The 133,336-nt window shown below is 41.4% G+C and overlaps 1 protein-coding gene and 1 long non-coding RNA gene across 5 annotated transcripts; one reads left to right on the top strand and one right to left on the bottom strand.

Moving 5' to 3' along the window:
- Positions 1-14,662: 14,662 nt before the first annotated feature.
- Positions 14,663-43,081, bottom strand: LOC125457914 (uncharacterized). Its single transcript, XR_007248695.1, has 2 exons — positions 42,897-43,081; positions 14,663-15,661 (listed from the first exon to the last, which is right to left on the bottom strand). It is a non-coding gene; the product is annotated as an uncharacterized LOC125457914 (long non-coding RNA).
- Positions 43,082-43,133: 52 nt separating this feature from the next.
- Positions 43,134-131,335, top strand: u2surp (U2 snRNP-associated SURP domain containing). 4 transcript variants are annotated; one of them, XM_048542443.2, is made up of 28 exons: positions 43,134-43,231; positions 44,418-44,483; positions 55,117-55,213; positions 58,932-59,046; positions 67,956-68,077; positions 69,225-69,292; positions 69,400-69,515; positions 71,403-71,435; positions 71,521-71,603; positions 72,602-72,767; positions 75,341-75,549; positions 77,860-77,903; positions 86,869-86,973; positions 87,091-87,157; positions 87,247-87,404; positions 89,589-89,751; positions 91,696-91,775; positions 93,970-94,057; positions 97,320-97,454; positions 97,602-97,658; positions 100,413-100,572; positions 105,822-105,917; positions 106,257-106,323; positions 106,909-107,086; positions 107,180-107,290; positions 109,960-110,087; positions 119,762-119,926; positions 130,802-131,335. In XM_048542443.2, exons 3-28 carry the CDS (start codon positions 55,157-55,159, stop codon positions 130,938-130,940), a joined length of 2,910 nt encoding a protein of 969 aa, XP_048398400.1. In that variant the 5' UTR covers positions 43,134-43,231; positions 44,418-44,483; positions 55,117-55,156; the 3' UTR covers positions 130,941-131,335. The 4 variants fall into 4 exon arrangements, with proteins under 4 accessions (XP_048398400.1, XP_048398403.1, XP_048398401.1 ...); XM_048542444.2 differs by having other exon boundaries at positions 43,149-43,211; XM_048542446.2 differs by lacking the exon at positions 44,418-44,483 and having other exon boundaries at positions 43,142-43,211.
- Positions 131,336-133,336: the final 2,001 nt, after the last annotated feature.

Genomic DNA, 133,336 nt, shown 5'->3' with positions numbered 1-133,336 from the left:
AGATACTTAGAGAAGTACATGACTGGGAAAGGGTTGGAGGATATGAGCCAGGAGCAGGCAGGAGGGTCTAGTTTAGTTTGGGATTATGTTCAGCATTGACTGGTTAGACCATGTAGTATGCTCCCATGTAGTATGACTCAATGACATGAGTGATTTTTTTTTCCCTACCAAATCATCTGTGTAACTTTTCCTCCTAATCCTCCACCATGAAATCACTAAAGTTTTCAATTAATCAATGTACCTAAAAAGCCCATTTTGGAGAGTTGGTTAGCTCAGTTGGTTTAACAGCTGGTTTGTGGTTGAGGGTATTGCCAGCAACATGGCTTCAATTTCACACCGACTGGGATTGCCATGGGATCTCTCCTTCTCAATCTCTCCCCTCACCTGGGGTGTAGTGACCCTCAGATTGGGCCACCATCAATTGTCTCTCTCTCTCTCTCTCTCCCCAGTGAGAGCAGCCCTAAGGTCCATTAGAACTATAGTGATTTAGAAGAAAAAAAATGTTTAGAGCAATGCAATAACACCAACAGTGATGGAAAGATCAGGAGAGTGATGATATTTTCTAATAAACCTGTTCACAGATGTTATAAAACACCTCTAGATCAGGTGGGAATTGAACCCAGGTATTCTGACTCAGAGGTCAGGACACTACCATTGCTCCACAAGGACCCCATAGGACATTGGTGAACCAGATGGGCTTTTATGATGATAAAATGTGAGGCTGGATGAACACAGCAGGCCAAGCAGCATCTCAGGAGCACAAAAGCTGACGTTTCGGGCCTAGACCCTTCATCAGAGAGCTCTCTGATGAAGGGTCTAGGCCCGAAACGTCAGCTTTTGTGCTCCTGAGATGCTGCTTGGCCTGCTGTGTTCATCCAGCCTCACATTTTATTATCTTGGAATCTCCAGCATCTGCAGTTCCCATTATCTCTGGGCTTTTATGATGAATGGGTCATTTCTCGGTTTATTCCAGATTTATTTATTAACTAAATTTATATTCCCCAGCTACCATGGTGAGATTTAATTCATGTCATCTTTTCATTATCCAAGTCTTGGATTGATAATCAAGGTTCATAACCATTAAGTTAGTGTATTGTGTAGGCAAATTGATTATTTTAACATTTATGCTCATGATTACTTGATATAATTTTCTCATACTGTAGAGCATTTTTTAAAGCTATTGGTCTCCCATGGGCTTGTTCATAAGTTGGATAATATGTTTTAACAGCACGGTTATATCTGATCTACCCTGGTTGAAAGACTACTGGAAGCAGATTCATTAATGGATGAGTAACCTCAGCTGGTGCCTTGCAGCTGACTCAGAACTGATACAGACCAGGGATTCAACTTTAATTAATACTTCCTATTAATCTACCATCACTGTGCAAGGTGAATTTTTCAAATAATTTAATAGTCATTATGACCGGAAGTTTAAGTTCCTTAAATTTTAAATTCAAAACAGAGAGATAGTTGAATCACTGAATGATTAATGACATTGTGACATTATTGTGATATGTGGTTCATTAAAAATCAGTGCACACCAATCATGATTGAATTGCGTTCATCTGTAAATGTGCAGTTTGTGTAAGGGATGGATAAAAAAGCCGACAGAAAATTTGCCAACCATTTAGATATCTTTTTTATTGATACAGCTGCTCAAACTACAAGGTTCAACACAATCTATTCATTTCATTAGATGCCACTTGAATGGAAAGGAAAGTTTCTGATATTACTGCAAATGTCCGTTGGTGTTTCTGAGCCGTTTTGGAGGTGATCATTATTTAAGGAAAGATATTATTTCATTGGAGGCAGTTCAGGGATGATATCACCAGGATGATCCCTGATATGGGGAGATTGTCTTATGAGCAAAGGCTAAATAGATTGGGATCAGAGATAATGGGAACTGCAGATGCTGGAGAATCCAAGATAACAAAGTGTGGGGCTGAATGAACACAGCAGGCCAAGCAGCATCTCAGGAGCACAAAAGCTGATGTTTCCGGCCTAAACCCTTCATCAGAAAAGGGGGATGGTGAGAGGATTCTGAAATAAATAGAGAGACAGGGGGAGGTGGACTGAAGATGGATAGAGGAGAAGATAGGTGGAGAGGAGCGTATGGGTGGGGAGGGGATAGGTCAGTCCGGGGAGTATGGACAGGTCAAGGGGGTGGGATGAGGTTAGTAGGTAGGAAATGGAGGTGCAGCTTGAGGTGGGAGGAGGGGATAGTTGAGAGGAAGAACAGGTTAGGCAGGCGGGGATGAGCTGGGCTGCTTTTGGGATGCAGTGGGGGGGGAGGGGAGATTTTGAAGCTGGTGAAATCCACATTGATACCATTCGGCTGCAGGGTTCCCAAGCAGAATATGAGTTGCTGTTCCTGCAACCTACGGGTGGGACCATTATGGCATTGCAGGAGGCCCAGGATCGGCATGTCGTCTAAGGAATGGGAGGGGGAGTAGAAATGGTTCGTGACTGGGAGGTGCAGTTGTTTACTGCGAACCAAGCGTAGGTGTTCTGCAAAGCAGTCCCCAAGCCTCCGCTTGGTTTCCCCAATATAGAGGAAGCCATGCCGGGTACAGCGGATGCAGTATACCACCTTGGCGGATGTGCAGGTGAACATCTGCTTGATGTGGAAAATCATCTTGGGGCCTGAGATGGGGGTGAGGGAGGTGGTGTGGGGGCAAGTGTAGCACTTCCTGTGGTTGCAGGGGAAGGTGCCGGGTGTGGTGGGGTTGGAGGGGAGTGTGGAGTGGACAAGGGAGTCGCGGAGAGAGTGGTCTCTCCGGAAGGCAGACAAGGTTGGGGTGGGAAAAATGTTTTTAGTGGTGGGGTCGGATTGTAGATGGCGGAAATGTCGGAGGATGATGCGTTGTATCCAGAGGTTAGTGGGGTGGTGTGTGAGAACTAGGGGGATTCTCTTTTGCAACTGCTTTTGCAATCTCTGCAACCGCAGGAAGTGCTACACTTGCCCCCACACCACCTCCCTCACCTCCATCCCAGGCCCCAAGATGGCTTTCCACATCAAGCAGATGTTCACCTGTACATCTGCCAATGTGGTATACTGTATCCGCTGTACACAGTGTGGCCTCCTGTACATTGGTGAAACCAAGCGGAGGCTTGGGGACCGCTTTGCAGAACACCTCCGCTCAGTTCGCAACAAACAACTGCACCTCCCAGTCGCGAACCATTTCAACTCCCCCTCCCATTCCTTAGACGACATGCCGATCCTGGGCCTCCTGCAGTGCCATAATGGTCCCACCCGTAGGTTGCAGGAACAACAACTCATATTCCGCTTGGGAACCCTGCAGCCCAATGGTATCAATGTTGATTTCACCAGGTTCAAAATCTCCCCTCTCCCCCACTGCATCCCAAAAGCAGCCCAGCTCATCCCCGCCTGCCTAACCTGTTCTTCTTCTCACCTATCCCCTCCTCCCACCTCAAGCCGCACCTCCATTTCCTACCTACTAACTTCATCCCGCCCCCTTGACCTGTCCGTCCTCCCCGGACTGACCTATCCCCTCCCTACATCCCCACCAATACTCTCCTCCCCACCTATCTTCTCTTCTATCCATGTTCAGTCCGGCTCCCCCTCTCTCCCTATTTATTTCAGAATCCCCTCCCTATCCCCCTATTCTGATGAAGGGTCTAGGTCCGGAATGGCAGCTTTTGTGCTCCTAAGATGCTGCTTGGCCTGCTGTGTTCATCCAGCTCCACACTTTGTTATCCTAGATAGATTGGGACTCTCCTCACTGGAGTTGAGAAGAATGAGGGGTGATCTGACTGAAACATGTAGGATTCCTAAGGAGCTTGACAAGGTAAATGCTGAGAGTATGTTTCCCTCAAGTGAGAATCTAGGAGCAGGGAGTGTAGTCTCAGAATAGCACGGCACCAATTTAGTACTGAGGTGAGGAATTTTTTTCTCTCAGAAGAAATTGTGAGTTGTGAATCTTTGGAATTCCTTGCCACACAGAGCTGTGAGGGCAGAGTCCTTGTTTATGTTTGAGTCTCAAATGGAAAAAATAATTTCTTAATCAGTAGGGGAATCATGGATTATGGGAAAAGTGTGAAGAACGTCAGATCAGCCATAATCCTATGGAATAGACTTGTAGAGTCAAATGGCCCACTCCTGTTGCTATTTCCTATGGTCTTATGATCTTATTAGAATTTTTGTATGAATTGTGTGAACTAACACAGAGTTGGGAATTGATCATGTGAACATTTGCAGCCATGAAACTACATCTGGGCACTGCAGCTTAGTATAATGATGTATTGCATAATAGCTGCTTTAGTGTCATTGTTCCTCCCAGCTTTCATAATTATTTTAGGAAGGAGCTACATTTGTTTGGATCCTTGCACAATCAGTTTTTGAAAACATCTCAAATTTAATATAGTGTTGAACACTTTTTTGTGATTGCATGTGAAGATTAGAGAATTTTAATAGCTAAATACTCAGTTGTAAACATCAGAATCTTTGGAACTGTATTCCAGCTCCCTCCAAGCAGGAGGGTGAAGGGGAGTAGTTTAAAAATATTTGGTAAAGAGTGTAATATAAGATTTGGTAACCACAAGAACTCTCATAAATGTAAAAATCACCAAGACTAAATGTGTACGAGCATAAATGTAGCTGAGCCTTATCAGAATTGTGAAATGAGCTCAGCAGTTAGTAAAGACTGCAGATACTAGAAGCTGGGGTTGATAAAATGTTGAGCTGGAGCAACAAAGCAGGTCAGGGAACATAAAGGAGCAGGAAAGTCATTGTTTTGGGTCTGGATTCTTCATGAGAACGGGGTAGTGGGAAGGGACCTCAGAACTAAATAGAGTGAGGTGAGGCTGGGGAAAGTTATGTGAGATGGTGGTAGGTGGATGCAGGTAGGGATTTGTGGAGATTGGTCAGTGGGAAGGGTGGATCGGATAGATGAAAAGGAAGATAGACAGATTGTATCAGGTCAAGGAAATGGGGATGAAAGGGAGGGTTGGACATGATGAGGCTGGGGGTGGGAAGATTTCGAAGCTCAGGAGTAGGTGCAAGGCCCTGATGATGACAGTTTAAAATTCAGTAATTTGATACAGTATTGACTTGAGGCATGCAAGGCTTGTGCTGAAGCGATTGTTTAAACAGTATTGATTATTTGGATCAGTAAACCGTATTAACTATTTTGGACAGTATATGTTATTACTTATTACTTTCTTATATAAAAATCAGTTATTTCTGTTGTTCTGGGAGCTTAACCATCAGGTTCACTTAAGTATTTGCTTGATTAAAAAGGTAAAGTCACTGTAGTCCTACCAGACGATGGTAGGACTGCTCCCTCATTAGAGAGAGATGATTGGTGGTGGTTTAACCCTGATAGTCACCACACCTCAGGTGAGGGGAGACGTTGAGAAAGACGATCCTTCATGGTAACCTCAGCAAGTGCAGGAATTGAAACCATGCTGTTGGCATCACACTACATCACAAACTGGCCATCCAGCCAACTGAACTAAACGATTCCAAAATGTAGCTTTTAGCCATGTCTTATCTGCGATGATAGAGGGGATTGAACTCCAGACAAATGGCCCCTTTCAGATGAAATTTAGGTGAGGGGTAAACTTTAAAAAGCCAAGAATATATTGTTGCCAATGAAAATGCTAACCATGATAAGACAACTTAGTACACAATCCAAAAAGAAATACTCTTATCAAATGAAGATCATTCAACTTGACGGAAGAAATGCGTAGCCATCATGATATTCCATCAGTGCTGTGGATCATGGAAGATGAATTCATGGTACAAGTTATTTCATTTTGGAAATACAAACAAGGACAAACTTATACATTTAATAGTAGGGCCCTGTGTAGTATTGTAGAACAGAGACCTGGGGGTTCAGGTACACAATTCTTTGAAATTTCTGTCACAGGTAGACAGGGTGGTTCAGAAGACCTTTAGGACCCTTACCTCATTGCTCAGACCATTGAGTATCGGAGTTGGAACACCATGTTGAGGTTGTACAGGATGATGGTACTCTCCTGGAGTATAGTATGCAATTCTGGTCACTCTGTGTTATAGGAAGGATATAATAAAACTGGAGACAGTTCAGAACAGATTTACCAGGTTGTTGCTGGGAATGGAAGGTTTGAGACATAAAAGTAGACTGGAAAAACTGGGTCCTTTTTCACGGGAGCATTGAAGGTTGAGGGGTGACCTTTTTGAGGCTTATAAAATCATGAGGGGCTTGGATAAGGTGAGCAAGGGTCTTTTGCCTAGGATGGGGAGTTCAAAACTAGGGGGCATATTTTTAAGGTGAAAGAAGAAATATTTAAACAGGACATGATGTTCAACTTTTTTACACAGAGTGGATTGTGTGTGGAATGAACTGCCAAAGAAGGAGATGGATGCAAGTACAATTACAACATCTAAAAGACATTTGGATAACTACATGAATAGGAAAGGTTTGGAGGGATATGGGCCAATCGCAGGCATATGGGACTACTTTCGTTTGGGAACATGGTCAGCATGGACTGGTTAAACCGAATGGAGTTTTTCCATGCTGTTTCAATCTATGGCTCTATGATATGACTCGTTGGGCTAATAATCACCTGCTAACAATCCTTTCACCAGTTCCCCAAAAGGGGGAAAATGTTTGTATGAGGATATGCTAAGAAGAACTGCTATTAATCGGTAGTCAGTAGATGTACACTGTAATTCCTCATGTGATGAGCTCCACGCTTCAGTAGCTCAATCACATTAACTCATATTTGCTGCCAATCTATCAATTATTCCTGCAGTTTGCTTTTTATTCTTTTAGTGTGCTCTAGTCAGATCAATTTTTTTCTAACCAAATTGTTTATTCAGTCTTGTTTAATTTTCTATGCATATCCACATCTGTTTCATGAGTTTACTGAATGAGAATTATTTGTGACTTTCCAGTGAACTATCTCTCCAGGAGTTCCTTAGGGTAGAATATTAACCATCCCAGCTGCATCATCAATGACCTCACCTCCATCATAAGGTTAGAAGTAGGGATGTTTTCTGATGATCATACAATGTTCAGCATTATTTGCAACCTGTCAGATACTGAAGCAGTCCATACCACTATGCATCAAGACCTGGATAAATTTCTGGTTTGGGTTGATTAGCAGCAATTAACATTTGAACTTGGGAAATGACAAGCAGAGACTACCTTTAACAAGGTAAAAACCCGATCATTTTACGTTGGCATTCAACAATATTACTTTTGGTCAAACAGCCGTCATCAACATTTTAGGATTCAGTTTTGGCCAAGACATGAACTGGGCTTGTCATATAAATACTGTGGCTACAAGAGCAGGTCAAAGGCTGGAAATTCTGTGATTAACCCACTTCTTGACTCCTCAAAGTCTGTCGACCATCTGCAAGATACAGATGTGAAATGTGTTGGAATAGTCCCCACTTGCCTGGATGGCTGCAGTTCCAACAACACTCATGGAGCTCAACACCATTTGAGAGAAGCAATCCATTTGGTTGGTTCCCCACCCATTTCCCTAAACATTCACTTCTTCTACCAACTGCACTGCTGCAGGTGTGTGTACCATTTACAAGTAACTCACTAAAGCTTCTCAAACCCATGACCTCTGTCATGCAGAAGGACAAGGTCATCACATGCATGGGAACCTGAAAATTCTACTCTAAACCACATCCCATTCCAGATAACAAAGTGTGGAGCTGGATGAACACAGCAGGCCAAGCAGCATCTTAGGAGCACAAAAGCTGACGTTTCGGGCCTAGACCCTACATCAGAAAAAAATCTGATGAAGGATCTAGGCCGAAACGTCAGCTTTTGTGCTCCTAAGATGCTGCTTGGCCTGCTGTGTTCATCCAGCTCCACACTTTGTTATCTCAGATTCACCAGCATCTGCAGTTCCCATTATCTCTGATCACATTCCATTCCAGCTTGGAATTAAATCACCATTCCCTCACAGTCTCTGGGACCTATAATTCTCTACCTAATTACACTGTGGGTATCCCTACACCACATAGACTGGAACAAGCAAAGAGACTTCTGGAGACTCTTAGCTGGTATGGCAGCATCTGGAGAGAGAGAAACAGAGTTAATGTTTAAAAACCGATATGAATTATCTGAATAAGTTGAATTCTGCAGCGGAGTCATATTGGATTCATAATGTTAATACTGTTTCTGTTTCTACAGATGCTGCCAGGTATGTTGAGATTCTCCAGAATTCTTTCTATTGGTTTTGGATTTCCAGCATTTGAAGTATTTTGCCTTTATTCCAGATGGATTGGAGCAGTTCAAGAAGGCAGCTCAATTTCACTTTCTCAAGTGCAGTTTGGAATGGACAACAGATGATGGTTTTGCCAGCAATTTCACATCCCACTAAAGTATTTTAAAAATCTAGCTGCTTTAATTTAGCTTTTTTGGTAACCACATTTGACTAATTTTAATTCAGATGACTTTTTCCAGATGCCTAGACACTAGTGTGCTCTTACAGAGATCTATGAATTCATCAGCTCATTTCTTTGACAGGAATTTTTACATTCCTTACTGTTTGTTATTCTCCTCATAGCTGCCAAAACATTTAGAGCCTTTTAGTGTATAAAGGCTTAAACAAAGGGAAACCTGCTGGCAGAGATGTTGCATTTTTTTTCTGTGGTATATAATTATGCTGCTTTTTAGGAAATAATTCTGAACTGGCATCCATTATGCTAGCATGTGATGGATTTTGAGACTAACAGTGGGAAATCTTAGATGAGTTATTTTCTCAGCTTGTCTGAGTTTGTCCAGTTTTCCGCATAAGGGTTTAGTGAAAATGTCTGCTGCAGGAGATTTACTGGTATGTTAATCTAACAAAAGAATATCCTATCAATGTGTGCCATTGTCAAGTAGTCCCCTGCATCTTAAAAATGATGTTATGCTGATTCTTTTAGCAGACAGCTTTTAGAATCAGGACACAGAGCTCTTAGCTCAGAGATAGTAAGGACTGCCGATGCTGGAGTCAGAGATAACAGCGTGGAGCTGGAAGAGCACAGCAGGCCAGGCAGCATCAGGGGAGCAGGGAAATTGATGTTTCTGGTCGGTACCCTTCTTCAGAAATGGGGGGAGTCCCTTAGCTGATGTGTCAGCAAAATATTTTTATCCTGATCCTAACTTAAGTCACTTGTGCTCACAGAAGATAAGGTCATCTTACCAGACCATAGGGCTGCACTCTATCATTAGAGAGAGAGAGATGATTGGTGGTGGTTTAACCTAAGAGGAGAGATTAAGAAAGAGAAACAGAATCCTTTATGGTAATCTCAGCCAGTGCAGAAATTGAACTCTACAGTGTGGAAGGGAATGGGGAGAAAGGAGAAGATTAACACTAGGCAATGATGTTTACTTGAAGAATCAGTGCAGACATTATGGGCTGAATGGCTCCCCCCAAATCATAACATTTCTGTGATTCTGAGATTTAATGTTACAAAAGTCCTCAAAGTATGGATGATACTTGAAGCAGGTTTTTTGGCATTATGTTGTGTTACAGAACAGCCATCTGGCCAAATGAGTTAACCACATCCCACCCCACAGAGTAGCATGAATGAAAGATAAAATTGCAGGTTACCATTTCAGAGCTCTTTAATTGACTGACATAAATGACATTTTTTTCAATAAATCTAGTTCAATAATTCACTGTCCATAAAGGGCTATCCCAAAATCTTTTACAAGAATATAAATAGAAAATTACAAAAAGAGGAGCAAGGTTGATTAGTGAGCAGAAAGGGGTTTAAGCATTGAGGCGTTGGCTTGTTTGAAATGTCAAATAAAACACTCTGCACCTGTCTTTACCAAAGAAAATGCTACTCAGGCCATAGTGACAGAGGAGGAATCCATGTCATTAGAAGGGTACAAAATTGCTAAGGGCTCTGGATAGACTTAAAGGTGACAAGGCATTGGGACTGGATGAGATGCATCCATGGGTATTGAGGGAAGTGAGAGTGGAGACTGCTGAGGCATTGGCCATAACCTTTCAGTCTTTCCTGGAGTTGAATGAGGTGAAGACTGGAGGATTGGAAACATTACCACTTTGTTTCAGAAAGGTTGTAAGGATAAGCCCAGTAATTAGTTCAGTGTTTCTACAGTGAAGAAACAGGCCCTTTAGCCCAACAAGTCCACACGGACCCTCACAGCATCCCAACCAGACCCATTAACCCAACTAATTTACACACCCCTGGACACTTTGGGGCAATTTAGCATGGTCAATCTACCTAACCTGCACATCTTTGGACTGTGGGAAGAAACCAGAACACCTGGCTGAAACCCATGCAGACGCAGGGAGAATGTGCAAACTCCACACACAGTCACCCAAGGGTGGAATCGAACTCAGGTTCCTGGTGTTGTTAGGCAACAGTGCTAACCACTGAGCCACTATACCACCACAGATTTAGTTGTGGGAAGCTTTTAAAAACAATTAGTTGGGATAGAATTAGGAATTGCACAGAAAAAGGTGCATTGATTAGGAAGAATCAGCATTTAAAGGGGAAATCATGTTTAACTAACTTGCTGGAGTTTTTTGATGAGGGTAATGCCATTGATGTGGTTTACATTGACTTCTAGAAGGCGTTTGATGCAGTGCCGCACAATAGATTTGTGAGAAAAGTTATATGCCATGGAATAAAATGGACAATAGCATTTGCTGAGGGATAGAAAACATATAGGGATAGGAAATGGATATTTTTCAGGTCATGTGGAGCTCCCCAAGGTCAGTATTGGAACCCTTCCTTTAACATATATATTTAACGATCCAGATCTTATTGAGAAGAGATCAATGTCAAAGTTTGCTGATGATACAAAACTTGGAAGGATTATAAACTGTGAAGAGAACAATGTGGAGCTCCAAAAGAACATATTCCATTTAGTGAAATGGGTAGACAGGTGGCAGATTGTGTTCAATGCAGGGACATGAGGTGATGTTCTTTGGTCAGAAGAACGCTGGAAGATAATTTAAATTGGAGGTACCATTCTTAAGGGGGTACAGGAGCAGAGGGACCTGGGTATGTATACGCAGAGATTGTTAAAAATGACAGGACAGGTCCAGAGAGCAGTGAATAAAGTTCACAATGTCCTTGACTATATTAAGAGGGGCATAGATTCCAAGAACAAGGAAGTGATGTTGAACTTATACAAGGGGCATGTTAGTTCTTATGTTCGGTTACGGGCACCATAGAAAGGATGTGAACACATTGGAGAGAGTGCAGAAGAAGAAGAGGGGACTACTTTCCTTGGGAAGAAGAAAGCTGAGAGGAGATCTAATAGAGGCAGTCAAAATCATGAGCAGGTTTGATGGGGTAGATAAGGAGAAACTTGCTGCTTGTAAAAGAAACAAGAATGAGAGGGCATAAATTTAAAGTGATTTGCAAAAGAGGCAAATGGTGATGCAAGAAAAACCTTTCACTCAGTGTGTCATTAGGTCATAGAATGCACTACTTGGAAATATGGTGGAGGGAGGTTCAAATGAGGCATTCAAGAGCCTCACTTTTTCATTTGGATAAAAATAGCATGCAATGGTATGGGAGAAAACCAGGAGATTGACACTCGATAATGATGTTCAATTAAAGAGCCTCAGCAGACATGATGGGCTGAAAGGTCTCTTGTTAGCCATAACATTTCTGTGATTCTGAGATTCAATATCACAAAGATCCTCTAAGTATGGACGGTACTTGAAGTAGGTGCTGCTACATTTTTCCTCTTCATTATTGGATGATTGGTCAGCATTATAGATTGATTTTCTCACTAATAGTCTGAAAAAGTCAGAAATCACATAACAACAGGTTACAGTACAACATGTTTATTTGAATAAACAAGCTTTCAGAGCCCCAGTCCTCCTTCAGGTGTTACCTGAGAGAGGTACCATCAGAAACAGAATTTATAAGTATAAGATCAAAGATATTAAACAAACCGAGGATGCTGTTGAGTCTTTAATTAGTTCGAATGTTTTACTTAATATATATATGTAAATCCCTGAATTTCTTTAAAGTCACTTTCCTGAGAGAACTAACGGTTTTATCAATGTAATGGAGAGATGACATTTTAGGCCAGACAATGCATGTGCTCCTGAGATGCTGCTAGGCCTGCTGTGTTCATCCAGCCTCACATTTCATCATCTTGGATTCTCCAGCATCTGCAGTTCCCATTATCACATGTTAGGTGTGAGGCCTTGTTTAGAATCTGTTTGTGTTTTGGTTTGGAGTTGGGCTGGTTTTATTTCTAAAGCAGGAATTTATAAAAACGCCACATTGACTGACTGACTGACTCTATAAATTGTGTGCTTTTTGAACAGAATGGAACTGCTAATACAAATTTACCCCGTAGATTTACATGTGTGTGTCTGTGAGGGAAAGAGAGAGATACAGTGTTCGCGAATGTGTGTAAGGTGGTGGGGGGTGGGGAGAATGCATGTGAGGGAGACAGTGTGTATGTGTATATGTGAGGGAGATGGTGAGCGTGAGGGAGAGAAAGAGAGACTGTGTATGTGTGTGCTTGAGATAGTGCGTATATGAGAGTGTCTGTGTGAGGATGTGTGAGAGGGAGAGTGAGAGAGGGAGAGTGAGAGAGGGAGAGTGAGAGAGGGAGAGTGAGAGAGGGAGAGAGAGAGAGAGAGTACAGTGTGGTGGCATCAGCTGTAGTGTGACATGAACCCAAGATCCTGGTTGAGGCTGTCCTCATGGGTACCGAACTTGGCTCTCAGCCTCTGCTCAGTGACTCTGCGTTATTGTGTATCCCAAAGTCCACCTTGGGGAACATTTGCCCAAAGATCTGAGCCCAAACGTCCTTGATTGCTGAAGTGTTTTCCAACTGGGTGGGGACATCCCTGTTTGACGAATGATGCACAGTGTGTATTCATGTGGTGTCATAGCATCTGCATGGTTTCGCCAATATACCAGGCCTTGCAGTGTATGAGATAGACAATGTGAGGGTAGTGTCCATGTCAAAGATTTGACATATCTTGCAGAGGTTGCCATGAGAGGGTTGCATAGTGTTGTAATCAATATTGTCCTGAAGGCTGAGTAGTTTGCTGCGATGTCTGTTTAAGGTTTGGTGGTTGTTTGAAGGAGAGAAGTGGAGACATGGGAAAGATCTTGGCAAGGTGCTCATCGTGATCGATAATGTGTTGAAGGCTGCGAAGAACATGGCATAGTTTCTCCACTCCCAGGAAGTACTGGATGATGAAGGGTAACCAGGTACCATGTAATTTCTGACCTTGTTCACCCCAGTCCAACACCGGGCACCTCCACATCACAGCATGAAAGGGACATGGGAAATAATGGTAAGGTGTTCTTCTGCCATCTGGTGGGCATGTTGAGATGGGCACCAATACAGGCCAAAGTCAAAAATGCAGCATGGGTGTCACAGGTCCTGATTAAGGAAGCATTTTTCAGTTAATAATACACTGTCATCAAAATTGTTAGCAGCTTGAAATATCTCATTGATTTAGCATGGATAGTGTGGTTAGTTTCATCCTCCACAAGCTAAGGTACTTCTCAAGTATATATAAATATATCCTTCTCATATATATATATGTATATCAATAAAAGTAGAACTAGTAGAATGAACAGAACTTCATCACAGTCACCGGACTCAAAATGTTAACTCTGCTTTTTCCCATACATGCTGCCTGCCTGCTGAGTTTTGCCAGCAACTTCTGTTCTTGTGTTTTCCTGTTTTAGGCCAGTTTTAACGTTTTCAATCCTTGTTTTCAAATCCCTTCACAAACTCAAGCCTCTCTAGCTTCCATCCTATCATGCTCTGAGGTCTCTGCTCTCCTGTAGTCTTGACCTTTTGAGCATCCTCAATTTTAATCACTTCAGCATTGCTGCCTACGATTGCTGAGAGTTTAATCTTTGTAATTCCCTCCCTAAAGCTGACTGCCTTGTTATCTCTCTGTTCTCCTTTAATTGGCACCTTAAAACCTACCAAGTATGCACAAAAGTCTTCCTCAGCGACTCAGAGTCAGATTTTTATCCCATAACTGACTTGCGGGATGCTTCACAATATTAAAGGTGCTTTATAATTGGAATCTATAATTATCAACTGTCATAAATTACATCTGAAACAATTAACTTTGAAATCAATATTAAAATAATGGACTCAAAATTGTGCTCTGTAACACTGCTCATTTTGTGCAAGAGAAAGACTTAACTGCAGAAAATGATGAATGGTTTACTCCCTGTACTTCCAGAGTGCCATGCTTGGAATGGTGCTAGTGCAGTGGGTTTATTTGTCACAGGAGCAGCTGGAAAGAAAGCATTCTCATGTCAATCAGTGTCAACTAATATTAGCGAGCAAGTTGCCAAGAAAATAACCATGTTTGAAAGTTAAAGGAGAGCAGTCTTCAGTGGAGTCAAGGAGGGCTATAGATATCCAGGGGCCCCTTCACAAGGGTGTCATCCAATTCTAGTCCAGGGGATTAGCCACAATAAGTCAAGTTCTTGGTCCTGCCAGAGTCTAGAGATCTGTATCCTTGCAGTTCAGAACAGGCCATGATCAGTCCTGCAGATCCAGCCCAACCTAATGCAGAAACCGGATTGCGCGGAGTTGCCAAATCAGGCCGGGAGTCGGTCACAGTCAGTCCTGGATGATGGGAGTTTGTCTACAGCTGGATAGATTACCCAATGCACTAATGCTTATGTTATCCCTCATAACAAACCTCTTACAGAAAATTCAAAAATGGAACAGATGTTTATTGCAGCTTAGTATTAGATGCAATAACTATGCCTCTCAGGTGCATCAGTCTGTGGGCTGACATTAAGCTATTAATTTAAACAGAGCAGCATGCTTCTTGTAGTGTGTAATGCTTCCAATGATCTTACATAAGGTGGAGTCTGAGTATTGTTCTGGTGACTGGGAAAACTACTTGGGTCTCTAGGTCTTTACCTTTCTTTTGATTTTTTTGTAGTTTCTCTAGATGAAAGTAATGTTGAAGTGTTCTATTTTTTAAATTGGAAAAATCACAGACCCTGCTTCAATTTGAATGCATTCACAGCCCTGATCCCACGTGCTAAATTTTTCTCTGTAGTTCACAGCTTAGCTCGTCCGGTTTTGAAGTTACATTTGTAAGGAACCTGAAGTCAAGTAGCCATGCATTGTCTGACAGCTCTTGATTTTTGAAAAGTGACAAAAAATCATGACCTTCGCTCGACTTAACTACCTCAAATCAGCCAAGAGGACTTGTTCACCATAGGCGGCATCACATTTGATGAGCAAAGATTTAGTCAAGGGATGCAAGAGGGCCCTTGCTGGATAATAAAGCGTGGAACTGGATGAACACAGCAGGCCAAGCAGCATCTTAGGAGCACAAAAGCTAATGTTTTGGGCCTAGACCCTTCATCAGAAAAGGGCTCTTGCTGGAATTGAGTTTATAACTTTAACAACAACTACATGAGAAAAGTCTATAATTTTACTCAATAATGCTTGTTGGTGGATTATAATATGGTAATTGACAAAAGAGTTGAAATCAAGATCACTTCTGAAAAAATGCAACTAAGCATGACTGGTGCACTATCAACTGTGCATGTAACTGTTGGAATCTCCTGATTGGATTGTGGAGTTGAGAGCCTTCCTGGTACATCCTCTGAGGGTTGGGTGACTTCTTCCTCAAGGTGGAGTTGGAATTGAGTTTCTCCATTGCTGTTGTAGGTTCAGTGGTCCACTGCTAGCACCTGAATAGGAGAAGAAATGAGTTGTGTGAGAAGGTAATAACTTGTGCTGTAATAAGAAATCACACTCAGCGGCTCAGCCCTGGCCAACAGCATGAAGCAGCATACTGGATTGGTTGGCCTTGCAGATTGAGACATTTCTCCTCAAACAGGAGGAGGAGCTGACCATCCACCTACAGATTCCTCACACAATATGCCGATCTTGGCTGTTTTGTCCTGGATGGTGGGCCAATTTATGATGTAGTGAAGCAAAGGAAGGGTTAGAGTATAGTCAAAATGGATGGATGTACAGAAGGCAGGAGGGGGATATTGATTTGGGAGGATGATGTGGAGGTGCAGGTGTTGAACAGGGGTGTACAAGGTCAAAAATCACATGATGCCAGGTTATAGTCCAAGAGTTTATTTGAAGGCACAAACTTTTAAGAGTCTCACTCCTTCTTCAGGTATCAGTGAGTGAGGTGGCATCAGACACAGAATTTATAAGCAAAAGATCAAAGGGTTATAGAACTGATGCGAATGTGTTGAACAAACCTAAGATAGCTGTTAAATCTTTAATCAGTTAGAAAGGATTAATATGCAAATTTCAGAATTTCTTTCAAGTCACTGCCCCGAAATAACTAAAGGCTTTATCAGTTCAATTTGCAGATTTGTAATTGCAGATACATACTATATTGTTCAAAAATCACACAATTTGTAGATAGTCAATGTGGCATTTTATAAATTCCTACTTTGGAAATAAAACAAGTCTGACAACTTGTTATCAGAGATAATGGGAACTGCAGATGCTGGAGAATCCGAGATAACAAAGTGTGGAGCTGGATGAACACAGCAGGCCAAGCAGCATCTCAGGAGCAGGAAAGCTGACGTTTCGGGCCTAGACCTAACCCGCTCCCCATCCCCCTTTTCTGATGAAGGGTCTAGACCCGAAATGTCAGCTTTTGTGCTCCTAAGATGCTGCTTGGCCTGCTGTGTTCATCCAGCTCCACACTGTGTTATCTCTGATAAGTTGATAGACGGCCAGATTGTAAACAAGGCCTCACACCTAAAATGCATTGTCAGACCTGGGATGTCACCTCTGGTGTACTCAGGGAACTGATAAAGCCTTCAGTTATCTCAGGCAGTGACTTGAAAGAAATTCAGGAATTTGCATATTAATCCTTCTAACTGATTAAAGATTTAACAGCCATCTTAGGTTTGCTCAATACATTCGCATCAGTTCTATTACCTTTTGATCCTTTGCTTATAAATTCTGTGTCTGATGTCACCTTTATCACTGACACCTTAAGAAGGACAGAGACCCTGAAAGCTTGTGTCTTCAAATAAACCTGTTGGACTATAACCTGTTGTGTGATTATGGGAGGAGCCATAGAAACATTGTAAATGGGAGCAGGAAGAGGCTATTCGGCCCTTTGAAGCCGCTATGCCATTCAGCATGATCACGACTGATTGTCCATCTCAATTGCCTAATCCTGCTTTCTCCCATAACCTCTGAACGCGTTCGCCCCAAGTGCTATATCTAATCTCCACTTGAATACATTCAATGTTTTGGCATCAGCTACTTCCTGTGGTAATAAGGCCAAAAGACATGGGAGTGGAAGTAAGGCCATTCGGCCCATCAAGTCCACTCCGCCATTTAAATCATGGCTGATGGGCATTTCAACTCCACTTCCCTGCACACTCCCCGTAGCCCTTGATTCCTTCTGAGATCAAGAATTTGTCGATCTCTGCCTTGAAGGCATCTAATGTCCTGGCCTCTACTGCACTCGTGGCAATGAATTCCACAAGCCCACCACTCTCTGGCTGAAGAAATGTCGTCTCATTTCCGTTTTAAATTGACCCCCTCTAATTCTAAGGCTGTGCCCATGGGTCCTAGTCTCCCTGCCTAACGGAAACAACTTCACAGCATCCACCCCTTCTAAGCCAAACATTATCTTGTAAGTTGCTATTAGATCACCCCTCAACCTTCTAAACTCTAATGAATACAATCCCAGGATCCTTAGCCGTTCATCATGCGTTAAACCTACCATTCCAGGGATCATCCGTGAGAATCTCCGCTGGACACGGTCCAGGGCTAGTACATCCTTCCTGAGGTGTGAGCTCCAAAATTGGACACAGTATTCTAAATGGGGCCTAACTAGAGCTTTATAAAGTCTCAGAAGCACATCGCTGCTTTTATATTCCAACCTTCTTGAGATAAACAACAACATTACATTCGCTTTCTTAATCACAGATTCTACCTACAAAGTTAACCTTTAGAGAATCCTGGACCAACACTCCCAGATCCCTTTGTACTTCTGCTTTACAAATTTTCTAATCATTTAAAAAATAGTCCATGCCTGTATTCTTTTTTCCAAAGTGCAAAACCTCACTTACTCACATTGAATTTCATCAGAAATTTCCTGGACCACTCTCCTAAACTATCTAAATCTTTCTGCAGCTTCCCCACCTCCTCAGTACTACCTGCGTGTCCACCTATCTTCATATCATCGGCGAACTTCGCCAGAATGCCCCCAGTCCCTTCATCCAGATCATTAATATATAAGGTGAACAGCTGCAGCCCCAACATGGAACCCTGCGGGACACCACTCGTCACCGGTTGCCATTCCAAGAAAGAGCCTTTTATCCCAACTCTCTGCCTTCTGTCAGACAGCCAATCCTCAATCCAAGCCAGTAGCTCACCTCGAACACCATGGGCGCTCACCTTGCTCAGCAGCCTTCCGTGAGGCACCATATCAAAGGTCTTTTGCAAGTCTAGATAGATAACATCTACTGAGTTTCCCTGGTCTAACCTACTTGTTACCTCTTCAAAAGAATTCTAACAGGTTTGTCAGGCACGACCTCCCCTTACTAAATCCATGCCAATTTGTTCTTATCTGACCCTGCACTTCCAAGAAATTAGAAATCTCATCCTTGACAATGGATTCTAGAATTTTACCAACAACCGAGATTAGGCTAATCGGCCTATAACTTTCCACCTTTTGCCTTGATCCTTTCTTAAACAAGGGAGTTAGAACAGCAATTTTCCAATCATCTGGGAACTTCCCTGACTCCAGTGACTTTTGAAAGATCACAACCAAAGCCTCTGCTATTTCCTCAGCTGCCTCCTTCAGAACTCTAGGATGTAGCTCATCGGGGCTGAATTTCACAGGCTCACCAGATGAAGAAATATCTGATCTCCATCCTAAATGGTTTACCCCAAATCCTCAGACTTTGATGTCTGGTTCTGGACACACCCACCATCAGGAATATCCTCCCTGCATCTACCCTGTCTAGTCCTATTAGAATTTTATAAGTCTCTATGAGATCACCCCTCATTCATCTGAACTCCAGCAATATCAATCCTAACCTACTCTATCTCTCTTCAGATGTCAGTTTTGCCATCCCTGGAATCAGCCTGGTAAACCTTTGCTGCACTCCATCAAGAGAGAGAGCATCCTTCCTCAGAAAAAGAAACCAAAACTACAAACAATATTCTACATGTGGCCTTGCTAAGGCCCTGTACAGCTGCAACAACACATCCCTGCTCCTGTATTCAAAACCTCTTGCAAGGAGGACCAATAATATCATTGGCCTTCTTTACTGCCTGCTGCACCTGCATGCTTACCTTCAGCAACTGGTGCACAAGGACATTCAGGTCCCACTGCACATTCCCCTCTCCCAATTTACAGCCATGAATGAGGAATGAGGTGGGCAAAAAACATTGAATAGACATGATGCAAACAGCAGTGAGAGTTGATGAAATGTGTGTACAGAAGCAGAGTTACAGTGAGTGCTGACCCTGTGAATGGACAGAGACAATGGTGGCACTTGCTATTGTGGAATGCATAAAATGATTAAACTTCTTTCTGCACTGCCGGGTTTCCTCTCATCCCAGTCATGCCCTGACCTAGGTCACCATCCGAGTGCAGGCTGGCTGTGTCTGGTGGCATGGCCAACGTTGGCAGTCAACAGGAAAAACAATTGCACACTCCTCCAGTACCCTGTGCATCAGCACTCCAAGTCCCTGCTCGTGAAGGGGGATTTCACACAATGTGTTTCCGGCGTTCAGCAACTAAAATTGTGCTTGGTTAAGCTTTAAATATGACACCTAAATCATGAACCACAAAAGGTTCTGGCAGTGAGTGGCAAGCAGTTCCCCCTCTCCTGCGAAAAAGCCCAGTTAAAAATGAATGCAGTGAAGACCAGGAGACTGTGCGAGTGAACCAAGCACTATGAATCTCACTTGACAAAACATGTTAACTAAAAATGTGAAAATGTCAACCCTGGAAGTTGCTGCTCAGTTTTGTTTCTCCTTCAACATCAAGGGATTAATGTGTCACTTATCACCTTCAGCTGGGGGATGCTTAGCTCAGTTGACTGGACAGTTGGTTTGTGATATAGATTGATGTCAAAAGCGCAGGTCCAATTCCTGCCTTGGTTGAGGTTGGCACGAAGGTCCCACCTCTTCCCTTACTTGACACCTGGTGACCCTTAGATTAAACTCACCACCTAATGATAGAGTGGGACAACAGTGATTTATCTTTCCACTTTACCTATTTCAAAGAAGTCATAGAATCATACAGCATGGAAACACTCCCTTCAGTCCAACTCATCTGTGCTCACTTGACATCCCAATCTGACTTAGTCCTATTTGCCAGTATTTGGCCCAATCTAAACCCTTTTTATTCATATACCCATCCAGATGCCTCTTAAATATTATAATTGTACCTGCCTCTACTACTTCCTCTGGCAGCACATTCCATACATGAACCATTCTGTGTGAAAACGTTACTCCTTAGATCTTTTTAATCTCCCCCCCCCAACCCATCTTAAACCTCATCCCGCCTCCTTGACCTGTCCGTCCTCTCCGGACTGACCTATCCCCTCCCCACCTATCTTCTCCTCTATCCATCTTCGGTCCGCCTCCCCCTCTCTCCCTATTTATTTCAGAACCCTCTCCCCATCCCCCTCTCTGACGAAGGGTCTAGGCCCGAAACGTCAGCTTTTGTGTTCCTGAGATGCTGCTTGACCCGCTGTGTTCATCCAGCTTCACACTTTGTTATATTAAACCTATGCCCTCTAGTTTTAAGTCTTAAAATATAATTTATTGTCTTGTGATCTTGATTGACAGATGTCCATAAACATAAGATTCAAGCTTTAGAGTCAAGTTACTTTGTTCCTTCCTTTATTTCTGGAGTGCCACAAAGCCTTCTTGAAAACTTTGCATGCCTTCCTATTTTTTGTTTCAGATTTCCAGCATCCGCAGTTATTCTGTTTTTTCTTTAGTGTCCCCTCTGTAGCAGTTGTTGATGTCTCTTACTTTAACTATATTGCAAAAGAAAACTGTGGACATCCTAATGTGTGTTCCATTATATTCTGATTTACTGTCTTATTAACAGTTATTAACAATGGCTTTCTTAAAACCATAAAAAGATTGTGAAAGCATTGTATGACTGTACAAAGTAATTCATTCAAATTAAACAAATTAAAATGCTTAAATAACAGCACTAAATGGATGAAAGGGTGTTTCCATGAATTACATGTTAGGAAATGTATCCTTCTGTGTGAAAACCTGAAGAACAGCCAATACTATGAATCAGAAACGAAAAAAAGAGAAATTGCTGGAAATGCGCAGCTGGTCTAGCAGCATCTGTGAAGAGAAATCAGAATAAACACTTCAGGTTGAGTGACCCTTCCTCAGAACCCCTGAAGAGGCATTACTAAAGTCAAGTATTGTTTGTGTAATAATAAAGGGTGACTTGGTGATGGGATACCGGCCTCTGTGGAGTTATTTCAGTAACAACGAAACTGAGATTGGGTATTTTTCCAGCTGTGAAAAAGTTTACTGTTTGTTTAAAATTCTCAAAGACAAACCACCCCTTCAGACTCCAAAATCAGTACAACCGATACTACCCATTCCATAAACTGGAATAGTGTGATGATTCCTTCACTGTCCAGCCTTTTGATTTGTTTCTACTTTTACCTGCAAGGCAAATGGCACTTTACAGACTAACAGACTTTACAGAATTATGGAATTGCTTCCTGGTCAACATGCAAGGTGGCCTTGACTCCTCTGATAGGAAGTCTTTCAGGAAGGCTGAGGGACTAATTGAAGTCCAAATTAAATATGTGGAAGCCATTTTCTAATTGAAAAAAATGTTGAGCTAGTCTACTTGAATCTCTTGCAACCAATTTTGCCACATCAGCTTGGCCAGAGCCTTTTACTCCAATCAGTAATAACTAAACCAGCTACTTTGCATAAGCGACCAGAACCAAAGTTGGACCCGTAATCTGTGAAAGTTCCCCTGTATAGGTTCTCAGTCTAGCCGAGGTCTTGTACGAAATTAAGGGCTGTCAGTTCAGAGTGAATTTTGTTAAAGACTGCAATCACTGATGTAGCTGCACAGGTATCAACCTCTATTAGAACTGAATGATCATTTAACCATAAGTTTCTGAGGGAGGGTCTAGGCCCAAATCATCAGCCTTCCTGCTCCTCTGATGCTGTTTGGCCTGCTGTGTTCATCCAGCTCTACACCTTGTTATCTCTTTATTTTGATTGGTCAGATTTTGATGTTGCTACACAATTTAACTATTCTAAACCAGATGTAGGTGGACTTGCCGGGGTTTGAATTCTCCTAGATATCCTCCTGGACACCGCCTATGAATTGTCTTATTCACTTTAGGTGCAGTACTACTGTTTGGCTGTCTTGTACACCAGCAGCATCTATAATGGCTTGCTGGGCCAGATCTTAAATTTTAACCATTTAACTGAGGCTTTGTTTTGGTGTCCTAAATGATGCTATGCAATTGCTTTCACTCAGGTGATGTTCCCCAAGCTGAGTCAGATTAGCAAGACTGTCCACTTGCGTCGAATACCCTACAACTCATATGGTCCACTTGCCACATTTTCCAATGATAAAGCCAGTCATAGTGCCTGTTTGAAATCCAGTTGGGCTTCAGCTAGTAGGCATTTTTCCATAGTTACATCATTAATCCCACATAAGGAGGGAAGTAGAGTTGAAATGCTCATCAGCCATGATTTAAATGGCAGTGAACTTGATGGGCCGAATGGCCTTACTTCCACTCCTATGTCTTATGGTCTTAAGAAATGGTCTTCAGGCACTTCATTAAACTTAAAGTCACAGACTTCTGCCAGTCCTCTTAAAAATCTTTATACGTATTCCCCTGGTTCTCGAATTGACAAGTAAAAACGATACCGTCTCAGAATTAGAGGAATCTTGGGGTCATAATTTTCCTTGACCATGTCCATCAGTTCTTGAAAGGTTTTAATGTCTGGTGCCTTGGGGAAAGTTAGGCTCCTAATAACAGGGAAAGCTGTAGCTCTGCAGGCTGTCAGGAGAATTACTTGTTTGTTTTCATCTGCCACAATATTGTTTGCCTGGAAAAAATAACACATTCTTTCCACATACTGGGCCCAGTTCTCAATGGTAGGGCCAAGCAAGTCAAGCTTCCCAAACAAAGGAATGGTGGAAGAAATGTTTACCCCAACTCAAAGATGACAGATACGAGTTTCTTCCAAAACATGCTTCACTCAGGCAGCCATTTTTTAGTTGAAAAATGTTGAGCTAATCCAAGTGAGTGAATCGCCCTCAACCAATTTTGCCCTATCAAGTTTGGGCCCGTGGCTTTTACTACAATCAATGGTAACTGAACCAGCTGCTTTTCATGAGAGACTGGAACGGAAGTTGTACCCTTAAATCCGTAAAAGGTTCCCTGGCAGAAGTCTCAGTCTAGCCAAGGTCTTGCACAAACTTAAGCCTAAGCCTAAAAAGGGAAGAATGTGTTCCAGTCCCTCTACATGACCTACTTGGGCTATAGAGTGAATGGGCATGAGGGGCAGAGGACCACAAAGAGGGGTGGGGAGTTGTACTTGAATGGCATTAGGTTTTAGGTAATCGTGCAGGTTATCATTTGAACCCTTATAACGTTGGGCTGCACTAGCAGATCGTCTCTGGTTCATTCTTTTTGTCTTAATTGTTTCCCCGTGTGTCAAGAATTTATTTAAAATATGTATACTCTGGAATGTAAAATACTATCATTTTATTCACGTTTTCCTTACATATATCTCATCTATTGAGAGCTACAACTATACTTGCTTGTTACGTGGAACAGAGTAATGGAGTTATAAAGCACGGAAATAGACCCTTTAGTCCAACTTGTCTGTGCTAAACAGATATCACAGATTGTAGAATCCCTACAGTGTGGAAACAGGCCCTTTGGGCCAACAAGTCTACACTGAGCCTCAGAGCATCCCACCCAGACCCAGCCCCCAATAACCCACCTAACGTACACAACCCTGAACACTATGGGCAATTTAGCATGGCCAATCCACCTAGACTGCACATCTTTGGACTGTGGGAGGAAACCAGAGTACCCAGAGAAAACGCATGTAGACACGGGGAGACAAACTTCACACAGCCAATCACCCAAGGGCAGAATCGATCCTGGGTTCCTGGTGCTGAGACGCAGCAGTGCTAACCACTGAGCCACCGTGCTGCCCCCTAAACTGATCTAGTCCTATTTGCCAGCATTTGGTCCATTTCCCTCAAAACCATTCCTATTCACGTATTTATCCAGATGCCTTTTAAATATTGTAATTGTTGCTGCCTCAACCACCTCCTCAGACATAAAGTCAGAAATATATTTTACGAATAGTAAAGTTTCTAGTTGTAAAAGTTGTGAAAATTGCCTTTTCATTTAAATAGGGAATATTGCGATTTGCTCTGTTTCTTTAAAATAAGTTAGTCATAAAGAATAATAATGACAGTGTGTTTTTATTCTATTTTAGTTGATGTTTGGGAGTGCAAATTATATCATTGGACCATGGTCTTAAAATGCGCTGATCACTACAGAATAAGATAGTATTAAAAAAATTGTAAAGTGTAGACTGCTGTTTTATTGGCCTTGGGTTACTAAATTGCTGCATTGGTAATATGGTTGGGACTATATTATTTAAACTATGAGCATTGAACTGGAGGACACCTGGATCCAATTGCACTCAGATCAAAGTTTAGAATAAATGGGTGTTATAAACAGTGAATAAATATTAATAGACGTGCAGTAAAAGTAATTTGACAAAAGCCTGGCAAATATTAGTTTATAAATAGAAATTAAGACTTTCAAAACTGGTATGAAATCTGATACATTATGGCACCAATTCTGCTGAGGCTATTGGAAATGCCATCTATCAAACCTTTGATAGATCGGCTTTCTGGCAGACTTTGCGCTTCAGTCCTGGGAGGAATTGAAAAATTATTTGCAGTTGTTTGCCTTCACTGCAAGAGTCTGACAGCTAGTGGAAGTTATGTATGTTCCACTGAAAAGCATGAACTCTACACTGGATGGTTTCCTACACTTATTTATTTTGGTCCTTCACCAGCACTGATTTTCCACCTTGCTCCTCTGAAAATATTGAAAATCCCAGAAGGAAGCTGCACAGGAATTTGCTTATTTTCATGAATATGAGACCTTTATGCCCTCAGGCCACAAGCTATGATAGTGATGATACCATGAGTACATTTTTGAAAAGAATAATGATATACTGATTGCAAGCCATAAAATATGTCCCTTTTAAAAAGGATGAAATCTTATCCCAAACGGATAGAGTTTAATTAACATTTCAAACTTCGCTTTGGAAGTTTGGTAACTTGCCTTGGTCTGCTGATTGTGTACCCATCTTGAGAGGTACACATTATTCTCAGTTGCAAACACAGAAGATGCTGGAAAAGCTCAGCAGGTCTGCCAGTGTCTGTGAAACATGAAGACACAGCACAGACTCAATGGTTCAACTTTGAGGTGAGTACAGGAGCAGACTGAACTTTGGGTTAACTGATGATTCTCTGAAAGTGGCCAGACAGGTTAAAACAGTTGTTAAGGAGGTTTATAGGATCCTGGGGTTTATCCTGAGGAAGGGTCACTGGACTCAAAACTTTAACTGATTTTTTCCTCACAGATGCTGCCAACCTGCTGAGCTTTTCCAGCAACTTTTGTTTTTGTTCCTGATTAACAGCACCTGCAGTTCTTTTGGTTTTTCTTCCCAGTTGTACTTGTTTGACCATTTGGTTGTTATCACACAACATCACTGCATAATCTTCAAAGTTGGAATGTTCCTCTTCAGTCTATCTGTTAATGATTGGTGAATTGTACATTGGTCTGACCTGGCTTCATCCCTTTGCAATGTAGCACTATGGACAGTAAAGCCTTTGTATGATCTAGGTTAGTTACACATTCTAGAGACATTTGCTCATACATAAGTATTTGTTGTTCTAATTCATATAGTTTTACTGGTTCTTTATTTGCTCATTGATCATGTATCTCTTTCATTCTCCACCTCCATGGAGCGCCACAAGTTGAGGAACATGTCTTTTCAGGTGCATAGTGATAATATATTAAGTACTGTGTTGAGTTCAGTGGTTGGCATCCAGATTATATGATAACAACGGTTGTAAAAGCTGTTTCTCTTTTGTTCATGGAACAACAACTCATCTCACTGCCAGCTGTCTTGCTGGCAATCTTGAAATTGTGAATCCTAGCTAGTGACATATTAACGAGTCGAAACAGAATATCTTTCTTTACCCTGTCAAATTGTTATTAATTTTGAATATCTCAATGTGGTCACCTCTTAATCTTTTCTGCTCCAGAGAATAAGCCCTGATTTCTCAAACATTTCCTTGTATCTAAAATTCCACATTCTTCTCGGAAATCTCCTTTGCACTCTCTCCAGGATTTTAACATCCTTCCCTAAGTAAGCTGCCCAGCACTGAACGCAATACTCCAAATGTGGCCTAACCAATGTTCTATAGAGGTATACCATCACCATCTTGTTTTTACATTTTCTGCCTCCATTTATAATCCCCAGGATCCTACAAGCCTTTTTAACAACCAGTTCAACTTGTCTGGCCAGCTTCAGAAAATCATCCGTGAAGCCTGAGGTCCCTGTGCTCTCGTACTCCCCTCAAAGTTGTACTATTGTGTCTGTATTGTCTCTCCACGTTTCTTCTACCAGAACGCATTACCTCACTTCTCTGCATTGAAATTCATCTGTCAGGTGTCTGCCGATTTGGCCAACTTGTCAGTGTCCGTCTGAACGTGTTGGATATTATCTGTAAAATCACTACTCTCCCTAGTTTCATAGAAAATAGAACAGTACAGCACAGAACAGGCCCTTCAGCCCAGGATGTTGTGCCGACCATTGATCCTCAGGTGTGCACCCTCAAATTTCTGTGACCATATGCATGTCCAGCAGTCTCTTAAATGACCCCAATGGCCTTGCTTCCACAACTGCTGCTGGCAATGCATTCCATGCTCTCACAACTCTCTGTGTAAAGAACCCGCCTCTGACATCCCCTCGATACTTTCCTCCAACCAGCTTAAAACTATGACCCCTCGTGCTAGCCATTTCTGCCCTAGGAGATAGTCTCTGGCTATCAACTCTATCTATGCCTCTCATTATCTTGTATACCTCAATTAGGTCCCCTCTCCTCCTCCTTTTCTCCAATGAAAAGAGTGCGAGCTCAGTCAACCTCTCTTCATAAGATAAGCCCTCCAGTCCAGGCAGCATCCTGGTAAACCTCCTCTGAACCCTCTCCAAAGCATCCACATCTTTCCTATAATAGGGCGACCAGAACTGGATGCAGTATTCCAAGTGCGGTCTAACCAAAATTTTATAGAGCTGCAACAAGATCTCACGACTCTTAAACTCAATCCCCCTGTTAATCATCTCCAAATTTAGAGACTGTGCAATCAATGCCCACCTCCAAATCATTCATAGAAATCAGAAAAGGCAACAGTCCCAACACCAATCCGTGGGCAACACCACTTTAAACACATCTCCAGTCTGAGATAGACACATCTATACCCACTGCTTGTTTCTGATCTTTTAGCAAACTTCTAATCCAGGCTGCCAAGGACCCATCCATTCCAAACATTTTAATTTGCTAACCAATCTGCCATGCAGCACCTGAAAGTTGAAATACACAACATTCACAGCACTACCCTTATTCATTGCCTGTATCACCTCAAAGAACTCTATTTTTTTCCAGACATAACCTCTCCTTGTCAAAGCCATGTTGACTGCCTAGCGTTAACTTATTTTGCTCTCTAAATGTGTATTTACCTTATCCCATATTATGGCCTCATATCAGTTTTTCTGCTATTGATGTCAAGCTGACAGGTCTGTAGCTTCCTGGATTATCCTTTGCCCTTTCTTAAACAACAGTGTCACATTTGCAATCCTCCAGTTTCCTGGGACTAATCCTGTATTCAGAGGAGCCTGGAAAATTTCAGTCAACAGGTCCACAATTTACTTCCTCACCTCTCTCAGCAACTAGAATGCATCCCATCTGAGTTTAGTGATTTCTCTACCTGGAATGCTGCCAGCCTTATTAGCACCTCTATGTATCACTTTACCTATCACAACTGTTCAGTTGCTCAACATCCACATTTTCAACTGAGCCATTTGCACCATTTTCTAATTTGATATTAAAGACAGAAACAAAGTACTCATTTAGTATCTCTGTCATACCTTTCTTTCAGTGAGCAGCCTGCCTTGCTTGTTCCAATGGGCCCTACTTTTTATCCGCATGAATTTTTGAATATTAATATGTCTGAAGAAAATTTTACCATTTGTTTTAATACAGCTTGGTATCCTCTGCTCATGCTTCCTCTTAGCCTACCTAATTCTAGCCCTAATCTCTCTCCTGCAGTTGAGATACTCTTCCTGATTTCTATTGCTATTATTATTCCAGCATGCACCATATGCCTCTTTTATCTTCCCTATTTTCTCATCAATATCCTTAGTTATCCAGGATACTCTAGTTTTGGCTATCCTGTATTCGCTTCTTAATGGGTATTACCTAGCTTGCAAGCTATTCATCTCAACAGTTTTGAGGAAGTCTCAACCAGAATGGATAGAGGGGAATGAGTTGATGTATCATAGTTGGCCCATCCAGGAGGCGTTTCACAAGGTACCTCAGAAAAGGTTCAGTCATTAGAGCCTACAATGTTGGAGGTTATTTATTTGGATGAATACAAAATTGGCTTATGGTCAAGAAACAGAAAGTGGGGATAAGGGATTCTTTTTCAGGGTGGTGACCTGTGACCAGTGGAGTTCTAGAGGGATCAGTGCTGAGACTGCCACTGTTTAAAACATTTGTAAATTACTTGGAGGAAGGAAGTGATTGTACTGGAGCCAAATATGCAGATTACACAGAAATATGTTAGAGATAGGTTGTGAGATGGATACAGTTTACAGAGAAATATTAATAAACAAGATTATGTAAGATTAAATAAGTGGGCAGGAAGTTGGCAAAAGGAGTACAACGTGGGGAAAATGTGAAGTTGTTCACTTTGGAAGGGCACACAAAACAACAGGATATTATTCAAATTGAGAAAAACTACACAGAACTGCAATACAAAAGGATCTGGGGATACTTGTGCATGGTACACAGAAAGCTTGCACATAGGTGCAGCAGGTAATTAGGAAGGCTAATGGAATGTTGACCCTTATTTCAAAGGGGTTACAGTTGCAAAGTGCTGGTTAGACTACTTCTGGAGTAGCTTGAACAGTTTTTGTCCCATTATTTAAGGGAAGATATTTAAGGGAAGATAATAACTTCAGAGACACTTCAGGGAAGGTTCACCAGGATGATCCCTGGTATGGGCTGGGGGGGGTGGGGGAACGTTGGTGGTGGATTGTCTTATGAGCAAAGGCTAAGGAGGACTGAAGTTTAGAAGAATGAGGTGATCTCATTGAAATATGTAGGATTCTTAAGGGGCTTGGCAGATCAATTACTAACGTTTCCCCCATGGGAGGGGACATAGGATCAGAGGACAGTCTCAGAACAAAAGGGTGCCAATTTCTTGGGACAACAAAATATGAGGCTGGATGAACACAGCAGGCCAAGCAGCATCTCAGGAGCACAAAAGCTGACGTTTCGGGCCTAGACCCTTCTTGGGAGTTTCTCAGGGGGTTGAGAGTATTTGGAACTTCTTGTTGCAGAGAGCTGTGGGAGATAGATATAGATAGATACATTCTTGATTAACAGCGGAATCAAGGGTTACAGGAAAAGGACAGGAAAATGGACATGAAGAATGCAGGGTCAGCCATGATCCTATTGAATGGTGGAGTCAGCTCGAGAAGCCAAATGGCCTACTCACGTTCCTATTTCTTATGGTCTTAACTAGACAGGCCAGGTTTAAGTCCCACCTACTCCAGTAATGTGTAAAAACATTTCTGAAAATATCTGTAAATACTGCAGCTACATGACTAAGTTAAGAATCTTGCAGCAGATAACACAACTCTTGATTCCCAAACCCTGCCCACCATCAGCAAGGCACTATTCAGGAGTGTGATGGAATATACCAGTACTTGCCAGGATGAGTGTGTCTCCAACAATACTTAAGAAACTTGGCATCATCCAGAACAACAGACCCATTTGACTACTTCCACATACACTTAGAATCCAGACTTGGAAATATATTGCCGCTTCTTCATTGTTGCAGGTTTGCAATGTTGCAAATCCCAGAAATCCCTTACTACCTAAATCAACTGTTTTGCAATGGCTTGTCAGGCCATTTGCCCTTTTTGCTGTTGAGCTGCTGCAGGAACGGTGGGTGAAAAGAAGGAAAATCCTATGCTTGAACTCCACATTAGGAAGCTATGTTTGAAAATCTGCAGAGGGGCAAGTGGTGACAGACTCACCAGAGCTGTTAAAGAATTAGAGCAACTCATTGGCCAGACGTCAAATTTTTTCCAAAGCTCGCTACACTGTGCAAACATTTGGTATCAGAAGAAATGAGAAGATTGCTGTTCATTGCAAAATCTGAGGACTCAAAGCTGACAAAATTCTAGAGAAAGGCCTAAAGGTTCAGGAATAGAAGACCATAAAACCATAAGACATAGGAGTGGACGTAAGGCCATTCGACCCATCAAGTCCACTCCGCCACTTAAATCATGGCTGATGGGCATTTCAACTCCACTTCCCTGCACTCTCCCCGTAGCCCTTGATTCCTTCTGAGAGCAAGAATTTGTCGATCTCTGCTTTGAAGGCATCTAACGTCCAAGCCTCCACTGTACTCCGTGGCAATGAATTCCACAAGCCCACCACACTCTGGCTGAAGAAATGTCGTATTCTAACCCTTAGGTTTGCATGCTCTGGTTTCCTCCTACAGTCCAAAGATGTGCAGGTTAGGTGGATTGCCATGTTAAATTGCCTGCAGTGTTCAGGGATGTGTAGATTTAGGGGGATAGGTCTTAAGACCATAAGACATAGGAGTGGAAGTAAGGCCATTTGGCCCATCAAGTCCACTCCGCCATTTAAATCATGGCTGATGGGCATTTCAACTCCACTTCCATGAAGTGAGGAAGAGCAAATTCTGAAACACAGGTATAGAACAGAGAACAGTACAGCACAGAACAGGCCCTTCAGCCCACAATGTTGTGCCGACCATTGATCCTCATGTATGCACCCTCAAATTTCTGTGACCATATACATGTCCAGCAGTCTCTTAAATGACCCCAATGGCCTTGCTTCCACAACTGCTGCTGGCAACGCATTCCATGCTCTCACAACTCTCTGCGTAAAGAACCTGCCTCTGACATCCCCTCGATACTTTCCACCAACCAGCTTAAAACTATGACCCCTCGTGCTAGCCATTTCTGCCCTGGGAAATAGTCTCTGGCTATCGACTCTATCTATGCCTCTCATTATCTTGTATACCTCAATTAGGTCCCCTCTCCTCCTCCTTTTCTCCAATGAAAAGAGACCAAGCTCAGTCAACCTCTCTTCATAAGATAAGCCCTCCAGTCCAGGCAGCATCCTCGTAAACCTCCTCTGAACCCTCTCCAAAGCATCCACATCTTTCCTATAATAGGGCGCCCAGAACTGGACGCAGTATTCCAAGTGCGGTCTAACCAAAGTTTTATAGAGCTGCAACAAGATCTCACGACTCTTAAACTCAATCCCCCTGTTAATGAAAGCCAAAACACCATATGCTTTCTTAACAACCCTGTCCACTTGGGTGGCCATTTTAAGGGATCTATGTATCTGCACACCAACATCCCTCTGTTCCTCCACGCTGCCAAGAATCCTATCCTTAATCCTGTACTCAGCTTTCAAATTCGACCTTCCAAAATGCATCACCTCGCATTTATCCAGGTTGAACTCCATTTGCCACCTCTCGGCCCATCTCTGCATCCTGTCAATGTCCCGCTGCAGCCTACAACAGCCCTCTACACTGTCAACGACACCTCCGACCTTTGTGTCGTCTGCAAACTTGCTGACCCATCCTTCAATTCCCTCGTCCAAGTCATTAATAAAAATTACAAACAGTAGAGGCCCAAGGACAGAGCCCTGTGGAACCCCACTCACCACTGACTTCCAGGCAGAATATTTTCCTTCTACTACCACTCGCTGTCTTCTGTTGGCCAGCCAATTCTGTATCCAAGCAGCTAAGTTCCCCTGTATCCCATTCCTCCTGACCTTCTGAATGAGCCTACCATGGGGAACCTTATCAAATGCCTTACTGAAGTCCATATACACCACATCCACAGCTCGACCCTCATCAACCTTTCTAGTCACATCCTCAAAAAACTCGATAAGGTTTGTAAGGCATGACCTACCCCTCACAAAGCCGTGTTGACTGTATTTGATCAAGCCATGCTCTTCCAGATGGTCATAAATCTTATCCCTCAGAATCCTTTCTAACACCTTGCAGACGACAGACGTGAGACTTACCGGTCTATAATTGCCGGGAATTTCCCTATTTCCTTTCTTGAAGAGAGGAATTACATTTGCCTCTCTCCAGTCCTCAGGTACGACTCCAGTGGAGAGCGAGGATGCAAAGATCTTCGCAAGTGGCGAAGCAATTGCATTTCTCGCTTCCCAAAGCAGCCGAGGACAAATCTGATCCGGGCCTGGCGACTTGTCAATCTTAATGTTTGACAAAATTTTCAGCACATCAGCTTCCTCTATCTCTATCCATTCCAGCATGCACACCTGCTCTTCAAAGGTTTCATTCACTACAAAGTTCGTTTCTTTCGTAAAGACAGAAGCAAAAAACTCATTTAGGGCTTCCCCTACCTCCTCAGGCTCCACACATAAGTTCCCTATGCTATCCCTGATCGGTCCTACTCTTTCTTTGACCATTCTCTTATTCCTCACGTAAGTGTAAAATGCCTTTGTGTTTTCCCGGATTCCTTCTGCCAAGCCTTTCTCGTGCCCCCTCCTGGCTCTCCTCAGACCATTTTTGAGCTCCTTCCTTGCCTGCATGTAATCCTCTCTAGCTGAACTTGACCCTAGCTTCCTCCACCTTATGTAAGCTACCTTCTTCCTTTTCACTAGAAGCTCCACCGCTCTCGTCATCCAAGGTTCCTTAATCTTACCCCTTCTTGCCTGTCTCAGAGGGACATATTTACTCATCACTCCCAACAACTGTTCCTTAAACCGTCTCCACATGTCTATAGTTCCCTTACCATGGAACAACTGCTCCCAGTCCATGCTTCCTAACTCATGTCTAATCGCATCATAGTTTCCTCTTCCCCAATTAAATATCCTCCCATTCTGCCTAATCCTCTCCTTCTCCATAGCTATGTAGAATGTGAGGCAGTTATGGTCACTATCACCAAAATGCTCTCCCACCACAAGATCTGATACCTGCCCCGGCTCGTTTCCGAGCACCAAGTCTAGAACGGCCTCTCCCCTCGTCGGCCTGTCAACGTACTGCGTTAGGAAACCCTCCTGAACACACCTTACAAAAACAGCTCCATTCAAATCTTCTGCTCGAAGGAGGTTCCAATCAATATTAGGAAAGTTAAAGTCACCCATTACAACGACCCCACTGCGTGCACACTTTTCCAAAATCTGTCGACCTATGCTTTCTTCAATCTCCCTGCTGCTATTGGGGGGCATGTAGTAAACCCCTAACGAGGTGACTACTCCCTTGCTGTTCCTAATTTCCACCCACACTGACTCAGTAGGCAGATCTTCCTCGACAAAGGAAGCTTCTGTAGCTGTGATACCCTCTCTGATTAGTAGTGCTACACCCCCTCCTCTTTTTCCCCCCTCCCTATTCTTTTTAAATGTTCTAAACCCTGGAACATCCAGCAACCATTCCTGCCCATGAGAAACCCATGTCTCCGTTATGGCCACAACATCATAGCACCAGGTACTGATCCATGCTCTAAGTTCATCACTTTTATTCCTGATACTCCTTGCATTAAAGCAAACACACTTTAACCGATCCCTTGGTTCCTTCCCAGGAAAATCCTTCCCACTAGCTGGTCTACCTCTTGCTACTGCCTCACCTGCATCAACGCTCACCTCTGGTATACAGCTCAGGTTCCCAACCCCCTGCCATACTAGTTTAAACCCTCTCGAACTACTCGAGCAAACCTTCCACCCAGGACATTGGTCCCCTTCCAGTTCAGATGCAACCCGTCCTGCTTGTACAGGTCCCACCTTCCCCAGAAGGCATCCCAATTATCTACATATCTGAAGCCCTCCCTCCTACACCAGCTGCGTAGCCACGTGTTCAGCTGCGCCCGCTCCCTGTTCCTCACCTCGCTATCTCGTGGCACCGGTAGTAAACCAGAGAACACTACTCTGTTCGTCCTGCTCTGCAGCTTCCATCGTAACTCCCTGAAATCACTTTTTATATCCTCAAACCTATTTCTGGCTATATGATTTATGCCAATATGTAACACGATTTCTGGCTGTTCGCCCTCCCCTTTTAGAACTTTATACACCCGATCGGAGACGTCCCGGACCCTGGCACCAGGGAGGCAACATACCTTCCGGGAATCCCGATCTTGCCCACAAAATCTCCTGTCGATTCCCCGAACTATCGAGTCCCCTACCACGAGTACTTTTCTATTCTGTCCCCTTCCCTTCTTTGGCACAGTGTCAGGCTCAGTGCCAGAGAACTGACTACTATGGCTTTCCTCTGGTAGGTCATCCCTCCCAGCAGTATCCAAAACGGTATACTTATTGCTGAGGGGAATGCCCACAGGGGATCTCTGCACTGTCTGTCTGTCCCCTTTCCTCCCCCTAACTGTAACCCATCTATCCTCGTCCTGAGCCTTAGGAGTGACCAACTCCCGGTAACTCCTCTCAATTACCCCCTCTGCCTCCCGAATGATCCGTAGTTCATCCAGCTCCAGCTCCATTTCCCTACACGGTTTTCAAGGAGCTGTAGCTGGGTGCACTTCCCGCAGATGTAGCCAGCGGAGACGTGTGCCACATCTCCCAACTGCCACATTCTGCAGGAGGAGCAAGCAACTGCCCTAGCATCCATACCCCACTTATCTGAACACCCACTCAATACTAAAGCAGAAAGCTTACTTCAAGTAATAATAACAAATTAATAACAAACTTATGTTCAGCCGCCTTGCTGCTATATATGGTCACTGCTTTCCTTCCCGGCTGCCCCTCTGGTCCTCGTCACTTCCTCTGGTGCTCCCGCTCCTTCTCTGAAAGAGGAAAAAAAAACACCGCTGCCTGCTATCGGTAAGTAATTTTAAAAATAAACTGCTTTACCTTAGCTGCAGTCTTCCGGGTCCGTCTTGCCTCCGCTGCTGCTCGCACTCAAAAAAAAATCTTTGGCTTTGATATCTAGGAGCACATTGCTCTGGGCATCAAGTACAAGCCTAGTATTAGAATTGAATTTACGGTCTGGATTTCTATGTGCTCATGGGATGGCTCGGTTTCATCATTTCTGATAAAAAAGGTGTAAAGGGCACATTGGTTCAAAACACAAAAGATTTCATAGGAAGAATTGATAAAGTGATTTCAACAAAATATGATGGCATCCACCTGCCTTGAAAGTAATTGGAAGAGGACATAAAAAAAACACAATAAACTCAATTTGCAACAAGTGGGGAAAAAGGGCAGCTCACCATCACCTTCTCATGGGCAAGTGGGAATGGGCAACAAATGCTGGCCTAATCAGCAGTGCCCACATCCCATGAATGAATGTACAAACTCAACTGTAAGTTACAGATGAGAATTCCAAACTTCCAAAACTTGATTGTAAAGTGTTTTTCTATATTTGACAAGATCCCTCATGGCAGGCTGGTATCAGGGGTGAGCTGGCAAGATGGATACAGACTGGCTTAATCATAGAAGACAGAGGGTTGTGGAGGAAGGATGCTTTTCCAAATAGAGAATTGTGACAGTGGTGTTCCACAGGGATCAGTGCTGGGACCTCTGGTGTTATGTGGTCAACATAAATGATTTGGAGGAAAATGCAGCTGGTCAAATAAGTAAGTTTGCAGATCATACAAAGATTGGTGGAGTTGCTGATTGTGAGGATTGTCAGAGGATACAACAGGATATAGATCAGTTGGAAACATGGGCAGAAAAATGGCAGATGGAGTTTAATACGGACAAATGTGAGGTGATTCATTTTGGAAGGTTAAGTATATATGTAAATTATACAGTGAATGGCAGAACCTTTAGCAGTATTGATATGCAGAAGGATCTGGGGGTACAGGTCCATGGATCACTGAAGGTGGCAGCGCAGGTAGACAAAGTAGTAAAAAGGCCTATGGCATGTTTGCCTTCATTGGAAGGGGCACTGTATGAGTACAAACAAGTTGTTCTATAAAGCTGCAGCATTTTAGATAGACCACGCTTGGAATATTGCGCTACTAGAAGGATAAAGATACTTTGGAGAGGGTATGGAAAAGGTTTACTAGTTGCCTAGTATGGGGGAATTTTAGCTCTGAAGTAAGGTTGGATAGACTGGGTTTATTTTCACTGGAACGTAAGAGGTTGAGGGGCAACCTGACAGATGATTATAACATTGTGAATGGCATGGATAGAGGGGAAGGAATGAGGAATTTTTCCCAGGGTGGAGGGGTCAATCACTAAGGGACACAGGTTCAAAGTTCCAGGGGAGAAGTTTAAAAGAGATGTGAGAGGCAAGTTCTTCACACAAAGGGTGGGTAGTGCCTGCAACATACTACCAGAGGAGGTGGCGCAAGCAGACACCTTCGCAGCATTCAAGGAACACCTGGACAACTACATGAATAGGAAGGGGATAGAAGGATCCTGAAATGAAGGCGGTTTTAGTATGGAAGGGCAAAATGTGTTGGAACAGGCTTGGAGGGTCGAAGGGCCTGTTCCTGCGCTGTATGGTTCTCTGCTTTGTATTTCAATCCAAGGATCTCTGTCTCTAATCTTTAGACTATGTCACCTAACTCCCTAACATGTGGAGGTAGTTTCTTTTGACATGTTTCCATTAATACCTTAGAAACCTTAATCTCATCAACCTTCAATTTGCTAAATTCCAGGATTCTCTGCTCATAGGGTTAACACCTGGAGTCCAAGAATCAAAATCATCCAGTATCTTCCCTTAATGTTAAAGAACTGTTCACAGAACCCTAGGTGTAGTCTAATTAGGGCTTTGTAAAACTGAAGCAGAACTCTACCCCTTGCATTCTGTTCCTTTAGATATAAAGCATTTAATTAGCCTTTTTGATTATTTTCTGTATCTGGTTATTATTGTAATCGATGTACTTGGACCAAGTCTCCTTGGATGGGTTAGTTCTGTGGCTCGATGACTATTTTGTGATGCAGAATGACATCAATTCTGTGGGTTCAATTCCCGCACCAGCAGAGGTCATGAAGTAGGAATATTTTCAAGATCTTATCCTTAATTATAGACCCTACTTGCCTGGCTGTTTTAACTGATATGGATAGCTTATTGGAGCCACTGTAGGGATTTGTGGTGCAATGATAGTGCACTCATCTCTGGATCAAATACTTTGTTTGAACTGGTGTGGGATAGATGCATAATCATACGAAACAGGAATGGGAGTAAATCATTCAACCTCCATCAATTAAATCACAGCTGATCTGATTGTGAACTTAATTGCACTGTTATGGAGTCATACAGTATGGAAACAGAACCTCTGTCTAACTCATCCACACGGACTTGACATTCCAATCTGACCTAGTCCCATTTGCCAGCATTTGGGTTATATCCCTCTAAACCTTCTTATTCATATATCCACCCAGATGACCTTTAAATGTTGTAATTGTGCCCACCTCCACCATTTCCTCTGGCAGCTTGTTCCATATATGCTCCACCCAGAGTGAAAAAATGAACCTTCAGATCTCTTTTAACATCTTTCCCCTCTCACGTTAAACTAGGCCCTCTAGTTTTGGACTCCCCTCCCGAGAAAAAGAGACCTTGGCTACACCCTATCCATGCCTGTCATGATTTTATAAACCTCTATAACGTCACGTCTCAGCCTCCGATGCATCAGGGAAAAAGGCCTGTTCCTGAACACCAAAACTCTAAACTCCACTGGAAATCAACAATCTGTCACTCAGTCTGTAATATAATCAATGACACAGCCAGACAGGTCTCTGGTGAAGAGAATTACAAAGATTAACGATCCTTTCAGAAAAGAAATGAAATTCTTCCTCATCGCATTCTTAAATTTACCCTCTGGTTCTGGATTATCCCACAAGAGCAAACAAACTCTTAGCATAATTCTGGAATTTTTGCATGTTGTTAAGTCACATTGGCAGCTGTTGTTCAGAGCATCTTTCCAATTCATTCTCTTAATCCTAGAAGGATGTCTCTCTAGAAAAGTATGCTGTTACAAAATGACTGGCTGAGAGGACCTGACTTTCTTTCATTTATTGGCCCCAGGCAGTGAGATCAAAAAGCAAAATACTGTGGGTGCCATAAATCAGAAATAAAAACTGAAAACGCTGGAAATACCCAGCAGTTCTGGCACCATTCTTGCCGAAAGGAACAAGAGTTAACACTTGAGACCAGTGTCCTTCCAGTCAGCGTTTTTAAACAGCGTGGAAAGACGCCCTTCCATTCATCAACTCTGCTTGGCTCATGGCCTTGCATGGTGTTTCAAGTGTTCATGTAAATAGTTGTTAAATGTCTTAAGGGTTCCTGCCTCCACCACCCTCTTTGGCAATGAGATCTAGACACCTCTGGTTGGAAAAAACGTCTCCTCAAATACCCTGTTCCTTACCCGAGAATTGTTTCTCTGATTACTGACCCCTCTACTAAGAGAAAAGGTTTCTCCTTATCTAGACCCATCAGAACTTTGAACGCTTCAATCAGTCCACCCATCAGGCTTTTTCTCTCCGAGGAAAATAATCCCCAGTTACCTACTGTCTTTCTTCATAGGTGTATCATTGCAGACCAGGCAATATCCTGTTGAGTCTCCTCTGCACCCTTAAAATGAGAAATATGATAAAAACTGTGTTCAAAGGACATGGAAGAGTCATTGTGCTGACAGCAAGGAAAGAAACTCTTTGGCCCTTCGTGTCCATGCTGGTCATTTTCCAATGCTTGGAAATAACATTATAGGTTATGGTATTTCAAGCACTCATCTAAACATTCCTTAGATGTCTTGAGGCACTGAGTTCCATATACTTGTGGGTGAAATTTATTTTCCTCAAACCATAGAAATATAGAGAACAAGTGCAGGAATAGGCTGTCCAGCACTTTGAGCCTGTTCTGCCATTCAATAATAGATAGAGGGGATATGATGGCCTAGTGGACTGGACTGTTAGCCCAGAGACCTAGATAATGTTGAGAACCTGTGCTCAAACCCTGTCATGGCAGATGTTGGAAGGTGAATTCAACAAATGCCTCGAATTAAGAGTCTAATGAATCCATTGCTGATTGTCAGAAGAACCAACTGGTTTATTAATGCCCTTCGGGAAGGAAATTGCTATCCTTACTTCGTCGGACCTACATGTGACTCCAGACCCACAGCAATGTGGTTTACTCTTAACTGACCTCTGGACAATTAGCAATGGGCAATAAATGCTGCCTAGCTAGCATTGCCTTGTCCCGTGAATGAACGAAGAAAACAAAGTATAGAACATAGGGCCTGTATTGTTCTTCAGCCCACAACATTGTGCCGAACTTTTACTTGATACCAAAGGTCTATTTAACCTCCACCGCTACCTTATGCTATCATCCATATACCTATCTAATAGCCACTTAAGTGCCCCTAATGAGGCCGACTCCACTACCCTCTCCGGCAACGCATTCCACACCCCTACCACTCTCCGAGTAAAGAACCTAACTCTGACGTCTCCCTGATATCTACCTCCTTTCACTTTAAAACTATGTCCCCTTGTAAAAGCTACCTCCACCCTAGGAAAAAGTATCTGGCTGTCTACTCTATCTATACGTCTGATCATTTTTGTACGCTTCTATCAAGTCACCTCCCATCCGTCGTTATTCTAACCAGAAAAGCCCTAGCTTCGTCAAACCTACCTCTTAAGACCGTCCGTCCATTCCAGGTAACATCCTGGTAAATCTCCTTTGCACCTTTTCCAACACTTCCACATCTTTCCTGTAATGAGGTGACCAGAATGGGACACAATACTACAGACGTGGCCGAAAAAAGCTTTTGTATAGCTGGAGCATAGCTTCACAGCTCTTGGACTCAATCCCTCTATTAATGAAAACTAACACACAATACACCTTCTGAACAACTCTATCCATCTGGGTGGCAGCTTTCAGGGAACTGTCAACATGAACCCCAAGATCCCTCTGCTCCACCACACTGCTAAGAATCTTTCCGTTAACCCTGTATTCTGCTTTCAAGTTTGTCTTTCCAAAATGAATCACCTCACAAGTTTCAGGTTTAAACTCCATCTGCCACTTCTCAGCCCAGCTCTGCATTCTAGAACAGCCTTTGTAACCTAGAACAGCCCTCCGCACTGTCCACAATGTGACCCACCTTCGTATCATCTGCGAACTTGCTGATCCACCCTTCTCCTTCATCCAAATCATTTACAAAAATCACAAATAGAAGAGGACCCAGAAGAGATCCTGGTGGTACACCACTCATAACTGAGCACCATGTTGAATATTTTCCGTCCAATACTACCCTTTATCTTCTAAGGGTCAGCCAATTCTGAATCCAATCTGCCACACTTCCCTCTATCCCATGCCTCCTTACCTTCTGCATGAGCCTACCATGGAGAACCTTATCAAATACGTTACTTAAATCCATGTATACCACTTCCACTGCTCCACCTTCATCCAAGTGTTTGGTCACCTCTTCAAAGAATTCAATAAGGTTTGTGAGGCATGATCTACCCCTCACAAATCCATGCTGACTATCATGAATCAAACTGTGCCTTTCCAACTGATCATAAATCCTGTCTCTCAGAGCCCTTTCCAATAATTTGCCCACCACTGACGTAAGACTAACTGGTCTGTAATTTCTGGGGTTAACCCTATTCCATTTTTTGAACAAGGGAATGACGTTTGCCTCTCTCCAGTCTTCCGGCATTAAAAGCGTAGATAGTGAGGATGAAAAGATCATTGCCAAAGGCCCTGCGATCTCGTCCCTCGCTTCCCATAGAATCCTTGGATAAATCCCATCAGGCCCGGGAGACTTATCTATCTTCAACTTCATCAGAATTCCTAGCACATCATCTTGACTAACATCAACCTCCTCTAGCCTAACTGCCTGTTTCACAACATCCTCCTCTACAACTAGGTCCCTCTCAGTTGTGAATACTGAAGAAAAGTATTCATTAAGGACCTCTTCTATATCTTTAGGCTCTGTGCACAAATTCTCTTTGAACAGCCCTACTCTTTCTCTGGTCATTTTCTTGTTCTGTACATAGGTGAAAAAGCCTTGGAGTTTTCTTTGATCCTATCGGCCAAGGCTTTCTCATGGCCCCTTAGAGCTCTCCTAAGCCCTTTCTTCAGCTCCTTCCTGGCTGACCTGTATCCCTCTGGAGCCTTTTCCATTCCTTTTTTCCTAAACCTTACAGAAGCCTTCTTCTTCCTCTTAACCAGTCGTTTGACCTCTCTCAAGAACCAAGGCTCCCTCACTTGACTGCATCTTCTTTGCTTGCTAGGGGCAAACATATCGAGCACATGCAGTATGCATTCCTTAAACAATCTCCACATTTCTGTGGTGCTCTTTCTTCACAGCATCTGTTCCCAATTTCTGTTACCCAGTTCTTGCCTAACTGAATTGTAATTACCCCTTCCCCAAATTTACCCTGCCGTTCATACCTATCCTTATCCATGATTATCGTGAAAGAAACAGAGTTATGATAGTTACTGCCAAAATGCTCTCCTATCAACAGGTCCAACATGTGGCCCGGCTTGTTGCCAAGCACCAAATCCAAAGTGGCCTCTCATCATGTTGGTCTATCTACATACTGTGTCAGGAATCCTTCCTGAACACACTGGACAAAATCTGCTCCATCTAAACTATTAGAACTAAAATGTTTCCAATCAATATTTGGAAAGTTAAAGTCACTCATGACCTCAACCCTGTGACTTCTGCACCTTTCCAGTATCTGGCTCCCAACCCGCTGCTCTACTTTCCTGCAACTATTGGGGGGGGGGGGGGGGGGCGTAGCGTAAAAAAAAACCCACCAAAGTGACTGCTCCTTTCCTGTTTCTGACCTCAACCCAAAATGACTCTGTAGACATATCATTCTTGAACTGCCTTTGAGTTGCTACTATACTCACCCTGACTAGCAATCTTACTCCCTCACCTCTTTTTCCTAAAAAGGTCCAAAATCGACCTAACCCCCACATCCTTGGACACTATGGACAATTTAGCATGGCCGATCCACCTAACCTGCACAACCCTGTGTCTGTTGGAGGTAAGCAGAGCACCCGAAGGAAACCCCATGCAGACACGGGGAGAATGTGCAGCCACCTCACCTGACGGTGGGATTGAACCCAGATCCCTGGCACTGAGAGTCTATAAGATGTGAAGCTGGAAAGGCACAGCAGGTCAGACAGAGGAGCAGCAAAGTTGACGTTTTGGGCCAAAACTTTCTCCAATGCCCTGGCACTGAGGGCAGCAGTGCTAACCACCGTGCTGCCCTCAGATCAGACCATCTTCAGTCTTCTCTGCATCAAGGAAAACGACCAGCCTCAATCATATCACAACATAGGAGCAACTTACAACAGATGCTGGAATCAGTAGTGTACTGAAAACAAGCAAAAGTTGTTGGAGGTCACAGCAGGTCAAGCAGCATCCATGGCGGGGGGGGGGGGGGAGAGAAGAGAGAGAGAGAGTAAGCTAACGTTTCGAGACTAGATAACGATTCATCAGAGCTGCAGCTTTTTTTTGTTTCACTCCATCAGATCACCTTCAGTCTTATCTGTTTGTAGAAGCACAATTTCAGTCAGATCCCCCTCAGCCTTTTGATTTTGTTTCAAGTAAAGACGGCGCCGGCCTCAATCTTATCCCCCTCAGCCTTACCTGCTCCGGCCTGTCTAGGATAAAAAGAGAAAACCTGCGGATGCAGGAGGTCTGTGTAATCCTAAAGCAGCCTAGTCTCTTTCCAGGGCTGTACTGATGAGAAGGACGATTAAAACGGTGATGAAGGGACGGAGAAGGTAACGATTATCTCTCGCCTCTCGAACTGCGCGCACGCGCAGCTGGCTGTGGGGTCTTGGGGAGGGGTGGGGTCACGTGGCTCCCCCACCAATCGATGCCTTTCTGTGCTCGGAGCTCGATTGATCCGGCGGTGGAGGAAAATGGCGGACAAAACAGTGCGGAGCTCGGGTAGACGCGGTGTGTGCAGCGACTGTGAGGTGGGCGGCAGGGGACCTGAGAGAAAGCGCAAGCAACCGGCTGTCGCGACCGGGGCGGGGGGAGGAATGCTTTCTCACCTTGTAGTTGGTAGAAGGCTGGGAAGTCCGGATTGTGGTTTGGTTTGGTGTAGTGTGGTGTCGAGGTCAGGCCCTGCGGCTGGTATACACGAGGAGGCCTCGGGCCTGAGCTGGGAGTGTTTGGGGGGGGGGAGGGGGGGTAGAGAAGAGGACTGGCCAGCAGCTCTTCTGCCCCGTCTACTGGGACACACGCTGTCTTCTGCCGCCGTCATTCAGTCCCGGGCAGCGCCAAGGTGCCCGCCTCCTGTAGAAGCCGCATCTTTAAAGTCTCGATTTAAAGAAAATAGTTTCCCCACCCCCCCCCCCAATCCCACACACCTTTATTGTTAGGTATTTCTTTACACCAACGTGACACTATAATTAAAAGGCGACTGCCCGCGTCCATCTCTCCCGCGATCAGGCCTTACTTGTGCAAGAACATGCTTGGTAGCAGTGCCGAAAATAAATACTGAGCATCGAGACTCCATTTTCCACTTTCAAAGCTAAGCAGTTTGAATAATGCGTTGATATATTTTTAAATTACAATAACTATAAAGAAATATTGCTTCGGAGTTCACTCCAGGACAGACGGATATGCACGTTCTGTCATTGAACTTTTTCTGGACTCCTATACGTGGCTAGATAACTTTTCGAAAGGGATGACTAAGTGCTTCAGATGGTTCTGTTTGTGAAATTATTCAACCATGCAGTTTAATTTGGACTAATTCATGTCACCTTAAATTTTGATACGTTCTGAACTCTCACATTTTTTATTCCAGAATGTCTATTTCTTTTTGCATAATGATTTAGCGTTCTGATAGTCTTCATTCAATAACATGTTTCAGATTTGTTTACTGCAGAAACATAACAGTTTTTCAGAAGTGAGCTGTAGCTCATTTTATTTTACCCTATTCTTTAGTTTGCTTCCTGTGCTTGAACTTCAGACTGACCTGGTAAAGCTAGAGAGCTAAGTAGTTTGGAAAGATTTAGGGTTGGAGATCCCATATTCCATCATTCCACCATTCCACATCTTAGCACCCAGTTGTGAATTAAGGCAGCTTAGTTGCTTGGAAATTAGATTGCATACCATTTGGCATTTTTCTGTAAAATATTTGATTTATCCCCACAGGTGCAAGTGATGCATTGCTGATTTTTCCAACTGCAAACTTATATGAGCTTGTGTGTTTAAAAAAAGGTAGGAACTACTCATGTAACATGTTTTAAATTCCAAATGGCTTTCAGTGGATATATCATGCTTGGATAGGTGAACATTCCTATGAAAATTACACAGTAAATTATCATGGTTTCTGTTGATTTCATGTGTGCCATGATTTCCTAAGAGGTTTACATTTTTCTGAGAATCTTTGATCAGAGATGTGTTGAGTAGTTCTTATATTTTCATTTGTTTAATGTTTCGATGTTTGAGAATTATAAACTCAAGGAGTTTATAATTATTTTTAATTTTCTTTATATTAAAACAGTTTCTCATGGTAGACCGGTTAGCAAGGTTAGATTGCATGGAATGGAGGGAGCACAAGCCATTTGGATACAGAACTGGCTTGAAGGTAGAAGATAGAGGGTGGTGGTGAGACAGAGACTGGAGACCTGTGATCAATGGTATGCCCCAAGCTTCGGTGCTGGGTTCATTGTTTTTTGTCGTTTATACAAATGATTTGGATGTGAGCATAGGAGGTATTAGTAAGTTTGCAGTTGACACCAAAATTGGAGATGTAGTGGACAGTGATGAAGGTTACCTCAGAGTGTAATCGGGACTTGATCAGATGGGCCAGTTGGCCATGGAGTGGCAGAAAGAGATTAATTTAGATAAATGTGAGATGCTTCATTTTGAGAAGGCAAATCAGGGCAGGGCTTATACACTTAATGGTAAGGTCTCAGGGAGTGTTACTGAACAAAGAGATCTTGGAGTGCAGGTTCATAGTTCCTTGACAGCAGAGTCACAGGTAGATAGAATAATGAAGAAGGTGTTTGGTATGCTTGCTTTTATTGGTCAGTGCATTGAATATAGGAATTGCAAGGTCAAGTTGCAACCATTACAGGACATTGGTTAGGCATTATTGGAATACTATATGCAATTTTGGTCTCTGCTGTCGGAAGGGTGTTGTGAAACTTGAAAGGGTTCAGAAGAGACTTACAAGGATGCTTCCAGAGTTGAAGACTTTGAGCGATAGGGAGAGGCTAATAGATTGGGGTGATTTTCCTGGACCTTTGGAGCTGAGGATTATAAAATCATGAGGAGCATGGATAGGGTGAAAACACAAGGTCTTTTCACCGTGGTGGGCTGTTCAAAACAAGAGGGCATAAGTTTAAGGTGAGAGGAGAAAGGGTTACAAAGGACCTGGGGGCACCCTTTTCACACAGAGGGTAGTATGTGTATGGGATGAGCTGCCAGAGCAAGTGGTGGAGGCAGGTACAATACAGCCCTTAAAAGGCATGTGAATGGTATATGAGTAAGAAAGGTTTAGAGGGATATGAGCCAAATGCTGGCAAATGGCGCTAGGTTTATTTAGGATATCTTATCGGCATAGTTGACTTGGACTGAGGGGTCTGTTTCTGTAATGTATATCTCTGTGACTCTGTGAATCTAAACTTTTATGTTGAGTTAGAAGCAATCATTCTCAAATTGCATCAAAACAAAAATCTATATTGAGAATCATAAGGGAAGATTTACTACCTCGTATGTTGTGGACATATGGCCAGGAGTTAGAAAGGGTCTGTGTCATAATATTTTTGTGCTACAGTAAAATGAAAGGAAAAGAGGTGGGCTGCTTGTGCTTTAATTGATTTATTCTTAAAAGTTTAGATTTAGATCAGTCTTGATTGGCCCTATTGTTTCCACAGAAATTTTGTCAATGTGTGTTTCTATAGAATTTCTAATTATATTGAGTTTGTCAGGCATCATACTTTCTATTTGCTGGTCAAGTGGTGTAGCAAATGTAGGGGAGAAAAATCTACTTTTTAAGATGAGGATCATTAATCATGGAATGAATCAAGGTTCATTAAAGCTTGAGGCCCGTACAGTTGTTAAAAAGACTAATATGCTTTTGGGTTCATATTTAGATAAAACATGATTTGTTGATGTTATTCATGGTATAGATTCAGAGATCAAGGAACAAAATTAATTTTTGAAATCTAAAACTGTTACAATACATAGTTTGGATAGAATTGAGAAACAGTATGGGCAGCAAACATTGGGGGTTTTTAATCAATGACAAAACTGTGCTAACAGAGCCAAAATATTGTGGATGTTGGAGATCTGAAATTAAAACAGAAAATCGTGAAGAAAATTAGACGTGACAACATTCAGAGAGGGAGAAACATGTAACATTTCAAGCTCAGAAAGACTCTTCTTGAACTGTTTCTTTTTAATTAGATACTGCCAAACTGTATTGAGCTTGATAATCTGGATATTAGAACTGCACGTAACAAAGGTAGCACAGTAATAATGGATGACTTCAATTTGCATAGAAGTAATTCCTCGCTTCTTAGAGCTGGCAGTATAAACTGAGTAAAGCTGATTGCCACTGGTGTTGAGGAAGTTGAATTTCTGGAGTGTGTAGGAGCGGTGTTTTTGGAGCAGGACATGGAGTGACCAATTCGGGATCAGGATATTTTAGACTTGGTATGTAAAATGACAAAGAGCTAATAAATAACCTTGCTAGGAAAGAGCCATTTGAAATAATGAATATAATGTGATAGTATTTTACATTAAGTTTGAAAATGATGCCATTCATATAGAAACTGGGGTCCTAAATCTGAACAAAATAAACCATGAAGATATGAGGGGAAAGTTGGCTAAACTGAATTGGGATGATTGGATAAAAGATTTAATGGTAGGCATTAAAGAAACATTTACATGATCAACAATAAGTATTCTTCTCATATGCAAAGACTCAACAGACAAGGTGAACTATATTGAATAAAAGGATTTAAAGATTGAATTAGGCTAGTGCTTGCCAGAAAAAGTGGCAATCACATGGATTGGCGTCTTTTTAGAATCCAGCAAAACAAAAAAAAAACTTGAGTCCAACCTAGCAACTAACAAAGGCATACTAAGAAAGTTTCTTTAGATATTTAAAAAGGAAAATATTGATAGGGACAAATGTGGGTCCATTACAGGTAGAAACGTGATAATTTAAACTGGAGAAAAGGGGAATGGCAGAAAAACTAAACAATTGCTTTATCGCTGTCTTTGTCGAAGACGTACACATTGCCCACAAATATTAGAGACCCAAAAGGAGGTTGTTTTTGAAATAGCACCTGCAAGGGGAGGCAATGGCTGAGGGTATTATCGCTGGACTGTTAATGCAGAGACCCAGAAAACATTCTGGGAACCTGGGTTCGAATCCGCCATGGCAGATGCTGGAATTTGAATTAAATAAAATAGCTGAAATTAAAAATCTAGTGATGACCGTGAATCCATAGATTGTCGGAAAAACCCACCTAGTTCACTAATGTCCTTTAAGGAAGGAAACTGCCATCCTTACTTTGTCTGCCCTTGAATGTGACTCAGAAGCACATCCATGTAGTTGACTGTGAACTGTTCGATGGGCAATAAATACTGCCTAGCCAGTAACACTCATCCTGTTAATGAATAAAGGGAATTAAAAGGTTGTTTACCTTTTAAAATTCTACAGATGCTGGAAAGGTTCCTGCAGATGAAAGTTGCAAATGTAACCCTTCTATCGAAGAAGGGATAGAGAGATAAAATAGATAACTGCAGATGTTAATTTTATGACACCAGTATGAAAAATGTTACAATGTTACAATATTCTAATTAGATACTGAGAATGCTAAAGTGAAATGAATTTATGTAAATTACTGCTTTAATTGGAAGAAGAATTTGAAGCCTTTGATAGTCAGAAGGGAGATAGATAATTAGCACCATTTAGGACTGGGATGTGCAAAGTATTTTTCCTGGTGCATCTTTGGAATTGTCTACCTCAGTGGAAGTTCAGTCCTTGAGTATATTTAAAGTAGAGGTTAATAGATTTCTCATTACCTATGGAGTGATAGGCTATGAGCATGCTGTGGGTAAAAGGCATTGAAGTGGCATGGTGGCTCAGTAGTTAGCACTGCTGCCTGAGCACCAGAGACACAGGTATGATTCCACCTCGGGCAACTGTCTGTATGGGGTTTGCACATTCTTCCTGTTTCCGCATGGGTTTCCACCTGGTGCTTGGTTTCCTTCCACAGTCCGAATGTGTGCATGCTAGGTGGATTGGCCATGCTAAATTGCCCATAGTGTTCAGGTGTGTTAGGTGGTTTAGCCATGGGAAAAGCAGGATTACAGGGATGGGTTAGGAGTATAGATCTCGATGAGATGCTGTTTGGAGAGTTGGTGTAGACTTATTGGGCTGAATGGCCTGTTTCCACACTGTGTATGGATTCTGTAAGATTCTATAAAGAAGTGTTTATTTGATCAGCCATAATCATATTAGACTGGAGAACGCTTGATGAACTGAAATATCTGATCCTGCTCCTATGGCCCCTTGTTCTTCTGTTAAAAGGGGAGGTGTTGTCGCTTCTGTTCTTATAGATACTTGCTTTGAGAAGTAGGGCACATGATTATGGATGGATCAGGATGACACGGAGGCGATGGTCCCTTTGCAACGATGGCAGTTTGGGAAGATATGTCACTTCACGCTGGAAGTGGTGGAACTGAAGGGCGATGTATGAACTTCCAGTCATTTTAATTCTCTGTGCCTATCCCATTCTACTTTGGTGGCTTCCCACATTATTGCAATGGAACTCAGCATAAGCTCAACAGCAATTTGAGATGCATTCCTGCGAATTCAGATGGTAATAAGATAATTTAATCAAAGTTTAAGATGTTAAGTGGGACATACAGGGAGAGACTATTGCTGATGGTTGAGTGTTGTATTGTTGTAGAATTATAGAGCTGTACGGCATGGAAAGAGACGCTTTGGTCCAACTCGTCCAAGCCGACCAGATATCGTAAATTAATCTAGTCCCATTTGCCAGTGTTTGGCCCATATCCCTCTAAACCCTTTGTATTCATATATCCATCCAGATGCCTTTTAAATGTTGTAATTATTACCAGCCTTCACCTCTCTCTCCGGCAGCTCATTCCATTCATGTACCACTCTCTGTGTGGAAACAGTTGCCCCTTGGGTCCGTTTAAAATCTTTTCCCCTCTGTTGTTCCCCAATGTCTTGAATGAGAGCTACATTAAAAATTAAAGCCACTTTGTTCAGAATTGATTTTTAGGAAGGATTTATTCAAGCAAATGGTAGTCTAAATTTAGGGCTGTCTTGTGCAAATGGCCATTTTAATTTTTTCTCTCCTGGGATGTGGAAATTGCTGGCTAGCTAGCATCAGTTGCACATTCCTAGTTAGTGGTGAGTTGTCATTTTGAACTGCTGCAATCTGTGTGCGATAGGTTGATCCAAAATGCAGTTAGGAAAGGATTGCAGAATTTTCATCCACTGCCAATAAAGGAATGGTGAAATATTTCCAAATAGGAATAAGAGTAGGCCGTTGGACCCTTGGACCCTGCTGTGCCATTCAATCAGACTACAACTGATCTGGTGTTCCTCACATCCACTTTCCTGCATTTTTCCTGAAACTTGGCATTCCCCTACCGATCAAGAATCTATCTGTCTCAGCCTTAAATATACGCAAAGAATCTGTTCACATACCTCTCTGCAGCAAGCAGCTTTAAAGATGATCACCTTCTGAAGAGAAGAAATTCCTGCTCATCACCCTCTAATTGGTGCCCTTTGTTCTCTGGCCCGAGACTTGCCCAAGAGGAGAAACATCCTCCTCAGCATTTACCCTTTAAGAATCCTATATCTTTCAATATGTTCACCTCCCGTTCTTCTAAACTCCATTTGAGTAGAATCTGTTTAGCCTTTGCTCATAGGACAATCCCAATATACCAGGTATCATTCTGGGAAACCTTCTCTGAGCTGTACCTAATGAAACAATATCATTCCTTAAATAAGAGGGCCAAAACAGTACTCAGTACTCCAGACATGGTCTTATCAGTATCTTGTACAGTTGCGCTCCAAGGCCTTGAAATAAGGGCCAACATTCCATTAGCATTCCCAATTTTCTGCTGCACCTTTGTGTCTTGTGCATGAGTGCCCCCCCAAGAACTGTTGTGTTGTAGCTTTGCTCCATTTAAATAATACTTTTATTTTGGTTCTCCCTTCCAAAACAAACAACTCACATTTTCCCACATTATATTCCATTTGTCAACTTTTTGCCCACCCTGAACTTATTGGTATCTCTCTGTAAACTGTGTTCCCATGACAACTTGCCTTTCCACCTATTTTGGTGTAGTCTGCAAGCTTTGCTATGGTATAGTTGCTTCCTTCCTCCAAGTCATCAATGTATATTGTAAACCATTGTGGTCCAGCAATGATCCCTGTGGAGCTCCATGGGTTACAGGCTGCCAACATAAAAAATAACCTCCTTTCCCCACTGGCCGTCTCCTGCCTTTGGCCAATTCTCTATCCATGTCAAAGACTACTTCTAACACCTTGGATGCTTATTGTACGACTTAATCTTTGTGAGGTACTTTGGATGCTTTTTAGAAGTCTTAGTACAGTGTGTCTACAGTCTCACTTCTTTGCAGTCTGATTGAAACTTGCTTGAAAATTTTTAATAAATTAGACACTATTTCACTTTTATGAAGCCATGCTGACTCTCCTTGGTTAGATTGATTTTCCAGATATTCTACTATGACTACCTTAATTGATTCTAACATTTTTCCAACAATAGATGTTGCCTACAATTTTCTACTTTTTGCCTCCTTTTTTGAGTAGGGATGTCACATTGCCAGTTTCTGGATCCTCTGGTACCTCTCTTCTAGCTTCGGTTTTAATTTCATAGAACATAGAACATTACAGCACAGTACAGGCCCTTCGGCCCTCGATGTTATGCCGACCTGTCATACCGATCTGAAGCCCATCTAACCTACACTATTCAATGTACGTCCATATGCTTGTTCAATGATGACTTAAATGTACCTAAAGTTGGCGAATCTACTACCATTGCAGGCAAAGCGTTCCATTCCCTTACTACTCTGAGTAAAGAAACTACCTCTGACATCTGTCCTATATCTTTCACCCCTCAATTTAAAGCTATGCCCCCTCGTGCTTGCCGTCACCATCCTAGGAAAAAGGCTCTCCCTATCCACCCTATCTAACCCTCTTGATTATTTTATATGTCTCAATTAAGCCACCTCTCAACCTTCTTCTCTCTAACAAAAACAGCCTCGAGTCCCTCTACCTTTCCCCGTAAGACCTTCCCTCCATACCAGGCAACATCCTAGTAAATCTCCTCTGCACCCTTTCCAATGCTTCCACATCCTTCTTATAATGCGGTGACCAGAACTGTACGCAATACTCCAAGTGCGGCCGCACCAGAGTTTTGTACAGCTGCAGCATAACCTCTTGGTTCCGGAACTCGATCCTTCTATTAATAAAAGCTTAAACACTGTATGCCTTCTGAACAACCCTGTCAACCTGGGTGGCAACTTTCAAGGATCTGTGTACATGGACAGCGAGATCTCTCTCCTCATCTACACTACTAAGATTCTTACCATTAGCCTAGTACTTTGCCTTCTGGTTACTCCTACCAAAGTGCATCACCTCACACTTGTCCGCATTAAACTCCATTTGCCACCTCTCAGCCCAGCTCTGCAGCTGATCCGTGTCTCTCTGCAACCTACAGCATCCTTCGTCACTATCCACAACTCCACCAACTTTAGTGTCATCTGCAAATTTACTAACCCATCCTTCTATGCCCTCATCCAGGCCATTTATAAAAATGACAAACAGCAGTGGACCCAACACCGACCCTTGTGGTACACCACTAGTAACTGGTCTCCAGGATGAACATTTTCCACCAACTACCACCCTCTCTTCTTTCAGCAAGCCAATTTCCGATCCAAACTGCTATATCCCACAATCCCATTCCTCTGCATTTTGTACAGTAGCCTACTGTGGTCAACCTTATCGAACGCCTTGCAGAAATCCATATACGCCACATCAACCGGTTTACTCTCATCTACCTGTTTGTTCACCTTCTCAAAGAACTCAATAAAGTTTGTGAGGCACGACCTACCCCTCACAAAACCGTGCTGACTATCCCTAATCAATTTATTCTTTTCTAGGTGATTATAAATCCTATCTCTCATAACCTTTTCCAACACTTTACCAACAACTGAGTTAAGGCTCACTGGTCTATAATTATCAGGGTTGTCTCTACTCCCCTTCTTGAACAGGGGAACCACAAATTTCCTAGTACCCAAGTTGTTTTTGGTATCTTCTCTCCCTTTCATGAGCACATCTTATTCGTCAGATCCACCCCTTGTTTCTTTGATTCTATTAACACTGGTTTGCTGACCATCTAGCTTTCGTACCTTGCTACAATTTTAGCTATTATTGTGAATCATGTTCTCTTGTTGGGTACTGAAACCTCTTTCAAACAAAAACGCCATTTACCCTCTATCCTTGCCACCTGTTGCCCTATATCCAGCTTTTCTTTCCTCTCCTTTGGCCTTAAACTGTTGTCTGCCAAAGCACATTGCTCTTTTCTGGAGCTTCACTTTCACTTCCCTTCAATCAGGTTCCTATTTCTGCTATCAACCCAGAATGGCTCAAAGTGAAAAAAATAATATACAATGGGACACTGCAATAAATGCTAGTGCACAGAGACCCAGATAACGTTCTGGGGACCCAGATTCAATTCCTGCTATGCCAGATGGTGGAATTTGAATTCAATAAAAATATCTGGAATTAAGAATCTGATGATGACCGTGAATCCATTGTTGTTTGTCTGAAAAACCCGCCTGGTTCACTAATGTCCTTACCTGGTTTGGCCTACGTTTGACTCCAGACCCACGGTAATGTGGCTGACTCTCAATTGCCCAGTGGCTGGCCAGTGACACCTTCATCCCATGAATGAATAAAGGAATCATTTCCCATCCTGTTTACAAGATGTGATGTCAACTATTACATCATCCATCTTCAAAACCTGTCCTTCATTATCGAGCTGGTGTCACTGAATTTTCCCAGTTGGACTCTTATCCATCTCGTTGTAACCAGTATTAACCTGTGATATTGTAGTCACAGTGACAAGAGTTGTACAGCATGGAAGCAGACCTTTCAGTCTGACTTGTCCACACCAACCAGCTATCCTAAATCAGTCTAGTCCTATTTGCCAGCATTTGGCCCATAACCCTGTCAACCCACTTACACGTGTATCTATCCAGATGCCCTTTAAACATTATAGTTGTACCAGCCTCCTCCACCTCTGCAGCTCATAGCATGCACACACAATCCTCTATGTGAAGATGTTGCCCCTTAGGTCCCTTTTAAATCTTTCCCCTCTCACCTTAAACCTATGTCCTGTAGTTTTGGACTCCTCTACCCTGGGAAAAAGACCTTGGCTATTCACCCTATCCAGGCCTCACATGTTTTCATAAACCTCCGTGAGGTCACCCTTCAGCCTCCAACACTCCAGGGAAAATAGCCCCAGCCTAATCAGCCTCTCCCTATAGCTCAAATTGTCCAACCCTGCCATCATCTTTGTAAATCTTTTATGGACCATTTAAAGTTTTCTAACATCATCCTATAGCAGGGAGTCCAAAATTGAATGCAGTATTCCAAAAGTGGCCTGCTGGCCGCAACATCACTTTCCAACTCCTGTACTCAATACACTGACCAATAAAGGCAAACGTACTAAATAACACCTTCACCACCTTTTCTATTCTCGATTTTTTTTTTTTAAAAATCACTTCTGTTCCCTGGCAATTTATATTTTTTTGCTCCAGTTTCTGTTTTGATATATTACATTTTTTTGTAAATCTCTTCTCTACCAACCATTTCTCATTGGTTTGATAATTTTGTCTTTGGAACATTTTATGTCGATCTGTAAGTACTATTCTAGAATTTTCTATACTGGAGATTTATAGAGGTTAGCATCAGTGGCACATTGAATGGAGAGGGCATGCTTGGTATTCCTAACCATATGTTTTGTGAGGCCTGGACGGGGGAAGAGAAGGTGACCTGTGAAGTGGATGCTGGCATCTGAGGTTTTAGATTTCTCTGCTCACTTTTTGGAGGAGGATAGAAGTATGAATAGACAGTATAGACTTTGCTGATTATCTCCAGATATCGTGAGACGTTTCTTAACTATGGGAATAATATATCCATTGTTCTTGAAAATTCACCTGTACCCTGAGAGCATGAGTTGGGTAAGACCTCTTCTGGAAGATGAAAGAAAGCAATGTAGATTTCTGTTATAATAAATAACTCCAAGCATGTACCATAGTGATTTTCTTTTGTCCAGATTGTCAGGTTTCTACTTTGCTTGTGTGTATTGCTTTGATAGGCACAATTGTACTTTGAGTTTGCCAGTTGATCATATTTCTGTTTTTCTGTAACTTTGAGCCACTTTGCTGGTAGGCGATAGAGAATATAAATGCCAGAATTGCACAGCATATCTCGTCTTCTGCAAAGAAAAATGTAGGGTGCATTTTTCATTTAAATTGAATTCTGATGAAGGGTTTGTATCCAAATGTTGACCTATTCTGTCATTAACAGAAAAATTTGGAGTTGCAACACCTTTATATTCTTATTTCTAACTCATACTCAAGGACATGTGATACCTGTAGTTTCTGTGGATAGAGTTAATGTTATCTATTTTGTGAATTTAACCACTAGAATTACTTGTATGTTTAATTCTCTTTTGAAGTTCAGAATTTACAAGAATTTCATTCAAGATATTTATACTAGCCAGCAGTGATGAAGATTGTCTTGTTTTCTCTTCTCCAGTGTGCTTCTGATTAATTAACTAAGTTAGAGTGCTGACAAAATGACTGCCTCAAAGAGGACTCTCAGTAAAAAGGAGCAGGAGGAAATTAAAAAGAAGGTATGAAATCTTTAGAATATATGGAAGGCAGATTTTTATTTTCTTTATTTTCGGTAGTGATTGTTGGCTAATTTTGGAGGGAAACAAGGAAGCTGTGGCAGTTTAGTTAATCCTTTCCGGATCTAGTACCTGAAATTGTGCATTTTGTAGCAAGGCTCACTGGTAATTAATGATTGTACTTTAGTTTTCCTTCAAATCACTGCAATCCTGCCAAAAAATCTGTAAACAAGGAATTTGCAGAAATAAACCAGTCTGTGAGCCTTGTGGCAGTGCCATACATCTAGATAGGAAGTCTAGGATTCAAGTACACCAGAAGATTGTCATAAAGTGTCTAGAGATAGCAGGAGCTGCAGATGCTGGAGAATCTGAGATAACAAGGTGTAGAGCTGGATGAACACAGCAGGCCAAGCAGCATCACAGGAGCAGGAAGGCTGACACTTCAGGCCTGGACCCTCCTTCAGAATAGAGTGCCCAAACGGGTTAATTGAAAATACTTTTTCACCAGAATTCCATCCAAACCAAGTTCATCTAATTAGGCACAGGACAGGATACTTGGGCCTCCGTGGCTTCAGTTGTTTTTATTAGCTAGATGTTGGGGAACAAGCAAAGAACGTTAAATATAGATGTGAAATTAGACCATTTGGCTCATCACACATATAGCTTTTGATTGTGGTTGATATGTTTCTCAACTACATTCTCTTGCCATCTTCATGTAACCCTTGACCCCCTTACTAATCAAGAAGTTGTTCACCTCTGCCTTATATGTCCTCAATTACTTGTTCTCCATCGCCTTCTGTCGCAATGAGTTTCACAGATTCACCTCTCTGTAGATGAAGAAATTCATCCTCTACTCAGGTCTAATTGGTCACTCCTGCAATCTAAGATTGTGTCTTCTGTTGCCAGCCCCTCCTACCAGTGGAAACATCTTCTCCACGTCTACTCTGTCATACCAAAATATGTACCAACAGATTCAAGAACAGCTACTTCCACACAGTTGTTTTCTGAATGGACCTCTCATATATTAGAGTTGATCTTTCTCTGCACCCTCTCTGTAGCTCTAACACTATAATCTGCATTCTGTTCTATTACTCTGATGTATTTATGTAAGGTATGATTTGTGTAGCCAGCACACAACAATATTTTTTACTGTAGCTCAGTGCATGTGACAGTAGTAAATCAAATCAAATAAAACTTTATCCTGGCCTGGCAGTATTCTGTAAGTTTCAATCAGATACCCCCTCATCCTTCTAAACTCCACTGAGTATCGACACATTGTCCATCGTATATGCCTTTTTAACTGGCAACTGAATTGACATGTTAACCTTACAAGAATTCTGAAATAGGACTTCAGTGTTCTTTTGTGCTTCCAGATTTCCAAAGCCTTTCCATTTAGAAAATAGTCTGCACCTCTGTTATTCCTATAAATGTGCATAACCACATTGCATTTCATCTGCCTGCTGTCTGCACCTGTCTAAGTCCTTCTGCAGCCTCCCCACTTCCTCAACACTACCTGTCCCTCCATCTGTCTGTCATCTGCAAATGTAGCTATATCTCCCTCAGTTCCTTTGTCCAGATTGTTAATATACAACATGAATAGTTATGATCCCAAAATGCAACTCTGCAGAACTCCACTAATCACCAGCTGCCGTCCTGAAAAAAGATCCCTTTAGCCTTTCTCTTTCTCTTCTGTTAGTCAGCCAATCTTCTGTCCATGCTGGTACCTTGCCCCTAACACCATTGTCTCTAACCCTATTTATTTGTCTCCCGGTTATCCTTTGTCTAATTTGCTCATTATCTCCTCAGAGTTTTAACAGATTTGTCAGGCACGACCTCCCCTTGACAAAGCTGTGCTGACTCAGGCATATTTTACCATGCAGTTCCATGTAGTCTGCAATCTCATCATTAATAATGGGCTGTAAAATCTTAGCAACAACTGAGGTCAGGCTTACTGGCCTCTAATTTCCAGACTTCTCTCTCCTTCCTTCCCCTCTCAAACAGGGTGCTACATTAGCCATTTTGCAGTCCTCTGAGACCCTCTCTGACTCCAGTGATTCCTGAAAGCTCGCCACCAAATCCTTTACAATCTCCTCAATTATCTTCATCAGAACTCTGGGGTGTGTTATGGATCAGACCAAACATTTTCAAACATGTTAAAATGATAGTCTAGACCCTAACCTTTTCTCACTTTTTAAAGGTAAGTGTAAGGCGTTGTGTTCCAGATGCAATTTGATTGGTCAAACTACCAGGCTTGAAACAAAACACACTTTACTCAGACAGTATAATTAAAATACAGACAAAAATGAAAGCATTAGCTTAACTGTAAATATCAAAATGCTTAACAAAATAATTTGTTAACTACAACTAATTAAATGTTCGAATGTAGTAACATCCCACAAACACACATGGCAAAGGCAAATTCACTGAAACAGATTGTCTCACATGTGATTCTAGCAGCAGGAAGAGAACTCCAGCTTAGTTGTTACAGAGTGAGGATTGAGAACTTTCACATCCAGTTTCAAGACCCCAGCAACTGTTACTGGAGGCTAAAACCAAAAAAAATCCCGATTCTGTGGGAATCCATCCAGGCTGCTTCTATTGTTCCAACTTTAACAAAAAACCCCAAGGCACCTCAAGCTGTTGCTTTATCACCTTTGGAGCAGAGTGCTTGGCATTTCTATCTCAATCTTTCCTCATTTCTTAAAAAGTACACCCGTAAAACCATAGTATTGTCACAGATATAATCCATTTGATTTATCCACCTTCAGACCTTTCAGCTTCTCCAGCATCTTCTCCTTCGTGGCGCGTTACGCTCCCTCCTTCGTGGCGCGTTACGCTCCCTCCTTCGTGGCGCGTTACGCTCCCTCCTTCGTGGCGCGTTACGCTCCCTCCTTCGTGGCGCGTTACGCTCCCTCCTTCGTGGCGCGTTACGCTCCCTCCTTCGTGGCGCGTTACGCTCCCTCCTTCGTGGCGCGTTACGCTCCCTCCTTCGTGGCGCGTTACGCTCCCTCCTTCGTGGCGCGTTACGCTCCCCTCTGTCCCTGACTCTTTTGATGTTCTGGTATGTTGTTAGTGTCTTCCACTGTGAAAGTTGATGCAAAGTACCTATTCAGTTCCTCCACCATTTCTTTGTTCCACATTACAGCTTCCGCAGCCTTGTTTTCTAGTGGTCCAATCCCCACTCTTGACTCTCTCTTACTTATTTTTTAGATATCTAAACGGCATTCATAGTATTAATAGCAAGGATAATGTAATAAATGATGCACGTACTTTTTTTCTTCACAATTTTCAAACAAATCTGTTTGAACGCTGAGATTAATAGATTTCTTCTTTTCCATGTTACATTCATTTTTGCATGTTTAAGCATATGTGTACATATAGAGTTATAGGGCATGGAAATAGACCCTTCGGTCTGACCAGTCCACGCTGAACATAATCCCAAATAAAACTAGTCTCACCTGCCGGCTCCTGGCCCATATCCCTCCAAACCTTTCTATTCATGCTCCTATCCAAATGTCTTTTAGATGTTGTAATTGTACCACTGTCCAGCACCACCTCTGGGCGATAATTCTATTCACTGTCAAATCCCAATATTCAAACCCTTGAGACAATGAGTGTATGTTTTCTAATGGCTAAATAATCTTAAATGTACTACTTGTGAAACTGTGAGTGGAAAATAAAGTTGCAAGTGCAAGAGACTAATCTTAATACTTTCCTTCAGGAAGATGAAAAGGCAGCTGCTGAAATATATGAAGAATTTTTGGCTTCCTTTGAGGGTGCTGACTCCAGTAAAGTAAAAGCGTTTGTTAGAGGTGGCATTGTAAATGCAACAAGAGGTGAGTTTATCAATGTTATGCAAATTGTTTCCAAGTACGTAGGTGAAACACTGCTTTATTAAAATTGGCTATATCAGAAATCCTTTCACAGTCCGGGTAGAATTGGAGTAGGTTATTTTGCAATGCTAAAGTCAATGCTTCAACTATTTTCTACTGGTAAAACTCCATTTTTTTCATATAGGTAAGACTTTAATTAAAAAAAGGGTACAAAGTGGCAAATTCTGTTGGTTTGTGTGATTGTCAGTGGTTTCAAAGAGTTTTAGGATCTTGACAAATCTGCTTTTTGTTCATTTGATACTTAAGTTCGGCTTTGCTTTGGCAGTATTGATGAAACTGTTTGAGGGGTCTTTTTTTACTTGTAACCAATTTTGTAATCATTTGCATTTAAACTGAGTGTGGTAGGTGTCTGAAATGCGCTGCCAGGTGTGGCAGTGGGGGCAGGTACTATGGGGTTTTTAAGAGATAAGCACATAAATATGCAACGAACAGAGTGATATGGACTAAGAGCAGGCAGAAGGAATTAGTTTAATTTTTCGTCATGTTTGGCACCATGTTGGGCTGAAGGGCCTGTTTCTGCGCTGTACTGTTCTATGTTTACAAGCCCTGCATATTTCCTTTCATCATGCTGAAGGTCAAGTTCTGCATTTTTGGCAGACAGCAAAGCTTCTCAGAGATGGATCACAGCTGGTTGAAGGTGTCATGGGACCGAGATCATTGTTTCCTAAGTTGAGTTTGGTTGTGAACTTTTATTGCAGAGGGACAAACAACTGAAGCCTTTCCCTGGTAAATAATTGGACCAACTTAAAGAATACCATGATGCAACCAGGAAGGTAGAGGCATTCTGTTAAAGAATTCGGGAGTTAAACTTTAGCTTAGGATTGACTGTGTATTAGTGGCTTTTTCCCATAATGTTATCTCCAGGGTAGTGTCATTGTTGGAATTTGAGTATTGAAGGTTAAATACAATTAAATTCAGCTGGTTGCCCAGGTACACTTGGAGCTTGAGAATGCTCTGGCCATTTATACAAGGCAAACTTGTGCATTCCTATGTTATCAACAATTAGTGCAATTGGGTTTAAGATTCCTTTGGATGGATATTGTTGCACAGGAAAATATGCAAAAGCTGCTTCTGTTGAACAGATTTTCTGTGTTCCATTTGTCTCCTGGACCATCTAGTCCTAGTTTAAAATTTAAAACACTATTTATTTGGACAGTTTCTAGAAATTAACGAATCCTGCAACATCCAAACGCATTACTGTCATCTAGTGTCTAAACTTATCTTCCATCCTATTAATACAATTAACTTGTTAGTAGTTATATGAAATTTCATACTTCATGATCCTGTGCATAGATATTGGGTAGGATTTGAGAATTAACGTTGGGGAACTATTACAGGTGAGTGTTGAGCTGCCTGTATAGTGAATATGGGTGATTAATAACTTTGCAAAGTATGTAATTGGCAAATGAATTTCAATGTAGCTTAGTCTGAGGTGATGTATTTTGATAGAAAAGAATGAAGTTGCCTATCTCTTAGTTGGTGTTTAAAGGATGAGCAGAGAGATTCAAGATATAAATAAAGGATTGAAAGTAGTGACATAAGTCTGTAAAACAGTTAAATCAGGCATTGGAATTAATTTCTGAACCTGCGAAATTATGTTAAACTAGTAGTGGTCCTTAATTAAATTGCACTTGAACTTCTATGTGTACTTCTGGTTTCCCTTTTTTAAATTGCATAGATGCATTTTAGGATAAACTGGATAGGAGTATGAGAGAGAAAAGAATAAGAAGATAATGATAATCGGGTAAAAGTGAGAGGGATGAACACAAAAGCTGACGTTTCAGCCCTTCATCAGAAAAGGGGGAGGGAGAGAGGGTTCTGAAATAAATTGGGAGGGGGGAGTAGGCACTTCGAAGATCCTGCCCCCATACCACCTCCCTCACCCCCATCCCAGGCCCCAAGAAGACTTTCCACATCAAGCAGATGTTCACCTGCACATCTGCCAATGTGGTATACTGCATCCACTGTACCCGGTGTGGCCTCCTCTACATTGGGGAAACAAAGCGGAGGCTTGGGGACCACTTTGCAGAACACGTACACTCGGTTCGCAGTAAACAACTGCACCTCCCAGTCACGAACCACTTCAACTCCCCCTCCCATTCTTCAGACGACATGTCCATCATGGGCCTCCTGCTGTGCCACAAAGATGCCACGCAAAGGTTGCAGGAACAGCAACTCATATTCCGCTTGGGAACCCTGCAGCCCAATGGTATCAATGTGGGTTTCACAAGCTTCAAAATCTCCCTTCCCCCTACTGCTCGCCCCTACCTCCCTAACCAGTTCTTCCTCTCACCTGTCCCCTCCTCCCACCTCAAGCCCCACCCCCATTTCCTTCCTATTAACTTAATCCCGCCCCCATGACCTGTCCATCCTCCCTGGACTGACCTATGCCCTCCCGATCTACACTCACCTCTACTGACTCCATCCCTGCCTCTTTAACTTGTCTGTCTCCAATCCACCTATCTTCTCCATCTATCTTCAATCCACCTCCCCTTCTCTTCCTATTTATTTCAGTACCCTCCCCCTTTTCTGAAGAAGCGTCCAGGCCCAAAATGTCAGCTTTTGTGCTCCTAAGATGCTGCTTGGCCTGCTGTGTTCATCCAGCTCTACACTTTGTATTCTTGGAAATTGCAGATGCTGGTGAATCCATTATTTCAAAGTGAGAGGGGACCTGTCTGGAGCATGAGGCACCCGTATAGATCAGTTGAACTGTGTACCTGTTTCCATACTGTAGACTTTATATAGTCATTCAATTAAACCAGCTGATGTCAGGAATGTTCTGACGTATGTCTGTGCCTGTGAATTTTGAAACTGATCAGCGCGCCTACTAACAAGGGTGGCAATAGCCTAATGGCATTATTGCTAGTTTATTAATCCATATTACCAGTTCATATTCAGGGAAGCGAGGTTTGAATCCTGCCTTGGCAGATAGTGGAATTTGAATTCACTGAGAAAAGAATCTGGAGTTAAGAGTCTAATGATGACATATAACCATTATTGGTTGTCAGAAAAACCCACCTGGTTCAATAATACCCTTTAGAGAAAGAAATCTACTACTCTTATCTGGATTGGCTTACATGTGATCTAAGACCCACTGTGAAATGGTTGGCTCTTAACTGCTTTCTGATTAATTGTTTAAGAAAGGATCAAGGCAAAAGATGGAAAATTATAGGCCGATTAGCCTAACCTCGGTTGTTGGTAAAATTCTAGAATCCATCGTTGAAGATGAGATTTCTAAATTCTTGGAAGTGCATTGTCGGATTAGAACAAGCCAGCATGGATTTAATAAGGGGAGGTCGTGCCTGACAAACCTGTTAGAATTCTTTGAAGAGGTAACAAGTAGGTTAGACCAGTGGATATTATCTATCTAGACTTCCCAAAGACCTTTGGTAAGGTGCCTCACGGGAGGCTGCTGAGTAAGGTGAGGGCCCATCATGTACGAGGTGAGCTACTGGCTTGGATTGAGGATTGGCTGTCTGACAGAAGGCAGAGAGTTGGGATAAAAGGCTCTTTTTTGGAATGGCAACTAGTGACAAGTGGTGTCCTGCAGGGTTCAGTGATGGGGCTGCAGCTGTTCACTCTATGTATTAATGATCTGGATGAAGGGACTGGAGGCATTCTGGCGAAATTTGCTGATGGTACGAAGTTAGGTGGACAGGTAGGTAGTACTGAGGAGGTGGGGAGGCTGCAGAAGGATTTAGACAGTTCAGGAGAGTGGTCCAGGAAATGGCTGAAATTTAATGTGAGCAAATGCGAGGTCTTGCACTTTGGAAAAAAGAATACAGGCATGGACTATTTTCTAAACGGTGAGAAAATTCATGCAGCTGTAGTACAAAGGGATCTGGGAGTGTTCGTCCAGGATTCTCTAAAGGTTAACTTGTAGGTAGAGTCCGTGATTAAGAAAGCGAATGTAATGTTGTTGTTTATCTCAAGAGGGTTGGAATATAAAAGCAGCGATGTGCTTCTGAGACTTTCATAAAGCTCTAGTTAGGTTCCATTTAGAATACTGTGTTCAATTTTGGGCCCCACACCTCAGGAAGGACATACTGGAGCATGTCTGGCGAAGATTTGCACTGATGATCCCTGGAATGGTAGGCCAAACATACAATGAACGCTAAGCATCCTGGGATTGTATTCATTGGAGTTTAGAAGGTTGAGGGGAGATCGAATACAAACCTAGAAGGTAATGCATGGCTTAGCAAGGGTGGACACTGGGAAGTTGTTTCCGTTAGGCGGGGAGACTAGGACCCATGGGCACAGCCTTAGAATTAGAGGGGGTCAATTTAGAATGGAAAATGAGACATTTCTTCAGCTAGAGAGTGGTGGGCCTGTGGAATTCATTGCCACAGAGCACGGTAGCGTCCGGGACATTAAATGTCTTCAAGGCAGAGAATGATAAATTCTTGATCTCGCAAGGAATTAAGGGCTATGGGGAGAGTGTGGCTAAGTGGAGTTGAAATGCCCATCAGCCATGATTAAATGGCAGTGTGGACTCGATGGGCCGAATGGCCTTACTTCCACTCTTATGTCTTACGGTCTTATGGTCTAATTAGCGATGGACAATAAATGCGTAGCTAATGATTCATCCAGGAATTAATTTTAATGAAAAGGAAGTAACATTTCATTTTTCTGCTCAGCATCTCAGGAGACCATCACATGGGATGACCATCCCACTATAAAATTTTCACATCATGAAACAGCAATGAACTGAGTAGTCAGTCTCTGATCTAATTTGGAAACTGACACAATTACATCTTCAATGAGTATCCCGTAATGTTAATTGTACAGCCTGACAATTTTGAAGATTAAACGGCTGTCAGAAGTGCAAGATGTAATTTTGTGATCTGATTATGTGGGTAATCTGAAATTGGCCTGTTTCAAAGTTCATCTATTCCATTTGAAACCTGTTGATCATCCATACTCTAGCTGAAAAAGGATGGAGGTACAGTAAAAAAGAAGGTGCAGTGTATGGCAAGCAGTCTGTTAAGAGATGTTTTGTAAATTTAATTTGTTGGAGATCTGTGTTGACTTGCCTTATACAATTCAGGATGGAAACCTGGATACTAGTCATCCTATGAAGAGACCAAAAAACTCAATCATTTGGAATGATTAACTTTTCTACTTCCTCCAACAATTCTTAAAAAGCATCATGTATGTTGTCTTAATTAGAGTTTGAAATTACCACAGTCTGAGGAACTGTGGTCACTTTTATTTTGGTGCCCCAGCCAGGTGATGTGTAACTTGTAGTAAATAAAGAAATTCTGATACAAAATGCTAAAGCCAGTAACACAAAATTGTCTCATTCCTCCCCGCAACTTTTATTCACTTACTTATCGACAGACTGCTTTGTCTGTTTAGGCTTATTACTGGTAAGAGTACCAGACTGTATGATCACCTGTTCAATCCATCTGCTTGCCTTCTAACTCTGCACCCAATGTGGAGCAACTTTGCTTTAAACTTATGAACAGAAAATTTTTGGATCAAATAAGGAAACTCTGAAAATCACTGACCTGTTTCTTGTAAGAAATCCCAGTTGTCAAATGGCAGACTTTGAACTACTGTGGTTCAGGAAATGTCAGGACCTCTGCATAGCCAATCTCCACTGCTGCAACTTGAGTCAAAAACTTATTATGGATATGTGGAGAGACCCACAAACAATGTTTGAATTACTGAACATAGAACATTACAGCATAGTACAGGCCCTTCGGCCTTCGATGTTGTACCAACCTGTCATACCAATCTGAAGCCCATCTAATCTACACTATTCCATGTATGTCCATATGCTTATCCAGTGACGACTTAAATGTACTTAAGGTTGGTGAATCTACTACCGTTGCAGGCAAAGCGTTCCATTCCCTTACTACTCTGAGTAAAGAAACCACCTCTGACATCTGTCCTATATCTTTCACCCCTCAATTTAAAGCTATGCGCTCTTGGGCTCGCTGTCACCATCTTAGGAAAAAGGCTCTCCCTATCCACGCTATCTAACCCTCTGATTATTTTATATGTCTCAATTAAGTCACCTCTCAACCTTCTTCTCTCGAACGAAAACAGCCTCAAGTCCCTCAGCCTTTCCTCGTAAGACCTTCCCTCCATACCAGGCAACATCCTAATAAGCCTCCTCTGCACCCTTTCCAAAGCTTCCACATCCTTCTTATAATGCGGTGACCAGAACAGTACACAATACTCCAAGTGTGGCCGCACCAGAGTTTTGTACAGCCGCAGCATAACCTCTTGGTTCTGGAATTCGATCCCTCTATTAATGAAAGCTAAAACACTGTATGCCTTCTGAACAACCCTGTCAACCTGGGTGGCAACTTTCAAGGATCTGTGTACATGAACACCAAGATCTCTCTGCTCATCTACACTACCAAGAATCTTACCATTAGCCTAGTACTTTGCATTCTGGTTACTCCTACCAAAGTGCATCACCTCACACTTGTCTGCATTAAACTCCATTTGCCACCTCTCAGCCTAGCTCTGCAGCTTATCTATGTCTCTCTGTAACCTACAACATGGTTCTACACTATCCACAACTCCATCGACCTTAGTGTCATCTGCAAATTTACTAACCCATCCTTCTACGCCCTCATCCAGGTCACAAACAGCAGTGGACCCAACACTGACCCTTGCAGTACACCACTAGTAACTGGTCTCCAGGATGAACATTTTCCATCAACTACCACCCTCTGTCTTCTTTCAGCAAGCCAATTTCCGATCCAAACTGCTATATCTCCCACAATCCCAATCCTCCACATTTTGTACAATAGCCTACTGTGGGGAACCTTATCGAATGCCTTGCTGAAATCCATATACACCACATCAACCAGTTTACTCTCATCTACCTAGATAATAAAATGTGAGGCTGGATGAACACAGCAGGCCAAGCAGCATCTCAGGAGCACAAAAGCGGGCGTTTCAGGCCTAGACCCTTCATCTGATGAAGGGTCTAGGCCCGAAACGTCAGCTTTTGTGCTCCTGAGATGCTGCTTGGCCTGCTGTGTTCATCTAGCCCCACATTTTATTATCTTGGAATTCTCCAGCATCTGCAGTTCCCATTATCTCCTCTACTCTCATCTACCTGTTTGTTCACCTTCTCAAAGAACTCAATAAAGTTTGTGAGGCACGACCTTCCCTTCACAAAACCGTGCTGACTATCCCTAATCAAATTATTCTTTTCTAGATGATTATAAATCGTATCTCTTATAACCTTTTCCAACACTTTACCAACAACTGAAGTAAGGCTCACTGGTCTACAATTACTAGGGTTGTCTCTACTCCCCTTCTTGAACAGAGGAACCACATTTGCTATCCTCCAGTCGTCTGGCGCTATTCTTGTAGACAATGATGAGCTAAAGATCAATGCCAAAGGCTCGGCAATCTCCTCCATGGCTTCCCAGAGGATCCTAGGATAAATCCCATCTGACCCAGGGGACTTATCCATCTTCACCCTCTGGAGGATTTCTAATACCTCTTCCTTGTGAACCTCAATCCCACCTAGTCTAGTAACCTGTATTTCAGTATTGTACTTGACAACATTGTCGTTTTCTAGAGTGCATACTGTCGAAAAGTATTCATTTAGTGCTTCTCCTATTTCCTCTGACTCCACACACAACTTCCCACCACTATCCTTGATTGGGCCTAATCTTACTCCCGAAATTCTTTTATTCCTTAAATACCTATAGAAAGCCTTAGGGTTTACCCTGATCCTATACGCCAACAACTTGGCATGTCTCCTCCTGGCTCTTCTGAGCTCTCTCTTTAGGTCTTTCCTGGCTACCTTGTAACCCTCAAGTGCCCTAACTGAGCCTTCACATCTCATCCTAACATAAGCCGCCTTCTTCCTCTTGACCAGAGATTTCACTTCCTTCATAAACCACGGCTCCCCCGCTCTACAGCTTCCTCCCTGCCTGACAGGTACATATTTATCTAGGACACACAGGAGGTTTTCTCCATCCTATGCTCCCTAAATCTTGCCTAATGGCATCGTAATTGCCTTTCCCCCAGCTATAACTCTTGCCCAGTGGTATACACCTATCCGTTTCCATCACTAAAGTAAACGTAGCAGAATTGTGATCGCTATCAAAGTGCTCACCTACTTCCAAATCTTACACCTGGCCGGGTTCATTACTCAGTACCAAATCTAATGTGGCTTCGCCCCTTGTTGGCCTGTCTACATACTGTGTCAGGAAGCCCTCCTGCACACACTGGACAAAAACTGACCCATCTATAGAACTCGAACTGTAGTGTTCCCAGTTAGAAAGTTGAAGTCCCCCATGACAACTACCCTGTCTCTCTCACTCCTATTGAGAATCATCTTTGCTATCCTTTCCTCTACATACCTGGGCCTATCTGGAGGCCTGTAGAAAACTCCCAACAGGGTGACCTCTCTTTTCCTGTTTCTAACCTCAGCCCATACTACCTCAGTTGACGAGTCCCCAAACATCCTGACTGCAACTGTCGTCCTGTCCTTGACCAACAATTCCACACCTCCCCCTCTTTTACCATCTTCTCTACTCTTACTGAAACGTGTAAATCCCGGAATCTGCAACAACCATTCCTGTCCCTGCTCTATCCGTGTCTCCGAAATGGCGACAACATCGAAGTCCCAGGTACCAACCCATGCTGCAAGTTCTCCCACCTTATTCTGGAGTTTTCCTCCTACTGATTGAACAGTATTAAAGTCAACAATGAGGTTTGCCTCCATAATTTTGTATTTGCTAAATGAATAAACAAAATAATCAGGACTTGTACTAGTTTGGTAGCTGACAGTCATCAGCTTGATCCAGTTGTATTTCGAGCCATGTTGGAAGTCAGAAATTGTGTCATAAGGTTTTGTTTTCACATTTTAGAAGAACGATTGGAGGAACAGAAAGGAAAATTGTATAAACCTTCTACACGGGTTCCAGAGATAAAGAGTTTAATACCAGAGAAGTCATCTTCACCATCTTTCACGTCAGACCCCAAGAAGCCAGTAAGTATCTCACTGGGACGATGTTTTGTGTAATTCTAGCAAAGCCTCCCTATTTTTATGCTTCATTCCATGTGAAATGAAGGCCACTGGTCTATTTGCCTTCTCTATTACCTGCTGGACTTGTATGGTAGCTTTTTGTGATTTATGCACAAGGACTTCTAAATGTGTGCGTCGTATCTTTCATCATTTCAGTTATATGCAGCTCCTGTGTTCTTCCCGCCAAACTGCATAACCTCACATTTTCCCACATATCCCAGCTGCTAAGTTTTTACCCACTCTTTTTTTTTAATCTGGCTACAAGGGGAGGCAATGGCTTAGTGGTATTATCGCTGGACTATTATTCCAGGGACCCAGGTAGTGTTCTGGGGACCTGGATTTGAGTCTCGCCATGGCGCAAACATCTGGATCAAGAGTCTAGTGATAACCATGAATCCATTACTGATTGTTTGAAAAACCCATTTGGCTCATTAATGTCCCTTAGAGAAGAAAACTGCCATCCTTACCTGGTCTGGCCTACAGGTGACTCCAGACCCGGAGTAAATAGTTGACGCGTAACTGCTCTCTGGGCAATTAGGGATGGGCAATAAATGCTGCCCCAGCCAGTGATGCCCTCATCCTGTGAATGAATGAAGGGAACCCTCTGTGTGGAAAACCATGTTTGAATGTGAAACATTTTAAACTTGTTTTGTTTATTTTTAAAGAAAACACAGACTGATTCTTTTGTCAGGGTAAAGGGTTTTGCCATCTCCCAATCAGGATCACTTCAGAACTTGAATCTGCAAAATAGCCTGAAATTTTAGTAGTGCACTGCTAGGTTACTCTGGGTGTTGTTTCTTGAATGAGTAATAGATGCAAAAGATCCCATTTACTTTTCAGAAAGCATGGAATTCTTTCTGATGTGAATAACAAGCTTGCAAACAGGAGGAAAAATAGGCCTCTCATCCATACACCTTGGTTCTGGATACTTTTTATTCTTTTCTGTACACCTGAGCTCTCTGGTTTAAAACTAATTTGGCTAACATCTACTGCATTTTGTGCATGTATGTGTTTCATACTTTCACTCGTTACTTTAAAAGGTTTTTCGTAATTTCTGAAATACAATTGAATTTTTCAATCAATTTCAATATTATTATTTGAATTTTTTTAGCCCCTGAAGAGGGGTGAAAAGGAGAAGAAAAAAAGTAACTTGGAACTATTCAAAGAGGAATTAAAGCAGTAAGTCAGCATCTGTTAACCTTTTGAAAAAAAAGATTTTTTTTATGTTCTTCCTTAAATGAAGACATTAGTATTATTTGTATAATATGCTTTTGATATGGTTTCAGAATTCAAGAAGAACGTGATGAACGGCAGAAAACAAAAGTGGGTAAGGATGCTCCTTTCAGGCCTAGTCGATTTGAGCCTCTACCATCAGAAGAGTCATCGCAAAATCGCCGCTCCTGTGAGTAAAATTTTGTACCAGAACTGTAAGCCAATCCAACGTTCGATTTTAGTGATGGTTTGGGTCCTTTAAAGTCAGACCTGTAACCTTTTTTCCAAATGAATGTAAGGCTCCTAATCAGGAGTCATGAGATTAATGCAATTTCATTGTTGTAGGATTCAGCCTAGCTCGTCTGGCTGGTTGGTTAGTTTGCAATGCAGAGTGACATCAGCAGCATGTGTTCAATTCCCATACAGGCTGATGTTGCTGTGAAGGGGTGTCATTCCCAGATTATTCTCTTACCTGAGGTTTGGTGACTCTCTGGCTCAACTACCACGAGTCATCTCTCTCTCTCATGAGAGAACAGCCTTATGTTTGGTATAACGATGATGAATTTACCTTTTATTGTAGTTAATTCTCTCAAAATTGTCACATGATATCGGAGTTAGCTTCATAATTGCTTTCCCCTTGTTAAATAATCATTGCGATTTGAAACTAAGCTTGGAAAAGGTTCTGGTGAGTTTTCGGAAAACAAATTGTTCTCCGCTGGATAGTGCATTTTTGAAGAAAGAGTTTAAGCAAAGTTTACAGTATTCTTTTGCTGAGTACTACATAACAATGTCATTCTGTAGACAAACACTAGGAGGTGCATGGGAGCAGTTCGAAGTGCTTTTGCCTCAATTATCATTGGGCTTCTGGTTCCCATGTTTAAAAAATTGTGTATATCCTCTAGATTGTTTTATTTGTTCACCTATCCTATTGAAATTCTTCCAAAAGAGTTAGTGAACAAAAATCTATACGCAAAGAGTAGCTTTATATCTGTATTGTTAATAGAATCATTGAATTCCCACAGTGTAGAAGCAGGCCATTTGGCCCATCGGGTCTACATCAAACCTCTAAAGCATTTTTCCCAAACGCACCCCACCTACTCTCTCCCTTAGCTAATCCACCTAGCCTACACATCCTTGGGCACTGTGGGAAATTTAGCATGGCCAATCCACCTAGCCTGCACATCTTAGGACTGTGGGAGAAAACCGGCACACACACAGGAAACCCACTCAGGCACAGAAAGAATGTGCAAACTCCACACAGACAGTTGCCAATCAAATCCAGGCTCCTGATGCTGTGTGGCAGCAGCAGTGCTAACCACAGTTGTTGATGAATCGTTCATTTGATTTTTAATTCTAATTTTAAAATGCCCCAAAAATTAATTGGGGTATGGCTGTGAGAAGTCAAAAAAAACATATATATTTCTAAATAGTATAAGTCTGCAAGCAGTAGCTTGAATCTGTAATAGTTGACAGTTCCTTCAGAATCCAGCAATGTATAACTTTGGATTATTTTCTGTTGGCACATACTCTGACTGGAGAATTTTTGTGAATAGTTACAGGTCATTGAACCCAATAAATGTTTTGGACCCTTTTCCACATGTCCACCTACCTGTTGATTTTATCATGCGTAAAGTTGATTCTTTTGCTCTCTTGCTAGTTGCTTTAATGGCCTTTGCTTGTCGCTTGTACCTTGTTCATTTTCACTTGCTGGTTAGAAGATATTCTACTTCCTGTTTTTAAAAACTTGCTTATGTGCGATCAATGACACAAATGTCAGTGGGCTGATGTGTTTGGCAGTGGCTTGACATTAAGTGTAACCAGCACAGGAAAAATTGTAACACAGTTTATGCTTGCCTGTGGAATTTTATCCAGAGAGAGTTGTTTGGTTCATAGGAGTGGAAAGGAACTGGTTTGATTCATTTGAATTCTGTTTTGAATCTCCTTTTCATTAATTGAAATAGTTTTCCATATCTTGGTAGAGGTGCTATTGGTTTGTGCTTGCAATACATTTTTGTACCTTAAGTCTTGCCATTTTTGAAAATAAACACACTGAGCAAAATGTTACGTCTCTTTCCAGCTGAATCTTCGAGGAGAAACAGGCAAACAAATGGTAACTATTGCTACAGCATTTTTGGAAATGTTAAAGGTTCTTTTTTGTACGATTTTATATTTTACTAATTTGTTTTGTCTTTTAGCACTTGAGGAATTTACTCCTGGTTCTCATGATGCAGGCGATCCAACTACTACTAATTTATATATTGGTAATATTAATCCGAAGGTAATTTTAAAAAATGTTCTTAGCACTTACCCTGTGAAATAGACATGCACAGTTTAAGTGGGAATTCGGAAGTAATTGTGTTTGTGTGGTAAAATGTGCATGGCCTGTCAGATCTATATCGATATAATCTGTCCATTGATTTAGCCTGGTTCTCTAGAATTTGAATGGTTTGTGCTAAATATACAACTGTGTTTATTTGCACTAATCAAGTGTAACACAGGCATTTGGTTTGTTAGCTCCTGTTGCTGCTGATTTATCCCCATTTGCTGCCTGCCCACTTGTTTTGAGCTCCATTTCTTGGGATGGGGCCTCTCTCTGTGTTTAAAATCTTGACCAAATATAAGTATACCTGAAATGAAAAATTAACAACTCTAATGGCTGCCAGTTTATATGTTGGATTTCTGTTTTTTAAAGTGTATCTACTAACAAAAAATTGTGAAGTAACAGTAAACCTTATTTACCAAGCCTGGCCCATGTTTGACTCCAGACCTACAAATGTGATTGCATAAGTGCTCTCTGCAAAGGCTCTTGGTTATTTAGACAGCTCAACCATTTCCTCCTCCTCGTGGGGTGTTTAGGGATGTCAATAAATTCTGACCATGCCAGCATTTATGAATTTTGTAGGCTTTTTAAAATCCTTCCTACGTAAAATTCTGGAAAGGTGAATAAATTTGAAGAATACACACAATTTTACCAGAATACAGTGGTTGTGCCCATGTCCACGAAACAGTACATCTTAAAAAAGAGTTAATGACGACAAATTAATTATAAGAACACCAGTTTTTTTAGGAGTATCTTTAGTGTTTATTTGAAGTCACTTCATAAACCTGGCGTGACATTCCTATATTCTCTCAGACCGTGAATATAAATTATATTTGAATTTATTGTTTCAAAGGATTTATACTGGTGAGAAGTTATTTTGCTGCTTTGTAATAAATAATTTCATCTAATCACTAAATTTAGTTGGTTTACATAAAATGTTTCATTCTTATGCACAGATGAATGAAGAAATGCTGTGTCAAGAGTTTGGACGTTTTGGCCCCTTGGCTAGTGTAAAGATTATGTGGCCCAGAACAGAAGAAGAAAGAGCCAGAGAGAGAAATTGTGGATTTGTAGCTTACATGAACAGGAGAGATGCTGAAAGAGCTTTGAAAAATCTAAATGGTGAGATACTAGAAGTGAAGTGCTGTCTTGTCAATGCACAGTCATGTGGAAAGTATTATTTTTGAAAAATGTGTTTTGTGTAATTATCACTTTGAAGTGACAGGTGATAAATTTTTTTCTGTATTCTGCCCTAGCTGCAATTTTACACGTCTGTCTGTCTCACTTCTGTATCCTTGTGATGCGTTGTTGTCTGCTCCTCTTAACTCTTGCTCCTGTTGTCATATACCTGTGCTCCATGTTTTGTGTAAACAGTCTGAATTGGTGGCATTTTGATCTGTTGACTGTGGTATTAATATGTTTTTAAATATCGTTGTCTGGACAATATCAAAATCTATAAACAGATGGTTTTAAGGTTGACTGCATTCATTATTTTCCTGTCTAATTGCTATCTTTAAAGGAAGTAACATCTGAATGTATGAATTAGAAGCACAAATTATCCATTCAGCCTTTTCAGCCTGCTTTGCCATTCAGTAAGATTAAAGTTGATCAGATTGTGACCTCAAATCTGCATTCCTGCATACTCTTGATAATATATCAACACCCTGCTGAATTCATACACCTCAGTTTGAAAAATTGTTAAAGATTCTATTTCTACCACCTTTTCAGAAAGAGCTTTGAAGGCTCATGATCATCCAAGAGAGAAAAAAATCACCTAATCACTGTTTTAAATGGGTGATCCTGATTTGTAAAGAGTGACCCCCTCGTCTAGATTCTTCACATCTACCTGTTAAGACCCCTTAGGTTCTTGACCTCTAAATCAAAAATCCATTTATGGCTACTTTCTGCTTCCTGTTAGTGATCCAATCTTCTGGTTATGACAAGATGCTGTCCCCTACACTATAGTTTTTATCTTCTAGAAAACCTTTGTGGTCCCGTAATCAAATGCCTTCTTAAAGTCTACATCCATTAGTTTCACTTTTTCAACAGGTGTTACCACCTCAAAGAATTTTATCAAGTTGGTCAAACATGACAAAGGGATATGTTGCCTATGCCTGATCATCTTGAACTATCCCAGGGCCTGATGATGATTACTTTAGTAATATCTTTTAACATTTTCACTCTGACAAATGGTAAGTTTGTACTTTCCTGCTTTCTGCCTCCAATTTTGAATAAGGAAGTTGTAGTTGCTACCTTCTAATCTAATGGGATGGACTCTGAATTGAGAGAATTTTGGAAAATTAAAGCCAGCACATCAGCTATTGTACTAGCCACATCTTTTAAAGCTTCTCAGGACCTGCATGCTTGTTTGCACACCTCTCCAGCAATTCACTCTGATTTGAAATTTTACTAGGTTCCTCTCTCCTTCCCATTTCCAGATTTATCGCTACATCTAGGATGTTAATTGTCTCCTCTACAGTGAAGACTGATTCAAATTACTTGTTTAATTCATCTGTCACTTCCATATTTTCCATTGTGAATTCTCCAGTCTAGCATTCTATAGGACTAATCCTCACATTAATTTTTACTATCTTCAATTATTTATAGAAACTCTTACTTCTGGCTGGCTTTCTGTCATATCCTAACTTTTCCTGCTTTATTAATTTTTTTGTTTGGTCATTCTTTGGGCAGAATAGAAAAAAGCAATATTCCATCCTGTCTGCCTATATAAAATTGTATGATTTTTCTCTTCGTTCGAAACTGTTGTTATAATTTCTGGTTAATCATGAATGCTAGATTTGCACTTGGAATGTTCCTTACTAGTTGAAGTACAAGAGAACCTTCTCCTCAGGCTTCTCTGGCTTGGAAGGCCTTGACTACTGTGGAACAAGCTAACGCAGACCTTGAAGGTTCAAACAGGCATACACTGGTGGTATGCTAGCAACCAGTGGGGTGCAGAAAGCTCAATCTGTCATCTCTGAGCTGCCACAGCAAAGCAGTTATCCAATTTCATTCCGATGTTTTGGTCACTGCTGTGGCTTTTAACATGCTTTCCTGAGTCCTCCTTTATTGTTGCAGGGTCAAGCAAGAACTTGAAGTAAGCACTGGATGGGCAGAGGGAAAAAAAAGGTGTCGGATGAGGGCCACAGAAATTGGGAAGAGACCAAACCAAAAAGAACTAAGAAAGATGACAGTGGTAGAGGTTCAAATAATAGTTTTCAAAATGTGAGATCAAAACGGGTCTTGTGTTTAATCAGGATTCTGTTTGAATGAAATATTTGAAATATTTCCAGGGGATCACTAATTATGATGTTACCGCATCTTAGTACTGTGTGGCCCTCGGTGCCATAGGTGATTTAACATGTGGAAGCACTCTTGGTGTAAAGCAGAAGTGGTTGTAAAATATGGGGTAATTGGAGCCTGGCTGCTTAACCAGATGAAGAATGCAAAAATTTGTCTGTTAATTGTACTTCCTAAGTACTGGCTTTGGAGTACTGATTGAATGAAAAACTTGTTTCCCTGATCGTCTTCAACTGTAGCTCCAGGAAGAGATAACAGAAGTAGGATAATGACATGTTGCTTAAAAATAGATTAAACATATCTTCAAAATAAACCAAAATGCCATACATCAACAGTTTTAGCTAGCACCTAATTCTGCATTCATACTTCAATTCACAAAGTTTGTTCTCTTTTAGGGAAGATCATTATGGAATTTGAAATGAAGTTGGGTTGGGGTAAGGCTGTGCCAATTCCTCCTCACCCAATTTATATTCCACCTGCTATGAGGGAGTTGACTCTACCACCACCCCCCTCTGGATTACCTTTCAATGCCCAACCACGGGAGAGGCTAAAGAACCCAACAACTCCAGTGATGCCTCCGAAAAATCAAGATGACTTTGAAAAGGTAATTTAAAAAGTCTAGGTGAGGACACTGTTGGAATAGTTGTCACTATGATTACACTGTGCATTTGCCAATCAAGGCTTTAGGACAGAATTCTTAAAAAGTAAAATAAATGAGAATGGGAAGTATGTTTACTGTATTAGTACCATAATTTCTAACATTTCTTCAGGGATAGAAATCAACTTCTACATTTTTGTCCAAACAGAATATTTTTAATAACATGACTTTCTGCAAAGCTTTTAAAATTGTTGCAGCTAGGTAATAACAGCTAGGTAATAACAGCTAGGTAATAACAGCTAGGTAATAACAGCTAGGTAATAACAGCTAGGTAATAACAGCTAGGTAATAACAGCTAGGTAATAACAGCTAGGTAATAACAGCTAGGTAATAACAGTTACAATCTGTAGACAGACTAAAATACATTTCTGATACAAATGTTAGCACCCAGATGCCCTTAATTTTTAATTAAACCTCCTTTTTCCAATGGAAGGAATGAAAGAATAAATTCATATTTACATAACACCTGAATTTTTTTCAAAAATATAAAATAAGAGAACATGATAACTTTTAGTAGGGAATGAGAAAAAGACCATTCAACTCATCAAGCCCATTCCTTCCACAAGCCATACAGAATTTACATATATGGGATTCTGCCCATACATCCAAGGGAGCATTGCAAAGTTTCTACTCAACAAAAGACAATTGTGGAAATACCTAATTTCAAAATTGACACACTTCTTTATTAAACCTACTGTGAGACCTTCCTAGTCTCTGCAACATGTATCTGAGCAAAATAGTGAAATTTGAATTCAATCCTCCAGTAAGGGAGGGCGAGTTATTTAAACCCTTGCCTCTTACTTTGCATTTCTGGTTTAAATCCTGTCTTGAGGCACAAACCTTGCATTTAGCTTTGTAATATTTATAAATTTGTGTCTTATTTCCTTCATTTTCATTACTTACTCCAGACCCCAAATCCCACTTCAGCGTCTAAATATCTGACAGATGTTTACTTCCATCAGCTAGCCTTTTTCATTGAAAAAGCTGCTGGTGATTCCTTCAGTTTAAGCTTGACATACATAAACTGATTTAAAATTTTTTTCGTAAGTACTCAGTTTTCTAGTGAAATGCGCTTACTACATTGTGTTGTTCCTAGTTCTTGACTTGGAGTGCAGACATGCAATGCTACAGCCATTCATTGTCGGGACTGACTCCTTCACTGCTGTGATGGGTCATCTTATAAAAGTAAATTATGGTTGTCTGTCATTTGTGGGGCTGGCTTTGCATAGATGGTTAGTAAGAAGCAGAGTTCCAGTATTTGCTCCTAATAGCAAAGGAGAGGTTGCACATGGGAGAAGGGGTGTTAGTTTAATGCTTCAACTTATGTAGTTGTACAATTTTTTGAATTGTAATTTAGTAGTACAGGTGATCCTACTCCAGGTGTTTAATTGCAGGATCTATTTTAATATGGAACAATTTTATCTTTTAAAATAATTAATTCATTTATCTAAGAAATTAGATATCTATGTAATATCAAACAGCATCAGAGAAAATTGTATATTAGCCACTTGAAGTTTTCTTTTGATGACTTTATACATTTAAAAAAAAATTTGAACAGCTGTTTAGATATTTTCTTTTGACTAACTTTGTGTATTAGGTCTGGGACAGCATATGAGATTAATTGGCATTTAAAGTTTCCAGTATGTTTGACCCTTAGATAACCTTAATTTCATGCTTTGAAAGTGGTGGTATGGAATGAAAATATAGAAATAAGCTATGCAGGATGTGACTGTTTTCAAGAAGACGTAACCTGTGAGCTTTCACTGATTGGATTGCATGCTTCTTGATGTCACAAATTGAATTTTGTGTGTCCAAGTATTTCCAAGTTAAGCATTAATGTTCATACGTCAACATGGTAAAGGAATAACTCAAATATTGTTATGTCTTTGACCCATCAAAATAACTGATTGTACCTCACCATTTAATAGTATTTGGATGTGACATAAAATATAAACTTCCCTTTAAAAGTACCTGGACTGATTCTTCTTTAGAAGTTCCTGGTTTGTGGTTTGTCCTAGCTCTGATGCCATTGCCATAGTCAAGACAAATGTCTACAGTTATTTCTATCCCTGTATTTCAGTTGTCTTAAGTACATTTTGTACCTTTTAACTCAGTAACAGTCATAATAACAATATAAATGTTGGCTTCTAGAAGGATTTTAAAATGCATATATATTTGTATTTTTGTATACTTGCTGCTTAAGTTGCCAATACTCATATATCCTATCTTTATTATCTGATGTGACTTCATATACAGACTCTGTCGCACGCCATAGTCAAAGTGGTTATCCCAACAGAAAGGTACACGTTTCTTCATTCATTTTTCATTGCTGCTGATAGTCGAAAGTGTCCCAGTTTAAATTGACTTCTTACATGAATCACGTGCTTTGGATTAAGTTTCTGGGTAGCTGAGCAATGGTTCCCTTGAATGTTTGGGGCTGGGTACTTACATTTAGTAATTGCTTACAGGCTTCAAAAGCATGAGAACTTGTGTTACAGGTCTCATTTTGTCTGTTTACAGTGCATCATTGTTATATTGGAATCTTCATTATTTTCCCTAAGCTGCAGGATGTGTACAACATTTATTTGTATTTTGGTTGGTTGCAGATATTTATGCTGAAGTCAAATTGACCACAGTTTACATTTTTTAGTTGTAACACTGGTTTGTCCCCTTTAAAATCTTGCTGATGTTAAACTCAGTTTTATGATGCATCTCCCTGTTTTCGAAATATATCGAATGAATGTTTACCACAGAGCTATAGGGATTTGAGTTCACAATGCAGTTTGTAATTGACCATGACAACAGTTGTATCTGTTAGGTTGAATTTATCAAACAGTTGCATGCAAAAGCCCTGTTTTAGTTTGAAGTTATCAGTAGTCAACCCTAAAACCTATGTTCTATCTGTAGTTACATCAAGGTGCTTGCAAGCTGCTGGTAAACATTACTTATAAATTTGTTAGGAATTACAAAGTAACTTCAGTGAGATTGCTGCATATTTATTTTGTTTAACATGCTTTTGAGGTATTCCAATTAATTTTGTCATTGTAGGCCCTGCTAATTGGGCTTAAATGTATTGGACCAGAGTGTTTAAATCAAGTCAAAATTGAAACAAATATGGCTGCTGTGCTGCACGCTGCATGGCGTTTGTCGTTGCATTCAGTTCATTTGGATCACCATCTTGAAAGGAAGTGAAACTGAATTTTCTGATGGCTTCTATTTAACAACCAACTTACAGAATTAATTGTATAATTGAAACGAATTTAGCTGGCAGTGTCTTTGTCACATGTTTTGCAATTGAGCTTTTAACATTCGCTATATTTTTGAAACCATTTCAGTAAAATTGCTATAATTTCATTGTAAGCATTGACAGTTTAAAAGTATTTCAGGCTTCAAATCAATCGTAATTGATCAATAGGATAGTTATCTGAAAAGACTGGATATGGTAGTGTTTGGACAACTGAGAAGTTGCTCTATTTGATGTAGTGTGAACAGTCTTTGTTCATTGAATAGTATTAAATATGTATCTGTCTTGAAATATGCAAGTTGAAAGTTGGGAGGTTATTGTGATTGCAGGATATCCTTTGCATTTTTTTTGGTGTAACCTCATTGTCTTCAGATTACAGAATTAGCTGTGTGTGCTTTATTTCTAAATATATGGCCTTACTCATTTACGGGATATAAGAAGAACCTGTAACAGTGTTGAAAAACAGAAGTTGCTGGAAAAGCACAGTGTATCTGGCAGCATCTGTGAAGGAAAATCAATTAACATTTCAGGTCTGGTGACGCTTCCTCATCCGACCTGAAATGTTAACTCTGATTTTTCTTCGCAGATGCTTCCAGACCTCCTAAGCTTTTTCAGCAACTTCTGTTCTTGTTCCTGATTTACAGCATCTGCAGTTCTTTCAGTTATTATTTTCCGTAGCGGTGTTCCCTTGCTCAGCTGAATCAGAACTTTGCCTTGCAATGTGTATTCATCAAAATTCTTAGTGAAGACCATCGCCAGAATTTGACATTGTGATCAGCATTGATCTTTTAAATAAACTCTTCATGATGTTTGACCTTAGCCATGGTGAACAGCACAAGCTGAACTGCCTGTTTGCAGTGAGGGACTTGAACAAAGCACCGTGGAATCGATTGGGAAATTATTCAGATGTTGAAGAGTCATTGGTATGATTAGCTTCATTGACTCTAGTTGAAACACTTTTTAAAGTAAAAATCCTTTATTTGTTGGCTACCACAATTAAGATTTTAGTTTTTAGATTTGCACAATGTACCTTTTGTTATCTTTCTGCCTTGATGACCAGGTCTTTGTTGCTTCAGGAAATTTGCGAATTATATTGGGCCTGATATTTATCACATTTTATGGTGCTGTTACCATCTTGTTCAATTAAATTTTAGTTTTCAATTAATTTTTGGCCTTTTATGAGTGGAGCTGAATGCTTAGCTGTCCCCACATCCATCAGGTTCCCTCCACTTTGGTGATTTTTATTGGTGAAAATTGCAAACTTGAAAAGTCTGAGGGTGCTGGATGTTTCTCAGCTGATTAGTAAACTAACCACACGCTTCTCTTTCACTTTAAAAACAATGCTGTATCTTCCAAGAACTAAAGTCATATATGATGTAATATTGAATTTTTTCATGGCCAACAAGAATTAGATACTGATTTACAAGTATTAAGAAAGCATCACTGGATGAAAGTGGTTTGATATTTGTTCCTTTTATGTTGACTGCTTTTCAGAATAATTTTGGCAGTTCATAGTTTCATGTTTCACTAAGTGAACTTTAGGTGCTGTGTAATTGAAGTGAATTTGGGCAAAATTCTTAGGCTTCTCAAATACATCATTGCCTTCCCTCCCTGTCAATAACAGTGTCAATAAATGTTTTCGCATTTATGATTTCAAAAGTGGCTATGTAAAATATGCCTGGGTGAATGAGTTGTGTCATTGAATACTTCACAGTCATTAGGTGAACAAATATACTATAATAAAGTGCGAAGCTGGATAAACACAGCAGGCCAAGCAGCATCTCAGGAGCACAAAAGCTGACGTTTCGGGCTTAGACCCTTCATCTGATGAAGGGTCTAGGCCTGAAACGTCAGCTTTTGTGCTCCTGAGATGCCGCTTGGCCTGCTGTGTTCATCCAGCTTCACACTTTATTATCTTGGATTCTCCAGCATCTGCAGTTCCCATTATCTCTGATACAAGGTGAACAAATATATCTAGTTTTGACAAAAGGGTTTTGTATAAGAATGTTTGTACATATTTAAAATAATGGAAGCCAGTAGGGGGACAATGACAGGATTTAAGTTTAAATTCCCAGATCAGATTAAATTTGCAAATTAAAGGGTAATGGAACTGAAACTAAAAATTTGAGCAGAAGATAAATTTATATGCTGTCTCAAATCAGTCATTTCTAAAGATAGTAAACTGATTTAGTTTGCAAAACAAGTAGGCTTTTTGTTTACTGGCTTAGTTCCCATCAAAACACCAGCGCTTTATGTAGCGGATGGTTCCTAGCAAGTAAAGGAGAAGCTGGCTGGAAAATTTAATGCGTTTAAGTTTTTTTTTTCTTTAAATGTTTGTACTCGTGAAAAAAAGATGCATTTTGTCAAAGCTTTACATCTTGCACTCAAGGGTGGTTTGCAAGAAATCCTAATGTAATGTATGAAAAGAAAGCCCTGATTTGGCAATTAGACTTTGGTGAAGGCATGCCACGCAGAACACACCAGTCAGATGGTGACTGATTACCTTCAAGTTTTGTTTAAATTTAAACCAGACAGTTTGACATTTTTGGGAAGGTATTGCTCTGAGAAATGACCTAAGGAATGGCAAGCATCTATTTTGTTCAAGTTGAAGCAATACACGGTGTGACCAATCAGTGTCGACCTACCTGGTGGGTGCAAGGTGAAAAACGTCAGCAGTACTTGAGTACTGTACAGCCAAATTACTTTATATAAAGTCCATAACTTATTTTTGGTATGTCTTAGAATGTTGTAGTAGCCCCACAATGATATGATGTGGATTTTCACTTCCTAAGCCCATATGAGGACAAGGAACAGCAGCAGGAGAGGGTGGTAATGGAGTCAGAACTTCATATATAGGATGGAAAATTGGTGGCAGAATCCCATCAAGCTTTTGGTATTCGTAAGATCTCACAAATGATGGTTAATATTCGTGTAGCTTGGTGTAGATTTTCTAAACATTTTACCCTGGGGGCTAATGCCTGGCTTGCTGGGATGTAATACCAGAAAAAGGACTCAAAAATGTTGGCAAGTTTTTGAAAGATTTTCGCTTGAAAATATTAGTTTGAGACTCCTATGTTTGTATGTGACGGGACAGCACAGTGGTTGGCAGTGCTGCCTCACAGTTCAACCCCAGCCTTGGGTGACTAACTGTATGGCATTTGCATGTTCACCCTGTGTCTGCATGGGTTTCTGCCATGTGCTCCAGTCCAAAGATGGAGATCAATTGACCATGCTAAATTGTCCATAGTGTTCATGGATGTGTAGGTTAGGTGCATTAGCTATGGGAAATACAGGATTAGGGTTAGGGGATGGGTCTCGGTGGAGTGGTCTTCAGAAGGTCTGTGTGAATTTGTTGGGCCGAATGGCTTGTTTCCACACTGGGAATACTATGATTCCAAATTAACAGGGGCAAACAAAAGTGGTAATATTTTGGGGTGAGAATTAGATATAACTGGTCAGTTAACAGCAGCTCTAGTTTTGATCAGGATGCTTAGTCTGTTAATGCGGTGCTGGAAAGATCTTTTCTGATTCTGCAGAAGTTTTGTTTATTTGTTAGCTGTGGACAAATCTGAGTTCAGCAAAATACTTGACTGGCGAATGAAGGCGTGCAAATCACCCTGTTCCCCCTTAACTGAGTCCATAGCTGACAGTGACTGAGTAGATTATCGGTATGTCTTTTATCAACTTGAGAGGCTTCACATCGGGCTTTAAGAGGAGTGTAGTTTTATCAGATTAATTCATTATCCCACTTTTGAAGATCTAATTTTAAACAGCGGAAGGAGCATTCTTCTTTGATCATACAGTAAATATCAAATTCCTTCATATAAATAGAACTGACAAGGTAGTACAAAATTTATGTTGAGGATCATGCCGAGTATAGTAGGGTTGCTTTATGTCCTCCTAATGTTTTGATTATATATTTATGTTACAAGTTTTGTAGTCATTATCAAATGGTAGGTACAGATGTTCAGGAGTTTGCAGCAGTGGGTTGTTGGTTTTGCCACTCTTGTGACTTTTTCCCTTGGCAAGAGCTCACCTACCAGGTAGGCGCATGCCTCTGGTAAGCATTCCATTGTGGGAGGAATCTGTAGTCTTCCCTGTTGGATCCTGTTGAATTAACAAACTGTTAATGGAACAAAAACAGAAATAGCTAGAGAAGCTCTGTAGGTTTGGCATCATCTGTGGACGTAAAGCAGGGTCAGTGTTTTAGGTTCAGAGACCCTTCTTTAGAAGTGATTGCAGCTAGGAATGCATGCTTAAGGTGGGGGTGGGGGTGGAGAGGAGGGGAGAGGAAGAGGCTGGTGGTAGAGGAATCTGTAAATACTGTGTTCCCTGACCAACACTTCTCCATTTTCCAGAGAGGCTCAGTCCAAGCTGGGAGATCAGCATCTTATTTTCTGCATGGGGCCCTGCAGTCTTCGTGATTCAACATTGAGCTCCACAAAAATCTTAGGTCCTGAACACCACTTTCCATGTTATTTATCCACTCCAACACCCTGGCCTATCTTTACATAGGCTGCTTTTATCACAGCCAAGACATTTTCACCTTTTGATGGTACCTATTATCAACTTTTCTTTCTCCCCATAATCCATCCCATTTTTTTTGTCCAATGGTTTGTCTGTCTGGGTTCCATCTCTACCTATCATTTTCTCCTTGTTTACACGCACACGCGCTCGAATACCACCATCAAGGCCACCTGGAGAACAAACTAAGTTCTGAATAAGGATCACTGGTCACAAAATATTGTGGCTTTCTGTCCACATACTGCCAGAGACGCTTGGTTTCTCCAGCTGTTTTGTTTTTGTCTCATATTTCCAGCGTCTGCAGTTCTTTTCCCTAACTGATCAAGGAACTGTGCTACTGGCAAAGGAATGAAACTTCATTCAGTTGCGCAATTATGAAAGGTAGCAAGTGGTATTGTCAGCATGGGGCTTGAATTGGTTAGAAACATAACATTTTATTTCCATCACTCACATTTTACAGGCCTTTGCGTGCCCTGTGACTTCAGCAATTGCATTTGTGTAAGTAGGCAGTAACTTTTATTTTATTCACTTCTTTAGCGCCTGATCATGTATGCCACCCAGAAAATGGGACATGATCTTCAATGCCTTTTTAACTCAGAAGTGTAAGTTCACTATTTCTAGACATGCATTGCTGATGCTGAGTGTTTTCTCGCTAATACTTGCTGTTCTGCAGCATTAAGAAGTTCAAAAATGAAGTTCTCTCTGGAAACCCGGCTTTTAATTTGTAGCCTTTAAACCCCGTCTCTGGACTGAATCAGATCGTAATTGTATTAGTAAAGTTTCCTCTCTTGAAAATTATGATCAAGATCAGAATGATCTGCATTTGGAAAGCTTTGTTTGTAGCAATGAACATGCATCTTTACTCAGTGGTGCAGAGCGTATGTTACGTGTAGCTGTGCGGTCCAACTTCTTGCTGCTCTTTTTATAAAAGTAAAAGCTCAGTGTTTGATAAATGTTTGAAAATTGGACGTTGAGAAATGCCTGAAATGTAGTGTATCATTACTCAAATATTGAGTATTGACTAACTGGTTGCTTAAATTACTTACTTTAATCTGAACAGCAACTAAATTTTTAAAAATTGCAGCATGTTATCCTGTGACAGGAGAGTAGTTATAGAATGCTGGCTGAGGAAGGTGGGATAAAGTATCTTCACGCAAATTCTTAACTTGTACTAAAGCATCCTACATTTTACCATTTGAGGTAATCATAGTTAGACTTAAAAGTGGAAGAATTTTAGCAATGGTTTAAAAAGATATAAGGAAATTTTAAGTAGAAAGCTCGAGTTAAGTAGGCATGATGGGTTGAATGGCCTCCTGTAATTTCTGCTTCTAAACAAACATTTTGCTTAAGTACTGATTATGTTCCAGCTTTATATTTGCTATGGAAGATAGTTGCAACAAGTGATCAAATTAAGATATGACCTAAAATAGTCTCCATAAGACAGAAGTAATCTCTTCCAGTGCTGTTTCAAGATTGCATCTAGCTTCCAAAATATGCATTGTTTTTCAGGCCCATCCACTAATATTGTTCAATTCTACAGACGTATGATCAGTGACTGTCATCTAAAAGTGGTTCAACGCCTGAGCTTGCAAAGAACCTGTTGATGATCAGATTGATTAATGCTGCCATCTTCCGCCATCTACAATCTGACCCCACCACCCAAGACATTTTTCCATCTCCGCCCTTGTCTGCTTTCCGGAGAGACCACTCTCTCCGTGACTCCCTTGTTCGCTCCACACTGCCCTCCAACCCCACCACACCGGCACCTTCCCCTGCAACCGCAGGAAATGCTACACTTGCCCCCACACCTCTTCCCTCACCCCTACCCAGGCCCCAAGATGACTTTCCATATTAAGCAGAGGTTCACCTGCACATCTGCCAATGTGGTATACTGTATCCATTGTACACAGTGCGGCTACCTCTACATAGGGGGAAACCAAGCGGAGGCTTGGGGACCGCTTTGCAGAACACCTCCGCTCGGTTCGCAATAAACAACTGCATCTCCCAGTCGCGAACCGACATGTCCGTCATGGGCCTCCTGCAGTGCCACAATGATGCCACCCGAAGGTTGCAGGAACAGCAACTCGTATTCCGCTTGGGAACCTTGCAGCCCATTGGTATCAATGTGGACTTCACCAGTTTCAAAATCTCCCCTCCCCCCACTGCAATCCAAAACCAGTCCAGCCTGTCTCTGCCTCCCTAACCCGTTCTTCCTCTCACCCATCCCTTCCTCCTACCCCAAGCCGCACCTCCATTTCCTACCTACTAACCTCATCCCACCTCCTTGACCTGTCCGTCTTCCCTGGACTGACCTATCCCCTCCCTACCTCCCTACCTCCCCACCCATACTCTCCTCTCCACCTATCTTCTTTTCTCTCCATCTTCCGCCTCCCCCCTCTCCCTATTTATTCCAGAACCGTCACCCTATCCCCCTTTTCTGATGAAGGATCTTGGCCTGATATGTCAGCTTTTGTGCTCCTGAAATGCCGCTTGGCCTGCTGTGTTCATCCAGCTTCACACTTTATTATCTTGATTAATGCTAATGTGTTCACCTGTTGCAATAGGAATTTAAAGTTGGCAGTCACTGATATATTTAACTAGGTTTTGTACTCAAATGGCCTGAAGGCGAAAAACTTCTTCTGGAAATTGTTTAGAAACTACAAGATAAGCTAGTATTGTCAAAGCAACCATAATATACTCTTTCAATGAAACACCAGGAAAACCACATTTGAATAGTGTCTATTAAATCAATAGACAAAGATCCCTTCTCCACTAAGTTGAACATTAAAACTAAATCAACTTGAATGGTGTGATCACAAAAAAAAAGTTGAACTTGTATTTGACAAATGAAATTTGTTAGCGATGTTGCAAACTATCTGAAATCTAGTTTTTCTAAAAAGTGCATGTGTAGGAGTATTATTATACTTTCCTTTAATTTGTTGCATCTTTTGCTTGCCTTCAACATGTAGAAAATAATGCGTACAAAATATAGATGATTAATGAACTACATGTGAAATTTGATCCCATTAACTTTCTTAACAATATATTCTGGAGTGTTATATGCTTTTTGATATTAAATCCCTTCATTCGAACCACCGGGAGTAGATTTATATGTTCAAAAATAACTTAAATTTAAAACTTATTGTCTAGAAAGATGCTTAATAAAGTAGTATAGATATGACTGCTAAAGTATTTAGAGTAGGTTGTGGGTGTAACTTTGGCAGAAAAGAATTGAGAAATATATTTCAAGAACAAAATCAGAGGGTGAAACTAATACATTTTCCCATTGCAAATTTATTTGTTTTACTAAACAAAGTTAGTCATTTTGCTTCCCAGATGGTTGCCAAAAGGAATTAAAATGCTACTTGGATTACTGGGTTTGTTAGTGAAGGTACCTCCTATGTTTTAGAAAGTTGTTCATCATACGGATTGCTTCTTTAGCTTGTTAAGGTGGTGTTCACTTTGTGAAAGGTGTATCTTGCTTTTATTTTGTTTAGGAACTTACTGTGTGTCATTCATCGGATGATCGAATTTGTGGTGCGTGAAGGGCCAATGTTCGAAGCCATGATTATGAACCGAGAAATTAACAACCCCATGTTCAGGTTTTTATTTAGTTCAATATTGGTGGATTTTTAAAAATCTTTTACCTACAAAAATAATGAAATATAAAGCAATTTTGTATTCAAGAACTTTGTATAAAATACTGTTATATTTTTCAGATTCCTTTTTGAGAATCAAAGCCCAGCACATGTTTATTACAGATGGAAATTGTATTCAATACTGCAGGTATACTGGTTTAATATTCAGAAATAATGAATATTTACATGTTAAGATTCTACTGTACTGACCTGTGTAAAATGCTACCTGTTTAACAGGGAGATTCACCAACCAAGTGGCGAACTCTGGATTTCCGTATGTTCAAGAATGGATCATTTTGGCGACCGCCACCTCTGAACCCATACTTACAAGAAATATTAGAAGAAACAGATTCACGTGTTGAGGAGAATGTGAAAAAGGGGCAGTTGAAGGAAGAGTAAGTTTATACAAGTACTCTGTAATAGTTAATAATTTTGAGAAACATTTGGATTAATTTACCATGTTACAAATCAGCTGAAGTTAAAGCTTTAGAAAATAAGGATGGGAGAGTATAACAGATTGTTGAAATCTTGAAATGTTTTTCCTGCCGGGGAAAGCAACTATTGTTAAGATTTTACTTAAATCCTTGGGGTACTAGTTCCTTTGCTGTGGTGCCTTGTAATTAGGGGGAGGCGATGGGCAACTGGTATTATCGCTGCACTGTAAATCCAGCAACCCAGGAATGCTCCAGGGACTGGGTTCCGATCCTGCCGCAGCAGATGATGGAATTTGGATTCACTTTATTTTTTAAAAAAAGTCTGGAATTATGAGTGTAACGATAATAATGAATGCATTGCTGATTGTCAAGAAAAGACCCATCTGGATTCACCCATCCCCTTTAGGGGAAGGAAACTGCCGTCCTTACCTGGTCAGACCTACATGTGGCTCCTGTCCCACAGCAATATGGTTGACTCTTTACTGCCCTCTGGGCAGTTAGGATGGGCCATGAATGCTGGCCTAGAAAGCAACACCCTCACCCCATGAATGAATTTTAAAAGAATTAGTTTATTGTATATCAACGTGCTATTTTTAGACTGTCTTATACTAACTGTCACAGAATGTACCAGTCAGGTCATTGCAGCTCATGATTGACTACTGTGTTATTCCCAGTTTGTCTGCCACACTAGAAACAGGATTCCAGTGTTGCTGCCTCTATGTTGGAGTAATCTAACTTGAATTTACCAGCCTGGCTTCTACTGTCCTCCCACTGGGGCCCTTGACTACTTGTGTTTTGTTTGCAGCTTACTCAGGGCCTGACCTGCACTCATTTTCAAGTCTCTCTATTTAATGTATCGCCCTCTAAAAGTAAAGGCATATAATGCGACTGGAACTCTGCCTGGCAAGCAGCATCAGTGTAGACCGGTTCTGAACTGATGCTTCACTTTGATCTTCCGTCAGCAGAATTTTGAGATCTAACAATTTATAAGCAAGTCACAGAGCCAAGGAGAAGAGAGACAAGAATTAAAAAGAAGGTGTATAATAAGGTAGTGGTTAGGATTCATCAAATAACAAGAAGGATTGATAGCGCAAGGCAGAAAGGAGGTGGTCATGTTCTGTACCCGTCTTTTGTTTCTTTCCTTTGCATTTCCACCCTGTTTTGCCTTGTGTCACTATCTATCATTTAATTACTTACACCTTCAACTCAAATCTTTCCTTTTGTTGTTTCCCCAGCTTTGTAATTTGCCTAGAAACTGTTTAAATCTTTTAATTCTATATCTAAATAAAAACCTGAAATGTTGTTACTTTCAAATCAGATGCCGCCTGATCTGCTGAATGTTTCCAGTATTTTATATTTTATTTCAGACCTCTGGCATCTATGTTAGTTTTCTAATATTCTAGCCCCTGATGGCTCATGTCCAGCCACAACAATTGTGTGGAATCTGTCATTTGTTTCCCTGGGATGCCCGTTGCCATCATGTTCATTCTGCTGCCTTCTAGTGTTCAACCTTGAGCTCATTGATCCATTGTATCCCTCCCATTTTCAAGCCTTTTTACAGAATTGCCTTCATTTGATTTTCCTGGAAACATTGCCAATCTCCTCCTCAGCTTGTGACTAATGAACTGGGAAATTAATCAGCCCAGTGGGTAAAAGTTTTTCCTTTTGGTGTTATTTAGTAAACGTTAATGCGATGTGCCTTGTTACTTTGTGTGCTTAAAAATATTTAATCATTTGAATTAAGCCACAAGAAATATATTAAAGTGAGAATTTATTGCTTAAAATTGAACGGACTGGTAACTGAATTGAGGCAAGGTTGTGCCAACTGTTTGCTTTCTGTCAAATTATATCAAATTGATATGTAGGTTGCTTGAAGAGAAGCAGTATCTTGAAATGTATGAATTGCAATTTCCCTGGAATGCTGAAACAGCAGCTTAATTCTTCACTGTGCCTTAATACATCCAAGAATATTGACCATCAAAAGATGTTAATTCTTCAGTTTCAATGGGCTGTAAATAATGATTGAGTATTGTCTCTATACTTGACATGCCAGTTTTATTTAAAATTGTCAAATAATAATTAAATGGAAATTACAGAAGATTATTGTTACTTATAATTGTTAATATGTTTAACATTTAATTTAAGTCAAAGGGATAAATTGGAGGAACTCTTGCGGGGACTGACTCCACGTAAAAATGACATTGGTGATGCAATGGTGTTTTGCCTGAATCATGCTGAGGCTGCTGAAGAAATTGTGGAATGTATCGCAGAATCTTTGTCGATATTGAAGACTCCATTACCTAAAAAGGTTTGTTCCCCTTAATTGTCATAGATATGACATTATTTTGAAGTGCTTTTGTGAAATCCACTTGTAATATAGCAAATATTTTGGGCCATCAGGATGCAGAGTTTTTCAGTACCAACTATAAGTATCTCTGGTTCCCTCATCATACAGTTTTTGTACATGAAAGTAAAACAAAAGAACTGTGGATGCTGAAGAACTGAAACAAAAATCGAAGTTGATAGAGAAACTCAGCAGCTCTAGCAGCATCTGGGGAGAGAAAGCAGAGTTACCATTTTGAGTCCACTGACTTTACTTGAAATGTTCTGAAGAAGGACTCAACATTAACCCTGCTTTCTCTCTACAGATACTGCTGGAATTGCTGAATTTCTCCAGCAATTCCTGTTTTTGTTTCACCTTGACTCCTAAATGCGTATTAGAAATTTGTAGATAAATGAGCAGCTACTTTATGATACAATGGGTTCCCCCTTAAAAACAAAACAATTTTTTTTAGTAAAGCAAGAGTACTGCACTTTCTGTTCAGTGCTGATGCTGCTTCCTGAATCTTCCACTGTCTGATCCCTGCAGATCTTAGCACTGCATGCCACCTCCAACTAGAACACTGAAGGTTGGGGGTGGAGTGGGGATTAAACAACTGAACTCAGGGCTGACTGATCCCATGCCAACCAGCAGAAGGGCTAGAAGGCAAAGACCCTGTTCCAAGATGAGCAACTTCACCACATTTGAGCTGATTTTGGAGTGGGTGGTCCAGCAAGAGGGTTACTGGGGCCTCTTTCTTATAACAATCAGAAATGTACTGTGTTATGCACTAAGGTTATGAAGTGGCTGCGGAGTAAATTTTTTTTAAAAATTCATTTATCGCATTAGGATGTCACTGGCTGGGGCAGCATTTATTACCTATTCCTAATTGCCCAGAGGGCAGTTAAGAGTCAAACACATTGCTGTCGGTCTGGAATCACATGTAGGCCAGACCAGGTAAGGATAGCATTTTGCTTCCCTAGAGGACCGTATTGAACTAGGTGGGTTTGTCTGGCAATCATCTTTGGATTCATGGTCATCAAAGTCCACCATCTGCCAGAACAAAATCTGAAAACCCAGCTCTCCAGAACATTGCCTGGATCTCTGGATTAACAATCCACTCATAATGCCACTAGGTAGTTGCCTCCCCAACACTGCAGCTTAAGGTGAGTTTCTGGAGTTTAGTTGTCAAAAACTTCCTGGTGCAGTTCTTGAACACTAATGCTTCAAGCTCCACACTCTGGTGACAGACTGCAAGTCAAAGGTTCAGACATGGATGGGGAGAGGTCACAGATTGAAACTTGTGACTGGGAAGCAACCTTCAGTTGGAGAGTTAGAAAGCAGGAACAGCCACTTGATGATGGCACCAGTCATTGTGAAGCAGTGCTAAATTGGACAACTTTAAAGGAGGACATAGTATACACAATTCACCTGTGGAATCAAGGGTTATGGGGATAAGGCAGGAACAGGATACTGATTGTGGATGATCAGCCATGATCGTAATGAATAGGTGGTGCTGGCTCGAAGGGCCTAATGGCCTACTCCTGCACCTATTGTCTCCAAAGTTATGGTTTTGGAAACGTTAACATTTTGTTTGGGAACCAAAGTAAGCTTGATTCTTGCTAATTTATCAAGTTGATTCAATCTTGACTTTATCTGAAGAGATTAAATCAACTGAATGCAGCCATAAAGGTAAATTGCTTCCTGCATGTACTGATGATTATTAAATTATCCTTTAAACGGCTCCAAAAAAATCTTAATTCAGCAAAACACTGCTCTGGTCCTGTCCTGTTGTGGTTTTCCTTTAACTGTTTATGACAGTCGAAAGGGGTATTAGTGTTAATCGTCACTTCAGTCACAATTTATGCCACAGTGGCATACTGAAAACCAAACAGTTCATTTTAAAGTAAAATCGCATTCTTTTAATTCCAGATTGCCAGACTTTATTTGGTGTCAGACGTGTTGTACAATTCTTCTGCTAAAGTTTCAAATGCATCATACTACAGAAAGTTGTAAGTATTTGCTGTCTTAGTTGAATATTTCACCCAACTATCTCATTTGACTTCATGAATAATTAAGAGAAATTGTCCTTTCTGGGTGTGATTAGTTGCTTTGTCATGAGGTCTAAAGAATTCATATTGTAATTGAAAGTTAACTCTGTTTCTGTCTTCACAAATGCTACCAGGCCTGCTGAGTTTCTCCAGCACTTCTTGATTTCAGACCTCCAGCATCTGTTTTGTGTGTTGCTGTCATGTCTTGCCACGTCCAAAATATTACAATAGCATCTTGCCTTTCTTTATCACCACACACATTCAGAAGATGATTAAGAGCTTTATGGAGCAGTGGAAAAAACGTGGATATTAAATCTGAAAAATACACAGAAGGAGGGATTACCAAAGTATAAATTTCTTTAAAAATCAGTTTTGCATTGCTTTTTTTTGCATGTGTGGGGATTTAGTTCTGAGGACGGGTCACCAGACCTAAAACGTTAACTGTGACTTTTCTTCACAGATGCTGCTAGACCTGCTGAGCTTTTCCTGCAACTTCTATTTTTGTTCTCCTGATGGGGGTTTAGGGAGTAGGTTCCATATGTATATTTTTCTGAAGATCTAAAAGTGGGAATATTAGTGTAATGTGCACTGTTAGCTCAGAGTCATCTGTTGAATTGTTGTTGTCCTTGCTTTTTTTAATCTTGCAGGAGGTTTAATACAGTAGTCAAACTTTCATATTGAGGGAAGTTCTTTTCATAGGCATACAAACATGTTTTAGCCAAATTTTCTGATGAACTTCCTTTATTTGACGTGAATTCCATAACGTGTTATGGAATATCCAACAATATCAATGTTATGAATCCAATTTATGACCTCAGACTGATTTCATCAATAGCAAATGTTATGGTGTTTCTATAGCTGCGGCAAGTTAAGTCAAAATTCCACATCAAAGGTGCTAAGTGCTTAGGGGATATACATGTATGAATAGTCTTCAGATTATTTATTAAAATCAAGGAACCAGATGCTAAAAGTAAAAGGTTTGATGAGAAACAGATGGAATAGCTTGCAGTTATCAACTTTGCTTAAATGTGGAAAACAACTTTTAACTGCTGCACAGAGATGTGTGTAAAACGTAAACCAACAAATGAGTGGTTAAGAAGATTGTCTATTTGCTTCGTTGAAAAGGTGTGTTCAGGAAAGGCTTCGAAGGATGTGAGGACAACAGCATTTGTAACTGATGAACTTCTAATGAATGGTGGGGAAAAAATTAGCTTAGCTATAATAGCAAAAGAAGTTTCAATTTAAACTTAAATTATTTGAGACAGCCCTGTAATCTGCCTTGACTTTAATATATATAATGGTGTCAGTGTCACATTTTGTTCACGCAACTTAATGATTGGACTTTTGTGATTGGACTTTTCCCCCAAGCTGAAACATGTATTTTATGCTGTGCTAGAACCATTTTCGGATTTATTTTGCTTTGTGCAAAATTTTTAATGCACAGTTTGCAAATTTATGCATGCCTTTTGTGAGCATTTACATGAAAAAATAGTACACTAGGTACAGTATGAAAATGTTCAATGAATGATTAAAAGGTGACCATGGTGATTTTTACATTCCACCTGCAGTTACATCAAAAATTATATATCAAGTCGTTCAAAAGTCTTCAGTTTATCATTTTAATTACACCAATGCGAGTTCAGTAATCAACAGCATTTTTCATGACTTGTAGTGGCTCTTGAGAATTTAACCTCCACTTTAGCATTCTCATCCTTTTTTTTCACCTCACCTTGCTCCTCCCTATCTGTGTAATCTCTTTCAGTCTAACACTCCTAGGGAATCTATACTCATCTAATTCTGATCTCTTGAGCATCCCTGATTTTAATTGCTTCAGTATTGGTGGACTTGCCTTTTGTTGCTTGAGTGCTAAACTCTGAATTTTGGTCTGTACACTGATTCACCTCCCTTACCTCCAACACGCTCTTTGTCTTTTGCCAGGCTTTTCACCATCAATCTAATGCTGCTTCATGTGAAATTTTCTTAAGTTGTACAAAGTGCCTGTGCCATTTTAATGCATTAATGGTACATTACAAATATAAGTGATACAAATAGTGTAAAATATTTCTGCTTAATATGGACAGAAGTTCGCAAATAACGTTCTAATATTGATTAATTTTTATTTTGGCAAACATTATTATTTATGCTTCTCTTGCAGTTTTGAATCTAAGTTGTGCCAGATATTTGCAAATCTTAATGCAACCTACAAGTCAATACAAGGTCACTTGCAGTCTGAAAATTTTAAGGTAATGACTTCTTTAAGCCATTTGGTCATACTCATTTTGAAATGTTTCAAACAATCAGGTAGCAAAATCAGCTTCTGAATAGATTATTGCTCTGGTTCTCGTTTTGGAATTTTTTTTAACTGTGTTTAATTCTACATGTAGCTTAACTATTTGTAATTCTCTACATTAAAACTGCAGCTTGATTTTTAATGGGGAGTTAAAACATTTTATCAACTCAGTCTTGATTTACTTTACTTAAAGTTTTAAGATTGCTTTTTGAGCAAATTTGCTTCTGTTTGCAAATCAGTGACCAATACAGGAGTGCTGATGTAGGACAATGGAAAAGAATTGCAAAATTACGTGCCGCAGGATTAAGTGAGCTATTGCTCTATCCTGATACTCCCCCAAGCTGAAACATGAGAAAGGACTAAGGATGTAGAGAAACAAATATTTGCAGAACACTATCCCAATTGAATTTGGGGAATTAAATGATTGTTACAATCTTCAAGGTATGAGGAATAAGTCAAATTTTTACTTGCACATTTTACTTGCCAGTGACACTGGAGCAAGTAACATTTCGGTGGGAACAACAAAATCAGAAAAACAAGCTGACATTGAATAGAGAAGAAATATCGACAAAGGAAATAAGGTGAAAGAGCCAATAAACTTGGCGCTAGACAAACAAGGCAGGTCAGACAGCATCAGAGGAGCAGCAAAGTCAACGTTTTGGACCGAAACCCTACATCAGACCTGCAGAGGGGAGCCCAGAAATAGAGAGAGAGAGAGAGAAAGAGAAAGAGAGAGAGAGAGAGAGAGAGAGAGAGAGAGAGAGATGGGGCTGGGGAGGGGTGGGTGGGATGGTGATAGGTGGGTGTGTGTAGGGGCTTATGGCGATTGATTGGTGGGAAGGGTGGAGTTGAAAGGTGAGTAGGAAGATGGACAAGTGAGGCTAGGTCAGGTCAGGGAGTTGGGACTTGGGATAAGGCTGGAGGTAAAGGTCAGGCCTTTGAATTGTAAGCTCCCAAGATGAAATATCAAATGTTGTTCCTCCAGTTTATGTTTGGCCTCCTCTGACAGTGAGGATACCAAGGATGAACGTGTCACCAGGGGAGTGCGAGGAGGAGTTAAAATGGATGGCAGCAGGAAGGTTGGGTTAGTTGGTGTGTACAGAGTGCACATGCTCTGCGAACTTGTTCCCTGGTCTGCATTTGGTCTCCCTGATATTGAAGAGACCACATTGGAAGCAATGGATGCAATAAATCCTGTTGTATGAGGTGCAGGTGAATTTCTGTTGGATCTGGAAGGTTTGTTTGAGACCTTGGGCGGAGATGAGAGGCAAGGTGTTGCACCTTTTCAGGCTGCAGGGAAAGATACCAGGTGTGGTGGAGAGATTGATGGGGAGTGTGGAATTGATGAGGCGTCACGGAGTAAACGGTCCCCGCAGAAAGCGGACAGGGTTGGGGAAGGAAATATCATTTTTGGTGGTGGGGTCTGATTGTTGAAGGCGGAAATGTCAGAGGATGATGCATTGCATTTGGAGGTTGGTGGGGTGGTAGGTATGAGAGGACTGGGGGAGGGAGTTTGAGAGTAGAGGTGCAGGAAATGAGGGAGTTGTAGTTGAGGGCAACCTTAATTACAGAGGAGCAGAAACTATGGTTTATAAAGTAGGTGAATATCTGGGATGTCCTGGAGTAGAATGTCTCATTCTGGGACCAGATAAGGTGGAGGCAGAAAAATTAAGAGTATGGAATAGCATTTTTGCAGGAGAAAGTGTAGTTGAGGTAGTTGTGGGAGTCAGTGAGTTTGAAATGGATGTCAGTTTCGGCAAATGGAGACAGAGGCCCTGTGAGGGGCGGCAGGTGTCTGAAATGGTCCAGGTGGATTTGAGGGCATGGTGGAAGGTGTTAACAAAGAAGATGAACTGCTCGAGTTCCTTATGGGAGCATGAGACAGCTCCAATACAGTCATCAATATAACAGAGAAAGAGGTGAGGGATGGTGCCAGAGTAGTTGTGGAAGAGGGACTGTTTCACCACTCCTACAGAAAGGCATAGCTCTGGCTCATGCAGCTGCCCATGGCCACCCTTTTGGTTTGTAGGAAGTGGGAGTATTTTTTCTCCCTGTGGAAAGCGGACTGGGGTTTTTGTTTCTCCTTGCAGAAAGATTTGCCCACCCCCACCGCCCCCCAACTCTCCTGGCAAAAAAAAACTCCCTTGTCAGCTCTGCACTCCCCACCAACTTCTCCACTACACCTACTTTTCCACACAATTGCAAGAGGTGCAACACTTGCCCCACACCTCCCCTGTCACCTCTGTATAAGGCCCCAAGCAATCCTTCCAGATCCGGCAGAGATTCACCTGCACCTCGTTCAACCTGACGTGTTGCATCCGATGCTCTCAGTATAGGTCCCCTCTGTAACGTAGACCAGGGGACCAGTTTGTGGAGCATCTGCACTCTACACGCACCAACCAATCCAACCTTCTGGTTGTCATCCATTTAACTCCCCCTCCCATTCCCTTGGTGACATATCCATCCTTGGCCGCCTCCACTGTCAGTGAGGGTGAACTTAAACTGGAGGAACAACACCTGATATTTTGCCTTGGGAGCTTACAGCCCAAGGGCCTGAATATTGACTTCACCAGCTTCAAAACCCCTCCATCCCCAGTCTTAGTTCATGTCCCACCTCCCTGACCTCACCTAACCTGTCCATCTTCTACTTATCTATCCACTCCATCCTTCCCACTGACTATAACCCTTTACCTGCATCCTCTTATCACCATCCCACCTACCCTTCCCTAGCGCCACTTCCCCCCTATTTATTCCAGTGCCCCTGTACCCCTCCCCAGTCCTGATGAAGAGTTTTGGCCTGAAACGTTGACTTTGCTGTTCCTCTGCTGTCTGACCTGTTGTGTTTGTCCAGCTCCATGTTTATTGACTCTGGCTCCCAGCATTTGCAGTTCTTACTGTCTCCTAGAAATAAGATGAACCCTATTAGGATAAAGCAAATAAGCTAGCAGACAGAAGGTGAACACAAAAACTGAAGTAGGTGTGTCGAGTAAATGTGAATAGAAATTGAAGTGACAGTCCTAATCTGCTTGAATGATTGAATGTAGATGGGTTTTGGGCTGGGAAAGCTTAAGTTTCCACTCTCATAAAGACAGACTCAATTTTACAAGTGTAAGTTTTAACCTTTTTGATCAGTATTTTATTAACTAGCTACCGGAAAGCCTTTTCGACACTCCAATTGGTAGTAATATGTTGAAGTATTCCCATTTGTTTTACAGCAAAGAGTGATGGGTTGCTTTAGAGCATGGGAAGATTGGACAATTTACCCTGACCCATTCCTCATTAAACTCCAAAATATCTTTCTTGGACTTGTAGATCTTGAGGAAGAAAATAAAGAAGTCTGCAAACCTCAGGTACTTATTTATACCTGTTAGAGTTATATATATTACACTAGTTTATTACACTAGTTTGTTTTGCTGTTGACCAGGATTTGCATTAAGATGTATAATTGTTCTTTGAATTTATCATTTTTTTTGACACTGTTTGTCATTAATCCCTAGAATATTTACCTTGGACTTGTCGATGTTGAAGAAATGAAAGACATTTCGAAACGACAGGTAACTAACTATGTGGTAATCCATACATTTTAACTGTGCTTTTAGTATGTGCTTTTATGTCTTCGTGAACATTGTAGATGATGACTGGTTTTAGGATTTTAATTTCTGGAGCTCATCTTGGTTTTTTTGCCTCACCCTTCATTTGATCCTATCACCTAATGCTTGCCCTTCTCTCTTATTTGCTTTACTAGCTTCTTCATGAATTAACATTTGCTATTCACCTCAGCTATTGCTGGTAACAAGGCTCCATGTTTTAATTGACTGGTTAAAGTGATTTCACCTGAATTCCTTGTTAGAATTATTTGTGTGGAGTTTATATTTATGGCTCAGCCCATAGCTCTGAGCTTTCCCTCAGGTGGATACAAATTATATGTCTAGCTTTTCAGAATTTTGATGACGTCTATCAGAACACTCCTTCAGTTCTCCCTTTTCAAGGGAAAGAAGTCAGAGCCTATTCAGTCTTTCCTGATGGATATAATCTGTGTTGTTATGATTCTAATAAATCTTTAGAGCTGCTCTAGTATGTCTATATTCTTTATATAACATGGGACAAAACTGTTCAGTGTTCCAGACTCTTTCAAGTGTAGTCTATCAATATTTCTATACAAGTTCAACATTGTTTTCCTATTTTCAGTTCTATGCCTCTGAAATGACTGCAAATTCTTTCTTTAATGCTTGCTTTCTAATTTATGTAACTTATGCCTGATTGTTAGGGCTGGAAAAGCATGAAAAAGCTAAATCTAAATTCGGATTTTATTTTTACTGAATTCGTTATACAGTGCAGAATTAAGAGAAGTGTTCAGGTATGAATTTGTTTGATGAAGAACTACGACCCATTTGTATGAGTTCTAGGAATACTCATACATGTTGTGTTACCACTGTAGTGGAAGGAATGTGCTGGCAGTTGGGTTTCAGTGCTCCATGAGTCAAACAATTAGTATAAATATCTTGACTCAAATGTACCAAAATGGCCAATTATTTCTCTTTGATCTGGAGTAAAGACTTCCAACTGGGTTGCTTTAACTCAAATCAAGCCATTTATTATAACAAAATTCATTTCTAATGTTGTTTCATTGAAAACAATGCCATACAATGGCAAGGCTTTTCGACTAAGATTTCTGTCTGTCATCTCCAGGAGATTTGTGGTGTCTCAACAGGGTAACCAGCGTTGAAGCTTTCAACCAATTAGAAGTATCCTCATTGGTAGATGCAGTCTGTAACCAGGAAGTGAGAAATTTTATATAAAAATGTGTTAAAATCATCTGCAATAAGCAAAATAAAGATTCTGAAATGGTGTTGAGATTTAAGATGGAAAAATAATTAAAGATCTGCAATATTAATTTTCTTAAGGAGTAAAGTACTACACTACTCAGTGTTGAAAAGCTCGTTCACTTATAAGCCACCGAAAAGCTGCTGAAAGCACTAGCTCTGACTTTTTATGGTGTTTGTGGTGTGTCACTGCTTTTAAGTTCACGCCATTAGTGTTTTCAGTGCCAAATCTATCAGTGGAGACAATAGAAGTGGAGCTGTGGAGGAGCAGGCACCAATGACAGCTTTAGATTTCCTGTTGCAATTGAGTAAATGCAGATAGTGCAAGTTATTGTTAGATTTACCCTGATGGCTTTGCATTTCTTATCACAACAAATGTGAATCGGTCTAATTTTCAAGTTATTTACATTTTAATTGAGCGCGCATTTTATCGAAGGCAAGCTGCTTCTTTCCTGGTCATTCGTGAATCGTTATAAGCATTGTGTGGAAAGACCCACTTCCATTCATTCAGGGCAGGATGACTGAGTTCCTCTGCTTTTATATTTTAAGTTTTGGATATTTACCTGTGGTTTAATAAGTGAGAGTTATCAGTCAGTCAATGTATTCATATTAATGCCATGTTCGAGATATAAGCACCAGCAGTTGTTTGGCAGGTTTCCATACTTAGCAATAGTAACTTCACTTTCAAGTTAGTTTTTGTATGTGACTCTTTTATCACAGTCTGAAGAAGCTATGAAATATTACATAAATGTAAGTAATTATTCTTGCACTCAGAAGCACTGGTTGGAGTTCACTATCATCCATAAATTTTTTTCAAAGATCTCGTGACACTTTTTATTGTTCACTTCCATTCTATGTTCCTTAAAAAAAATGAAACATTACCAAATATAGAGAACAAAATTTTTAATTGAACAGAATTTCCTTGTGCCAACTGACCATATCTTGAGCTGATTACCCCTCTGGAAACTTGCCTCATCTTAGACTTTCTTGGTCAATCATGGAATTTTAACTTGCAGCCAAATTTTGCATCATAATATTTAATGTAATTCAGTACAGGGTGACCACCAGTGCTCAGTTGAAGACTTGTACAGTTGTATTTTTATAATACGTCCCTTTCCTCCAAGGTGTGTGAATAGGTTCTAGTATTATTTGTAAGCACCATCATATGATCATTGTGTGTAAATGTTTTATTTCTAAGTCTTTGGGTTGGTGCATATTCTGTAAGGAAGTTGCAAAATCAATATAGCAACTGTTAATAATATTCACAAACTACTCTTGCAAGTCATATATGAATGTTTCAAATATAATTACTTCTATATTCTTGTATTTCCTGACACCATTTACGTAGTTCGGTAGTTGATCTATTTCTCAATGTCTCTGAAATAAGTCATCGCAAACCCATTGAACTGTACAACCCACTGGTATGATTCTGGTGTGTGATAATTGAGGTAGTAATGGTAATAATGTGGATTATATGTTTGGTAGCCAGAGTCTGAAGAACTAGATGGAGCACCTGTTGAGGACGAACTTGATGGCGCCCCATTGGAGGATGTGGATGGAGTTCCAATTGATCTGGGCTCTGGTCTAGATGATCTTGACGGCGTTCCTATGAAGGTGCTGGATGATGACCTTGATGGTGTTCCGAGTAAGTGGTTTTGATCTTAAGAGCTGCTTTACTTATACTTAAAATACTATCCAGTTCAGGCACCATGGCTTACTGTGTCCCATATTGGTGTAAAGGAAATAAGGGCACAGCGATTTCAATTAAAGTTTAAACTAGCAATAGATGGTTTTGTCCATCATTCCAGGAGTTTAATCAGACAATTGTGAAGATGTACAAAGAGACGTAACACCACCTGCATTATATCATCAGATCTACTGTACAAAAGGATGCCATTTGACCCATATTGCTTATCCTGGTTCTTTTAAATATCAGGCTTGCTTAATCACATAACCTGCTCATTATTAGTAATGCATCCTTAAGTTGCTTTCCAACTTCCCCCATTATTAAATCGAATCAGCTTCCACTGCCTTTTCAGATAGACCACTTCAGAATTTGACACTTGGTTCAGGAGAAATATTTTACTCCCTTTTGAATCTTTTGCTGAAGATTTTAAACCTACGTCTTCTGGTTATTAACCCACTTGTTTGCATGAAGAGAAAAGCCGTTTTCAGTATCAATATCTCTTCATCTTAAAAACCTCTCTATTTAGCAATCTGTTAGCCACCATTTTATCAAGGACAGTCATTCTAACTGTTCCAACCTCTCCCCATAACTCATGTTTATGGGAATGTTTTAGCAGAGTGGTAATGTCAATGGACTTATAATGCAAAATCCCAGATTAGTGTTTTGGGGTTGTGGGTTCTAGGTTGTTGCCTGGTTTGGAGGGAAGGTCTTACGAGGAAAGGCTGAGGGACTTGAGGCTGTTTTCATTAGAGAGAAGAAGGTTGAGAGGTGACTTAATTGAAACATATAAAATAATCAGAGGGCTCTCAGATAGGCTCTCCCTATCCAGCCTTTTTCCTAGGATGGTGACGGTGAGCACGAGGGGGCATAGCTTTAAATTGAGGGGTGAAAGATATAGGACAGATGTCAGAGGTAGTTTCTTTACTCGGAGAGTAGTAAGGGAATGGAACGCTTTGCCTGCAACGGTAGTAGATTCGCCAACTTTAGGTACATTTAAGTCGTCATTGGACAAGTATATGGACGTAAATGGAATAGTGTAGATTAGATGGGCTTCAGATCAGTATGACAGGTCAGCACAACATCGAGGGCTGAAGGGCCTGTACTGTGCTGTAATGTTCTATGTTCAAATACCACCATAGCAATGGTGAATTTTGAATTCAATAAACATCTGGAATTAAAAAGATAATCTAATGGTGACTATTATTTTAAATAACCATCTGGTACGCTAATGTCATCTAGGGAAGGAAAGTGCTGTCTTTACCTGTTGTGGTTTGCATGTTACTCCAGACCCACAGCAATGTGGTTAGCTCCTAATGCCTCTGAAATGGTCTAGCAAGCTAATCATTTCAGGAAAATTGAGAATGGACAACAAACACCAACTTTACTAGCCATGCCAATATCTCATAAAATTTTTAAAATGCCCCTTCTGTGTGGTGCCAACCTCTGTACTCTCTTCTAGACGTTTACATCATGAAGTGTGATGGCCAGAGTTACCCAAAGTCCAGCTGAGACCTAACCAGCAATTTTATGAAATTGTACTGTGATTTTTGTCACTCTTACGCTTTAATTCTGTATCTTTAATCTCAAATAACCCACATACTATTTTAACCACTTAAGTAGTTGCAGGTTAAGTTGATAAAGATGTGTAAATGCAGATGTTCCTACTTATCTATATTTATCAAAATTGTGCTTATCGTAGTATGCCAGCTTTCCATATTAGCCCTGTCAATACATTATTTCTTTCTTCTCTGGATTGAAATTCCATCTGCCGTGCTCCTATCCATTTCAGCATATTGTCTTTACTCATGAAGTCTGTTACCTTGCAGAGTTTCTGAGCATAGAGAAAGGCTTGATAGGACTCTATGTGGCAACTCATTCTGCACCAGCTCTTTAAGCAAGCAATCCGGTTTGGTTCACTTCTACACTATGTCTTCACTACCCTCTCTCTTTTTTTGCTTTCTCCAAATATTTTGAGATTCTGCTTGAGGACTACAATTTAGAGCCAGTAGAGCAACAATGGCAGCAGTTTCTTTATATAATCTGTAGAGCAACAATGGCAGGAGTTTCTGGGTGTAATTAAGGACACAGTACAGATGTTCACCCCAAAGAAAAGAAAGATTATCCGGAATGGGATTAGACAGCCTTGGCTGACAAAGGAAGTCAGGAAATGTATCAAAGGAAGAGACAGTCTCTATCAAGTGGCCAAGAGCACTGGGAAATCAAGATTGGGAAGGCTACAAAAACAAACAGAGGATAACAAAGGGCGAAATAAGGAAGGAGAGGTTCAAATGTGAAGGTAGGCTAGCTAGTAATATTAGAAATTATAGTAAAAGTTTTTTTGAATACATAAGAAACAAACGAGAGGCAAAAGTAGACATCGGGCCACTCCAAATTTTTTGCTGGAAGGCTAGTGATGGGAGATGAGGAAATAGCTAAACAACTTAATACGTACTTTGCGTTAGTCTTCACAGTGGAAGACATGAGTAGTATCCCAACAATTAAAGAGAGTCAGGGGGCAGAGTTGAGTACGGTAGGCATTACAAAAGAGAAAGTGGTAGAAAAGCTAAAAGGTCTAAAAATTGATAAATCTCCTGGCCACGATGGGCTACATCCTAGAGTTCTGAGGGACGTAGCTGAGGAAATAGCGGAGGCTTTGGTCGTGACCTTTCAAAAGTCACTGGAGCCAGGGAAAGTCCCAGATGATTGGAAAATTGCTGTTGTAACCCCCTTGTTTAAGAAAGGATCAAGACGAAAGATGGAAAATTATAGGCCAATTAGCCGAGCCTCTGTTGCTGGTAAAATTCTACAATCCATCATTAAGGATGAGGTTTCTAAATTCTTGCAAGTGCAGATTTGGGTTAGAACAAGTCACCATGGATTTAATAAGGGGAGGTCGTGCCTGACAAACCTGTTAGAATTCTTTGAAGAGCTAACAAGTAGGTTAGACCAGTGGATGTTATCTATCTAGACTTCCAAAAGACCTTTGATAAGGTGCCTCATGGGAAGCTGCTGAGCAAGGTGAGGGCCCATGATGTTCGAGGTGAGCTACTGGCTTGGATTGAGGATTGGCTGTCTGACCGAAGGCAGAGAGTTGGGATAAAAGGCTCTTTTTTGGAATGGCAACTAGTGACGAGTGGTGTCCCGCAGGGTTCAGTGTTGGGGCCGCAGCTGTTCACCTTTATATATTAACAATCTGGATGAAGGGACTGGGGGCGTTCTGGCGAAATTTGCCGTTGATACGAAGTTAGGTGGACTGGCAGGTGGTATGGAGGAAGTGGGGAGGCTGCAGAAAGATTTAGATGGTTTAGGAGAGTGGTCCAGAAAATGGCTGATGGAGTTTAACGTGGAGCAAATGTGAGGTTTTGCTTTTTGGGGAAAAAAGAATAAAGGCATGGACTATTTTCTAAATGGTGAGAAAATTTGTAAAGCAGAAGTACGAAGGGATCTGGGAGTGTTGGTCCAAGATTCTCTAAAGGTTAACTTGAAGGTAGAGTCCATGATTAAGAAAGCGAATGTAATGTTCTTGTTTATTTCAAGAGGGTTGGAATATGAAAGCAGCGATGTGCTTCTGAGGCTTTATAAAGCTCTAGTTAGGCCCCATTTAGAATACTGTGTCTAATTTTGGGCCCCACACCTCAGGAAGGACATACTGGCACTGGAGCATGTCCAGTGGAGATTCTCACGGATGATCCCTGGAAAGGTAGGTTTAACGTACGATGAATGGCTAAGGATCCTGGGATTGTATTCATTGGCGTTTAAAAGGTTGAGGGGAGATCTAATAGAAACTTACAAGATAATGTATGGCTTAGAAAGGGTGGACGCTAGGAAGTTGTTTCCTTTAGGCAGGGAGACTAGGACCCGTGGGCACAGCCTTAGAATTAGAGGGGGTAAATTTTAAACTAAAATGAGGAGCCAGAGAGTGGTGGGCCTATGGAATTCATTGCCACAGAGCACAGTGATAAATTCTTGATCTCGGAAGGATCAAGGGCTATGGGGAGAGTGCAGGGAAGTGGAGTTGAAATGCCCATCAGCCGTGATTAAATAGAGGAGTGGACAAGATGGGCCAAATGGCCTTACTTCCACTCCTATGTCTTATGGTCTTAATTTAATCTGCCACCCTATCTCACGGTGCAGTCCAAATCCCAACCACTTGTGTAAAAGGTTTTTCTTTCCATCTTTAGTTCTTTTGCCAGTTGTTCTAACTCTGCCTCCTGAGCGTTAACACTTTGCCATTAGAAATGGTTTGTTTCTGTTTGTTCTCACCCTCCATGATTTTAAACACATAACACATCTCCTTTCAGCCTCCTCTGCTGTGTGGAGAACAAGCTCGGCTTACTCCATCTACGCACAGAACCATAACCAGTTAGACCTGGAACTTTCTTTCCTTAGGTGTGATACCAAGAATTGGACACAGTTCCAACTGGGCCAGCTACTGATTTATAGCATTTTCAAACTTTACAGTGCTATTTTCTGTGTCCAAGACCAAATTGTTTGTAATAATGGAACCACAATTGAGCCTTGCAGAACATCACAGTGAAAGCACAGCTGACCCTTGCAAAACACATTGTAAATGACCATTCAGTCCGATAATTCCTCAACTATGCAACTATCATGCCTGTACTTGTCGCCAAGCTAATTTGATGTCAATATTGCCACTTACTCCGAAATTGAGTACACTTGGACCCTAACCAGCCTTCTGTGGAAATAGGAGTAAATAAAGCTACAGACGATATGTCTATACAAATAAACTTTGGTGTCTCGCTTGCACTTGCTGTCTTGCTTGCTTTCTGGCTTGTGCTTGATGTCTTGCTTTCTATCGCGCTTGCGCTCTCTATCTACGTGGCTGCAGTTTGTGATCTGGAGCAGGTTTCCAATCTTCTCTTGGCCGAGTTTTGAGAGCTGAAAGAGGCATGGATTTTTGATGCTTGTGTTTTCATAGGATACCAATATGAAATCTTCACAAATGTTACGTAGACTATTTTTCCTTCATTTAGACAAATGATTGATAAACACCTAAATTGCCCAATAACTAACAATTTCTGATCAACGTGTGATTTACATCGGTTTTAATTCTTCCAGTGAAGTCAAGTTAACTGTGAAGCAGCTCTTTAGTTCTAGAGGAAGAAATGACAGCCTATAATTTAGACAGACTTTCATCTAATATTGAGATTTGAACGATGCACTAAATGTTTCTCTGCCTTTGTTAGTTGATGGCCCTGAAGATCCCAAGAAGTTTCAGTCAGTATTTAAAGTTGCTCCATCAAAATGGGAAGCAGTAGATGAAGCAGAATTGGAATCACAAGGTAAGTTGCAAATGAACCACAAGGTGATGGTTCAGTAATTTTCTACAACTCAGTGATGCAGTATAAAATTTTCAAACCACATTATGATACCTCTAGTCCGTATTATAGTATTGAACTTGTTCCTAGATTGTTCTTAGGATAAATGAGTTAAACTTGTGATTAGATTCTACCAGATTAATTTAATGTCCAGTTCTTTAATTCAAAATAAACTCAGGATTTTTTGGCTAATGGTCAAATGCTTTCGGCAGGTAGTTTTACTACACGTTAAATATGAGAAGTTAATGAAATGAGTTAATTGATCATTATTGGAATAAGTAACAAAGCATACTTCTCGTGCAGCTGTTACAACTTCAAAATGGGAGCTCTTTGACCAGCCGACTGAATCAGAAGAGGATGAACCACCAGTGTATGTTGATATTCTAACTTACAATGATATATACTCAGGGATAATAAAGTTTGATATCAGAATTAGCAAGTGATTAACTCATGAATAATTCTTTAAAAAATGTCATTGGTAGAACAAACCAGGTATTTTGTGCTTCTTGTCTCTTGCATTGGCTTTATTTAGCCTGTAGCATTAAACCAAAGGAGAAACACACACATGGATGACATTTTAATACTTTTTTGGGAACCACATACACCCGAGCTATAAGTATTAATAAGACATGAAATTGAGTAGCTTAGCTTTGTGATTTTAACATTTACAAGCCTTTCCGTACTTGCTGTCTCAATATGGTGTTTTGCAGCTAATTCTAAAAAGATTGAATGCATTAGATTTACACCCGTCATAAAATTGCAAATGTTCATTCATGTATTACAGCATTTTAATCTATCACATTGATTTATTTCAAAAAAATGTTGCATAAACAAGAAGAATTCGTGAGTGAGTGATTTCTGATGGCCCTATTGGAAAGTAAAGTATGTTTTGTTTTTCAGTGAATCAGGATGTATTTTAACAACTATTACAATGACAGATGTTTGTAATTAACAGGGACAGCACATTAAAGGAAAGTGATGATGATGATGATGACATCGATGATCAAGTGCCTCGGCCAGAGGAACTGCTTTATTTTACTAACCCGGTTAAGGAAGAATCAATGGAATCTAAACCTGTTCTCAAGTATTCAGAAATGTCTGAAGAAAAGCGAGCAAAGCTTCGAGAAATAGAGGTATAAATATTCTCTGTTACAATGTTTTCAGCAAAATCATTCTGGGTTGTTTCTATAAATATATTTGTACTTAAAAAAATACTTTTTTTCCAGCTCAAAGTAATGAAGTTCCAAGATGAGTTGGAATCTGGGAAGAGGCTAAAAAAGGCAGGTCAGACCATACAAGAGCAAGTAGAACATTATAGAGACAAACTACTTCAGAGGGTGAGTGCAGCATAATTTCATTAACTTGATTTAAATAGATTTTATTCCTTCTTGCTTCATTTGATTGTGTTTGATTTGTCTCATTGGTAAGACTGTTACTAAACTAATGAGTGTAATTATTGTTGTAAATTGTGAGGTTGCCAATTTGCTGATATCATAGCATTTGTAAGGATAATTTCATTTGTGGATATATTTGTTATCTTTTAATATCTGTAAAATATATGTAATGCACAACTGGCACTTAAGAAAATGTAATCTATTTCTGCCCTGTAAACCTTAAAATAAAATTACTATCAGCTGATTTGATTACATCAAGATCTAATGGTATTTGGCAATCAGTAGGATTTCATTTGGTAGACGTAATGAAATATCATGCATTGCAAAGCATGATTGAACATGTTGCTGCTTTTCTCCTGTACACTAACAGTCATAGAGGTGTACAGCATTGAAACAGACTATTCAGTCCAACTCATCTATGCCAACCAGATATTCCTAAAATAATGTGTTTGCCAGTATTTGGTCCATAGCCCTCTAAACCTTTCCCATTCATTTACCCATTCAGATGTCTTCTAAATCTTTGTAATTGTACCAGCCTCTGCCACTTCATCTAGCAGTTCATTTCATACCTGCACCACCCTCTGCGTGTAAAAGTTGCCCCTTAGGTCCTTTTTAAGTCTTTCGCCTCTCTCCTTAAACCTGTCCCCTCTAGTTTTTAACTCCCCTCCCTTGGATAAAAGTCCTTGACCATTCATCTGCCAACTCTACTGTGGTCCCTATGCTGTTTATGAAATTGTTCATTTCAGCCATGTTGGTTGCAGCTGGCGGGGGTGTGGGTGGAGGGAGGGAAGAGAGAGAAAAAGAGAGAGAAAGAGAACTGTTGCAGTTAACTTCTCCCTGCTACTGGCCAGCTGTAGAGCAACATTGATGGAACCTATTTGTGTGATTGTATTCCCCAAGCCTCCCCTACTCATGTTACTTATGACTTGATATTTCATTAAGTGGTCATTGGCAGTTGGACTTGGGAGTTTGCAAATAGACTCCAGAAAAACTGGGAGCAAGATGAACTCATGAATTACAAGTCAGTTAGTTTACAACTGACTATGTAGAAGCTATTGGAATTAATTGTATGGAAAATAATAAACCATTTGGCAAGCGCAGGGCTAGTGAAAGGGAGTCAACACTAATTTCTTCAGAGCAAGTTAAACCTATGCCCTGTGGATTTGGACTCTCCTATCCTGGGGAAAAGACTTTTGCTTTTCATCCAATTCATGCCTGTCATGATCTTCGAAACCCCTCTAAAGTTACCTTTCAGCCTCCAACGCTCCAGGGAAAATAGTCCCAGCGTATTCAGCCTCTCCCTACAAGCTCAAACCTCCAACACAGGCAACGTCCTTGTCAGTCTTTATCTGAACCCTTTCAAGTTTGACAACATCTTTGCTGTAGCAGGGCGACCAGAATTGAACGCAGTATTCCGAAAGTGGCCTAATCAATGTCCTGGACAGCCACAACATGACCTCCCAACTCCTATACTCAGTGCACTGACCAATAAAAACAAGTGTGCCATATGTTGTCTTGATTACCCTATCTACCTGTGATTCCACTTTCAAGGAACTATAAACCTGCACCCCAATGTCTCTTTGTGCAGCAGCAGTCCCCAGGACCTTGGCATTAAATGTATAATTCTTGCCCTGATTTTCCTTGGATCAGAGAAGGCCAAGAGAAGGTTTGACAGATTTTATTTATAACGAAAGGTTTAGGTAGAGTGAGATTTTCCAGTGACTACGGGGTTGATTAATCAAGGTGATTGACCAACAACTCAAAGGTAGTGTGAGCACCTCCATTAGGGAATTTTATAATTATTTTAAAGAGGGAAAACAAAAAATTACATAGCCAAAGGGGAGAAGTGGGACTAAGTGATTTGTTCTGATGGGTTGAATGAATTCCACCCGTGCTGTCCTGTTCTACGTTTTAGTTGAACCCTATCCTACTATATTGAGATCTCTGCATAGAGCTATCAGGAGAAGGACACCCTGACTGACAATTTATTTCCCCACTTTGCTTAACCTTAATCTTAACACCTGTGTTATTGACCTATCTCTTGGGGTTCAGTGCCTAGTGTTCTTGTCTCTGGGCCAAAAGCTTCCTGTTCAAGTGCCAAACCAGAAATTAACAGCCCCGGAAGACAAAGACATGATGTGGGCCTAATGTACAGCAGGCAGCAAGGATTGGAGAATTTTTTGGTCAACCTGTCTTGAGGTAGAATGGCATCCCCCAAGATATTGCTGGGGTGACAGCCCAGCAACCTGTTCCAGGAAAAACTAGTTACAGAAACAGATGTAAGCATATGCTTTGCCTGTTTCATTCATTACTAGACCTGGAAAAGCATCTTAAGATTTGAGCTGATACTTGATAACTCAGCAAAAAAGGGGAATTTTTTTTCTATGCCTCAGTGAGTTACTGAGTAAAATATGTTGACCAGTTGGGGAAGTTGGTATTTCTTACAAGTCCAAAATGCACTGTTTAATGTTCTAATACATTAACAAGAAATGTTTGATTGTTCCAAAAGTTGATGAGGTGAATGCTTTCTTTGAGATTTGATTGTGTTTTAACCATTTGCTTTGTTTCACTACTGAGACTTGAACTTCAGTTATATTTTACCTTGCATTTAGGAGAAGGAGAAAGAATTGGAAAGAGAGCGTGACAAAAAGGACAAAGAGAAAGATGTGATTAAATCAGAGTACCGTATAAAAGATGGTAAAGAAAAAGAAAGCTCCTCATCCCCTTCAAACAAAGAAAGGTATTGTTTTAGTTTCCAGTTGCAGTTTAATGCTCAAGTTACATGTATCTAGTCACATGCCAGTTTAATTTTGTTTTTCCTTGTTTCTTGGAATATGGACAGTGTTGGCGAGTTCATGTTTAAAGCTCCACCTGTAGTCCCTTAGACAATAGTGCTAGAGCACAGCTGTGAACCTTGGTGTTCCCTTTAGCTAGGGGCTGTTCAATGAAAAATGAAGTTCAATCACAGCAGATGGTTTTAGACCATAAGGCCATAATCCATAGGAGTGGAAGTAAGGCCATTCGGCCCATCAAGTCCACTCCGCCACTTAAATCATGGCTGATGGGCATTTCAACTCCACTTCCCTGCACTCTCCCCGTAGCCCTTGATTCCTTCTGAGATCAAGAATTTGTCGATCTCTGCCTTGAAGGCATCCAACGTCTCGGCCTCCACTGCACTCATGGTAATGAATTCCACAAGCCCACCACTCTCTGGCTGAAGAAATGTCGTCTCATTTCAGTTTTAAATTTACCCCCTCTAATTTTAAGGCCGTGCCCTTGGGTCCTAACACAATTCATAACATAACACAAACATAACACAATTCTGTTATTTTTACTTTAGTGATGGAAAGGGATAGGTGTATACCACTGGGCAAGAGTTATAGCTGGGGGAAAGGCAATTACGATGAGTTTAGGCAAGATTTAGGGAGCATATGATGGGGAAGGAAACTGCAGGGGATGGGCACATTAGAAATGTGGAGCTTATTCAAGGAAAAGCTCCTGTGTGTCCTAGATAAGTATGTACCTGTCAGGCGGGGAGGAAGCTGCAGAGCGCCGGAGTCGTGGTTTATGAAGGAAGTAGAATCTCTGGTCAAGAGGAAGAAGAAGGCTTATGTTAGGATGAGATGTGAAGGCTCAGTTAGGGCGCTTGAGGGCTACGAGGTAGCCAGGAAAGACCTAAAGAGAGAGCTCAGAGCCAGGAGGAGACATGAGAAGCTGTTGGCGGATAGGATCAGGGTAAACCCTAAGGCTTTCTATAGGTATTTAAGGAATAAAAGAATGACAACTGTAAGATGAGGGACAATCAAGGATAGTAGTGGTAAATTGTGTGTGGAGTCAGATGAGATAGGGGAAGCACTAAATGAATATTTTTCAACAGTATTCACTCGAGAAAATGGCAATGTTGTTGAGGAGAATACTGAGATACAAGCTACTAGACTATGTGGGATTGAGTTTCACAAGGAAGAGGTATTAGAAATCCGACAGAGGGTGAAGATAGATAAGTCCCCGGGCCGGATGGGATTTATCCTCGGATCAACTGGGAAGCCAGGGTGGAGATTGCCGAACCTTTGGCATTGATCTTTAACTCGTCATCGTCTACAGGAATAGTACCAGATGACTGGAGGATAGCAAATGTGGTTCCCCTGTTCAAGAAGGGGAGTAGAGACAACCCTGGTAATTATAGACAAGTGAGCCTTACCTCAGTTGTTGGTAAAGTGTTGGAAAAGGTTATAAGGGATAGGATTTATAATCATCTAGAAAAGAATAAATTGATTAGGGATAGTCAGCATGGTTTTGTGAAGGGTAGGTCGTGCCTCACAAACCTTATTGAGTTCTTTGAGAAGGTGACCAAACAGGTAGATGAGAGTAAACCGTTGATGTGGTGTATATGGATTTCAGCAAGTCATTCGATAAGGTTCCCCACAGTAGGCTATTGTACAAAATGTGGAGGAATGGGATTGTGGGAGATATAGCAGTTTGGATCGGAAATTGGCTTGCTGAAAGAAGACAAAGGGTGGTCGTTGATGGGAAAGGTTCATCCTGGAGACCAGTTACCAGTGGTGTACCGCAAGGGTCGGTGTTGGGTCCACTGCTGTTTGTCATTTTTATAAATGACCTGGATGATGGCGTAGAAGGATGGGTTAGTAAATTTGCAGATGACACTAAGGTCGATGGAGTTGTGGATAGTGACAAAGGATGCTGTAGGTTACAGAGAGACATAGATAAGCTGCAGAGCTGGGCTGAGAGGTGGCAAATGGAGTTTAACGCAGACAAGTGTGAGGTGATGCACTTTTAGGAGTAACCGGAAGGCAAAGTACTGGGCTAATGGTAAGATTCATGGTAGTGTAGATGAGCAGAGAGATCTCAGTGTCCATGTACACAGATCCTTGAAAGTTACCACCCAGGTCGACAGGGCTGTTAAGAAGGCATGCAGTGTTTTAGCTTTTATTAATAGAGGGATCGAGTTCCGGAACCAAGAGGTTACGGTGAAGCTGTACAAAACTCTGGTGCGGCCGCACTTGGAATATTGCATACAGATCTGGTCACTGCATTATAAGAAGAATGTGGATGCTTTGGAAAGGGTGCAGAGGAGATTTACTAGGATGTTGCCTGGTATGGAGGGAAGGTCTTACGAGGAAAGGCTGAGGGACTTGAGGCTGTTTTCATTACAGAGAAGAAAGTTGAGAGGTGGCTTAATTGAGACATATAAAATAATCAGAGGGTTAGATAGAGTGGATAGGGAGAGCCTTTTTCCTAGGATGGTGACGGTGAGCACGAAGGGGCATAGCTTGAAATTGAGGGGTGAGAGATATAGGACAGATGTCAGAGGTAGTTTCTTTACTCAGAGTAGTAAGGGAATGGAACACTTTGCCTGCAACGGGATTAGATTTGCCAACTTTAGGTACGTTTAAGTCGTCACTGGATAAGCATATGGACGTACGTGGAATAGTGTAGGTTAGATGGGCTTCCGATCAGTATGACAGGTCGGCACAACATCGAGGGCCAAAGGGCCTGTACTGTGCTGTTATGTTCTATGTCCTAGTCTCCCCGCCTAACGGAAATAACTTCCTAGCGTCCACCCCTTCTAAACCATACGCTATCTTGCAGGTTTCTATTAGATCTCCCCTCAACCTTCTAAACTCGAATGAGTACAATCCCAGGATCCTTAGCCGTTCATCATACGTTAAACCTACCATTCCAGGGATCAAAGATAATAAAATGTGAGGCTGGATGAACACAGCAGGCCAAGCAGCATCTCAGGAGCACAAAAGCTGACGAGAGGATGCCTCTCTGATGAAGGGTCTAGGCCCGAAACGTCAGCTTTTGTGCTCCTGAGATGCTGCTTGGCCTGCTGTGTTCATCCAGCCTCACATTTTATTATCTTGGATTCTCCAGCATCTGCAGTTCCCATTATCTCTCATTCCAGGGATCATCCATGTGAATCTCCGCTGGACACCGGTCCAGGGCTAGTACGTCCTTCCTGAGGTGTGGGGCCCAAATTTGGACACAGTATTCTAAATGGGGCGTAACTGGAGCTTTATAAAGCTTTAGAAGCACATCGCTGCTTTTATATTCCAACCCTCTTGAGATGAAACGACAACATTACATTCACTTTCTTAATCACGGACTCTACCTGCAAGTTCACCTTTACAGAATCCTGGACCAACACTCCCAGATCCCTTTGTACTTCTGCTTTACAAATTTTCTCACCATTTAGAAAATAGTCCATGCCTTTATTCTTTTTTCCAAAGTGCAAAACCTCACATTGAATTTCATCAGCCATTTCCTGGACCACTCTCCTAAACTGTCTAAATTTTTCTGCAGCTCCCCCACCTCCTCAGTACTACCTGCCTGTCCACCTATCTTTGTATCATTGGCAAACTTCACCAGAATGTCCCCAGCCCCTTCATCCAGATCGTTACTATATAAGGTGAACAGCTGCGGCCTCAACGCTGAACCCTGCAGGACACCGTTTGTCATCGGTTGCCATTCCAAAAAAGAGCCTTTTATCCCAACTCTCTGCCTGCTGTCAGACAGCCAATTCTCAATCCAAGCCAATAGCTCACCTCGAACACCATGGGACCTCACCTTGCTCAGCAGCCTCCCGTGAGGCACCTTATCAAAGGCCTTTTGGAAGTCTAGATAGATAACATCTACTGGGTTTCCCTGGTCTAACCTACTTGTTACCTCTTCAAAGAATTCTAACAGGTTTGTCAGGCACGACCTCCCCTTACTAAATCGATGCTGACTTGTTCTAATCTGACCCTGCACTTCCAGGAATTTCAAAATCTCATCCTTGACAATGGATTCTAGAATTTTACCAACAACCAAGGTTAGGCTAATTGGCCTATAATTTTCCATCTTTTTGTCTTGATCCTTTCTTAAACAAGGGAGTTACAACAGCAATTTCCCAATCATCTGGGACTTTCCCAGACTCCAGTGACTTTTGAAAGATCACGACCAAAGCATCCGCTATTTCCTCAGCCACCACCCTCAGAACTCTAGGATGTAGGCCATGTGGCCAAGAGATTTATCAATTTTTAGACCTTTTAGCTTTTCTAGCACTTTCTCTTTTGTAATGCGTACCATACTCAACTCTGCCCCCTGGATCTCCCTAATTTCTGGCATGCTACTCATGTCTTCCACTGTGAAGACTGACGCAAAATACTTTTTAAGAAACAAAGAAAGAAAGAAACCTACAGCACAGGAACAGGCCCTTCGGCCCTCCAAGCCTGCGCCGATCAAGATCCTCTGTCTAACCTGTCGTCTATTTTCTAACGGCCTGTGTCCATTTGTTCCCTGCCCATCCTTGCACCTGTCCAAATATATCTTAAAAGACGCTAACATGTCTGCGTCTACCACCTCTGCTGGCAACGCGTTCCAGGCACCCACCACACTCTATGTAAAGAATGTTCCACGCATATCTCCCTCCAACTTTCCCCCTCTCACTTTGAACTCATGACCCCTAGTAATTGAGTCCCCCACTCTGCTGGGGAAAAAGCTTTTTGCTATCCACCCTGTCTATACCCCTCATGATTTTGTAGACCTCAATCAGGTCCCCCCCCAATCTCCGTCTTTCTAATGAAAATAATCCCGATCTATTCAACCTCTCTTCGTAGCTAGCACCCTCCATACCAGGCAACATCCTGGTGAACCTCCTCTGCACCCTCTCCAAAGCATCCACATCCTTTTGGTAATGTGGCGACTAGAACTGTGCACAGTACTCAAAATGTGGCCGAACCAAAGTCCTATACAATTGCAACATGACCTGCCAACTCTTGTACCCAATACCCTGCCCAATGAAGGAAAGCATGCCATATGCCTTCTTGACCACCCTATTGACCTGCGTTGTCACCTTTAGGGAACAATAGATCTGAACACCCAGATCTCTCTCTACATCAATTTTCCCTAGGACTTTTCCATTTACTGTATAGTTCGCCCTTGAATTTGATCTTCCAAAATGTATCACCTCGCATTTGCCTGGATTGAACTCCATCTGCCATTTATCTGCCCAACTCTCCAGTCTATCTATATTCTGCTGTAATTTCTGACAGTCCCCTTCACTATCAGCTACTCCTCCAATCTTCGTGTTATCAGCAAACTTGCTGATCAGACCACCTACACCTTGCTCCAGATCATTTACATATATCACAAACAACAATGGTCCAAGCACAGATCCCTGTGGAACACCACTGGTTACAGGTCTCCAATTTGAGAAACTCCCTTCTACTACTACTCTGTCTCCTGTTGCCCAACCAGTTTTTTATCCATCTAGCTCGCACACCCTGGACCCCATGTGACTTCACTTTCTCCATCAGCCTGCCATGGGGAACCTTATCAAACGCCTTACTGAAGTCCATGTATATGACATCTACAGCCTTTCCGTCATCAATCAACTTTGTCACATCCTCAAAGAATTCTATTAAGTTGGTGAGACATGACCTTCCCTGTACAAAACCATGTTGCCTATCACTGATGAGCCCATTTTCTTCCAAATGGGAATAGATCCTATCCCTCAGTATCTTCTCCAGTAGCTTCCCGACCACTGACGTCAGGCTCACCCGTCGATAATTACCTGGATTATCCTTGCTGCCCTTTTTTTCACAAGGGGACAACATTAGCAAGTCTCCAGTCCTCCGAGACCTCACCCGTGTCTAAGGACACTGCAAAGATATCTGTTAGGGCCCCGACTATTTCCTCTCTCGCTTCCCTCAGCAACCTGGGATAGATCCCATCTGGACCTGGGGACTTGTCCACCTTAATGTCTTTTAGGATACCTAACACTTCCTCCTTCCTTATGTCAACTTGACCTAGACTAAGCAAACATCCATCCCTAACCTCAACATCTGTCATATCCCTCTCCTTGGTGAATACCGATGCAAAGTACTCGTTAAGAATGTCACCCATTTTCTCTGACTCCGCATAACTTTCCTAAGTTGTTCAACTATTTCCTTATCTCCCATCACTAGCCCTCCAGCATCAATTTGAGGCGGCCCAATATCTACTTTTGCCTCTCGTTTGTTTCTTGTGTATTGAAAGAAGCTTTTACTATCATTTCTAATATTACTAGCTAGCCTACCTTCATATTTGATCCTCTCCTTCCTTATTGCTCTCTTTGTTATCCTCTGTTTTTGTAGCCTTCCCAATCTTCTGATTTCCCAGTGCTCTTGGCCACTTTATAGGCTGTCTCATTTCTTTGATACATTTCCTGACTTCCTTTGTCAGCCATGGCTGTCTAATCCCACCCTGGATAATCTTTCTTTTCTTTGGGATGAACCTCAGTACTGTGTCCTCAATTACACCCAGAAACTCCTGCCATTGTTGGTCTACTGTCTTCCCCGGTAGGCTCTGCTTCCAGTCGATTTTCGTCAATTCCTCTCTCATGCCCCTGTAATTACCTTTATTTAACTGTAACACCATTTACATCCGATTTTGCCTTCTCTCTTTCAAACTGCAGACTGAACTCTATCATATTATGATGGCTGCCTCCTAAGTATTCCCTTAATTTAAGGTCTTTTAATTGGGTAAATTGAGATATTCTTGTACTGAATGGAGACAGCCAAAAATCACTCATTTCTGTGTTAAGCCTGGCTATCTTTGTAAGTTATCGCCATTCCTTCAGTGTCACTGGGCCAAATTCTGGAATTCCTTCCCCAAAGGCATTGTGAGTCAACCCACAGCGCATGAACTGCAGCAGTTCAAGAAGGCAGCTCACCACCACCTTCTCAAGGGGCAACTAGGGATGGGCAATAAATGCTGACCCCGCCAACAACACCCACATCCCATCAATGAAAAATAACATTCAAACAATAAATGACTGACAATTTTTAGTTACGTGAGCTTTACATTTCAAATTTAAATAAAAAGTAGTTAATGATTTCGACCTACAGCAGTAATCAGTGCTGCTGAGATGTTTGTCAAAATATTGATGCAGTTGAACTTAATAGTTAGCCATTTGTTTTCTTATATCTCAATTTTCTTCTGAGGCAAGAACGTTTTGTTTTTCACTGATGGAGGAGAATTAATAGTTTTTGGAAATCAAATACTGTGTGTGCAGGCTAACAAATGGAAGAACATGGTGTATCTCTGCAGGGCAAGGGATATTCAAGAAATGTTAACATGCTCTTTGAGACTTCTAGTTCTAACACCCAAAATACTCTTGGCTACCCACAGGAAATTAATGGGATAATCACAGAATCGATACTCTCTTAGTCAACTCGGTGTCTATATTGCTGAGTCCCTTCAGAATCCTGTAAGTTTCAGTGAGAACCCAGTTTACGCAGTCCATTAACATCGGACACCTCCCCCCGACCCCTCACCCAAAGGGCCAATAGACCGAATCTTTGCTATACCACCTCCAATGCAAGTACGTTCTTTCTTAAATAAAGATCAAAATTGCAGACCATTTTCTAGATGTGGTCCCCCAAAGCCTTGTACAAATGATTTTATTCCTGTAATCTAAATCCCTTACAAAGGAGGCCAATGTTTCGTTTGTTGTCTTAAATACCAAAACTGCACAGAATATTTCAGGTGTGGCCTCACCAAGACCTTGTACAATTGTAACAACACATCCCTGCTGTTGTACTGAACCTTTCGCAATGAGGGCCAATATAGTAGTTGCCTTCTTTACCGCCTGCTGCACCTGCACACTTATCTTCAGCAACTTGTGCACAAGGATACCCAGGTCCCACTGCACACTCCCCTCTCCTAATTTACAGCCAGTCAAGTGGTAATCTGCTGCCTTGTTTTAGCTTCTGAAGTGATAACCTCACGTTTATCCAAATTATACTGCATCTGCCATCAATTTGCCCACTCACCCAACCTATCGAGATCATGCTGAAGGATCTCTGCATCCTCGTCTGTTTTCCCTCCCACCCAAATTGGTATTGTCTGCAAACTTGGAGATGTTACGTTTTATCCCCTCATCCAAATCATTAATATATATTGTGAATAGCTGGAGTCCCAGCATCAGTCCCTGTGGCACCTCATCAGTTACTGCCTGACAATTTCTAAACGACCTGTTAATCCCTACTCTCTCTGTATCCTCTCTGCCAATCTGTTTCCTATCCATCTCAATACACTTCTCCCCCCACCCCAATCCCATGTGCTTTAATCTTGCGCATTAATCTCTTATGTAGGACTTTGTCAAACGCTTTCTGAAAGTCCAAATATACTACATCGACTGGGCTCTCCCTTGCAAACTCTACTGTTTGCCTCACTACCTATCAATAGAAGTAACAGCTGAATAGCTGCCTGTGCTGACTTCTGCAGGTGACATTACTGCCTCTTCTGATCAACCAAATTTCGAAGGTATTCTCTCAAAAAAGAATACCTGGATACTTCTATATGTATTGAAGATTATCTTTTGATGAGTTATTTAATTGATAACTAGTTTGATTCAAAATTGTCACAGTGCCAAAACACAGTTAAGCTAAAACATTAGCAGTAAGAATATTCCTGAAATTGTGTCATGACTTTTGTACAGAAGCAGTGGGCTTTACCTCATTATTTGTCTTGGTGGACAATATGCGTTACTGAAATTGGTGACTAACACTTGCTCAGATAAGCCTCATTTGTAGTAGCAATCCTAATAATAATAAAACATTTTATGTCAGCTGTGTGTCTTTTTTTTTCATGGTATGTGGGCATAATTATGGGTGCCTAATTATCCTGAAATTGAGAGGCTTGCCTTGACATTTCAAAGGGTAGTTAAAAGTCTGCAGGTCCGTGGTCCTGTATTGACAAAACCAGGTAAGGATACGAGATGTTCTTCCCTAAAGGGCATCAGTGAACTGTATAGGTTTTTACAACAATAAATGCTAGTTTCATGGTCACCATTGCAGAGACTAGTTTTAAATTTCAGTTTTTCTAAAAGTTTAATTTCACTGCTACCAGTGGTTGTGTTAGGGTGGCATGGTGGCTCAGTGCTTAGCACTGCTGCCTCTCAGCGCCAGGCACCTGGGTTTGATTCTGCCCTCAGGCGACTGTCTGTGTGGAGTTTGCACATTCTCCCCATGGCTGTGTGGATTTCCTCCCACAATCCAAGGATGCGCAGTTTAAGCAGATCGACCATGCTGAATTGCCTACAGCATCCACAGAGGTACAGGGTAGGTGGATTAGCCATGGGAAATGCAGAGTTACATGGATAGGGTGAGTGGGAATGGATCTAGGCAAGATGATCTTTGGAAGGTCAGTGTGGACTTGTTGGGCCAAATGGCCTGCTTTCACACTGTTGGGATTCTATGACTTGAGCCTAGGGCCCCAAGCCTTTGGATTGCCAGTTGAGTGAGGTTACCACAAGACCACCATCTCTCCCTGTTGGGTTGTTATTGTTTGATGTGATGCTGCATGTGAAATACTGTAGCTTATGGTTCTGCCTTCTGATTCTGATCATGAATTGTAATGCTTTGATAGAAAAAGGAAACACAGTACATCCGTCAGTCCAACTCGTATTGCCAGGCGTGCGAAGTCACCATCACCGCGTTCAGAATGGTCAGATAGATCTCGTACCAAAGACAGCCCCCACACAAGGTCAACACATAAAAATACGCCTCGGGATACAAGTAAGAAGTCCAAGAGGTATGTCGTATATTGCAGCCCATTATTATATGCTGCTTTGTGATCGTTCTAATTTGTTGGAGTGCTGAATGTAGAAACTGGAACTGTATTCTCTTCCCTCTCTGCTCCCCTACCACCACCTCTTTATTGATATTGCAGATGTAGACAATTGTTCCCTGTAATTTGCGGAGTCACATGGCACTACATGATATAAATTTGAGCCACCATAGAAATCAAAATTCTGGAATTGGATCTCCAAAGATGTTTATTTTAAAATTCTTCAGAGCTGATTTAACAGAATTTGATTTGCTCATTTACCAAAGAAACAAACAAAGAAACCTACAGCACAGGAACAGGCCCTTCGGCCCTCCAAGCCTGGGCCAATCCAGATCCTCTGTCTAACCTGCCATCTATTTTCTAACGGTCTGTGTCCATTTGCTCCCTGCCCATCCTCGTACCTCTCCAAATACATCTTAAAAGACGCTAACCTGTCTGTGTCTACCACCTCCACTGGCAACGTGTTCCAGGCACCCACCACCCTCTGTGTAAAGGACTTTCCACGCATATCTCCCTTAAACTTTCCTCCTCTCACTTTGAACTCATGACCCCTAGTAATTGAGTCCCCCACTCTGGGGAAAAAGCTTTTTGCTATCCACCCTGTCTATACCCCTCATGATTTTGTAGACCTCAGTCAGGTCACCCCCCCAATCTCCGTCTTTCTAATGAAAATAATCCTGATCTATTCAACCTCTCTTCGTAGCTAGCACCCTCCATACCAGGCAACATCCTGGTGAACCACCTCTGCACCCTCTCCAAAGCATCCACATCCTTTTGGTAATGTGGCGACCAGAACTGTACACAGTACTCCAAATGTGGCCGAACCAAAGTCCTATACAAAGTCCTATTTACTGTGGACTGATGAAGCGTTCGTAATTTTAAAATATACAATAATAAGTTCAGGATTCTACATATTTAGTCACTGTAAACATGGCTGTCTAATTGTGTGTGGCAGTTTTGCTCACTTATTTCCTTTGTGCATTTACCACACTGTTGTACAATTTATCATTTGTTTTATCTCTGTACCCCTTCTCTCCTGAATACGTAAACTTTTTATTGAATTTTGGTTACACGGTATCTCAATTCTGCCACACAGTTAGAGAAGGAGTGCAAGCAGAGTATCTCACTACTAGAGCATCACTTTAATCCCACAGTCTCTGTGCATACTTTCAGTAGGGATAATGGAGGGGGCTGAAACATTTTGAGGGCAGCACGGTGGCGCAGCGTTTAGCACTGCTGCCGCACAGCACCAGGGACCTGGGTTTGATTCCATTCTCGGGTGACTGTCTGTGTGGAGTTTACACATTCTGCCCGTGACTGCGGGGGTTTCCTCTAGGTGATCCAGCTTCCTCGCACAACCCAGAGATGTGCAGGCTAAGTGAATTGGCCATGCTAAATTGCCCATGGTGCTCAGGGATGTGTATGCTGGGTGGATTACAGGGAGATGGGTCTGGATGGGATGCTCTGAGAATCAGTGTGGACTTGGGTTGATGGCCTGTTTCCATACTGTAGGGATTCTATTAAAAAAAAATTGACATTCATGCTTAAGTTGAGGCAATTTATACAAAAGAAATCAAGGATTTAGCCTGGAACTTTCATGGTTAATGTGAATGGATTCAATGAAGTGGCAATTAAATGTCAGTTGAGAGATTTGGTCTTAGATCTGATTCTAAATATCCTCTACTGTATTTCACTCCCCTGTTGTTCAATGAAAAGGCCACATGGGCTTTATGCAATAGCAATACTTTCTGCTTCTGAAGTGTTTGTATATTTTCAAGTAAGTTGCCATTTTGTTGTCACTCATTTCTGATGTTAGTTCATGTAATCTGATTTCCATTTTTAATTGTAACAAAAATACAATCCTCAAGCTATGGTTATTTGAAAAACAATTGGGCAAAAACTGGGCATTTTTGCATTAGAAAACTTTACTGTTTGAACCATTTGATGCTGGTTTTTGTCTGTTTGAAAAATGCTACCCAAGATTGCTTGAAATGCTAAAATGCAGGCAATTAGGTTATCTTGACAATATCTTCATCTATATCCACAATGGAAAATGTAATTCCAACTCAGCTGAGCAATTTTGAGTAACCAGACATTTTTTGGAATGGCAAACAGGTTTAGTTCTGGAGTCTGCACTAGTTTCATGTACTGTAAAGGCTGAATATACAGAATTTTGAAATATAATTGCTTAGTGCAGAACTTTGGTTTATAAAAAAGTTGCATAGTCAGAGCTTTCCATTTTGCACTCATCAGGACTGAAATTCAAAAAAAAAACTTTGAAAGGCAGCAAGCATGAAAAGGAGGGTATTGATTGGTTGCATCATGGTTAGCATACAGCAGGACCTGTGACCTGTTAACTGCTCAGCTTTGCTTGCTGATTAACTTCAGACCTTCAGTTTGACTCTAATTGGCCATGGCAATACTATGGGGAATGCAGCAGAGATTGACAAACTGGAACTTTTCTGCATGAAAAAGATGTAATGTCTGCACAAATTTCTTCTGCCAATGTGTGAATACATGTAAGCTCTAAATGCACAATTCCAAAGGGGGTTCAGGAGCAGAGGGCTGCATATGTGCACAGATTGAGGGTGGGAGGACAAGTCAGGAGAGAATAAACAAAGCATACATTGTTGTTGACTTTATTCATAGGAGTGTAGAGTACAAGAGCAAGGAGGTGCCGTTGAGCTTGCACAAGATACTTGTTAGATATTGACTGGAGTATTGTGTACAGCCTTGAGCCCATTATTGAAAAGTTGCAAATACATTGGAGAGAGTGTAGAAGCAATTTATGAGCAGGTATGAGAAAATTCAGCTGTGAAGGTAGATCGAAGCAATTGGGATGGTTCTGTCACATTGGGGAGGTGGTGGCAACGGAGTCAATGGCCTAGTGATTGTCGTTGGACTGTCCAGAGATTCTCTCAAGGTAAACTTGCAGGTTGAGTCACTAGTTAGGAAGGAAAATGAAACTGTGGCATTTATTTTGAGTGGACGTGAATGTAAAAGCAGGGATGTACTTCTGAGGCTCTACAAGGCTGTGGTCAGGCCATATTTAGAGTATTGTGAGCAATTGTGGGCCCCATATCTCTGGAAGGATGTTCTGGCTGTGGAGCAGGTTCAGAGGAGGTTCACGAGAATGGTCCCAGGAATGAAAAGCTTAACATATGAGGAACATTTGAGGACTTTACGTCTATACTCGATGGAGTTTAGAAGGATAGTGGGGGAGGGATCTAATTTAAACTTGCAGAATACTGAATGACCTGGACTGAGTGAATGTTGGGAAAATGCTTCCATTCGTAGGAGAGACGAGAACCCAAGGGCACAGCCTTAGTGTAAAGGGAAGACCTTTTAGAACAGAGACGAGGAGAAACGTGTTCAGTCAGACAGTGGTGAATCTATGGAATTCACTGGCACAGAAGGCTGTGGAGGCCAGGTCATTCTGTATATTTAAGGCCGAGATATATAGGTTCTTGATTTTCAAGGGTTACAGGGAGAAAGCGGGAGAATGGGGTTGAGAAACTTATAAGCCATGATTGAATGGCAGAGCAGACTAGATGGACTGAATGGCCTAATTTCTGCTCCTATGTCATAAGAGCATAAGAACTAGGAGCCGGAGTAAGCCATCTGGCCCCTCGAGCCTGCCCCGCCATTTATTAAGATCTTTGATCTTTTTGAGATTCAGCTCTACTTACCTGCCCACTCACCATAACCCTTTATTCCTTTACTGTTCAAAAATGTATCTAGCCTTGCCTTAAAAACATTCAGCGAGGTAGCTTCAACCACTTCACTGGGCAGGGAATTCCACAGATTCACAACCCTTTGGGTAAAGAAGCTACTCCTGACCTCAGTCCTACATCTGCTTCCCCTTATTTTGAGATGATGCCCTCTAGTCCTAGTTTCACCTGCTAACTGAAACAACCTCCCTGTCTCCACCTTATCTATTCCCTTCATAATTTTACATCTTTCTATAAGATTTCCCCTTATTCTTCTGAATTCCAATGAGTATAATCCCAGTCTACTCAGTCTCTCCTCATAATCCAACCCTCTCAACTCTGGAATGAACCGAGTGAATCTCCTCTGCACCCCCTCCAGTGCTAGTATATCTCTTCTCAAGTAAGGAGACCAAAACTGCACACAGTACTCCAGGCGTGGCCTCACCAGGACCCTGTACAGCTGCAGCATAGCCTCCCTGTTTTTAACCTCCATCCCTCGAGCAATGGCAGGCAAAGTTCCATTTGCCTTTTTAATTACCTGCTGCACCGGCAATCTTACCTTCAGCGATTCATGCACAAGGACACCCAAGTCCCTCTGCACAGCAGTGTGCTGCAATTTTTTACCATTTAAAACCTAGTCCATTTTGCTGTCATTCCTACCAAAATAGATGACCTCACACTTATTAACGTTGTACTCCGTCAGCCAAACCTTCGCCCACTCACTTAGATTATCTATGTCCCTCTGCAGACTTTCGGTGTCTTCTGCACATTTTGCTCTACCACTCACCTTAGTGTCATCTGCAAATTCTGACACACCACACTTAGTCCCCAACTCCGAATCATCTGTGTAAATTGTAAACAATTATGGTCCCAACACTGATCCCTGAGGCACACCACTAGCCACTGACCACCCACCAGAAAAACAATCATTTACCTCTACTCTTTGCTTTCTACTGGTAAACCAATCCTCTATCCATGCCAATACTTTACCTGTAATACCGCCTAACTTTATCTTCTATAGCAGCCTTCGGTGTGGTACCTTGTCAAATACTTTCTGGAAATCCAGATACACCACATCCACAGGTTCCCCATTGCCCACCATGCAAGTAATGTCCTCTCAGAATTCCCCCACATCAGTTAAACATGACCTACCCTTCATGAACCCATGCTGGGTGTTCCCAGTGGGACAATTTATATCCAGATGTCTTGCTATTTCTTCCGTAATGATCGATTCAAGCATTTTCCTCACTACTGAAGTTAAGGTAACTGGCCTATAGTTACCTGTTTTTTGGTCTACTTCCTTTTTTAAACAGTGGTGTCACATTGGGGTGGTTCCCACAGATTGGAAAACAGCCAGAGTCCAGTGATCCAGTGAATTTTGGTAAATAATTACTAGTGCATTTGCTATTTCCCCCAACCACCTCTTTTAGTAACCTGGGATGCATTTCATCAGCGCCAGGAGACTTGGCCACCTTTAGCCCCATTAGCTTGCCCAGCATTGCCTCCTTAGTGATAATAGTTTCTAGGTTCTCACCTGCTATAACCTTGCCATTAGTTTTCAGCATCTTATTTGTGTCTTCCACAGTGAAGACCAACACAAAATAACTGTTTAATGTCTCAGCTATTTTCTCATTCCCAGCTATTAAATTGGCCTTCTCATCCTCTAAAGGACCAATGTTTTCCTTCGCCACTCTTTTACAATTTACATATTTATAGAAACTTTTGCTGCCTGTTTTTATATTCTAAGCTAGTTTACTCTCATAATCCATCTTACTTTTCTTATAACTTTTTTGTGGCTTTCTGTTGACCTTTAAAGATTTCCCAGTCGACTAGTTTCCCACTACTCTTTGCTTTTTTTGTATTTTTTTTTCAATCTGATACTTTCCTTTATTTCCTTAGACATCCATGGCTGGTGCTCTCTTTTCCTACAGTTCTTCCTTATTGTTGGAATATACTTCTGCTGAGCTCTGTGAAAAATCGTTTTGAAAGTCCTCCACTGTTCCTCAGTTGACCCACCATAAAGTTTTTGCTCCCATTCTGCCTTAGCTAATTCCTCCCTTATTCCTTCATAGGCTCCTTTGTTTAAGCACAGGACATAGGTTCTGGATTTAACCTTCTCACGCTCCATCTGTATTTTAAATTCGACCATACTGTGATCGCTCGTTCCGAGAGGATCCCTAGCTGTGAGATCATTAATTATTCCTGACTCATTACACAGGCTAGATCTAGGATAGCTTGCTCCCTCGTAAGCTCAATTACATATTGTTCAAGGAAGTCATTGCGGATGCATTCTACGAACCCCTCCTCAAGGCTGCCATGACTGATCTGGTTTGACCAATCGATATGTAGATTAAAATCCCCCATGATAATTGCTGCACCAGTTTTACATGCATTAGCTATTTCTGTGTTTATTGCCCGCCCCACCACGATGTCATTATTTTTGGCCTATAGACCACACCTATCAGTGACTTCATCTTCCTGCAATTCCTAATTTCCACCCAAATGGATTTACTGTTTTGTTCAGTAGAACCTATACCATCTCTAAACTACTGACCTGATATAATCCTTAAAAAATCAGAGCAACACCACCCCCACTTACCTTCCTGTCTGTCCTTCTGAACAGTTTGATACCGCCTGGATATTTAACTCGCAGTCATGACCATCCTATAACCATGTCTTTGTAATGGCCACTAAATCATACCCATTTGCCATGATTTGCACTGTCAACTCATCCACCTTGTTTCCAATGCTCCAAGCATTCAGATAAAGTGCCCTTATGCCAGTTTTGCACCTTCTTTTTGAGTGCCATCACCTCCGTTACGAAGTTTTTGAGTTCTCCTTCCCTTTAACTTTTTTTCCTAATTTTCAATGGAGTTGAAGCTTCCTCATCACCTGCTAACCTGCTGCTTTGCCTTACATTAATTGTTATTCTCCCTCTACGCTCACTTCTCCCTTTCCCTCTTACTTGTTTAAAGTCCTATTAACCATCCTCTTGACCCTTTCGTTAGAACACTGGACCCGGCCCTGTTCAGGTGGAGTCCATCCCAGTGGTACAGATCTCTCCTGTCCCAGAACTGATGCCGGTGCCCCATGAAAAGGAACCCCTCTTTCCCAAACCACTTTTTTAGCCACATGTTTGTAATTTTTATTAATGACTTGGACGAGGGAATTGAAGGATGGGTCAGCAAGTTTGCAGACGACACAAAGGTCGGAGGTGTCGTTGACAGTGTAGAGGGCTGTTGTAGGCTGCAGCGGGACATTGACAGGATGCAGAGATGGGCCGAGAGGTGGCAGATGGAGTTCAACCTGGATAAATGCGAGGTGATGCATTTTGGAAGGTCGAATTTGAAAGCTGAGTACAGGATTAAGGATAGGATTCTTGGCAGCGTGGAGGAACAGAGGGATCTTGGTGTGCAGATACATAGATCCCTTAAAATGGCCACCCAAGTGGACAGGGTTGTTAAGAAAGCATATGGTGTTTTGGCTTTCATTAACAGGGGGATTGAGTTTAAGAGTCGTGAGATCTTGTTGCAGCTCTATAAAACTTTGGTTAGACCGCACTTGGAATACTGCGTCCAGTTCTGGGCGCCCTATTATAGGAAAGATGTGGATGCTTTGGAGAGGGTTCAGAGGAGGTTTACGAGGATGCTGCCTGGACTGGAGGGCTTATCTTATGAAGAGAGGTTGACTGAGCTTGGTCTCTTTTCATTGGAGAAAAGGAGGAGGAGAGGGGACCTAATTGAGGTATACAAGATAATGAGAGGCATAGATAGAGTTGATAGCCAGAGACTATTTCCCAGGGCAGAAATGGCTAGCACGAGGGGTCATAGTTTTAAGCTGGTTGGTGGAAAGTATCGAGGGGATGTCAGAGGCAGGTTCTTTACGCAGAGAGTTGTGAGAGCATGGAATGCGTTGCCAGCAGCAGTTGTGGAAGCAAGGTCATTGGGGTCGTTTAAGAGACTGCTGGACATGTATATGGTCACAGAAATTTGAGGGTGCATACATAAGGATCAATGGTCGGCACAACATTGTGGGCTGAAGGGCCTGTTCTGTGCTGTACTGTTCTATGTTCTATGTTTACTTCCCTGATCCGCGCCTCCCAATGCCAATTTACACGTGGCCCGAGCAGCAATCCAGAGATTATGACCCTTGAAGACTTGGTTTTTAGTTTTTCTCCTAGCTTTTTCATAATCCCGAAACAACAGGTTTTTTCCCCCTAGTCCTGTCCATGTTGTTGGTACCTATGTGGATCACAACAACTGGATCCTCCCCCTTTCTGTCTAGTGTCCTCTCAAGCCGGTCAGAAGATGTCTCGCACCCTGGCACTGGGCAGGCAACACACCATGTGGGATTCTCTATCCTGCTCACAAAGGATACTGTCTGTCCCCCTGATGATGGAATCCCCTACAACCACAATCTGTCCTTTAGCTCCTCCCTCTTGAATGGCCTCCTGGACCATGGTGCCGTGGTCAGTTGACTCATCCTTCCTGAAGCCCTGTTCCTCATCCACGCAGGGAACAAGTGCCTCATACCTCTGGGACAATGTCAAGGGCTGGGGCCCCTGTGTTTCTGTCTGCAGGGTCCCTTTACCTGCCTCACTTGCAGTCACACACCGCTGTCCCTGCCTGCTGATCGAATTAACATTAGTTAACCAGGTGTGACTGCCTCCTGGAACACAGCATCCAGGTATTTCTCCCCCTCCCGGATGTGCCGCAGTGTTTGAAGTTCGGATTCCAGCTCATCAGTTTTGAGCCGGAGCTTGTCAAGTAGCCAACACTTGCTGCAGATGTGGTCACTGCTGTTCTCAATGGGATCAGCTAGCTCCCACATCGTACTGCCGTGGTCTTATGGGCTTACAACATTCTGGGGACCCAGATTCGAATCCTGCCACGGCAGACGGTGGAATTTGAATTCAATAAAATATCTGGAATTAAGAGCCTAACATGAATCCATCGGTGATTGTTGGGGGAAAAAGACACCCATCTCGTTCACTAATGTCTTTCAGGGAAGGAAACTGCCATCCTTTCCTGATCTAACCTCCATGTGACCCTGCCCACAACAATGTGGTTGACTCTTAACTACCCTCTGGGCAATTAGGGATGGGCAATAGCCTGTGATGCCCTCATCCCATGAATGAATGTTAAAAAATCTGTTTGGGGAAGTTGGTGATCAGGGTCCCTTTCTGGGAGGACAAAGGGACGCCCTTGTATTCGTCCACTGTGTAGATGATACATTTGCGATATTTGAATACACAGCTGCATTTTTAAAAAAAACCTGCCTACGTTTTAATAAACATTGTCCTGAGCTCAAATTTACTGTCAGAAAAGTGTGATCCAATAAGTTACCATCTCTCAATGTTTGTTGAGAAACCTGCCAGTGGATTCTGCTGCTATCTACCACAAGGGTACATTCAGTGGTCAGTAAACACACTGAGATTCCTATAGTTCCACACGCCACAAAATCAAACTTATTGGCAACCTTGTGAATAGCCAGCTGCTAACCATTACTCACTGTATTGAGCAAACTGGTGAAAGAGAATCTGTTTTATTCATTCATAGGTCGTGGGCATCACTGGCTAGCTAGTATTTATGGCCAATTGTACTTCCTGTTGAGAAGATGTTGATGAGCTGCTACCTTGAACTACTGTACTCCACAAGCTGGGGGAATTGCAGGAATTTGACCCACTGACAGTGAAGGAACAGCAATATATTTCCAAGTCAGGGTGATGATTGACTTGGAAGGGAACTTGCAGCAAGTGGTGCTCCCATGTATCTGCTGCTCTTGTCCTTCTAGATGGAAGTGGTCATGAGTTTGGAAGGTGCTATCTAAGGATATTTGAACTTCTGCAGTGCATCTTGTAGATAGTACTCACTGCTTTGAGCGTCGCTGGTGGAGGGAGTGGACGTTTGTAGATGTCGTGTCAGTCAGGTGGGCTGCTTTGTCCTGGATAGTATCAAGCTTCTTGAGTGTTGTTGGAGCTGCACCCATTCAAGCAAGTGTGGAGTATTCCATCGCATTCGTGACTTGTGCCTTGCAGACAGTGGACAGGCTTTGGGGAGTCAGGAGGTGAATAACTTGTCACAGTGTTCCTCGCTTTTGAATGCTCTTTGTAGTCATCGTGTTTGTGGCAGATCCAGTTGAGTTTCTGGTCAGTGGTAACCCCAGGGTGTTGAGCCATCATGTTTCATTCCAAAATGTGCAGTGTACCTGAAATTATCTTAGAAGGAGAAAGTCTTTCAAATATTTGAATGTTGGGCATAGTCTCCAGTGCAAGATGTGACTCAGCTGCTGGGAACATTTTGTAAATAATCCAGAGTACGCTAAGAATTACACCAGAAATCATTAAAGTGCAGTCCATGTTGCAGTGATAATATATGCTGGAAGTTACATGTATTCATAAGCATGGCCCAGCCTTGTGCACCATGTTACACCTTTTCATTGAGAAAGGGAAATATAGATTGCTACTGTCTGTTGCATTCCCCATGGCAATGCGTTGTGCGTTTGAGAGTCTACCAGCTGATCATTAGATTGACAGTTCCTGCTGTATCACTGCGTTGCCCATGATTTAACCATTCACCACCCTCTATGCTGCATAATTTGGTGTTCTCCTTCTAAACTTGAGTTCTTGCTTCCCAGTCCTGATGAGTGAAGGGAAAAAAGCCTTGTGTCCATGCCTCTCCCCAGCAGCCTGGAAGAACCTGCAACCTAGCAGATGCTTCACCATAAGGGTGCCAACGTTTGGACATTGCAATGGAATGCCTTTAAACTTGTTGAATTTGTTGCATTAAAATTAATTCAGCCTTTCTTTCCAAGTCCTCTTTTAAAACTAGTCACTTTTGTCAAGTTTTCTGATATGTCCTGACTTTCTCCTTGAGCCCAAATTAGTTGTGTGATTATGTTTCTCTACTGATATGCTGCATTACAGATGGGATATAAATGCAAGATATATAATGTACTGCACTGTAATTGTGCACAACTCTGCATTTCACTTCATATGTACGGTAGATATGTTGGCTTTTGTCTATAATGTACATGTTTTTTATTTTAAAAAAAACAAATACCACTGCTATATTGTGGTAAAAATATTTTGAATGGTCAGTCATATATGATTTCTTTTACAACTCTGTAGATCTCGTTCTGGTTCAAGGACGCCGAAACGGTCCAAAAGATCGCGATCTAGGACACCCAGAAAATCTTCCAAAAAATCAAGATCTCAGTCCAGATCCCCACATCGATCACACAAGAAATCCAAGAAGAGCAAACACTAGTGAACTGTCCATAACCTTTTCCTGTAATTTTAGTTTTGTCCTGTGCCTGAACAAACTGTTGAGGAATATCATTCCTGGCTTTTTTTTTGAATGCACATATATTCATAATGAATATTCAACTTCAATCAATCTGTGTGCTTTTTTGTATATGAAAAAGAAATTGACTTCTCTAGTGCTATGGCTTCATCATCTCCTAAACTTCATTTGTAGATTGTGTAAAAACAAATCCCCCTTTGTTAGATTTCTCATGAGGATCCTTGTATGTCTCTTCCACCAGCAGTAGCCGTGTTGTATTTGCAGAGGTGTATGAGGAAGCCTGAAGCAGAGTGTTATCCTTTTGTAATTTTTAACATTCAATGAGAGTTGAATAAAAATCAGTACAGAAAGTTACATAATTTCTTGTTTTATAATAAAGTAAATGCAATAATGTTTGAATAACTCAACTGTTGATATTTTGAAGTGCGACTTGCCTCACTTCTCCATAATGTTGAATATATGTACATCAGTGGGACAAGTTATCTCATTTTCTCATCTAGGCTACATATAAAATTGCATACAGATCTACGATCTTGTGCGGCTTAAAGGACACAATAAATATTATAGCTGCATCTTGGTTATAGTAGCCAACTTATCTAACCTGAATGTTTAGTCTGCAAATTTGACCTCCAAATCCTTGTAAACTAAAGTGGCTATTTATCTGTTTCCTTCACAAACAAGGCACCTACAGTCAGCACAACCGGGCAAGAAAGCAGCGATGAGTCGTATGCTTAGAAATCCTGTGATTTACCCAGAATTCCTGAAGACCTCGAACATAGGACAGGAAAAAATTAGCAAAGCTGCTTCCCAAACATTCAACATAAGCTCCACTTCAACATGGTGCCATTCTAAGATGGTAGCCATTGCTAAGCAAAGGAAGCCATGCAACAATTTGTGTGCAATTACCACCTCCATCACCCTGCCTCCTATAACGTGCAAAGTCCTGTAATGCCATGTGGAAGTAGCTTGTATTTGACTTGTCCTTCATCTGTGACAGTGTGATGGGCAACCATACTGCTGAAACTGTTCAAAAGCATTTGCTGTGTCGAAATCTGACATCTGTCAACTATGTGATCAGTAACTTGACAGTTCTATGCGCAGCGTGGAATTAAATCAGCTGCCCAACAACTGACTCCCAGAGACCAATCTCTGTACCGGATATGTTCACTATCACAGATCTCTCAAAAGTTACAGCTCTTCGCATATGCAGGGTGTAGCCAAGAACTTCAGGATGTTGAGAAAGCATTCATCAAAGATCTATGTTCTGTGAAAGTCTAATTCAGAAAATGGAGTCTTTGAACGAACACTGCCAAGACCATCATTCAGTCTTTCAACTGAGTAATTCGAAGATCAGGGAAGAACATTGAAGCCAAGCCTGTTCTTGTGATCCAATGCCAAAATACGTTGGTATCACTGACAATGGTACGTTGACCTACCAGCGACTCATCCAGAACACCCAGCCAGCATGAAAATTAATTTCTTCTGGAAATTATCTGGGGCAGCAGAGCCAACACATTTACACACTGTCTCACTCACCATGGTCTATCTAACGGCAGAGTACTAGTGTTCACACAAATATATATATATATATATATATATAGATAGATGGAGCATTGAGACTGAGCACTGACGTCCTGTGCTAGCACATATTGAATCTCCTGATGCCTGTCCCCCATCTCAAATGACACCATCTAATGAAAACTTCAATTGATACAGGATCTGAAAAACAAAACCCACGCACTTGTCCAAAATCTCTTAGCCCTTACTGAAACTTATTCCGCAAACATAATGATAGCTGTGCCTCCTGGTAGCACTGCAAACATAGTCAACTGCAACCCAGTAATTGTCTGAGCGCTGAAGTCCCAGGCTTCAACCATCTGTGGAAAAACCTCACAACCCTCAGCCGCATTAGGGCTGGCTGTTTGCTGTATGACTGTGTGCACAAGTCAAGCTGTCACCCAAATATTGAACATCTGTCACAAGAGACCTCATTCCTGATGACATCCCAAACACTCAGACTATCAACTGAAGCCAATGACTGGATTGTTAAATCATGATTTCCAGCTATTGACAGTTTCCCAGCTGCATGGAGGAAGAAAAGGGATTCGTATGGAAGGAGGAATAGTTCTGCTTCTGATTTGCTTGAGCTGTATTGCAAAGACCCCAAATCTTTGAGTATAAAGGAAAAGACTGACCACTCAAAGTTTGTGGCGGCTTCTTTACCCTTTTATGATGCTGACAAAATTATGTATTGAATATTTTTTAATGCATCAAGGTTTCTTAATTTTGGCTTTGTATATAACTTTATGCAGTGTGTTGTCATTTTTTTATAACTAATTTTCCTTGCTTAAAAATCTCCA

The sequence above is a fragment of the Stegostoma tigrinum genome, chromosome 14 (assembly GCF_030684315.1).
Source record: "Stegostoma tigrinum isolate sSteTig4 chromosome 14, sSteTig4.hap1, whole genome shotgun sequence".
In the NCBI taxonomy this organism is placed as follows: Eukaryota; Metazoa; Chordata; class Chondrichthyes; order Orectolobiformes; family Stegostomatidae; genus Stegostoma; species Stegostoma tigrinum.
Note: the sequence above shows the minus strand (reverse complement) of the source record. Positions and strands in the feature narration are given on the sequence as shown.

What these genes read in the sequence shown, in the direction of transcription:
- u2surp (XM_048542443.2), top strand. Translation starts at nt 55,157, where the DNA reads ATGACTGCCTCAAAGAGGACTCTCAGTAAAAAGGAGCAGGAGGAAATT. An exon ending in ATCGCAAAATCGCCGCTCCT is followed by an intron (nt 69,516 to 71,402) that starts GTGAGTAAAATT and finishes GTCTCTTTCCAG; the next exon opens with CTGAATCTTCGAGGAGAAAC. An exon ending in GAGAAACAGGCAAACAAATG is followed by an intron (nt 71,436 to 71,520) that starts GTAACTATTGCT and finishes TTTGTCTTTTAG; the next exon opens with CACTTGAGGAATTTACTCCT.